This window comes from Adiantum capillus-veneris, chromosome 20, assembly GCF_014529385.1.
Source record: "Adiantum capillus-veneris isolate H3 chromosome 20, ASM1452938v2, whole genome shotgun sequence".
Lineage (NCBI taxonomy): Eukaryota > Viridiplantae > Streptophyta > Polypodiopsida > Polypodiales > Pteridaceae > Adiantum > Adiantum capillus-veneris.
The window spans coordinates 146,101,418-146,245,596 of record NC_140950.1 but is presented as its reverse complement, the minus strand read 5'-3'; the positions used below and the strand labels follow the sequence as shown (position 1 = coordinate 146,245,596).

The 144,179-nt window shown below is 43.8% G+C and overlaps 1 protein-coding gene and 1 pseudogene across 1 annotated transcript; one reads left to right on the top strand and one right to left on the bottom strand.

Moving 5' to 3' along the window:
• Positions 1–37,767: 37,767 nt before the first annotated feature.
• Positions 37,768–127,907, top strand: CAND3 (tobamovirus multiplication protein). The gene is made up of 13 exons (XM_086492955.1): positions 37,768–38,392; positions 74,867–74,917; positions 75,313–75,346; positions 75,439–75,525; positions 75,903–75,954; positions 81,351–81,531; positions 81,807–81,905; positions 82,143–82,203; positions 82,324–82,388; positions 126,272–126,346; positions 126,452–126,509; positions 126,608–126,810; positions 127,008–127,907. The coding sequence occupies exons 1-13, from the start codon at positions 38,267–38,269 to the stop codon at positions 127,041–127,043; spliced, it is 1,128 nt and encodes a 375-aa protein (XP_086349081.1). The 5' UTR covers positions 37,768–38,266; the 3' UTR covers positions 127,044–127,907.
• Positions 127,908–143,280: 15,373 nt separating this feature from the next.
• LOC147433370 (uncharacterized) lies at positions 143,281–144,049 on the bottom strand (annotated as a pseudogene).
• Between the last annotated feature and the right edge of the window lie 130 nt (positions 144,050–144,179).

Sequence of the window (144,179 nt, the reverse complement as noted above, 5' to 3'; positions counted from 1 at the left end):
AGGCTTGTGTACCACAAAGTTTTGACTACGATGAGTGATCACATCAAAATGAAAATATATACATCAAGTGTTAGTTCATAATTTATCATAGGCAAAATAAAAGGGTTGATTGAGGCATTAATTTCATTAAGGCGAGTGGGTCCAAAAATTCTCCTAATGGTTGCTTGAAATCTAAATTTTGTAGCAATTATGATGTGCACAGATTGACGAGCTATGGGTGTAAAAGGAGAAGGAGCTCCAGGTTGGTTCATGTGACAATATGTTCTCCTTTTTCTTTCTCTTGAAGAAAGTTTCCTTTGAGTGGATCGCTATCTAAGCGCCTCTTGTCCCTGCCTCAAAACAAAATAAAAACATGGACATCAAATGAATCATCATAATTAATGAATGGAAGAATGATGGGATTTGGAGATGCCAAGATTTCACCAAGTCTTTCTGCTCCAAACATAAAAACAATGCGTTGTTGGTAAAAAAATTTGCGATCTACACAAATGTTAATTCTGATGCGTTGTGAAAAATGAAAAGCATATGGTGCAACTCTATTGTTCATGAGGAGAATAAAAGGCAATTAGGAAAGTTCCTCAGTGGGGGCACCACTTTTATGAGAGCGGATTTTTTGAGAGGGGGCTCAACTAAAGGCTACCACCAGACAACCACTCCGTGAGACCCTACACACGCATATTTCTTAGGGGCACCACCCTCTTTTATGGAGAAAGAAGGAAACAAAAACAAACCATATACAACACACACACACACACACACACACACTCACACCTTCCTTATGTGCTTCAACACAAAATGCCCTTCAACCATTCAACACACACTCCTTAAGCAATCCCTTTGAACATTGCACAAACTCCATCACATGCAAAGATTGACCTTCACCATATTAGTGCTCATATACTTCTAAGAAAAGCAAGCACAAAACCTCAAAACTCAAAACACTATAATGCACAAATACTTGACAACTCCTTTCCTTTCCCAAAAGAAGAGACTACTTACACACATAAGGCGACATGCATAGAGAGCTCTTCTCCATCTATGCAGCCCCAAGACTTACTTACACACAACATAAGGAGAGAAGCCAAGCAAATAGACACCATGGTGCACAAAAACTTTCTCAACAAACAAGCAACCCAATGAGCACAAAATATGAGAAGCTGCCAAGATATGCTTACCAATTTTACATGCGTTTAGAGCAAAAGTGTAACGACGACACCCCAATTGCAACAATTTGTTGATCAAACCATGAGATAGATCATTGAACTTGATATCCTTGCTCTCATATAGAATCTACAATCCTTATTTAGGGATGAGTATGTTAAGAGAAATGTTTGCAAGAGAATGGTAGCAATAGCATATTGATGCTCTCTTTATGGTGCCGCTTATGATAGCGAGCTTAGGAAATGGATAGGGAGACAAGAGGAGAGAGAGATTAGGGCTTCCCTAACCTTAGAGGAGCTTATTTGCAGCAATGGAGTAGGTGTGTGTATTTTTGTGCTTGCCAAAGGGCCTTTTTATAGCTGTACAAGACCTTGGGTTAGGTTAAACTTGACTAGGGTAGGTAATTAACCATAGTTAGGTTCCCTTTTGACCATTCCTTCAATTATGCAAATAAGGGACTTATTTTTTCATTAAAAATAGCCTTTTAGGTCGTGGAGGCTCCATAAGGGTTGATAATGTATGTGGGCCCCACCATGATGTCCCTCCAGTGGCTCCTGCAGAGTGTCCCCATCCTGTTTGTTGTGTCTCTGGAAGCATCTTGAGCCGACCCCTCCACATGCAAGTGGTTTTTAACTCACCATTGGTATTTTAGAATGTTGGAGAAGTCAAGAAAACTTTTCACCTTTGTGGTTTACCTGATTGTAACTTTGACCTGCAATAACAGTGTCCGCAGCACCTTGTTTTCACCATAACTTTCAGCCTGTAACTCAGAATTGGGTGCTGTAAAAGGCAAATTTGACCTTCTCAAAGTGTTTAAGCTGATTTTGGAGTGTTCCTCAAGTATAACCACGAGCTAAGGCATTCAAGATGCATCCAAAACACCTTTTGAACCAAGTCTCCTTGTAGGGGGCCCTTTAGCATGCATCCAAGGTGTAGCATGCTTTTTTCAAAAGGGAATCCACCTTAAACAAATGAGGTAGGCTCCAATAAAGTTTGATTTATTGGGGATATACATTATATTTAAGATTTTTTGACCAACACAAGTAAATGATCCAAGACTTGGGTCACATAGTGGTGGGGAAGGGAAGGCCTACAAGGTTAACCCTACCCTTGAGAGAAGATGGGTAAAATAAGTGTCCATAAATTATTTATTTACAAATTATGGGATGTAGATAGGTATTTAAATTAGTAAAGGTAATTAGTTAAAAGAATATGCAGTAAAAAAACTAGGAGAGTAGAATTAAGTTTACTATTTACATTCAGCATGAAGAGAGAAATATGATGTAAATGCATAAAGATCTAATAAGGGTAAGGTGTTTGTATGGAAAAAGGCTATTACGGAAAGAGAGAATGAACACTAGGTTAAAACTTTGATAAAAAATATATACATTTGAGTAGAAATATAGTGCAAATGCAAGGTTACCATTTAACGCTACTCACCAGTGGAAGGAAAAAACATGTTGTAATACCATATATACTCATAGTCCAACAAGGACCATCAACAGGTTCAGAGCAGAACCATATGTAGAAAAAATATCAAGAACTAGCATCATTTACAGAAAATCCCCCCTTCCTCTTTCCTATTTTATAAAACCTGCAACGAAATATGTCTAGACAGAGTGACTAACTTGAGTTACTGTTGTAGCGAGCTCTATATTTTAGTGAAAAATAGAAACACGATCTTAGAAGAACACTAAACAATGCTAAGTGAGGGGCAGAGGTGCGCCCTCACCTCTTTATATATAGGAGGGTGGTGGGTCATCACTCCTTTGTGATGAGTAGGATCTATATGAGTGGAACGATTCTTCCTCGGAGACAGTGAGGCCGCCCATGTCACAGGGGAGGTAACCCTAGCGCCTTCATGGCCACCCATGTAGCAGGGGAGGTAGCCTTAGAGCTTTCACGGTCAGTATTGCCATCGGATGAAAAACCACTCAAAAAACACGTATTTCCAGTGTACTGGACGGGCCAAGTCCCATGCTGAGGTTTTTTCTAATAAAGTGTGGCCTTTTGAATTTCATAATAAACTAGGGGCTTTTTTTAGTAATACTGTGTGTGTGTGTGTGTGTGTGTGTGTGTGTGTGTGTGTGTGTGTGTGTGTGTGTGTGTGTGTGTGTGTGTGTGTGTGTGTGTGTGTGTGTGTGTGTGTGTGTGTGTGTGTGTGTGTGTGTGTTTTAGTTATCTACATATATTACCCACAAACGAACATACATATGTTCAAAGACCAAGGTACCCAAATAAGTACAAGGTTTATTATACAAACAAACTTTAGACAGCATGATTTTGTATAAACAAATCTCATCAGTTTGGTGCAGGTCACCATCCGAATGTAGAAATTCTTTTACAAACTGCAAACCTGCAGTAGCCATTCCTCCCAACAATAAAGCAACCAACAAGCTGAAGCAATGAGAGTAGCCATCACCTACACCCATAGAACAACATAACATTCTGTTAGCATTGGCTCTGTATGCAGGTAATGTATGGGCATCCTAGTTGTTATCCATGTCATAAAGTTTCAACTTTTTTTTGCAAATACACTTAATTACAAAATGAACTTTAACAAGACTTTGGTAGTCAGTTACAACTTCATACCGAACTTCATCAGCTTACAAACTTCCAATGATTTTCTTTTAAGTATCTTTATAATTTATCTCCTTATTCTTGCAGGTTCGATTAAGATATGTTCTCTGCCTCGACATGCCCTGTTCTTTGCCGCAAAAGATGTTATATATTCATCCCTAGCTACCTTAAGCTTTTTTGAGATCTATGCTCTCTTGATCATATCAACAGTAGAACTCATCCGAGCAGTCATCTTATATCTTGGTAAACCCTGATAACAGTAGACAAATAAATTTTACACACTCTTGCAAATTTCTTTTATATATAAAACCCCGACTATTTTTTACATAATTTTGAGCGACCTCTTCCGCTCTCAAGTGGCTGGACTATATAAACACCAAAGTACATCTATAATGATTAAACCTCAAGTGATTTGTACATTCTATAGTAAAATGTCGAGTCGGAGATTTTAGCGGAAACCTATGAAATTCTATTTGCCACTAGCCGGTCTAGCTCCTATCCATGTCCCATTCTTTAACATATGCCTCAAGGTCGAGCCCTTCCAGGCCAGAATCAACTAGGGTTATCTTTCGACCAATTTTAGGCCGGAAATCAAGAACTTGAGTTTACTCAGTCATCCACTATTTGTAGCAGGTTATGCATGTTTAACGGCATTACTCTACATTCCATAAAGAGTTTCCCTTGAAATCAAAGAAAAAGCCGAACCATCAACTCCAAGAAGTACCATCCCAAGCCAGAGGAGTCCAGCCAGAGCCAGAGTGGAACTATACCCTTCTTGGTCCGAATCTTATTTTATGCCAAATCTAAAGTAGTAAAGCATAAAGAATAAAGAACCAGAATATGGTAGCACGGGCCAGATCTAAGCCAGGCCTCCAAGAAACTAGTAAAAGGTCAGATTTTATTGTAAGTCAGAGCAAACAGGAAAGTATCTAAATTATAGTATTAATGGTAGCATCATCACTTGATGTAGTGGAATAAGTATGTACAAAACCAGATCTATGCAAGATATCCAAGCAATAGATGAAGGTTAGATGTTTTGTAATCATCATTACTCAGATACCATACAGGATCCCCTTTCAGAGACGTAACTACCAGGGTCAGATAAGTTATAAGCCAGAGCTAGAGCCCGAACCAGAGTCAAAGCTAGCCATAAAGTGGGCTGCTTCAAGCTTTTACTAGATATAGCCCTCGTATGTGTATGAATATGTTTATCAAAAACTATATCAAAGTAAAACATCCAAGTAGTAAGGTCAGATTCTTTGTAAGTTAAGAGCAACCACCCTATAACATAATACCATACCTCTTTTAGTTAGTAAAAGTATCCAAAAACCATCAGCTCCGAAAAGTATTGGCCCAAGCCAGAGGAGTACCAGCCAGAGCCAGAGTAACCCTATACCCGTCTCAGTCATACTCTTAGTTTATCCTAAATCTTAAATAGTAAAGCATAAAGAACGAGATTATGCATGTATATAACAGGATTTTGTGGCAGTATGGGCTAGATCTAAGCCAGGCATCCAAGCAACAAGTAGAGACCTAGATCCATGTCAATCAGAATTTCCATGTAAAGAACACCCATCCTAGACCATAATATCATATCCCATTTATTTAGTAAAGGTATCAAAAACCCTCCGCTCCGAGAAGTATCAGCTCAAGCCAGGGAAGTATTAGCCAGAGCCAGAGTAACACTATACCCATCCTTGTCAGAAATTAGTTTATACCAAATCTCAAGTTGTGAAGCATAAAGAACCTTAATATGTATGTATATAGCAGGTTTTTATGGTAGTACGGGCCAGATCTAAGCCAAGCATCCAAGCAACAAGTAGAAACCGGATCCTTGTCAGTCAGAATTTCCATTGGGATCAAAGTACCAGCTGAACTATCATCCCAGAACCAAAAACTGATAAGTAACATCCCTAGTCAAAATACTATTCATTCCTTATCCTATTGATTAGCACCCTCACAATCATCAGGTGATTTGGCACTCAGTCATGTTTATACCACCAGTATTTTGCCAATTTTGAAAAGGTTGAACCTGTAAAGAGTCAAAGGAATATTCCATGGAAACCTTATTAGATACATCACATCATTCTCAAGGTTATTTTAGAAGCATTATCAAAAGTTAGATCCATTTCTATGAGCCAGTTATTAAAAAATGGTACAGCGTTTAGACAAAGGTAGTGAACATGCTTCTTCTTAAAAATTTAAACCCCTAGTACTGCAACAGTTTATCAGTGCCGACAAAAACCAATATCAATATAGCAAAATCTCGTTTATTCCAGCCTCCAAAAGGGTCACAAAAAACCTTTGTAAAGAAACCCGAATGCTTATATATATTCTATGGCGGCATAACCAGCAACACCACCAAGATTTTAGTCTTACACTCACCATCAGTAAACAAAAGCAAGATAATATCCATGTTTATGCAAGATTTGATGCCATTTTTTTATACAGTAGAAAAAATCTAAGTGTGAATGCAGTCAGTATCAGGCATGAAGTAACAACCAGATTCTTTTGCTAACTAAAAATCCAAATGAACGGTTCTTTCAATGTCAAGAAATGGGTTCCACAGTACCAAGCATAATTTCTATTATATATTACGCAAAGGAACTCGACCTGAGAAGAAGCACAAGCCAATGGTTGGACTTCCAAGACTTGCTTTCCTTTCGCCATAGTTTAATACACTCCAAGGTCAACCACTTAAGCACTAACCCTCAGTTACACACAGAGAGTACAAAGAATACAAAAGCACATACTCGCCAGCTAAGTGAGGGAGACCCTCACGTTTTATATTGTTGCTGCTCGAAACAGGCCGAACTTCCACATCCCATACTTAGAGTCTTGCATATCATCTCCAGCTATGCACTCGGTGGAGGTAGATAGCCTTGAATGGCCCATGTGCTTCGCCAACATCACTCGCTATAGATGATTCCCAATTTTTCCGACAGAATCTGCACACTGTAGAGCTTCAGCTAATGCTCTCTACTCGCTCTGAGTATGCCCCAAATTTAGTAATGCTCACTTAAGTGAAAAATTACCTTTAAAGGGATTTCTTTTTAACCTAGTTTCCCACGAAGCAGGTAATGTTTTTTTGCCAAGGGAGCTTAAATTTCCCCAATTTTAAGTTAATACTCCTTGACATTTGTGTGTGTGTGTGTGTGTGTGTGTGTGTGTGTGTGTGTGTGTGTGTGTGTGTGTGTACGTGCGCGCGCGCCCACCCATACCGTGGCACATACCTAATAAGGTCGTAGACCCATTAGGTATGGGCCTACTTCCTTAATAGATTGCAAAGAAACCCAGCATCTATTCTGGCACCAGGCAAATTATTCAAGCAAATTGCTTTAGTAATACTAGCAACCAATTCGTTCTGTAAAACCCATTATTACAGAATTTTCCAATCAGCTTGTTTATTTCTTCAAATGCAAAAAAGTTATCTAACAAAGCGTATATTATAAGTGACAAAATACCTAAGCAGGTGTTACTCGCATTCTTAATTGGTCTGTTACTTTTCTTTTTAATGAATTCAACAGGACTAAGTGACATATTATCTCGCTTCCAAAAGAAGCGTGTAGTGTAAAGGCCAATGTAAGGGGAGTGAAGCAGTATCTCCATGTTTAAAAAACAGGTTCTCTTAACTATAGTCTTACCATCTATCACAAATTCTTCCAATGAGGTAGGCTCTATCATGAGGCAAGGTGGGTAAATTTTTGCTAGTTGGTTTTTGAAAGTTTGATTGTTTATACTCAATAAATCATCCATGAATCTAAACGTGTTATCGAAGGCTAACAGTTGTCTTGCCTCTTCATAATGTTTCATTTTAGAGCATACCCATTTGTATACAATAAGTACAGATTACACATTACCGGTGAGCAAGAGAACCCCATAGGTATTCCAATTTTTTGTCTATAACAGTTTGGCCCTAATTGGATAAAGCAATTTTGCAATATCCATTTAATTACCATAATAAGAGAATTTTTTTCAAAGCACAGTGGTGGTTTTCAGTCTGATTTTTTAACCCAACAAGGTGTTCTTACCAATGAGATCTTTCCAAACCCTTGTGACTTTTTGTTGGAAAAAGCTAGGTTAATTATTTCTTCAAGCACTTCAAGAAGGCCATAATTTCTTGACAGAGGAATGTTTTCATAACATTGTGTCATATCATCCGTGAGAATACAATAGATATCTGTAGGTAAGTTGATAAACACCTCCACTGAATTCTTAGCAAGCCAAAAGGTACAGCATTCTATACCACTGAATCTTTTAATATTTTCTCTTCTTTTAGCACAAAGATCACACATCTCAATCATGATAAGGTTTAGACAAGAAGTAACATCTTTTTACACATAAATGATACAGTGTTTGCACCTTTCTCAAGCCTGACAATAAACCACTCACGAGTCAGCTCATGACATTCTTGCATAATTTTTGGCGTGACCCAAGTAGTATTCAAACTGAGCCATTTTTTTGGCAGAAGATTAATCTTTTGATAAAAGACTCTTTCTAGTTTCTCAGCAAGATCATGTTGGATATGTTGCTCCAGTTGGAGCTTTAAGGCTATGTTAGCCAAACATTCTATAAGTGCAAAAAATGCCATTCTAGGGTTTAGCAGTTCTACAGGTATGTGAGTCAAACCCATTCCAAGTAGATTTTGAAGAGAAGAATCTTTAATGATAGTAAGGTTTGTCGTACAGACATGTGAACCAAGTAATTCAAAATCCTTACAGAAGATAGTAAGATTATTATAGTTACATCTTAAAATAGGTTCATATCTCAAAAATTCATTTGAATATACAAAGCATTTAATAGTTTCAAAGTATTTCCAGCCAAACACCATATATCCATTAAAGAATGATCACCATATACCAAATCAAAACTTTCTATAAAAATTGACTTAGGTGAAAAGAACTCAAAAATTTTATTCGTGAAATGACAATGAATGAAACAAGTATTGCAATCCTCGGCTTTGCTTGGTAGATAACGCCTCCGGATCTCATTGACCGCTACCTGCACAATCACATTTCCAACAGATGTTTAACTGGTAGTCCTCGACCACTTCCTCTTGTAAAGCTTCTCGATTTTCCTCCTCCAAAAATGGAGTCTGCAGAATAAGAGGTGGTAAGAAAGGAGTAAACGTGGAATTTGGAGTTAGCAATGTGTTGGGTCTTTTTTGAGAGGGGGATTCATCATCTTCAAAGTTAGGTTCAGCAAACCCAGAATAGGCGGAAACCTATGAAATTCTATTTGCCACTAGCCGGTCTAGCTCCTACTATCCATGTCCCATTTTTTATCATATGCCTCAAGGTCCGAGCCCTTCAAGGCTAGAATCAACTAGGGTTATCTTTCGACCAATTTTACGCCGGAAATCAACAATTTGAGTTTACTCAATCATCCACTATTTGTAGCAAGTTATGCATGTTTAACAACATTACTCTACATTCCATAAAGAGTTTCCCTTGAAACTAGAGAAAAATCCGAACCATCAGCTCCAAGAAGTACCATCCCAAGCCAGAGGAGTATCAGTCAGAGCTAGAGTAAAACTATACCCTTCTTGGTCCGAATCTTATTTTATGCCAAATCTAAAGTAGTAAAGCATAAAGAATAAACAACAAGAATATGGCAGCACGGGCTAGATCTAATTAAGCCAGGCCTCCAAGCAACTAGTCGAAGGTCAGATTTTATTGTAAGTCAGAGCAAACAGTAAAGTATCAAAACCATAGTATATTTAATGGTAGCATCATCACTTGATGTAGTCGAATAAGTATATACAAAACCAGATCTATGCAAGATATCCAAGCAACAAATGAAGGTTAAATGTTTGTAATCATCATTACTCAGATACCATGCAGGATCCCCTTTCAGAGACGTAACTGCCAGGGTCAGATAAGTTATAAGCCAGAGCTAGAGCCCGAACCATAGTCAAAGCTATCCATAAAGCAGCTGCTTCAAGATTTTACTAGATACAGCCCTTGTATGTGTATGAATATGTTTATCAAAAACTATATCAAAGTAAAACATCCAAGTAGTAAGGTCAGATTCTTTGTAAGTTAAGAGCAACCACCCTATAACATAATACCATACCTCTTTTAGTTAGTAAAAGTATCCAAAAACCATCAGCTCCGAGAAGTATTAGCCCAAGCGAGAGGAGTACCAGCCAGAGCCAGAGTAATCCTATACCCGTCTCAGTCATACTCTTAGTTTATCCTAAATCTTAAATAGTAAAGCATAAAGAACGAGATTATGCATGTATATAACATGTTTTTCTGGCAGTACCTGCCAGATCTAAGCCAAGCATCCAAGAAACAAGTAGAGACCTAGATCCATGTCAGTCAAAATTTCCATGTAAAGAACACCCATCCTATACCAAAATATCATATCCCATTTAGTTAGTAAAGGTATCAAAAACCCTCCGCTCCAAGAAGTATCAGCTCAAGCCAGGGAAGTATTAGCCAGAGCCAGAGTAACACTATACCCATCTTGGTCAGAAATTAGTTTATACCAAATCTCAAGTTGTGAAGCATAAAGAACCTTAATATGTATGTATATAGCAAGTTTTATGGTAGTACGGGCCAGGTCTAAGCCAAGCATCCAAGCAACAAGTAGAAACCAGATCCTTGTTAGTCAGAATTTCCATTGGGATCGAAGTACTAGCTGAACTATCAGCCCATAACCAAAAACTGATAAGTAACATCCCTAGTCAAAATACTATTCATTCCTTACCCTACTGATTAGCACCCTCACAATCATCAGGTGATTTGGCACTCAGTCATGTTTATACCACCAGTATTTTGCCAATTTTGAAAAGGTTGAACCTGTAAAGAGTCAAAGGAATATGCCATGGAAACCTTATTAGATACATCACATTATTCTCAAGGTTATTTTAGAAGCATTATCAAAAGTTAGATCCATTTCTATGAGCCAGTTATTAAAAAATGGTACAACGTTTAGACAAAGGTAGTGAACATGCTTTCTTCTCAAAAATTTACACCCCTAGTACTGCAACAGTTTATCATTGCCGACAAAAACCAATGTCAGTATAGCAAAATCTCGTTTATTCCAGCCTCCAAAAGGGTCACAAAAAACATTTGTAAAGAAACCCGAATGCTTATATATATTCTATGGCGGCATAACCAGCAACACCACCAAGATTTCAGCCTTATACTCACCATCAGTAAACAAAACCAGAATAATATCCATGTCTATACCAGATTTGATGCCATTTTTTATATAGTAGAAAAAAGCTAAATGTGAATGCAGTCTGTATCAGGCATGAAGTAAAAACCAAATTCTTTTGCTAACTACAAATCCAAATGAACAGTCCTTTCAATGTCAAGAAATGGGTTCCACAGTACCAAGCATCATTTCTATTATATATTATGTAAAGGAACTCGACATGAGAAGAAGTAGAAGCCAATGGTTGGACTTCCAAGACTTGCTTTCCTTTCGCCATAGTTTAATACACTCCAAGATCAACCACTTAAGCACTAACCCTCAATTACACACAAAGAGTACAAAGAAATACAAAAGCACATACTTGCCAGGTAAGTGAGGGAGACCCTCACTTTTATATTGTTGCTGCTCGAAACAGGCCAAACTTCCACATCCCATACTTAGAGTTTTGTAGATTATCTCCAGCTATGCACTCGGTGGAGGTAGATAGCCTTGAATGGCCCATGTGCTTCGCCAACATCACTCGCTACAGACAATTCCCAATTTCGCCGGCAAAATCCGGGTGTTGTAGAGTTTCACCTAATGCTCTCTACTCGCTCTGAGTATGCCCCAAATTTAGTAATGCTCACTTAAGTGAATTTTTTTATAAAAAAAACCTAGTTTCCCAGGAAGCAGGTAATGTTTTTTTGCCAAGGAGCTTAAATTTCGCCAATTTTAAGTTAATACTCCTTGACATTTGTGTGTGTGTGTGTGTGTGTGTGTGTGTGTGTGTGTGTGTGTGTGTGTGTGTGTGTGTGTGTGTGTACCCGCCCTATCCCAGGCACTGGGTGGATAGTAGGCCCATTATGAATGGGCCTACTACCTTATAAGAGAAATGAGTTTTTAATGGTCAAAGTGTAACCTAGGCCAATTATGTTGGATAAGAGAATGTAGAATTTGACGGACTATTTCTTTATGACTAAAGCCATTAAGACAATACTTTTTAATGAGTATGTTTATCTCCTCCCAGGCAAGGAAGCAGCTAGAGGACGAGTAGATGATTAAATAAAACAGGCTGATGCAGGTGTTCAGAGTGGCTTTGTGAGGTCTATTGCTATTCCTCCTAATGAACTCGAAGGGTGGTAGTTTAAAAAGATCTCTTTTCCAGACAAACTTTTGGTCATAGCCTCCTACACAAGGATTGTGCCGGGATATAGAAAAGTTAAGGAATTGTACCGAAGTACAGAAAGCCCCATATGATGTTGGGAATTTGTGTAGAGAGGTTGGTTCAATTTTCAGGCAATCAGGATATATGTGGTGCATATCCTCTTGGAATACCCTATTATTGATGCTCAGCATGTCATCCATATATATGTACGTGTGTTCAAATAGTGAAAGGTATATACCCCCATTTTTCATGGTATTGAGAAACCATTTGTATTCGAAGAAGGCTAAGTAAATATTACACATTAGTGGAGAGCAGAAGAAGCCCATAGGGATGCCTAGGCATTGTTTAAAACAGTGTCCTCCAGAGAGAATAATGCTTATCAAGTATCTAGGAAATGTAGAGACCAAGCTTCTCTTCATTGAAGTGGAAGGGATGTACGGAGTGGGTTTTTCTAATCCATCTAGGTTTATTGGAAAGTAATATGTAAAAAAGACTCTTTTTTCTCGCATTAGAAAAAGCCATTTTAATAACCCTTGTTAGAACATTTTTAAGGCCTAGATCACCTTCAAGAGGAATATTTTCATAGCACTGAGTGATATCTGCTGAGAACATATGGAAGATTAGTTTAGGGAGGTTAAGAGAGACCTCCATAGAGTTTTTTGCTCCAGAAGGGGTTGTATTGTATTTGTAAAAAGTTGTGGCAGACTTTCTGCTTAGAGGCACAAATTAGCTCAAACTCAGCTAATATTAGATCAAGGCATTGACTGATGTCTTTGGTGATTTTAGTAAAGATGCCATTCTAAGCGTCATATATCCATCTGAATTTGTGTTTATGTATCTTATAGATGGGAAAAAGTACTGGTAGTTTAGTATTTTGAAGAGTATAGCCTAAATTTTCTAAATGTCTTGAGATATTATTGGTGATTGTTTGTACGGAAGTGTTGATTTGCATGAATCCCTTACCAGAAACTCGAAATTGATCAGCTCTCCAAGCTAAGTTTTTGCATATGATAGTGGGACAATTAGAGCTTTTATCCAACCCAACGATGAACAATTATTAGCTACTTTATGAAATTCAAGAGCAAGTGGTGGTGTCAACCAGGAGTTATCAGAGGATGACCACTTTTAGGAATTTGTAGGATTTTTTGAAAAAAAAAATTCTTCACACATTTTGTTAAGCCCGGTAGGACTGTCTTCTCCAGTCGGAGAGAACTGACAAGGTCAGTTAAACAGCTAAGAAAAGCTGATAGAGCAAGATAAGGGTTTTTGGGAAATTTAAGTATGTGATTGAGTCCTTTGGCCAAGATTATTTGTATTGTACCATTACCAATGATGCTAAGATCACTCGTACAAACATGCATACCATATGTATCAAAGTTTATGCAAAATGTAGAAAACTGCTTACATGTACATTCGAGAACTGACTCCTGTCGAAGAAAATCATTATTATAGACCAGGTTTTTTATGGGTTGTTGGTAAATCCAACCAATGAGTACATTATCGAGCAACTTGTGATTGCCAAAAAGTAGGTCAAAGCACTCACAAAAAAGAGCTTTAGGTTGTATCCAATCGAGAAGTCCATTGTGGAAAAGACAATGTACGTAGATAAAGCCTTTGTTTGGAGCTACTTTGTGGAGGACCCTTCGCCCTCCGCAGGCGCTTGTAGCAACCTGCAAATTGAAGCAAGGATTACATTTCAAGAAAATTCCTAATGGGAGAGTTTCTACCTCTTCCCCTAGTGTAGCTACGAGATTTGCCCCGGTTAGAGGAAGAGTTAGGAGTTAAGAAAGAAGTGAATGAGTGAGGAGTAGAATTGGGTCTCTTAAGAGCAGGGGAATCATCTTCATCAATACAAGGCTTGAGTAAGCTAGTGATGATCTTTACACCTTTGTAATTGGCATAAGTAGCTAGATAGATTCCAGGTTCATCAGATTTCAGTTCCTTTAAGATATCCAGCATTAGCCCACGAAAGATGTTAAAGGCAATCTGAGCAATAGCGATCTGTTTAGCTTGACCGCCTAACCAGGAGAAAATAAGAGAGAGGTGAAAATCCATGGGCTTTTCAGGGAAGAGTAGGTCAAGATGGCTGAGAGTAAGCCAAATGGCATGATCGAACCACATGATGCTGGATTCATAAGAAGCTTTGGGGTCAAGAAATCTGCAGGCACATTTAATATAAGGTCAGAAAACATTCCAAATGGATTCAGTGTAGAAGTTTGGGCTGCTTTTAGAAAACTCCATGTTCCCTTTTGTACGAATGTAGAGGCCAGTATTGGAAGGGCATTTAGAATGGTCAATGAGATTGAGGTTAAAGGGGGCTTTGATGAGTTCTCCTTTGTCAAGGAATTATCCACCTTTTAAGAATTTGAGTCTGCAATCCTTGACAGTGGAGGCTAGGAGGTTGGCAAGGTAAACCCAGGTTTCACTTAAGATAGGTGCTAAGAAAGCTTTGTTGGGTAGGACCCAAAGCTGATGGTCCACCCCGAAAGGTTCAGTTTTGATCCGCCTAATTGGTAAGAAAGGAAAAACTTTAGAGATTTTTGGCACCATTTCCAAAAGGTTGGAGTCATTGAGGGAACAAAGTACTCTGAAATTCTTTAACGACTTCAAGCGTTGCACTATCCCTACAAAATATACCACCATTTTGTGGGATAACAGGGGTGGCCGGGGCACTGATAAAAGAAGGATTGAGGCCACATAATTTCTTCAGAAAGTTAGAAAGATCCGCCCCAGAAGAAGAAAATAGAGCAAGCTCCTGTTGGTATTGTATAGAGAGTATGGGAAGTTGGGCTATGTACTGAGAAATCAAATTTACCCCTTCCTTGGAGTCTTTGTCTAAGGTAGCCAGAACCTTGACCCAATCATTAAATGACAACATGTGTAAGATAGACATTCTCCTGACGCAAGAGCTGAGTCATATATTAGTTGAGATGCATCCAAACTGCTAATACATATGAATACAAGGGATGTGGCCACAGAGACGGGCTCAGATGTTAATTCCAATCCTTGTGAAAGAGCAAGGGTTTGCAATACATCCAAAAAAAGTTAAGTACGGTTATGACTACTTTTTGTAGTAGGATATACAATCTTTGGCGTTTCTAGCAAGGAAAGGTCGGGTTCTAACTGCCAAGGCATCTCTTGGTCTATGGTCTTTAAGGTATAACTTAATCTGTTCAAGAATCTTTGTATGATGTTCGGGGTCATGTTTAACACTCATGTGGGCTATCATTCTAAAAGGTTTCTTGTCCCGAAAGGAAATGTATAAACAATTTGATTAGTTACAGTAGATTGGGCCTGCAAACCTTAAACCGGCAAAGTCAAAGACTATAATAGCCGTGAGCAGGAGACCAGAAACATAGTCTAGTGAAGGACCACCTAACGCCAGTCAACCAATCAAGGGATCATAGACTATGGGTCCAACATAGCACTAAGTTTCAGAATTACTTTCCAAAGCCAGCATCCCGGTTTCTTCAAAGAGTGAAAACATCTTATGTTTAGGATGTGTGTATAGTTATTGTATCATAAGTAATAAGACATAATTGAACTTATTACATTCAAAAGACAGCTGGCTTTAGAAGGAACTAATAAGTACAAAAACAACTCAGCCTTAGAATTATCTCTGTACAATGTTTGTGAGAATGAAGCCTCATTCCAGTATACAAATAACATAAGAACTTTCCTTGCAGTAGGTGTGTGTGTAATCTGTGAAACGGACAATTTGCCAAAGCCAAAAAAAATCTTTTCCAAGATAAGATAGAGTCCTTACCTGCATCGATCCAAACAAGACAACAATTCAGTTAGCCTTGGATGTGTTTTACAGGTATCAATGGACTATACCAGTTGTTATCCATGTCCATCTTACAAACTATTTTTTTAGAACTTTACAAGCTTTTTGTCCAAAGTATTTATTTTGTAACAAATAACTTCTCTTAAAAGAGTATCATTTTGATTAGAAGGTCATCACTCCTTCTAATCCAAGTGTCAGAATCCCCCCCTTTTTTTATTTGTTTTCATTAGTTTATGAAAGCTAAAAAAAGTTTTATTTATAGTTAAATATATATATATATATATCTCCAATTCGTTTGAACTTGCTACTAGGTTAGATACCTATCATAATGAATGATCCCCAAATCAACCTTCACTTTGTACATCATTTACCATATAATGCACTTAAGCCATCCAAGTATCAAGGGGCATCTGCTAAAAACCAAGCATTATTCCGAATCTATTGAAGTTTTCCATGGAAAAAGGACATTTTTAAAGTACAAGCATCGTAGCAATAATCAAAGCTGTGAGACTGGAGTAACAACTGGTTTAGTGAATGAAAAAACAATACTCTTCATCCTAGCCATACCAAAGTACACGCCAAGAATTGCCATAATGTGCACCCAAGTACCATGCTGCAATACCATATATACTCACCGTCCAGCATGGACCATTCGATTTCACAGCAAAAACTATATGCAAACCCTCAATAATAAAAAACTAGCATTATTTATAGAAATGCCCCCTATCCTCTTCTCTAAAAAACTGTAACAAAATGTGCCTAGGCCAAGAATTGCCATAGTAAGCACCCAGCTACCATACCTTAATGGTGTGTGCAAAAAAAATCAGAGTATATTAGATCATAAGAACATCATCATCCGCCCAATCCAACCAATGTGCAATACCCACCTTTTAAATCATATCCATATCCCTCCAATAATCAAGCTCCTCAGAGAGAAGCGACAATGAAAAAACCGAGCAGTATTCAAACATTTTTCAAGTTGCCAGGGTAAGTCCGGAATTTAGTCAACAGAGTAACATCATCGGCAATAGAATAGTTTCCAAAAGCTAATGTAAATGTAGAGTGGCTAATATACACCCTTTATTTTACCAATAACTGCAGATTTTAAACAGTAACTCAAAAAAGCCAGTGGAAGGAAAAAACATGTTGTAATACCATATATACTCATAGTCCAACAGGGACCATCAGAGGTTTAGAGAGAAAACCATATGCAAACAAAATATCAAGAACTAGCATTATTTACAGAAAATGCCCCCTTTTCTCTTTCCTATTTTATAAAACCTGCAACAAAATATGTCTAGACAGAGTGGCTAACCTAAGTTACTATTGTAGCGAGCTCCATACTTTAGTGAAAAATAGAAACACGATCTTAGCAGAACACTAAAAAATGCTAAGTGAGGGGTAGAGGTGCGCCCTCACCTCTTTATATAGAGGAGGGCGGTGGGTCGTCAGTCCTTTGTGATGAGCAAGATCGGTATGAGTGGAGCGATTCTTCCTCGAAGATAGCTAGGCCGCCCATGTCACAGGGGAGGTAACCCTAGTGCCTTCATGGCCGCCCATGTAGCAGGGGAGGTAGACTTAGAGCTTTCACGTTCAGTATTTCCATAGGATGAAAAACCACTCAAAAAACACGTAGTTCTAGTGTAGTGGACGGGCCAAGTCCCATGCTGAGGTTTTTTTTAATAAAGTGTGGCCTTTTGAATGTCATAATAAGCTAAAGGATTTTTTTAGTAATACAATGTGTGAGTGATTGAGTATGTGTGTGTGTGTGTGTGTGTGTGTGTGTGTGTGTGTGTGTGTGTGTGTGTGTGTGTGTGTGTGTGTGTGTGTGTGTGTGTGTGTGTGTGTGTGTGTGTGTGTGTGTGTGTGTGTGTGTGTGTGTGTGTGTGTAAAATTGTTAGCCCACAATATGGCTAGCTATGACAAACCACAATAACATAAAGTTATCCCTATCCATTGGCTACTTTGCACTCAAAGCTCATTTTATGGTCTTCAAGACAATGAAGGAACGGAAGCAACATGCACAAAGAAGCGTGGAATGTAGCCTGTAGAGGGTCGCAAGAAGAAGGAGGAAAGAGCGCTCCAGGTTGTAGTATCGACAGTCCATGTCACGTCGACCACAACCTTCAATAGCTATCGAGGCTCTCACCTATACCCGCGGTAGATGTACTCCAGGAAATCATGCGTAGTAGACAATCAGTAGCATTAACAGCACATTGAGCGGCTCTACTCTCAAATAATCTAGCCTATTTGTTCACGGAATGCAATGTTGTTTTCAACCATCGAGCACCCCTTTTCTCTCCCAATGAATAGCACTTGTCGAGTTATAAGACCAAACTCCACATGACTCTACATGCTAGCATGAAGACTCAAGGATGGTTATGACAGATAAAATCCTAGTTCCCACAATGATCAACAAAAAACACTCTCTCTATCTTTATGAAATCTTGATGGATCGTTTCATAGAGCTGCACTGACAAAATCTTCATCACTTTTGGGAGCGGCATCCCTCTGATGATTATACCCATTAGTACTGATGTAATGTAATTGGGATGGCACTTTGATACCTTTGCAAGCTTCTTGAATGTAGCATAATGGTACTAAAGTCGTTATTGTTGCTTCATTTCTTTGCTTGTGTATGACATCCATGCTACTATTTTTAAGACTCCTTGATAGATGGCTAAGGTTAATCATTAAATATAAGGTTATGTACTAGGAATTGAATTTTTTAAAATTTTGACAGTTGTTTAAATAAAAGCATCGTGATTAGTTTTTCATTTGGAGTTACTATTGACCTTAGTACTGCTTTGACACAACACTAATCTCTACTAACTACCCCTTACTTTGCAAACCACTTTCCATATTTATATATCTATGTCAATATACCTTAGTGTGACCTCAAATTTGACCACTTTCATTATTATTTTGTAGCAAATAACCCCAACTTTTCACCAATTTTTTCATTATAAACTTCTAAAGTGTTAATACATTTAGTGTATAGTTAAATCCATGGTTGAATCTAACAAGAAATCATCTTTATTGCTAATTTTTCTTTGAGAAACACTTTTGCGGATAAAACTAAACACACGAGTGAAAGTAAATCAGAATTATCACCAAAACTTGCGCCTGTGCGGGTTACGGCTTGTGATACTTACAAATTTGTGGAAATTTTCTTGCTTTAGAGTCTAAAATTTACACAAAGCGGTAGGTAGGTTCTCTCCTTGTTTTAGTTTCTTTTATTTTTGCAAACTCATTTACAAAACTTTGATCATAATACACTAACAACAAGATATCAAATTTTAAGATAGTATCTTTGCTTTTTACAAAGTAACTATCCAAAATAACTTGTAATTTATAATATTGAGTTCATTCAACATACTAACTCTCTCATACAAGACTGTGCCACACTCCTAAACATATCTATTAATCGCATTCAAAGGGAAACACAAGTACACAAACTCAACTTACATGGCTTTCTTTCAGTTATTTCTTCATAGAATCTCCATATATACCTAAAAGGCTACATGCAACAACTTTGCAACAAAGAAGAATATTGTTGGACACTTTTAGAAGGCAGGGTTCTTCACTTACCTACATTATCTTGTGAGCTATCAATCAACAATTTTCTAACATCGTGGCTTGTACTTGCATTGGTTTAGGTAGCACAAGTGCAGATTCACTAATTTAGGCTAAACATCCCATTGGTGTCAATTCGCCGATTCAGGCAACATCGATCACAAAATCATACTGGCTAGCTGGCCACCATAGTCCCTACTATGATTTTGTTTCTCGAGTATATAATAAAAGAGATTTGGATTTGGATTATTTCCTTTTGCGACAATGTTGATGGAATTGGACTTCAAACTCATGACAATTGATTATTGAAGGATAATTGTGACCAATGGTATCCTAATATATCAGGATAGGACATATACTGCTTATTCTCATGGTATGGAACACTAGAATATGCAATATGTGGATGATGAAAAGCATAAGCAAATTTTGTTTTGTTTAAATTTATGACTTTTTATTTTGATACATGATATGTTTGACACATAATTTTAACCATTTTTTTTTACAAGTATGATTTGCACAATCTTAACTTAGCGAGACTCATGATAGTTGTTTTCCTAACAGAGAGGTATGTAATGGAGTTGAACTAATGGTTATATATTATAGTGGACACATGGAAAAGGTGTGCTTATTTATGGTATGTGCAAAAAGCATAGCAGGTTTATTGATATTTTAATATTAAAGAGTTGTTTAAAGGTGTGCTTATTTATGGTCTGTGCAAAAAGCATAGCAGGTTTATTGATATTTTAATATTAAAGAGTTGTTTATCAGCTATGTTCACTTTATGTCAGGGCGGACAATTGTAATTACTTTCTCTCTTCTCATCTCCCCTCTCTCTCTGTTCCTTTGTATCACTTCACTCTAGGAGGTGCACTTACACATGTTTCTTTGTTGTCTCTCTCGTTCTCCATCTCTCGGATTGTGTGTATCTTAATTATGCATTCACCAGCTATGCAAATCGGTTGGTTTTATTGCTTGTAGCATGTTGTTCTATGTATTTTTGCAAGCCCTCTACCTTCTCGCTTGCAGCATAGTGGGTTAGCTCGATAACATGTGGCACACCTTGTGGATTCAAAAAGCTTTTTGAAGAATCAAACCCCGTAGCTATTAGATAAACTAGCACAAAAATTTGGCCAAATAGTTAAAATATTTCTTGAAGTTACTTTAAATCTGCAACACTTCAAAAACTTCTACCCATGAAAACTTCAGTTTTGCAACATCTTTTATCTTGAATTAAAATATTTTTTGCTACACTTGGTCTTCAAAAAAATTCTCTACAAATATCCAACCATAACCTCTTGTCCATCCATTGTCTATATATGTGTTTTTTGGGAAACTTTCTACAAGACTATGCAAGAAAGGCATGTGTAGGTGTGCACTTTGTCGCACGTGTCAAAGAAAGGGACTTGCCGTACACTATGTGCGAGCCACAAATGGTTGTAAGCACACAACCAGATTAATCTAGAAAGCTCAAGAGAGCAAGGGTGTGTCACTCACCGCCCTACACTCGCCTTTGTGGAGGATTCCTCACCACGAAGAAGAGGGAGCAACCATTGTGCCACGCTCAACTGCCTTGCAGCCGCCGTGCCGTTGCAATGCTCGATCACATACTCTCTCTCTCTCTCTCTCTCTCTCTCTCTCTCTCACACACACACACACACACACACACACACACACACACACACACACACACAAGGAGATGAAGAAGAAGATGGAGATGGAGCAAGGGCACTCTTCAATTCCACAAATGAGAGAATGAGTGATTTTTAGGTTTAGGTGACTTTTATATGAGCTCGCCCTCTCACACTTGGGTGCCCATGCTTAGCCAACTAACCCTTGCATGTTCCAGTTAGAGTGCGCCTCTCATCGTCAATCACTCTTACCCTTTTCCTATTGGACCAACAAGCCCGGCCCATGACTACTAGGAGTGGATGCCGATGGTTAACATGCCCCCCTTCCTGATGTAGATTTCGTCATCGGAATCTATTGAGTTGAAGCTCGTTCCTCGAGGTGGAAGAGCATTTGAGATGAATGTCCTTAGCCTTCTTCAGTCACTGCAAAATTAAAAAAAATTGGCACAATAATTGCATTCTTATATACAATTAAAAAGCATATGCAGTTGTAGGCAGAAAAATTGATTAGTAACAGAATATTAAAAAATTTGTCAGCAATAAATATTAAATTGTAAGATAATTAAACGCATAAACAATTGTAAAGTTCAAAAACTAAACAAGTTTAGGGTCGCTAATTTAACGATCGAAAGGCACTAGAGATCAACTATTAATACCATGGACAAGCTTCTCAATTTTCTCTGGTCAATTAAGTTGTTTAATCGCAAGAGCCAAGTATTCATGTCTGAGGGGTAACTAGAGGCTATACCTAGTTAAGCTATGATAAAAGGAATTGCTCATGAAATCATCGCTTGACTTATTTCCTTTTCTTTGACCCCCCAAAGTCTTTTCACATTGATTCATTTTTTATGTGTGTGCTTATTTTGTATACCTTGGGTTTTTTGCTTTTCAAGGAAAAGCACCCACACTGGGAACCTCCAGGGCTCTAGTACCATAGGCGATACATGTGAGTGAAGTATCAAATCAAGCTGAGATTTCTCTTCCCGCTTAAGATTTTACATTGTGGCACTTTGATTTTTTATTTATTTTTTTGTTCGTTTTCAGCATTTTAATTTTGTAACTTTGGGGGGTCATATAACACTATTACCCCCCCCCCCCCCCCCCCCCCAAGCTTATCATATTAGTAAACTCCCTTTATAATACTTAAGCTAAAGGTCAATAGGGACTAAGCCCTCTAGAAAGCCATAGTACATTGCACACAATATTGCCTAAATCGGATTAAGAACCTAAGTAACCATTGATTATTAAGAAGGCATTCCCCATGGTATTAGGAGAAGATCTCTAATGCTTAGCTTGGTCAAACTATCTTAGTTAGACTGCTTGATTTTTAAACCTAAACAAGTGATTATGACAAAAAATTACATTGAATTTAATGTTTGATACTAAGAAAATGCGTTGAATATTATGCTACTAATCACAATTAAAGCAGACAAACATGGATGCAAAAATGATAAGGGGCAATGCTAATAGACAAGAAACACCTGTTTGTATTGATGATCGCGCTTGATTTGAAGAGTGAATGAGAGAAAGATTCCATGAAGGTCCAAATCGTAACCACAGCAACACGTTCCTGTACACACTAGGAAACACAAAGAATACCTCTAGGAGGCACATCAGTGGGAAGAGGTACCAACCCTTATTGAACACAATTGAACAACATAAGGAACCCTAACCTAATTATTTGCACTCCCCCTAGAAAGTCAAAGGAATAGGATATTATAGAGATTGGGGGGAACCCCTAAGGCTAAACCCCTGTCCTCATCGTCGAGAAAAACAAAGTCATCATCCGTGAGACCATATGTGCCATCAATGTAATCATGTAAATCGTCTTCATCATTAGAGTCATCAATGTTTACTAAGAAGGTTACTAAACGCCTATAGTCATCTTGGTCAAGAGGGTAGTCTTGTGCAATCGGGGTGATGTCCTCTACTAAGTATGGATCAGTTGTGTTCAAGAGAAGTATCAACCATTCTAATTCCTTGAAATTCCTTTCACATGCTAGCATACCTACCAAATCCCATTCACATACAAGCACCGGGTAGACTATGTGAAACACTTGTGCAAAGTAAAGAGGGTACCTATCACCCAAGGCAGGAGTGGATGACTCTAGCATACTAGCCATATCTGTACACACACTAGTGCAATTATTGCAAGGGTCATGTCAAAAGGTCGTGTCCTTGTGCATATTGTGTTTATATGATTTAGGTTATGTATAGAACTCGTAGGGTTCCAGATTTTAATTTGGTGGCTCTTGCTCTTTTACTTTCTTATTTTTGTTTTTTGTGAGTATAAGGCTTTATATATACATTCCCGAAGATTGGGAGATTGAGAGGTCAGGGAGGAAAGTTGAGAGGGAAGCAAGTGAATGATGGATGTCAGCAAACACTTCCCTCTTCCTTGGGTAGATCATACTTTTTGGAATGATGTCATCACCTTCTGAAACCAATTGTTCCAAGTTGTTATGGGTGAAGGCTTTAACCAATAGTTTTTGACCGCCCTATGCATTTCATCTAGTTGCAAGGGAGGTAAGGTACTCTCCCATGATTTTATTTGCAACGTTGTTGTAGGTGGTGAACTTACAACGGGAGGTGCAAACTCTTCCTTGTTTGTATGGATATGTACAATGGTAGTTGGAGGTTGTGTGGAAGCTTCTATTTTTGTGTAGGAACTACATGAAGAGCAAGAAGCTTCATTTTCCTTCCCTCTTCCTGAGCTAGGTGGAACAAATCGTTCTTTCGTCGGTACCCAAACTAGCTCTAGAGCGGGTGTGTAGCATTCCGTGAATTTTTCCTTTCCACGATCTTCAATTCATTTTGGAGCTACAGGATTGGGCTCACCTGGGTCAGGTGTTAGGTAAGAGCACAATTTACGTTTTGGCACCCAGATTTGATCATTTCCTTCATAGTAGCTTTGGACTTCCAATAGTCTTTTAGGAATCCAACGCAACGTTTCTTTACATTTCTTGGGGCGAGTGGGTGTCTCTTACCAAGCTCCTGTCTTTTAGCAATAGCCATGGTTGCTAAAGAAGCTTTAGGGACCCACTTGTATGTTTCCCTTGTTATATTAAGATGGGTATTGTGTGTCTCTAGCTTTAGTTCAACTACAGAAGTTGAAGCTCTAGAGAGTTGGGCTATGGGGAATACGGTTCAACCTCTTGGACATGCAATTTTTGGGTTTTATTTCCTTAAGAGTGGTAGGGCTAAGAGTTGGTTTCTGCGTTGTGACACCCCCAATCCCCCAATCAATAGTGTATTTGGTGGCTATCATCCACGTGCGTCCTAGGTTTATATTACCCTCCATAGTTCCAGCAGGCATGACCAAAAAGTCTTGAGCTACAATCCCATTGTCACAACTAACAGAAGTGTGCCAGATTCCAAAAACCGTAGTTTTTTTCTTGTTGACACCCTTGACTTGGATAATACTCTCAGATAGAGGTGGCTTCCCTAACTAACACCACACCCCATATGATAGCAGATTATACTTAGCACCCGTGTTCAATAAGGCGTTATATAGCACTTTTCCATAGGCACTATTTAGCTCAATAGGGTATCGTAGAGTTGTGTCAGATTCCAACCAAACATCCTCTGTTTCAACGTGGAATACATGTGTAACTCCAAGGTTTGCCTCTCGTTGGCGTCTTATGCGTTGTTGTTACTCTTTAGCCTCAGCTTGAGCTTGTATCTTCTTCAATTCTGTTTGTGCCTTGGCTGCTTTTTTTATGGATGGCACGTAGCTCCTCTTGACTTAAAGGATCATAATATCTTTTAAATTTGCTACCATTGAGGAATCCGATGGTTTCAACTCCATCAAGAGTCTCCACATGAATGGTTCCTTGAGGGGTGATTTCACATACTCTATATGGTCCTTTTCTCGCATATTTCAACTTTTTCTTTTGTTGCGCACTCCATACATAAGGACTTTATCACCAACATCGATATCTTTGTTCTTCAAATGACTATCAAACCATTTCTTCCTTCTATCTTTCTCCACAAGTGCATTTTGCACATCCAATTGTCTTTCTTCATCTAATCTCTCAAGGATATATAAGCGCTCAACTAAAGGATTACCATCCCAACCTTCTTGTGAAGCTACACGCAGACTAGGAATTACAAACTCCCAAGGCATAACTGCTTCTTGGCCATATACCATTTTGAATGGTGTACAATTAATAGCCACTTTGTAAGAAGTACGATAAGCCCATAGGGCTGAAGTCAGCTTCAAAGCCCAATTTGTGCGATGAGCTTCCACCGTTTTGGTCAAGATAGAAATTAAGGTCTTGTTGGTACTCTCAGCTTGTCCATTTGCTTGTGGTTAATAAGGGGTGGACTTATAGTGAGCTATCATGAAGTTGGTAGTGAGTTCTTTTATCACTCCATTTATTAAATGAGTGCCACTGTCACTCACAATCTCAAAGGGACAACCAAATCTTGTAGTAATGTTCTCAAAGAGAAACTTGGCAGTTGACCTTGCATTAACCTTACGTGTCACCCTGGCTTTCGCCCACTTTGTCACATAGTCAGTGGCAACGATAATATATCAAGATTGAGTGCTACGAGTTGCTGGACTGATTGGGCCTACAAAGTCCAAACCCCATTTTTCAAATGGTTGAGTCACTTTAACAGGATGTAAGGGCATCTTATCCTTTCGTTGCGTGATCTTGTAACGTTGGCATTCAACACATCCTTTTGCAAAAAGTGATACATCCTTGAATAAGGTAGGCCACCAATAGCCTGATTGCAACACCTTTCTAGCTGTTAGTTCCTCTGAGAAATGCCCTTCGGCTATACCCATGTGGGCTTCTTGCAGTATGTATAAATACTCATCCTCACACGGGCACAACGTCTAAGAATATCATCCTTCCCTAGCATGTAGAGAGTTCCTGCAATGAGAGAATAAGGTTCACATTCTTTTAACAGTTTTCGAGCTATATCCTTACGAAGCTCTTTGGGTGGAAAACCATTAACTAGAAAGTTCACAATCTTCTCACTCCATTCAGGCATGGTCTTGACTAGAAATAAGGAAGTATCGGGCAATTCATCATCGACTCCAATATGGGGTTCAGTAGGTATGCGAGACAAATGATCCGCCATTACATGTCTTTTACTAGGTCTCACCACAACGGTAAAATCAAACTCAAGGAGAATTAACAACCATTATGTAATTCTTCCCGTGAAACAAGGTTTATTTACTAGATACAACAAGGCTTGATGATCCACATAGAAAACAAAGTTGTTGGAAAGAAGATAGTAGCGGAATTTCTTTACTGCATAAATCATAGCTAAACCTTCTCGCTCTGAAGTGGTATAGTTTCTCTCGACATCATTCAATTGACAACTTGCAAAGCTAATGGAGTAGTCCAGTTTATGTTCTCCTGGTTGAGCTAGAACACACCCAATAGCAAAGTTCGATGCATCAATATGCACATGGAAAATTACATTCCACTTGGGCACTTGTAGAATAGGAGTGCTAATCAAGGTCTTTTTCAATGACTCATAAGCATGGTCACACTCCGCGGTCCAGTGAAACTCAATAAGAAGTTTGTACAATGGACGAGCTATCTCAGCAAAAATTAAAATAAACCGTCGTAATAACCAACATGGCCCATGAACCTTTGAACTCCTTTATAGTTTGTAGGTGATGGCAATTTAGCAATGGCTTTAATTTTACTCTCATCTGTGGAAATCCCATTTTTTGACACTAAATGCCCTAAAATGACTCCTTGTTTAATCCAAAATTGGCATTTGAAAGGGTTTAAGAAGATGTGATACAATCTGCACTTCTCAAACACTTTCCGTAAGCATGATAGATGTTCTTTCTAAGAGGAATAAACACAAAGGTCATCTAAGAAAGCTTCACAAAACTCCCTTAAATATTCTCTAAAATCAGTGTTTATTAATCTTTGAAAGGTAGCTGGGGCATTGGTTAAGCCAAAAGCCATAACACGAAATGCGAACACTCCAAATTCGGTTATAAAATCCGTTTTACCTTGGTCCTCTAGTGCAATCATGATTTGATTGTATCCAGAGTACCCATCTAAAAAGCTATAAGCTTCCTTTCCTACAACTCTTTCAAGCACATGTTCTGAATATGGCAAGGGGTAATGGTCCCTCCTAGTGGCGGCATTGACCTTCTTGAGATCCACGCACACTCTGAGTTTCCCATTATTTTTTGGCACAATCACTCTTGGAGACACCCATTCTGAGTGCTCAATAGGGTATATGAATCCGCATTTCACAAGCTTTTCAATCTCTTCTTGAACAATCTTAGCATATTTAGGATTCATTGGGTAGGGTCGTTGATGAACTGGTTTAGCCATGCTATTCATGGGGATTGTGTGCTGCACCACTGAAGGTGGAACACCTTTCATATCATGATATGTCCAAGCAAATATATCCCTAGGTTCTTTGAGAAGTTCTTTAAGTACACACTCCTCAATCTCTGTCAGATCTTGGGCAATGAAAACAGTTTAGGACTCTTCTCCTGGGTCTGCTAACTCTATCTCCTTAACTATCGTTGGACCGTCATAAACTCCATTGCTTCCATTGATAGGTTTTCTTTGAGCCTTTGTATACGCAACCTTACGTTCCTTTGTGGTGTAGGATTAGAAATGTTCAGGTGCATGGTGTAAATCTGTGGGGTCATGTTCTTCTGTGGACTATGATTTCACTTCCGATTCCTTTTGTTGTTGAGTTAACTCTCGATTTTGTCGTCTCCTTATGGTACGGGTCAACTTTGGCTTCTCTGTAGCCTCTAGTTGTGCGATGTCAATGGGTTGTGGACTACACCACATAACGCTTAGAAGCTATTCACCCCGGTTATCTACCAACTTCCGATGAGCATCACATGCCCCTATATAATTAAGCCATTCTGCGGTAAATTTCTTTTCATTTATTCTAGCAGGCACATTTTCTCGGTATCGTCGCCTCTTATATCTCTTACTCTTCTTATCTAATTTTCAATTACGTTCGGTCTCTAGTGAAGAGTCACTAGATGAATTGCTACTTGTGTCTTCTGCTCCCTTGGATAGATTGTCATCTAGCGTACCACTGGGCCTTGAATGGTTTGTCCCCACATTTTTCACTAAGATTTAACTTAGATTCTTCGTCCTCAGAGTCAATTTCAATTGATGATTCTGACCCCAAATCGTGTGGGCTATAGTCTTGTGAGACACTACTAGTTCCAAGGCCAGTCAAACCTTCATCTTGTAGGTCATCAGAAGCTATATGCATTTCTTCTAGCATATTTAAGGGTACGAGTGGTGCATTTCATCCCCCTCAGGTGTTACCCAGGTTGTCCCCTTGTTTCCCCAAGTGTCTATGGTTGCTGCTAAGTGGACCTAATCCACATTTTTCGACTCCGTCATCCCACGTAGTACATACATATAAGGAGAATCTTCCCCAACATCAGTGTCCATTTTACATGTGTAATGATACTGCAATGGGGCCGAGTGAACTGTGTGTCTCCCCAAGTGTCTATGGTTGCTGCTAAGTGGACCTAATCCACATTTTCCGACTCCGTCATCCCACGTAGTACATACATATAAGGAGAATCTTCCCCAACATCAGTGTCCATTTTACATGTGTAATGATACTGCAATGGGGCTGAGTGAACTGTGTGTCAAATCTATGATCAATTATAAAATTGTTTCCTAGAGGATGTGCTCAACCAGTTACAAGATCCACTCGAATGACAGAATCTTGGAATTGCAAGTAGACAGGGTTTTTAGACCAGTCATGCACCATTTTGCTTCCCTCATGAAAGGACGTCCTAAGATCATCCCAGATGCCATAGTGTGCTTAGAGAAATCTATAACAATGAAAGTATTTCTTATTTTATGTCCAAAGACCTTGATCTTGAGATCTTCTAGCATCCCAATAGGTTTAACAAGAGACCCATTGGCCATCTTTACTACTATGGTTGTGGTCCCAAGGTGAGGTCTTCCCACACTTTCCCATCAATTTTTAGTCACAATGCTAACCCAGCACCACCATCAAGGATTACCTTCATAGTTAATCCCTTGGTAGTGATTGGTATGGTTGCATTGGATTCATCACCCTCAAAGTAGTGTCCCAACTTGTTAACAAGTATTTCTACATCAGGGTTCTCATCTAGGTTGGTTTGTGGATCTAAGTGTTCCTCCTCTATTGGCATCTCCCTAGCTCCATCCATCTGTGAAAATTGTGGTAGCCCAACTTTCAATTCTCCATTGAGGAAGGCTCGAAGAGCTAAGAATAGGTCAAGGTCTCCATATACTTTGGACATGATAGTGGTTCTAACTTCTGAAGCCATGAAATCCATCAATTTGGCAATATTTAACGGCACCTTTTGGGCTTCAACCCCTTGACGTGGAGAAGATGGGATCTCCATTTCTTTGATAGGGTCAAGTAGTCCCTCTGTAAACATTCCTTCCAACAAGAAGTGAGTATGCTCATTTTTCCATGACTTTCACTTTCTTCTTGGATGACACTAGGTATGGCTAGAGGTCTATGGACTTTGTGAGGTTGTTGTTGCGTAGGGAACACTGTGTCTATAATCTGCATCTGCCTAGGTGTTGGCTCTAGATCCCTTTGGGTATCTTCTAGCAAACTCGTTAATTGCTTGACTCTCTCGATCTCCTCTGTAGGGTTTGGATAAGTTCCTATCTTCTTCTTGGATCTTGGCCATTGTGGCTCATGACGATCTTCCTTGTTGGTTTCGTTCTTAGTGGTCGTTTTGGTCTCCATGGTTTCACCTGAATCAGAATCCTTTTCAGCATCGTTCATATATACGGGGTCATCACCAGTCCCTATGTCAGTTTTTGAACTAGTGTCGACTACATTGTTTTTTGCAATCTCTTCCTTCGTGTTTTCTTCTTCTTCTTCTAAGATTGGGCAATTGATTTCGTGTCTCTTTCTTCAAGAATATAATTTTGTTTTTGGAGCATCGATCGTGTGAGTACATTTATTGGTACCACAGGTGTACTTTGTGATGGCTCCTCGGTAACCTCAATCAAGTTTAATGGCGTGATCTTCGGTGCATTTGGATTATTTGGACATTGGGAAATCAAATGATCTATGCCACATCGATTACACATGAGTATCGGCATTATAGACGTTCTCGCTTGATTGGTTTGAATTAGTGTGGCGTTCTTTTGTAGCCTAATAGGACAGTCGGCCACACGATGTGGACCTCCACACTCATAGCATTGAAGAGGTGGTCTCTTGGCAGTGTAATTGATATTTTGGCCTCTTGCTGCAAGAGCAGCTACTTGATAGACAGGTTTGACTTATCCCCAATAGTCCTCCATGTAGTATTGTAGAGTTTCTTCAAGCGCATCAATCCCATAGGCAATATTAGGGTCTATATCTTCCTCATAGCCTTCCAAACAAGCAATAAATGACTCACAACCCACTTGATTCACAGACGTGATTCTTGGATGTGGTGGTTGCGGTCCCAACACTGGAGGTGGTAAGGGTGGTGTTTGAACAACATTTTGGGCCCTAGGGACCATGTGTTGTGATTTTTGTTGAAGAGGTGGGGCCGGCATCAATGCAGGCACTTGAGGTGTGTCTGTCCATGCTAAGGTTGGTCTATTGGCCATAGCGCGCTTAAATACTATGCAATCCTTAGCTTGATGACCATACCTTCCACAGGCATTGCAATTCCCATTGAATTTTACTCTAAATATAGGGCATTCACTGGTACTATGCGGACCATAGCATATTGAGCACCATTGTTGCACCCTTCTTGGATACATATGATTGTTTTGCGGAGCACAATTGTGTCTAAGACTCTCTTGAATGGCTTGGTAAGGTTTGCTAAAGTCATCTCAGATATCTTTGGCTCCTTAGCAGTAGGCTTTAGGGTCATTAACTGATGCCCCGATGCTTGCGAGCTAGTAGATTTAGGTTCAACATACACTCTTTCTCCTTGAATCATTAAATTATCCTCCAATTGGATCGCATTGGTGGTGACTGCTTCCCAAGTGGTGATACCTCTAAATGACTAGGCCATTGTAGATATCCTCATGTTGTATCCCCTAATGAATATATCAAGCAATTCATTATTATTCAAGCACTCATTTAGATTACAACAAAAATTCAAATGCTTCAAGCGACTAATAAAGTCTCTCACTGACTCTCCTTCCTCTCGTTGGGCTTTCTGGAGTTGAGATGCTACACCCCAAAGCACTCCCTCTCGTATGTATTCTTTTAAGAACATTCTCCTAAGAGTAGGGTAAATCATTTTTTCTTCCACCCTTAGGGTTCTATACCAATCCCCAACCTTCCCACTTAAGATTAGGCTTAAAGCATTACTCTTATGCAGGTCATTGTGTTCTCCTACAAAATCGCATATTTGTTCAAACACTTCGATATGCTTTCTCACATCCCCATCTCCACTAAATTTTTGTGTGAGCTTGGCTATTTGTACTGCCTTACTTCTAGGCTCTCTATCAGGCGTGTTACACATATTTTTAGCAATAGATTGACCGATGGTTTGAGCAAATGCTGCCAAATGTCCTAAATAAGCAGGTATAGTGGTTGCAGGTGCAGGTGCTCCTGAGACTACATGTGGAGTAGGTATTGGCATTGGGCTTGGCACATAGGAAGCCCTTGGGTTCCAAGTTTGGTACGGTGTTGTGCCATGTGGTGGCCCAAAGTTCATATGTGTGGTGCTAGGCATAACAGACGTTGGATGTGACATGCTAATGCTAGCTGGTATGGTCCCATTGAAATAAGAGCTTGGGTGTTGTGGTTGTGGAGCGTAGGTTGTTGAAACAATGGGAGGGGTAGGGGCTACATGAGTACGAGGAACCATAGGTGTATACAATTGGTACACACTTATAGGTATTGTTGCAGGCATTGAGCTACCATGTAGTGGTGCTTTACTAACAAATGAGAACCATGGCGTGTTTCTTGGCATGCCCATCATTGGGGTAGGCATGGTAGCCGTGGTGTCATCAAGGGAAAGATGAGCTAGATTTAGAAAAGTAAAACTACTACTTGTGGGTTCAGACTGTTCTGAAACTCCAGACGACACAATATATGAAGGGTCCATTGGACTCACTGAAGGAGTTTCCGTCTGTGATAGTGTCAGTTGTCTGGCCTTGACCATTTTTAAGAATCTCATAAGGCCCGTTGAAGAAATGTTAGTCCCTCGTTTTTGCCTCTCCAATTGGATGATGCTATGGGTGACATTGCTGACCATCTGGTTTGTAGGTCATATTCTCAAATTTCGTTGAGAAATAACCCTTCTAGGCCCAACGTACTAGAGGTTTCCCTTGAGGTGGAAGCATTGTTGTTCCCCACAATTTGACCCACATTGCCTACTAACTCAAGAGCATCCAATTGCTCGGTTGCTATACCTATTGTCCTAGGGGTATTTCCCTTCATGGCTTGGTGTTGTTCTAGGAAATTCTCCATTTCTCTCTCCCTAGCCGCTTGCATATAGCGCTCAACTTCTTGCACCTCCGCAAGACTTCTATCATTGGGTAGTAGAACTTCGGGGAGTGATTGCTTTGCAGGGTTTTCCATGAAAGCAGGGGGCAGGATATCGACGTGGACACTCTTGGGGAATATAGGCTCACCCTGAGATACCCAAGGCGAATCTACCTCTCCCTCACCTTCGTTAACTTCACTAGTCGCAGATTCAGAGCGAGTAGCTCTACTAAAGGTTTCTATAAAGCGACTAAACACACTAGATCCAAGCTATGGGGCCCAGACAAGTACATTTTTGTTTACTTGCTTGGGGTTTGGTGTAGGATGTCCTTCCATAATATCGTAGTCAGATGAAGAGTCACTAGCCGCTATGTTTGGGTCTTGGGTTGTACTACCTTGGGTCCCCGCCGAGAGCCCGGAACCTAAGATATGTGGGTATTGAGAACCCGCGTAAGTCGAAGTGCTCGCTAGTTTCTTAGTCTCTAGTACACGACTAGAGCACAGATGCATGTGCCTTTGGCACCCTATAAGCGTCGACGAATACCCTCGAAGGTTAACCGGTTGATTTTTTGGGCGTTTTGCACCTTGTTTTCAATCGTTTTTTGATGTTTTTTAATGTCTTTTTACGATCGGTTTTTGGATTAGAGCGTGTGATAGCTTGAAACGAGCGTATCGCTCAGGGGGTTGTGGTGTGCTTTACAACACAGCGTTTGATTACCCAAAGCTCCGATGGTCCTCAAAAGGGTCGATTTTAACTTAGGCGTGAGGCTAAAATAAGTAAGTCCAAAGGGTGACTGAGGCCTGAGCCTGGGCTTGGGCTTGGGCTTGAGGAATGTTTCCGATCCCGGTCTTTCCTTTTAAATATATAAAAGAATATTATTTTTTATATTATTATTATTATTATTATTTGGGATAAGGTCGTCGCGCGCGCACACACACACATCTAACCTACCTACTTACAACTAACAGAGCTACTGTTACACATTGTCTAACATAGTACTACATCAACTAATCAACTAATAGATCTACTTACTGCACCTTACACATCTAACATTATAGATCTAATACCTTAATTCTAACACCTTATCAACAGAAAACAATACATTGCAACACCTTATTAACAGAAAATAGTACACTGCATCAAAAACAAAGTTCACAAATCCTTCTCAACAGCCACAAACCTTCTTTCTCTATCTTTCCTACACCTCAGATTTCCCAACAAAGCAGCATAGATTGCTATTCGAGCTTAATGCAGGGCATCTCCCCGGCAACGGTGCCAAAAATGTGTGCATCTATCACACGTGTCAAAGCAAGGGACTTGCCGTACACTGTGTGCGAGCCACAAATGGTTGCAAGCACACAACTAGATTAATCTAGCAAGCTCAAGAGAGCAAGTGTGTGTCACTCACTGCCCTATGCTCACCTTCGTGGAGGATTCCTTGCTGTGAAGAAGAGTGAGCTACCGCCATGCAATGCTCAACCGCCTCGCCGGCCGGCTGTGCCGTCGCAATGCTTGATCACATACTCTCTCTCTCTCTCTCTCTCTCTCTCTCTCTCTCTCGCATACACACACACACAAAGAGATGAAGAGGAAGATGGAGATGGAGCAAGAGCACTCTTCAATTGCACAGAGAGAATGAGTGATTTTTAGGTTTAGGTGACTTTTATATGAGCTCGCCCATTCACACTTGGGCACCCATGCTTAGCCAACTAACCCTTGAATGTCCCAGTTAGAGTGCACCTCTCATCGGTGATCACTCTTACCCCTATTGGACTGACAAGCTTGGCCTATGACTATTAGAAGTGGACGCCGATGGTTAACAATATGTCGGCATTAACCGCTACAAGTGTTACAAATTTTGATTCATTTAAGGGGATTGCCAACCTCTTCTCCTAGGTCAGAGCCGGGTGTAGCTGGTGGTAATGGTGGAAGTTTGTGGATGTAGCTGCTCCGATACTAGTAGTGGTTGCAAGATCACTTGCACTGGTTGGGTTTGGTGTGGCTTGAACTAGAGATGCAGAGGATTTGTGTTGTTCTCCAAGAACAATTGGATTTGGTTCTAGTGTCACAACTCGAACATCGGCATTGTATACAAAAATGTCTTGCCATACCTTCAAATATTGCACCGTCGATGTGAAGAGTGTGCGATACCACTGCATGTCTAGACTTAGAGAGTCGTTATCAACCATGTATGCTTGAGAAACTATTGTTGGGAATTGTGGGCTTCGTCCTATGATGGTGTGTATCTCATCTATCCTACTAGGATACATAGGTAGAAACATGTGGTCACATGTGGAAAAAGGCACCCAAGGCATGATGTCAAATAAGAATCTTACACTAGCTCTATATAATGATCTCTTTTATACACACTTGATATAGTATCAATCAATCTACTTTTGTGTTTACATTCTACCTTATTTCCCTTGTGTAATTGACATTGTCATTAGTATGACAACACTGTGAATGCTTCCCTTTTATACGCTCCCTAATATCAACAATTGGTATCAAAGCTTAGGTTAAGGTGCAATTGAGTGTAATCGTACCTCTTTTTCAATCTTCTAATTAGTGTACGTACAAGCCTCCACACTTTTGCATTTGCATCTTCTAATAAGCTCTTTCTTGGAGCATGCAAATTAGTCATTTATTTTGTATGTAGAGTGTGATTATTTTCCCTTGTTGGTTTTCCACTTTTCTTGCACCAACATATGCAATCTCGCCTATTGTAATTGCTTATCGCAAGTCTTCTTGGGGAAGGTGGATTCTTGCTATACATAGTATGAGGGGCTTGATGATATGCTCTGTTTGTGAAAATGGGTCAAATGGAAATGACCACGGTCATTGCCCAACTGGAAAATTTTGGAATTTTGGTACAAAGGTCATTACATTCGGTCAATCTGCAGCACATCAAATACAAGCTCTCAATCCAATGGCGGGCTCGCCAAGGTGACACAAGCCAACGCTCCTGGTGCAAGCGAAGAGGGGACATCTTGTGCCGGGAACAAACACTAGCAAACAACCATAGTTGTGCATCATTCATAGGCAGCATCTACTATTCTCAAGCTGGTAGGCACTCACATTGATGACCAACTCACTAGCATATGGCCTTCACTAGCTAGTAGTTGCAATGTCTTCAAAAGCTTTTGGCCATACACACAACACACATTTAAGAGCGAGGTGGCAGCTCATCAACGCATGAGATTTTTTTTAACGAAAAAATAAAAATAATATTGAGTCTTACTAAGAGGCACATCACACACAGAGTACGGTGTCGTGTGAACATCTCGCTCTCACAACTCAAGGAGTTGTTCTCGTTGCGGCCAATAGCAAAGACCTTCGAATTCTTCAAAGGTGATCAAGATTCAAAAGGAGTGCTCAAAACCTTAAAGCAAAGGAAAAAAACACACACACACATCAAAATTGAAAAGACTTCAGGATCCAGAGGTGAAAAGCTTTGCATCTCAAACTTCAAAGCCCAAAAAGCATCAAGCTTCAAGAATTCAAGCAAAGGCAAAGGCAACATTGTCATCTTTTCCACCTAGTGGAGTGTGACTTTACTTATGAGTGAAGAGGTACTCCACATAGGAAATCAAAAGGGAAAAAAAAATTCTCTCTCGGTCTCTCTTTTCTCACATAACACTAAGGAATCCAACAAACATGTACCCAATTGTGCACCAAATTGAGATGTATGTCATAGCTGACTTTGTGCTCTTGTATGGAGTTTTGACACTGGCCTTGGAGAGTCTTCAAGTGCAAAGACCACTCCAAAGCATAGTGAATGGTGAGAAGACAAACCAAAGGGGATATTAACCTTCAAGAGGAGGAGGATTAGCATTAGTTTTTTAATCTTGCATTAGTGTTATTTAGCATTTCATTTCCATTTAGTAAAGCTCATGAGAATGCTACCACAGCAACCATGGCATCAACACCACCAAGATGGTGCGGGTAGAAGAGTCAGAAGACAAAGGAGTAGGAGTAGAGGAGGACAAACAATGAAGTTGTGGCAATGAAAGTTCTTTTGCAGACTCTTGGATTGGAACAGTGTGGTGGACTCTTGGATTGGAGTTGTGCTCCTAGATTGGAGTGGTTATCATCAATCCTCTCTTGGATTGGAGATGGTCTCCTGGATTGGGGATGATGGCCATCTTAGATTGTCATAGTTATTTTCTATTGTCATAGTCCAAACCTCAAGAGGAGGGTTGTTGGGAATTGTGGGCTTTGTCCTATGATGGTGTGTATCTCCTCTATCCTACTGAAATACATAGGTGGCATAAAAACATGTGATGCATAGGTGGCAAAGAAACATGTGGTCACATGTGGAAAAAGGCACCCAAGGCATGATGTCATCAATGATGTCAGATAAGAAGCTTACACTAGCTCTATATAATGAGCTCTTTTGTACACGCTTTATATAGTATCAATCAATCTAATATTGCGTTTACATTCTACTTTATTTCCCTTGTGTAATTAACATTGTCATTAGTATGCCAACACTTCCCTTTTTTGGCCTCCCTAATATCAACAACTATAATCAGGCAAGCATTAGTGTTTTCTTTGTCCTTCTTTGAAATTTTTAATGAAATTTCAAGAGCTTGGGCTCTTGTGCACTCAACATCCTTCAACTTCATTTTCATCTTTTGTGCTCTTTTGTTACATGGATCTAAATTATTATAACTCTCTACTTGCCTTCCCAACTCTACTCATTGATGCAAAAAATGCATGAGCTCTTCTTTCAGCTTCTCAATTTCTTCTTGTTGTTTGATAAATGCTTTGGCTTATTCACATTAATTTTTGTCAAGCTCAAAATGTTAGTTAACAGTTCCTTAAGGCTTTGTGCATGCCAATAACCGTCATTATGTGTTGCTCTTCCTACTTCTACATACAAGATCTTTAAAATAAAATACATCAATTGGAAGATCCCCGGCCCCCCCCCCCCCCCCCCCCCCCCCCCCCTTTCTTTTTGTTCGACCAAAGCACTACACCTTTCTCCAATAGCCCCTGGATAGCAATCCCCTAGTGAATTCTCTCACAGATTTAGTGTCTTAGGTAAGGTTAGAGGCCTTCAAGTGAAATTATAGACAATTGCATATGGAGAAAGGCCTTCCCTTTGCAAGAGCTTCTTCCATGCAGATTCAACCCCTACGAAGAGAGAGAGAGAGAGAGAGAGAGAGAGAGAGAGAGAGAGAGAGAGAGAGTCTCAGAGTCACATGCGTGTGTGGATATGAGCCCGTGTGAATATGAGCGAACATGAGAGGGAGGGAGAATCTACATAGATTCCCCTCTCCTCCTATTTTGATAAAATCGTGCAATCATTATGTTTGTACTACCATTTTTGACTGTTTTCGAAGGAAAGAGAAGGTCAACAAGTTGCATCCGTTGTGGATGGCATGTTGGCACCGTGCCACGCGTTCGGAAGCCGAATGTGTGCATTTGCCAGTGCTTGGCCATGGCCATGTGCTGGTTTTGAGTTAATTGGTGGGAACCAGAGATTCGGCCCAATCTCGGAATTGCGCAGAGATGGAGAATCCAGATAGCTAGCTCCTGCACTGTTACACACACACACACACACACACACACACACACACAGAGAGAGAGAGAGAGAGAGAGAGAGAGAGAGAGAGAGAGAGAGAGAGAGAGAGAGAGAGAGCTCCTTGCTCCCTTCTCATGCTGTTGCAATGTGGGTCGTTTGAAGAGGGATTAAGAGTTCTCTGTTTTTGTGTGTGTGTGTGTGTCAGAGAGAGAGAGAGAGAGAGAGAGAGAGAGAGAGAGAGAGAGAGAGAGTGAATCAGCTTATATGTTAATCTTGGATGGATCAAAGACATTATTTGTCAGCTCTTTCTGGTCAAGCAAATTGCCCGAGAGTTTCATTGATCTCCATCTATGCAACTCTGACAGTCATAGATAGCATCATTGTGGCTATCACACTCTTTCAGGTACATCAATTTCTTAATGTATTCTCAATTTAATAGTTGTGGCGCAATACACGTGCAAAACACGCGTTTGTGCACACATATATACATACAGACACATATGCATTTGTACGTATGTGTGCATTCTGGACTTAGTTTTAGACGAATGTTTCCTTCACACAAACGTATGTTGACACAGTCTTGTGGTGTGCACATACATGCACATACAGCTTGGCTTGAATGAGATGCGATTGTAATGATCTCCATAATGTGTGTTATTGGCTGGGAAGCTTTTGTTGCAAATCAATAGCCTATTGAAGGTTGTGAGGAGCAGAATGAGAATTCTGTCAATGAAGATGCTGAATCATCTTATTTGCATGGTCTTTTTTCACGTACTGCTCTAGCAAATGCAGATTTTTGGATCTGAGGCAAGCATACTAGTTGTTTTGTTCCAATCAGCTGCCATAAATCGTCATGCAAAGTATTGCAGTCAATTTGTTTAGGACCAGACGATAATGACCTGAAGGTACCAAACATTTGTCAAAATGGTTTCTCAGCTTGGGGCCATACGAAATGGTAGACATTAATAGTTGGCCAATAACTTTACTGGGTTGCCTGCTCTTATGTGGACGCTACACATAGTGGTTGTGACATGTGGAGTAAGTGCGTGGGTGCTACAATGGTTTGCTGAAGAGTGAAATTGTCATTGAAAATGACAAACAAATGTTTTTTTCTATAAAAACTCAGGAATGTCACACAATTAAATATTGGTTTATAGAATTTGAATAGAAAAAAACTTTATTTCATAGTTGAGAGGAGAAAGATAGAGTATTGGCTAGTATATGTGCTGGTGCCCCCTTGTCACGTGCGCATGGCTCTGTGTGCCTCATGGACGTGCTTCATTGACTTCCAAAGCGAGTTTTCCCCTTCTTCCTAGATAGGAGTACTAGAATCCTAGGAGGGTTAGTATCGACAATTTTGTGAGCCTGTTCGCAGGACCTGCATGTTTGGATGAGTCCATTAGGTAAGGTTTTCTAGTTTTGGAAACCTCTTGCATAAATGGATTGTACAAGCGTTTTGATAGGTGTTGTTACATTACGGTGGGCATCTGGCATGAGGTGCATCTAGTTTTAGGTTAGAGGAATCCAATGAGCCATTCCCGGGTGGGCAGATGTGCGATAGTTTCACTTGGAACTTAGCCCCGGTCAAAACTTACGAATAAAATCATTTAATGATTTAATTTGTTTGGTTGGTGGACAGTTTCTCCTACCTAGCCCTTAGTGGGTTTATAACCAGTCGATTAGCCCGTAAAGGGCATACTCAGCCTAGCGATTCCTAGCAGATTGAGAGGCGCTACCTGTTGTAGAGCAAGCCTAGCATTTTCGTGCAGTTGGCATCCAGCCCGTTTTCTGTCCAAAGTGCCAGACCAGCCAGTGATCTCATCATTCAACCCTAGTACTGGGGCAAGGGCAGCCAATCTTCTAGCGTTTTCAGCTTTCAGCCTTGGCACTGCCACCATTGCAGTTCAGCCCCTAGCGTTTTCAGATTTTAGCCCTCTCCCTCGCTGGAAAGTGGCTCGGTTTTGTTCTCGCAAGCTTCCCGTTGTGGTCAGTTACTTCGGCAGCCCATCAAGCCTCTCCTTGGCAATTCCCTCGCCGGCATCGAGTGCTCTATTTGTCGTCATTGAGATCTGCGTTTTCAGCCCTTCATTCCTTTCACATCGAGAGCGCAATTCAGCCCCAGATTTGTCCACATCGAGAAGGATCCAAAGGTGCATCAAATCAGCCCCGGAGGTCGCTCATCTTGAGGAGTTACCGTGGCAACATTCACCATTCGAGTCAGTAGAGTCTGCACTTGAGGTATTGCATGTGTGTACATTCCATTTTCGCAATCAAAAGCAAATAACACATCGACATCTATGTGGGGAGCCCTTGAGAGGGTTGGTTAAGACCCCATTGGGTGTCATTCTCCTCTTCTCTCCCTCTGCACATCTCTACATTTCTCTCATTCTCTCTCTCTCTCCAGGGAAAGTAAAAGGAATCATCAATCAAGCTAAAGCATTCATTAATGCAAGGAAAAGAAGTAAAAGTGTAAGGTGCAACGGAAGTAAATGTTGATATTGCTCAAGATGAGTGCTTTGAACTGTGCTCAAGGGTTCCTTTTACTTACGGGCAGGGAGAGCCTTCCGTTCTTTTAGAGAGAGAGTGCAATGATCACAAACAAAGTGAATGCTATTGTGAATGAAAGTGCTGAGACTGAGAGAAGAGAGAGAGAAGAATACGACATCAGGTGGTTCTCAAACCCTCCTCCAAGGGCTCCCCTCGCCATATAGGGCTCCCCTCTCTATGGCGAGAGAGGTCTATGCTATAGATTGCACAAATCTGGTACAATAGTCTAGATGCAATGGACTTGCTGACGATGTCGACGACAATGATGACGATGACGAGGACGGGCTGAAAATTGAAAACGCTAGGGCTGAAAATCTGAAATCTGCAAACTGCTGATTTTCTGCTGAATATTGACACTGTGTCGATGAGGATGGCGATGACGATGACTCGACGACGATGCGCTGAAAACGCAGATGCTGAAAACAGCAGGCTGAAACTGTAAGCGTTGGCTGACTCGACGGTACGACGAGGATTTGCTGTGGGTAGGTGAGATCTGCGAGGCTAGGGGCTAAATTTGCAATGGCTAAGTGCTGAAAACTGAAAACGCTGATGTGCTTGGCTGATCTGGCGTCGTGGAATTGCAAAACGCTAGGCTTGATCTGCCACAGGAAACACCAGAAAACGCCGGGGCTGATCTGCTACAGAAAACGCCAGGTGGATCTTGTTGGTTGAAAACGCTAGGGCTCTCTGCCGGTCTTGCTGAGAAGGTGCATTGCAAGCTGCTAGAACTTCTTCTGCTAAAACTGGGCACCCCATGTCTGCTTATATAGCTGTGAAAAGCTAGGTCGAGCAGTTTTCCTACAGCCCGCGGCCTCTGGAAATTGGTAATTTAATTAATAAAAATGCCAAAATGATTGGAAAATGTACTGTCTCCAAACTGGCTAGGAATTTTCTGCTTAGACAATGCATATGCTGGGTGGTACTAGGTGTGCAATGAGAGGATATGCAACTACTCTAAGTGCCTCGACATGCACGGCCTGCTCACAGGCTCACAAAGGTGCGAGAACACTTTCTAAGCTGACTTTAACCCTAGACCTGAGATAGCTTGTCCACATGCACATAGGGTTAGATGTGCACGTGGCATCCCCTCCTTTTCAAAGTGAGGTACTGGTACTGGTACCGAGCTGCATGGCTTCCTTGTAGTTTGCCAATAATTTTGGGTAATCTCTGAAAAATTCTTCATCAACCCACACTGCCTCGTCAGTTCCTCTATTCTTGAACTTCAAAAAGTATTGTCTGACTTGCTTCTTTGAGCCATGGCGAAACCTATGCAACAACACTTGCTCCGACTCCATGACTTCAGCTTCATCGATGATCTCGGGCTCTGTGTCTTCAAAAAGTCCTTCGGAGGTGTACCCTGAAACACTTTCAACCAAGAAACATGGAAAACGTTGTGTATTGACCATGAGTTAAGCAGTTGTAATTTCATAGAAACCTCATTGATCTTTTTAATGACAGGAAATGGACTATACATTTTGAAAGACAATTTAGGACACTTCTTTCCGACTTGCTTAAGATGTTGCTTCATGATTCTTAAATAAACCCAATCCCAGGCAATTGATTGTAAATTTCTGTTTGACCATCTGATTGTGGAAGAAAAGCCGATGAAAAATTCAACTTAGTGGCAAAATTTTCAAAGATGCGCGCCAAAAATTAGACGTGAACCTAACATCCCTATCTGAAAAGATTGACTTTGGCAAACCACAGAGGGGGTACCAATGCTTTATGAATAACCGCGCTATCTTGTGCGGTGACTGTGGCCTTACAAGGATTAACATGCAAAATTTGTTGAAACGGTCGACAATTGTCAAACATTGAGTGTTCCATGAATGCAAACTAGGTGGAAGGTTAGTCACAAAATCCATAGAAATATCCTGAAAAGGCTCGTCGGGAATAGGCAGCGGTAGCAAGAGGCCTTGCTGCTTACCCCGAGGAGCTTTTACCTTTTGACAAATGGTGCACTGTGTGACCTAACGAAACACATCTTTTCGCGTTTTAGGCCAATAAAAGAATCTTCTTTTTTTTTCCAAAGTGGTGTTCATTCCCCTGTGCCCACCCGTGAGAGAGTCATGGGCATTGTGTAATATGGCTTAAGTACTGAGGTGGCATAAACTGCGCCTTGAGCTTGTCTTGGAAATCGGCCAATTGAAAGAAAGGGACACGCCTTCTTCGGCTTCCTCTAGGTGCGCGACCAACTGTGCCTCTTGCCATGATTGATACCAATTGTCATGTGCACATCTAACACTATGTGTACGTGGACAAGCTACTTCATGACTAGGGTTTAGTTCAGTTCCGTCAGCCCAACTTAGGAAGTGTTCTGGCACTTTTGTGAGTCTGTTCGCAGACCGTGCATATCCAGGCACTTAGAGTAGATGCATATCCTCTGGTTGCACACAACCTGACCATCAGATTTCAGTTAGAACCCATCAGTAGCATTTTTACAGTGCATAGACCTATTTTAGCCATTTTTCACTTTTGTTGGAAAACTGGGTAGGGCAATTTTGACAAGCATGTATATAAGAAATCCTAGCGCTAGCACTTCCTGGCAGAAGAGGCAGTAGAGTTCCAACAACTGGCAGTGCACCTTCTCAGCAAGAACCGGTAGGAGACTCAGCGCTTTAAGCCACAAGAACCAGCCAACGTTTTTCATCAAGTGCAGATCAGCCCCAGTGTTTTGCCACTTGCAGATCAGCCTGGCGACAAACAGATCTCCTAGCGGTTTTGCAGCAGATCAAAGATCAGCCCTAGCGTTAGCAGAACAACAGAATCAGCCCTAGCGTTTTTGGATCAATAGAACAACATAGCGTTTTGCAAATTCTCCGCGACAGAACCAGCATAGGGATCAGCGTTTTCAGTTTTCAGCATAGAGACACCGCAGAACAAGTCCCTAACCTTGCAGATCTCACCTTTCCGCAGCAGATCCTCGCCGCACAGTCAGATCAGCAAGTGTTTGCAGATTCAGCCCGGAAAACACAGATTTCAGCATCTGCATTTTCAGTGCGTCGTCGTTGCATCGTCGTCATCGCCGGCGTCACTGACATAGAGTCAGATTTCAGTAGATACAACATTTGCAGATTTCAGCCATTAGCGTTTTTAGATTTCAACCCATCTCGTGGTCGTTCTCATCGTCGTCGACATCGTCGACAAGTCCAAAGCATTGTAGAGATTTGTGCAATCAATAGTAGACCGCTCTCGCCATAGAGAGTGGGGCCTTTGGAGGAGGGTTTGACAACATTCTGGTGTCGTATTCTTCTCTCTCTATCTCTCAGTCTCAACACCTTCATTCGCAGTTTCTTCCACTTTGTTTGTGATCATTTGCACTCTTCACTAAAGGAACGGAAGGCTCTCCCTTTCGTAAGTAAAAGGAACCCTTGAGCACAATTCGGAGCATTCATCTTGAGCAAAGTTCAACATTCACTTCCGCTGCACCTTACACCAATTAATGGTATCACCAACAAGGTACATGGCTACTGTCAAAACTTTGCTATTTCCTGTTTTCTTAGTTGTTGCAAAGTGTCACAAATGGGAGCGCATAACAATATAATATATACTCGGATAAATAGAATTTATCACTTAATACTGAAGCCAAAGTATATAGAGAGAAATAAATAGAGAGAGAGAGAGTGAGAAGATCGACACAGTACTAGGGACCAGAAGATGGGCTGGCGCCCCCCCCCCCCCTTAAAGATAATTCTTTATTAGGGAGAATCTTTTTACAAGCACAAGAACCGGGGAAAACCCCTCCGTTCTAATTCTCTGACTCGATGGTCTTTCCTTCCCGTAAGGGAAATCCGAGAGACGAGCTCTCAATCCTTTTTCCGTTTGTACTCGGAGTCGAGATTCCACAGACAATTTCCGAATTCCATTCCCGGAATTCCCATGCGTAGGTCGAAGCCTTCTCGCTTCTCCTTCGCGATGAAGTACCTGCAAACACACACGCACACACACGACAACAATTCGTATGGCGAATCCACAATAGATACCTGTCGCTCTTGCGCGGGAAAAGCGACTTCCGTGCTTCGTAGTCTCGCGACCTCTCGTGTCTTCTGGCGGCAGAGTCTTCTCTTGCTGAAGTTGGTAACTCTTTTCAATGAGGGCATGTGGTGCTTTGATAGCTCCTTCACCATGGCACGAATAGCTGCTCGCGTAGAGATTGCGGCCATTTTTTTTTCAATTTTTCAAATTTTTTTTTTCTGTTCTACCCGAAATAGGGAGAGAGACTTCGCTGGCTGGTTTTGTTGCTTTATTTTCTAAGTGACTGCCCACTTATTAAGTGGGCGGCCGGCATATTTTAAAATTGGTCTGAACCAGCCCAAAAACTCAATAAAACCTTATAAGTTAAAAACAATGCCTTTCACAACACTTCCCAGGCGTCCTTGGATGCAGCCACATGCACAAATGCAATGCATACATAGATTCCTCGCAGAAAAGCGTCTGCTCTTCCCGAAAAACTCGTTAAAATATTTGGCTTTTTAAGAAAAGCTTCTCAAAACCCATCTTTATTCTTTTGCTTGCGTCTTTACGCGTATTCCTCTTTTCCAGCTTGGATTTCCTCTCGACCATGGATATCCCCTTTTCGATGCACCCGTCACCCACCTTGTGACGCATTAGGAATACCCATCACCTAGTCCTTTCCTACCGAACTTACGGTACAATCCCCTTCACGATGCTCTCTGTCACCCATCCTATGACGCATCAGAGATGTCCGTTCCCGGGTGGTCGGATACTTCTTTCCGATGCTCCCTATCATCCATCCGATGTAACGCGTCAGAAGTACCTGCTCCTGGTGGCCTTACAGATTCCCGTTCTCAGTGTTCCCGTCATTATTTTGAATGACGCACTAGGAATACTCTGTACTCTGATGTCTCCAGTGAGAAAAACCCTCTCACTTAAAATTCCAATAATTCATTTAGAATTATTTTCTTGGTGTTCCAAGCGAGAAAACCCTCTCACTTATAAATCCAATCCAATAATTCATTTAGAATTATTTTTATGTCAGATAAAGCCAATTTAGCAACATTCCTCACCTATAAACAGTTGTCCTCAACTGTAGAGATCCAACTGAACTGCCGGGGAGAAACCGGAAAGATTCCAAATCTTGCTCAATGGTGGTTGAGCTAGTCCTTTCTCAAAAGAGAACTTAAAAATTAAATTAAAGAAAAATTCAATAATTCAATACTTACCTTACCGGTTCATGTCCTTCCTCTAGTACCTCGAGGATATCCTTCACCAATCATAAACTTACGAGCTACGTAAGAACTCATCATTCGCGTTTTTCCAACAGATCGTAAGTTTCTTCATCCGAGAATCTATTAACTCAAGTCTACCTTCTCAATCCGAGAAGAATAATCCTCCTAGAAATCAATCTAGGTATCTGTCCTTGCGCATAATGCTGCGCTGTTAGTCCTGAGGGTATTAAATCTCTTGTGTCCTCCCACATAGGGAATGCCCAAATCATAGAGTATTAATCTTGATGTCTTCCTTCACAAACAAAGTCTGCGATCACCTTAAAGAAGGTTCTTGTTCCAGGTTGTCGCTCAACGTAGGCGGACGGTTCCAATCCGAAGATTCCTTGTGCACGGCGGCACTTCCTTCCAATCTTTTCCTCCTGCGAGTTATTTCCACTAGCAGTGTTTTCCAGACGCCCATTAGAGTCTCTTCCTTACAGAATCATAAAAATGATTCACCTTGCGAGCATCAATGACGCCTTGCAAAATCTCAGGCAGATAGGATTCTAGCCATAGCATTTTCTGAACGTACGTTCAAACCCAGTTCATAATTCCTTGCAAGAGAGTATAACAAGCTCTCATCCAATTCCTTGCAATAGGTCTGGATCTTCGTGTGTTATCCATGTACCCAAAGGTGTACATAATTCTTAAGCTGAAAGTTTTGGTGAACCTGGGAAATTACCTTCCCTTCGTAAGATCCTTAGAGCGAAGACGCTCAATCTGACGATCCCTTGGCTCGAACTTAGAGAAAAATCCGCTCATCAAATAATCTAGGATTTCAATCCTTGGATTCCTCGAGCACAGGCAATAGTCGTCACTTGTTCCTTCCCTCATAAAGAGAGTGTTCATTCACTTGTGCGAAAAGCACTACCATGTCTTCCCTGACCGGGTAAGGGGTTTTGGTTCATAAGCTTAGTGAAAGCGTTTCTTGGTTGAAAGCTCGGAATGGTTCCTTCCTTTCTGCCGTCCTACCGGCAATAGCAGGTAATTTGTTGGTGAACTACCGGATACGAGATGAATAGTTGACCTTCCGGATGGTTGAGCAAACCAATTCATCTCAGAAAACAATGTTTCAAATTGATCCTACTCTCATAAATACTCGAGAGTGATTTCCCTTGTTAGACACATGCATATCTCGTGCATAAAAGCAATACACATTTTATGAGTTCCTCAAAGATTTAACTTGGATCAAAGACCTGCCCTCTCACTCAAAGTTTAAGGGTCAAAAACTCAGGAGTTATTTTGAATTCCCTTACTCCAAACTTTCTCCGGATAGCAATGTATCCTTCGAAGAGAGGTAACAAAAATTCGTTGTTTCTGTGTTCAATGGTTCTCGCCCCACTGCGGGGATTGTATTCTATGTACATCAAGGTGTACACTTTCAACTTTTATTGCGGACTCCACCATCTGCTGCAAAGTATCTTGCAGATGGGTTTACAAAATTCGGGCAAAAGTCCTTCGTTAAATTTGTTTATCTTTCCTTCCTCAGAGAGGATCAAGAATGGAGCTACCTTGGCAAGAGTGAACCACTACTTGCTTTGACTTGCTCGTGTTCCTATTGGGCAAACCGATCCCAATCTTCTTGGATGCCTTCCTCAAAGCGTAGAGGAAAAAATTTATCAAAAAATTCAGCCTTGAATTGAATCCAAGTCTTGTTGTAAATTCCTTGCAGAGCTTTGGTATACCACCAAGTACTTGCAATTCCCTTTGAGGTGTTTGGTCACATGCCTCACCTTCAGGCTTCGACGCTTCTCAGAAATTGCCGTTTGCCAAGGCAACTTCATACTGTTGAATGAAAGCGGTAGCTTTCGGGACATCTTCCCTTACGTTAAAAGTATCAAACTTGACCGGAGGGTTCTGAGGTCTAAAGACCTTCTTCATATCCTTCCCGGAATGACGGGATTTCTTGGCTATGGTTATGGATTGATATTCATGGATATTTTTTGGATTCTGAAGGATCTCGAGCATTCCACTTCTTGGATTCTCTAGGTTCTTGAGCATCATGCTCTTGTTGCCTTCTCAGAGAATCCCAAGTTTTGTGTCGACTTCTTGCAGAGAGAAAAACAAAATTCCAACTCTGCGAGCTTTTTCATGCAGGACTTAGGTTTCTGCCTACTTACTTATCTCTTGGCTTGTCATGGCTTCTTCCCGTATCTTCCCAGAGTCGTCCTCCTTTATGGAAAAAGAGACCATGCTCTGATACCACTGTCACAAACGGGAGCGCATAACAATATAAAATATACTCGGATAAATAGAATTTATCACTTAATACTGAAGCCAAAGTATATAGAGAGAAATAAATAGAGAGAGAGAGTGAGAAGATCGACGCAGTACTGGGACCAGAAGATGGGCTTGCCCCCCCCCCCCTTAAAAAGAACTCTTTATTAGGGAGAATCTTTTTACAAGCACAAGAACCGGAGAAAACTCCTCCGTTCTAATTCTCTGACTCGATGGTCGTTCCTTCCCATAAGGGAAATCCGAGAGACGAGCTCTCAATCCTTTTTCCGTCTATACTCGGAGTCGAGACTCCACAGACAATTTCCGAATTCCATTCCCGGAATTCCCAAGCGTAGGTCGAAGCCTTCTCGCTTCTCCTTCGCGATGAAGTACCTACAAACACACGACAACAATTCGTATGGCGAATCCACAATAGATACCTGTCACTCTTGCGCGGGAAAAGCGACTTCCGTGCTTCGTAGTCTCGCGATCTCTCGCGTCTTCTGGCAGCAGAGTCTTCTCTTGCTGAAGTTGGTAACTCTTTTCAGTGAGGGCATGTGGTGCTTTTATAGCTCCTTCAACACGGCACGAATAGCTGCTCGCGTAGAGATTGCGGCTGTCGTCTTTTTTTTTTTTTCTGTTCTACCCGAAATAGGGAGAGAGAATTCGCTGGTTGGTTCTGTTGCTTTATTTTCTAAGTGACTGCCCACTTATTAAGTGGGCGGCCGGCATAGTTTAAAATTGGTATGAACTTGCCTAAAAACTCACTAAACCTTATAAGTTAAAAACAATGCCTTTCACAACACTTCCAAGGCGTCCCTGGATGCAACCACATGCACAAAGGCAATGCATACATAGATTCCTCACAGGAAAGCGTCTGCTCTTCCCGAAAAACTCGTTAAAATATTCCGCTTTTTAAGAAAAGCTTCTCAGAACCCATCTTTATTCTTGTGCTTGCGTCTTTACGCGTATTCCTCTTTTCCAGTTCAGATTTCCTCTCGACCATGGATATCCCTTTTCCGATGCACCCATCACCCACCTTGTGACGCATCAGGAATACCCATCACCTAGTCCTTTCCTACCGAACTTACGGTACAATCCCCTTCACGATGCTCTATGTCACCCATCCTATGACAGCATCAGAGATGTCCGTTTCCGGATGGTCGGATACTTCTTTCCGATGCTCCCTGTCACCCATCCGATGTGACGCATCAGAAGTACCCGTTCTTGGTGGCCTTACAGATTCCCGTTCTCAGTGCTCCCGTCATTACTTTGAATGACGTGCTAGGAATACTCTGTACTCGGATGTCTCCAGTGAGAAAAACCCTCACACTTAAAATTCCAATAATTCATTTAGAATTATTTTCTTGGTGTTCCAAGCGAGAAAACCCTCTCACTTATAAATCCAATCCAATAATTCATTTAGAATTATTTTTATGTCAAATAAAGCCAATTTAGCAACACAAAGTAAGCATTGAATTGATGCAACCAAGAGTGAATAACATTACTATCCATCTTACCGTCATACTTACTGAACGTCAACTTCTCAGTGACTGGATTGTTGGAGTCCGCATCTCTACTTGTGATACCCGATGAATTGTCCACATCTTTGATTGGCTTGGATTTCGAGGTGAGTATTTGTAGGACCAACTCTTGCATGCGTTGATCTCTTTGCGCCTCACGCTCTAATTTCAAGGCCACTCTCCTCTTTTTCGGCCGATATGCGTTGGGCTTCGCGTGCTTGCTCACGCTCAAGCTCCATAGCTGCCTTTCTTTCTTCGGCCGCCAAGCGTGCTTGATCACGCTGGCGATCCAGGCGGCGCGTTGCGCCTCTTGTTGTAGCATCATGTCCATCATCATGATCACAGTTCTCTAGCTTGCAATTGGTGTTTGAGAAGGCTTTTCTCTTACCCAAGATCGACTCTTCCTTGCGGACCCCTTGGCGGAAAAGTTTCTTTTTCCCACCTCACGTCGATTGGCCGGCCGCTAAGTGCACAATCCGCTCTCAATGAGTGAAAAGAGGAACAAGGAGAGGCTGGACAAGCCCTTCTTTCTTGGGTTACCTGTCACTCTTCAAAAACACGATTAGGAATCGACACGCCCAAGTGGACTTGGGTTACGTGCGACCGCACCAAGCAAAAACTTTCTTGTGGTTCTTTCCTTGAGTGATAAAGAACACTGCCAAAGCTCTGATACCAATGTAAGGTGCAGCGGAAGTGAATGTTGATATTGCTAAAGATGAATGCTCCGAACTGTGCTCAAGGGTTCCTTTTACTTACGGAAGGAAGAGCCTTCCGTTCCTTTAGAGAGAGTGCAATGATCACAAACAAAGTGAATGCTACTATGAATGAAAGTACTGAGCCTGAGAGAAGAGAGAGAGAAGAATACGACACCAGGTGGTTCTCAAAAACTCCTCCAAGGGCCCCCCTCTCTATGGCGAGAGAGGTCTATGCTATATATTGCACAAATTTGGTACAATGGTCTAGATGCAATGGACTTCCCGACGATGTCGACGACAATGATGACGGCGACGAGGACGGGCTGAAAACTGAAAACGCTAGGGCTGAAAAGCTGAAATCTGCAAACTGCTAACTTTCTGCTGAATACTAAACTGTGTCGACGAGGATGGCGATGACGACGACTCAACGACGATGCGCTGAAAACGCAAATGCTGAAAACAGCGGGTTGAAACTGTAAGCACTGGCTGACTCGACGGTACGACGAGGATCTGTTGCGGGTAGGTGAGATCTACGAGGCTAGGGGCTAAATTTGCAATGGCTAAGTTCTGAAAACTGAAAACGCTGATGTGCTTGGCTGATTTGGCGTCGTGGAATTACAAAACGCTAGGCTTGATCTGCTACAAGAAACGCCAGAAAACGTTGGGACTGACCTGCTATAGAAGACGCCAGGTGGATCTTGTTGGCTGACAACGCTAGGGCTCTCTGCCGGTCTTGTTGAGAAGGTGCACTGCAAGTCGCTAGAACTTCTTCTGCTTCTTCTGCTAAAACTGGGCGTTCCATGTCTGCTTATATAGCTGTGAAAAGTTGGGTCGAGTAGTTCTATAGCCCACGACCTTTGGAAATTGGTAATCTAATTAATAAAAATGCCAGAATACCTGGAAAATGTACTGTTCCCAAACTGACCAAGAATTGGACCTTCTGCTTGGATAATGCATATGCTGGGTGGTACGGGGTTTGCAAGGAGAGGATATGCAACTACTCTAAGTGCATGGACATGCACGGCTTGCTCACAGGCTCACAAAGGAGCCATAACACTTCCTAAGCTGACCTGAACCCTAGACCTTTACTTTCTGGGAGGCGTCTGCCCTCGCGCGCCTTCGTGTTGAGGATGTGGTGATACTTCTTCTCGATTTTGAGAAGGCCTACGATAGAGTTGACTTGGACTTTTTGGAGGGCACTCTACGCAAGATGGGCTTCTCAGATGCCTGGATCAGAGGTGTGTCAGTTCTCTACAGACGGGCACACAGTTAGGTCATTTTGTCAGGTGGTAGAGGTGATTGTTTCATGCTCTCACGATCGGTCAGACAGGGCTGTCCTCTTGCCCCCTTCCTCTTTCTGTTTCATGCTGAGGCGATGAGCAGGTTTTTGGTTTCACAGCAGGTTGGTCTTCGTGGCCTAGCGCTCCCTATTCGGGGAGATGAGCTACTGGATGCTGAGTTTGCTGACGACTCAGCCTTGTACTTGGTGGGCCAGGAGGCCAACCTTCACAGGTGTCAGCAGGCTCTTGAGACCTTTTGTTGTGCATCAGGCGCATTGATCAACTGGAGAAAGACAGTGGATTTCTGGGTTGAGCTCCTACGTCTGATTGGCTGTCAGGTGAGGGTTTTAGATGAATTCCCCCAGGGACTGCAGTTCGGTACTTGGGCTGTCAGGTTGGTTTGGACTTGTCTCCAGAGCAGCATATTGCTTCCCTCCTCCTTTCCATCAAGAGGAAGTTGTTACATTGGATTGGAGCTCCCCACGACTTTCTTTGGCAAGCAGAGTTGTAGTGGCCAATTAGATGTTGTTGGTGAAACCGGCCCAAGGGGCGGTAGGCTTTCGCTTTCACCCGAAATTCTCTACTTTAGACACACGCAAAGAGAACGTGCAAAGGAAACCTGTGACGGGAATTAACACTTAAGTACACACACGGCTCGGAAGCTAGAATGCCCCGAGCAGACGCCGACAACTTGTAGGCCCCAAAATTGGCGCCCCTTTCGGTATTTCTTTTTACTTTGAGAGGGTAAATTGCAAAGTAGAGTCCTGGGAATCCTTTACCTGTATCCCGCTAGATACTATCCGATTTGGCCAAATTTCGGCAGCATAACAGTCCCAAAACTTGCGCGAAACCAATTCCCTTGCTATAGCTCACATCCACTGACGTATACCCTCTGATTCTTGCCCAAAAACAGTAAATTCAGCACGCTGTATTTACTGGTTTTTGCTCTGTTTTCAGCCCCAAATAGTCCCCTAGCTGTCCTCTGCCAATGGGGCACGATTCCCAAGGGTTCTGGCGTCCGTATGGCTGAAAAACAGTCAATTTTCTGCGCATACACAGCGCTGAATTTGCACCTGTCGGGTGCTTGCTTTGGAATAGCAGCTAGCTACCCCTGTTCCTGCTCAAGGAGGCTCTTGCCTCAGCACAAAAGCATGAAACCACACAGTTGTACATCAATCAAATGAAGAGCCCTCTTGTGGGGCATCACATAACTGCACGTAGGGGAGAGAGAGAGCAGTGTGTAGCATGCAGGGCATCACTCTTAGCACCACACTGTACATGAGAGGGAAAGAAAGCAATCCATAGCTCTTAACCTGTGACAGTTTCTCAATGAAGCATCCCCCCCGCATAAATCGAGCGCCCCCTCTTCTGCGCTTCACCTGTAATGCATCTGTGAACAAATAGATGCAAAAGGAGAAGATTTCCATGGCTGCCAAAACCTGCGTATCGCTGAAAAACACAGCAAAACAGCCCTGTAAATACGCATCAGATGCCTTCCAATGCTGAAAATGAGCTCCTTGGTCCAAGATAAAGTCATGGGAAGCTCAAAAATGGAGAGAAATGGCTGAAAATCATAGTTAACAGTCTCCAAAACTGCTCCAAAAAGTCAGTTACGAGTTTTGTTCTCCCAGACTTGGTAAATTGACCAAAGAGTGCCACTTGGCACTCATACATGCAATTTCCCCGCATTGGGCTTCCTGCTTAAAAATCTCTCAACTGGTGCATCAATTGACTTTGCAGCAGAGTAATAAAATGTTCCCCTTGTCATTCTAAAGCTAGTGACGTGAATAGGATTCATAGCCTAAAATAGCAGCTCCCTAAATTTTAGGAGATGCTTCCGTTGGGTTTTCAATGGTCTTCTGACCATCTATCCCCATTGGGACCGCATCCAAAAATGCAATGTGGCCCAACTGTCGGGTACTTTGCTTTGGTGACCCCACCTTGACATTGTACCTTTATTGAGTTCACTTCCTAGTATCCACCAACTTGCTAAGTGCGACGGGGGTACCTACATGATCTTGAAGTGAGCCTAGACATCCTTTTACTTTACGAGTTCCAGTGCCGACCAACTTCTCGTCTGCGGGTGAAACTACCGTTCACATTGGCCATACAATGTCTGACCATTTGCAACTTCAAAAAGAGGGTCTAAAAAATTAAACAAAAATCATTGGAAAGAAACCAACAACTAAGGTTAGCAGTTGCCACGTCCTCGTGACATACCTCCCTTTTGAAATCGCAAACGTCCTCGATTGCATACCATAAATACATGCCACTGATGATCTTGTGTTATTAGCACTCTTTTATCATCGCATGTATCCGCAAGAAAGGTCGTAACACATAGATACAAATAACTTAATGAGACTTTCATACTTTTGTCATTTCCATCTATTTCACTGAATTCATATGTACATTGATGTGCTAGCTCTATCATTATCCCTCCTTTGCACACGTTGGGTTGGGGCATAAGTAGGCTGTAAGCCAAAGACCTAAAGGGTAAGCTGCAATACATTTGGTGACTCTGACAGTTCATGCTTTTCCAATCCACTTTCCATCCATAGGTGGATAGTTCTTGAACTTCACCACATAGCATCTTACAACCTATCCCTTAACTTTTTACCTGTGCAAGAGGCTCTTGCCTTTGCAAACGAGCATAATTCCACAACACTGTAGTGTTCTACCCACGACCAAGTAAGCTCAAATTTCAAGATGATTTATCAATGCGTCAAAGAATCCAAGCAATCGCCTCAGAGAATCGGCGAGCAGCGTGCCACTTGGTAGACCCACGTCACTCCTGTAGGAGATATAGTGGCCAATCTACCACCGTGAGACCTCTCCCTATCTCATCTTGGTTCATACTAGCAAACACTAAAAACGCAGTAGAAAATCATAGTGTGAAGAGGAACCCTCTTCCATAATGCCCTTCCCTTTGTCGTTCATAGTGTAATCCCGCGTTCCTGTACTCTGTGTCTTTACCCAAAACAACCGAGGCTCACTCTTTGAGGGAAAAGTGATTGATGTCTCGGCAATGAAACCTTGAAACCGGCGTGTGGGGCGGTAGGCTCTGGCTTTCACCCGAAATTCTTTACTTTAGACACACACAGAGAGAATGTGCAAAGGAAACCTACGACGGGAATTAACACTTAAGTACACTCACGGCTTGGAAGCTAGAATGGCCCGAGCAGACGCCGACAACCTGTAAGCCCCAAAATTGGCGCCCCTTTCGGTATTTCTTTATACTTTGAGAGGGTAAATTGCAAAGTAGAGTCCTAGGAATCCTTTACCTTTATCTCGCTAGATACTACCCGATTTGGCCAAATTTCGGCTGTTATGCGCGAAACCAATTTCCCTGCTAGAACTCACTTCCACTGACGTATACCCTCTGATTCTTTGCCCAAAAACAGTAAATTCAGCACGCTGTATTTACTGGTTTTTGCTCTATTTTCAGCCCCAAACAGTCCCCTAGCTGTCTTCTGCTAGTGGGGCACGATTCCCAAGGGTTTTGGTGTCTGTATGGCTGAAAAATAGTCAATTTTTTGTGCATATACAGCGCTGAATTTGCACCTATACGGTGAGGTTATGACCCTCACCGGTGCCTGCTTTGGAATAGCAGCTAGCTACCCCTGTTCCTGCTCAAGGAGGCTCTTGCCAGCACAAAAGCATGAAACTACACAGCTGTACATCAGTCAAATGAAGAGCCCTCTTGTGGGGCATCACATAACTGCACGTAGAGGGGAGAGAGAGCAGTGTATAGCGTGCAGGGCATCACTCTTAGCACCACACTGTACATGAGAGGGAAAGAAAGCACTCCATAGCTCTTAACCTGAGGTTCTCAATGAAGCATCCCCCTAGCATAAATCGAGCGCCCCCTCTTTTGCGCTTGACCTGTAATGCATCTGTGAACAAATAGATGCAAAAGGGGAAGATTTCCATGGCTGCCAAACCTGCGTATCGCTGAAAAACACAGCAAAACAGCCCTGTAAACACGAATCAGATGCCTTCCAATGTTGAAAATGAGCTCCTTGGTCCAAGGTAAAGTCATGGGAAGCTCAAAAATGGAGAGAAATGGCTGAAAATCATAGTTAACAGCCTCCAAAATTGCTCTGAAAAGTCAGCTACGAGTTTTGTTCTCCCAGACTTGGTAAATTGACCAAAAAGTGCCACTTGGCACTCATACATGCAATTTTCCCGCATTGGGCTTCCTGCTTAAAAATCTCTCAACTGGTGCATCAATTGACTTTGCAGCAGAGTAATAAAATGTTCCCCTTGTCATTCTAAAGCTAGTGACGCGAATAGGATTCATAGCCTAAAATAGCAGCTCCCTAAATTTTAGGAGATGCTTCCGTTGGGCTTTCGCTGGTCTTCTGACCATCTATCCCCATTGGGACCGCATCCAAAAATGCAATGTGGCCCAACTGTCGGGTACCTTCCTTTGGTGACCCCACCTTGACATTGTACCTTTATTGAGTTCACTTCCTAGTATTGTAAGGTGCAGCGGAAATGAAAAATGAATGTTGAACTTTGCTCAAGAGGAGTGCTCTGAACTGTGCTCAAGGGTTCCTTTTACTTATGGAAGGGAGAGCCTTCCGTTCCTTTAGTGAGAGAGTGCAATGGACACAAACAAAACGGATGAACACTGTGAATGAAGGTGCTGAGATTGAGAGATAGAGAGAGAAGAATACGACACCAGAAAGTTGTCAAACCCTCCTACGACCCCACTCTCTATGGGGAGAGGGGTCTACTTATGATCGCACAAATCTCTACAATGCTTGGACTTGCCGACAATGTCGACGACGACGAGACGGGCTGAAATCTGAAAATGCTAATGGCTGATATCTGCAAATCTTCTATCTGCTGAATTCTGACTCTATGTCGATGACGACGGTACGATGACGACGTGCTGAAAACGCAGGTGCTGAAATCTGCGTTTTCCGGGGTGAAACTGTAAACTTCGCGGGATCTGACCGTGCGGCGAGGATCTGTTGCGGGAAGGTGAGATCTGTGAGGTTTGGGACTCGTTCTGCGATGTCTAATTGCTGAAAACTGAAAACGCTGGTGCTTGGGCTGGTTCCGTCGCGATAGATCTGCAAAACTCTGAAATGCCTAGCAGATGCAAAAATGCTAGGGCTGAAAATCAGACTTACGGTGGAAATCTGCTAACACTAGGAGTCTTCTGCTTCTTGTTGTCGCCAAGCTGTTGCCAATGCAAAAACGCTGGCTGATCTGGTCCAAAAACGCCAGTCTTCTGCGGTGATGCAAAACCGCTAGGCCTCTTGGGGGTTCTGCTGAGAAGTTGCCTGTTGAGTGTGTGCTCCTGCTGCCTCTTCTGCCAAAAAGTGCTAGCACTAGGTTTGCTTATATACAAACTTAGCAAAATTGCCTTACCTACTTTCCAACAAAAGTCACTTAAAAATAATAAGTGAAAAATGTCAAAAATAGGGAAAATAGGTTTATGCACTGTAAAAATGCTACTGATGGGTTCTGATTGGAATCTGATGGTCATGCTGTGTGCAACCAGAGGGTATGCATCTACTAAGTGTCTGGACATGCGCGATGTGCGAACAGATTGACAAAAGTGTTAGATCACCTCCTATTCTAGACTGACGTGACTAAACTTAACCATGGTCATACTGTAGCTTATCCACGGACACATAGGGTTGGATGTGTCACGTGACATCCCCTCCTTTTCAAAGTGAGGTACCGGTACCGAACTGTATGGCGTCGAGGAAGATTGCCAATAGGGTTTGGAATCCTGGAAAGGACTCTTCGTCGGCCCACTCTGATGTGTGGGTCGTGCGATACTTGAACTTCATAAAGGCCTGCAAAGCTTGCTTCTTTGGGTCGCGCCGAAAGCGACACAAAGGCTTCTGTGGCTCCTTCGATGCTTCAACTTCGTCTAGAGTCATGCTTCTTCCTTCTTCAAGAATCTTCATGGCTGAAAATTCTTGAAACAACTTCCAACACAAAAACATGAACAAAGCTATTCCATGTAAAGTGACTGGAAAAAATCTTGTCTTCCTCAAAGACTATGCATGCAATGTAGATGAACAAAGAGACGGAGTGCCAAACCGTTCACCACACACGCAAACATGAGATTGAATCTTGTCTTGCTGATCTAAATCAATCAACTGTGGCAATTCACAATGGAAATGCCCATGCTTGGTGCTCATACTTTCTTGTGCTCTTTCTACAACTGTGTCGTGCCAAGGAAGAGACATGGAATGTGACTTCCTTGAATGCATACTTTTCAGCTTTTTATGAACAATCCGCATACATCCGTGCTCATTCATGAGTGAAACGTGCGCAACGTACAATGTCATGCCTAGGAAAAGGGATCACATAAAGACACTGACTAAAATACAGGAAACGATCACGAATGAAACACTCGAACAATACGTGCTGACGAGTCATTCGAACACATAGTACTTCCTGTAAGGGTTCTTTGGACCTAGGCTCGAGAGCCAAGATTGGTTCGTCGTGTTTGATCGAATCTGCATGGGGGGGGGGGGGGGGAGGGGTTGCTGTGGACCTCGACTCAAAAGCCAAGATCGATTCTTCGTGATCGATCGAATCTGCAACGAGGTTAGCTTCGTTAGACAAAGCATCAACTAAACCATCATCGTGGTGAACAATCACGTCTTGATCATACAAATCATCATGCTTGTGAGAAATCACATCGTGGTCATCATGCAAATCATCATGCTCGTCATAAATCATCATGCTCATCATTATCATTCAAATGATCATGCTTATCATCATGCAAATCCTGTGTGTCACTGTGTCATGCTTTGGAGAAGAAGGGACGGAGAGAGTCTCCTTCTCCTGATTCTGTTCAAACTGCGCCTGCACAATAGAAAAGAGTCGCAAGAACTCTTTCATGTGTTGGTCGCTCTTTTCTTTTCTTGCTTTGTTCTCGCGATCAAATCTCCTTGTCTTGCTTTGTTCTCGCGATCTATGGCTGCCATTCTTTCTGTGTATTTACGCTCTATGGCTGCCATTCTTTCTTCGTGTTTACGCTCTATTTCTGCTTTTCGTTCTACATTTCTTGCTTTGCGTTCTAAGCTCTTGTCCATCATCCTCTTGTCGAAAGCCTCCATAGGAGTTTGTGCAATCCTTGTCGTAGATGGGGAAGGGGGAGGGTCATAAAAACCTCCTGGTGGAGACAATTCTTCTTCGCCTCTCTCATGCTCATCACCTCCAAGCGAAGTATCCATTCCGCTTCGAGTGATGACCATCCACTGAAGTCGTGGATTCTTGTGGGTTCTTGTGGTCTTAGGTTCTTAAGTTCACGAGGAACTTGGGTTCTTGGGGGTCTTGGTTCTTGGGGTTCTTGAGTTCTTGAGGTTCTTGCGGGTCTTGAGATTCTTGGGTTTTTGAGGTTCTTCTTTCGCTTGCAATCTGTGTTAGAGAAGTATCTTCTCTTCACCCGAGTTTTACTCTTTTCCGCGGGCGCACCCCTTAGCGGCCTTATGCTCACACCAACGTTGCTTTTTCCCACCTTACGTCGATTGGCCGGCCGTTAAGTGTACGGTCCGCTCTCAATGAGTGAAAAGAGGCACAAGGGGAGGCTGGACAAGCCCTTCTTTCTTGGGTTTCCTGTCACTCTTCAAAAACACGACTGGGAATCGACACGCTCAAGAGAACTTGGGTTACGTGCGACCGCAACAAGCAAAAAAAATTTATGTGGTTCTTTCCTTGAGTGATACAAAACATTGCCAAAGCTCTGATACCAATGTAAGGTGCAACGGAAATGAATGTTGAACTTTGCTCAAGATGAGTGCTCCGAACTGTGCTCAAGGGTTCCTTTTACTTATGGAAGGGAGAGCCTTCCGTTCCTTTAGTGAGAGAGTGCAATGGACACAAACAAAACGGATGAACACTGTGAATGAAGATGCTGAGACTGAGAGATAGAGAGAGAAGAATATGACACCAAAAAGTTGTCAAATCCTCCTCCGAAGGCCCCACTCTCTATGGCGAGAGCGGTCTACTTATGATTGCACAAATCTCTACAATGCTTGGACTTGCCGACGATGTCGACGACGATGAGGACAACGACGAGAGGGGCTGAAATCTGAAAATGCTAATGGCTGAAATCTGCAAATCTTCTATTTGCTGAATTCTGACTCTATGTCGATGACGATGTCAACGACGACGGTACAACAACGATGTGCCGAAAACGCAGGTACTGAAATTTGCGTCTTCCGGGATGAAACTGCAAACTTCGCGGTATCTGACCGTGCGGCGAGGATCTGCTGCAGGAAGGTGAGATCTGCGAGGTTCGGGACTTGTTCTGCGATGTCTAAGTGCTGAAAACTGAAAACGCTGCTGCTTGTGTTGGTTCCGTCGCGGTAGATCTACAAAACTCTGAAATGCCTGGCAGATCCAAAAACGCTAGGGCTGAAAATCTGACTTGCGGTGCAAATCTGCTAACGCTAGGGCTGATCTGCTGTTGCTGTGCAAATCTGCTAATGCTAGGAGTCTTCTGCTTCTTGCTGTCGCCAAGCTGTTTCCAATGCAAAAACATTGGCTGATCTGGTCCAAAAATGCCAGCCTTCTGCTGTGATGCAAAAGCGCTAGGCCTCTTGGGGGTTTTGCTGAGAAGTTGCGTGTTGAGCGTGTGCTCCTGCTGCCTCTTCTGCCAGAAAGTGCTAGCGCTAGGTTTGCTTATATACAAACTTAGCAAAATTGCCCTACCTACTTTTCAACAAAAGTCACTTAAAAATAATAAGTGAAAAATGTCAAAAATAGGGAAAATAGGTTTATGCATTGTAAAAATGCTACTTATGGGTTCTGACTGGAATCTGATGGTCATGCTATGTGCAACCAGAGGGTATGCATCTATTCTAAGTGTCTGGACATGCACGGTCTGCGAACAAACTCACAAAAGTGCTAGATCACTTCCTATTCTAGACTGACTTGACTGAACTTAACCCTGGTCATGCTGTAGCTTGTCCACGGATACATAGGGTTGGATGTGTCACGTCACAAGTATCCACCAACTTGCTAAGTGCAAGTGGGGTACCTACATGATCTTGAACTGAGCGTAGACATCCTTTTACTTTACGAGTTCCAGTGCCAACCAGCTTCTCGTCTGCGGGTGAAACTACCGTTCACATTGGCCATACAATGTCTTGACTATTTGCAACTTAAAAAAGAGGGTCTCAAAAATCAAACAAAAATCATTGGAAAGAAACCAACAACTAAGGTTAGCAGTTGCCACGTCCTCGTGACTGCTGGCTACTATGTGGTACATCACTTCTTGTTGGATCTTTTCGAGTTCCTGCATGAGCCAGGTAGAGAGGTTGATTAGGAACTTCCTTTGGTCAGGACGTGACACCCAGATAGCCCGGGCCAAAGTGGCCTGGCAGGTCATCACTCTTCCTGGTTCTCAGGGGGGGTTGGGGATCATAGACCCTGCACATCAGAGTAGAGCCCTTCTTGGGAAATTTGTGGTCAGAGGATTACTTCCAGGGGAGGAACCTTGGAAGGAGTTTCTGCTTCAGCGGCTTAGTGCTAGAGTGCCTCAGGCTTGAGGCCCCTTGCGACCTTCGACTAGATGGATTTTCACAGAGATGCGTAGAGTTGGCATGAGCAGGAGATTGGAGGACCGTTTTGCCGTGAATCTGCTTCGTTCCTAAGGGCAGCTGCGGAGAGGCTTGGGGCAGCATCAGTCTACTTGCACGGAGGAGCGCCTGAGACAGCCGTTGGTTTGGATTCCCATGGTTAGCACTCAGAGAGGCCACTTGGTTGGTAGTAGGCCTCATGTTTCTTGGGGTCCCATGGCAGAGGGTCCAACACGCACTTTGGGTGACTGGCTACAATTTTCAGGCTTGTCAGAGGAGCTCCAGAGCATCCAACTTCAGGGCATGAGATGGGTGCAGATCATGTGTCAGGACATCACATAGGCAGTACTAGCTGAGTGGCTCACTCAGATGGATGGGAGCCTCACACGATTGGAGGTTCTCATCGCAGTTCAGGCTTGCTCGGAGACTGTCCCCTCCCTGTTTTTTGAGCTACAGGGTGTGGGTCATTTACACTGTGTTTCAGTAGAGGCCCCACAGGTGGCAGAGTGCTGTTTTCAGAGGATTCGTGTTGTAGGCATCTGTGGGAGGACTTGTGTCATAGACCCTGACCCCAGCAGCTCTTGCGACTTGCCACTGGAGGCTGTGGGCTTGGGAGTGTTATGTCCACAGGCATGAGTGTAGTGGGATCCTGGGGAGTGGTTTTGGAGGGACCCTTTCTCCTCAGCTGACCACCCAGGTGTCCCTTTCTTTGAGTACACTGTTCGTCTGGGACGTCACTTACCGACATCACGGAGAGAGGCTCGTCCTGTTGCAGCACCTCATTGGCAGGAGGAGGGTCTCACAGTTGAGTTCTTGTCAGCTTTTTGGGCGAGGTTGTGGAACTCCAGACAACAGCGGCGAGTCACTTTGCTCCAGTGGCTGGTTGCACATCGGGCTACAGCAGCTGGGAGCTGGCTTGTACATAGTGGTCTCTTGGTAGCATGCGCAACTTGTGACCATCCTGTGGAGAGTCAACGCCATTGTCTTTGGGACTGTCCTTTGGCACAGTAGGTTTGGCTTCGTGTCCTTCGGCTGATGCTAGCTCTTTCCACGGCACGACAGTACACTTGGGGGGCAGTTGCTTGGTCCACTCTCATGGGCCCGGCGCTTCAGTTTGAGTTGTCCTCCACCATCAGGATGATAGTGATACAGGGGGGTCGACCTACACCCCAGCCTGCTACAGAGCTTATTTCACAGGAGTGGTGCAGCGAGAGAGGGGAGTGTTGGGAGCTCATCTGTGGCCTGACACTCTGGTTCATTTGGCGGGCCCGTTGCTTTCGCATCTTTGAGGCTCGCCCTGTACCACCAATAGAGACTGTTCGAGATCTTTGGCTAGAGCTAGTCCATACTCTCAGTGGACAATTCGAGAGACTCCAAGGCAGCTCCGTCCACATGCGGGAGCGTAGAGAGGCTTTCCTGCGACTCTGGCGCCCTGGGCCTTTCTTCACCATGGTCGAGGGGGTGATGAGATGGCATTACCGTCCACTTGTGTGGCTTTTTCCTCCTCCCATCTCTTGATTTAGCCTCATTGTACATATGTTGTTTTTTCATTGGGAGAGTCTCCCCCTTATGATTGTTGTCGCCCTCTCTAGAAGAGGTGGTTGTAGTCCTATGGGCAGTTTCATTAATTAATAGGTGGATCTTTTTCTCGGAAAAAAAAGAAGAACCACTGGAAATCATTGTTCCAGTCAAAGTCATCAAGCCAAAATGTCTTTGAATGCTTCACTTCCAATTTGATAATAAGAAGGAAGTAAAGCAACATTTCCTCAAATTCAAGGATCGAGGGACACATGAAGCTGCTTGGGTGGATGACGAATTTTTCATCGACTATCCAAATTTGCTAGCCTCATACAAGGAGGTTATGCAGCTTGGTACCCGTACCTAACCTTATGCAGGAGGGGATGTCACGTGCACATGGCTCTTGTGTGCCACTTGGACATGCTTCATCAACTTCTAGAGCCAGTTTTCCCTTTCTTCCTAGATAGGAGCGTCTAGAATCTTAGGAAGATTAGTACCGACAATTTTGTGAGCCTGTTCATAGGACCTGCATGTCCGGACGAGTCCATTAGATTAAGTTTTTAAGTTTTGGAACCCTTTTGCATAAATGGATTGTACAAGCGTTTTGACAGGTGTTGTTACACTACGGTGGGCATCTGGCATGATGTGCATGTAGTTTTAGGTTAGAGGAATTGAACGAGCCATTCCCTACGTCGATCGGATTCTCTGGTGGGCAGATGTGCGATAGTTTCACCTGAAACTTAGCCCTGGTCAAAATTTACAAATTAAACCATTTAATGATTTTAATTTGTTGGGTTGGTTGAGAATTTGCTGAGTCAATTGGCCCCCTAAAAGGCTTACTCAGCCTAGCGATTCCTAGCAGATTGAAAGGCGCTACCTTTTGTAGAGCAAGCCTAGCGTTTTCTTGCAGCCAGCATTCAGCCTTGGCATTCGCTGTCCAAAGCGCCCATATCAGCCAGCGATCTCTTCATTCAGCCCTAGCGTTGGGTCCAGGACAGCCAAATTCTCTAGCGTTTTTAGCTTTCAGCCTTGGCGTTGCCACCATTGCAGATCAGCCCCTAGCCTTTTCAGATTTCAGCCCTCTCCCTCACTGGAAAGTGGCTCGGTTCTGCTCTCGCAAGCTTCCCATTGCGGTCTGGTACTTTGGCAGCATATCGAGCCTCCCCTTGGCAATTCCCTCGCCGACATCGAGTGCTTTATTGCTGTCCATCATCGCCGTCATCGAGGTCTGCGTTTTCAGCCCTTCATTCCTTTCACATTGGGAGCACAATTCAGCCCCAAATCTACCCCTTGGTGTGTTAGGTGTAGCGGAATGATTGTTTGCGCTTTGCTCAAGATGAGTGCTCCGAACTGTGCTCAAGGTTCCTTTTGTTCTTATGGAAGGTAGAGCCTTCCGGTCTTAATGGAAAGTGCTATGATCACAAACAAAGTGAATGGACACTGTGCGTGCAAGTGTATGAGACTGAGAGATAGAGTGAGAAGAGAGATACGACACCAGAGACGTTGTAAAACCCTCCTCCGAAGGCCCCACTCTCATCGGCGAGAGTGGTCTACTTATTGATTGCACAAAGTGGTACAATGACTATGCAATGGACTGATGCAACCTGGGACTATGCTGGTGACGACGACGACTTTAGGGCTGAAATCTGTGGTCTTCTTTCTGCTGAATTTCGGGGCCGTTTCGGTGGCTGAAAATGACTGTTTTGGCTGCGTTTCGAGGCTGAAAATGAGGGTGTATCTGCAACCAATTAGGCTGAATTGTCTTGAAAATGAGGGTGTATCTGCAACCAATTAGGCTGAATTGTCTGCTGTCCAATAGGGCTGAAAACGCTGCTGTTTTGATGCATTAATGCTGAAAATAAAAAACGCTGGCAGATCTGGGGGCTTTGGCAAAAACGCTGTGCCAATCTGCAACTTGCTGCTGGCGTTAGTGAATACGCTGGCTGTTCTGGTATGCTGGCGATGGTGCAACTGCAAACACCAGAAAGTGCTAACTTGGGTTTGCTTATATATTAACTTAGCAAAATTGCCCTACCTACTTTTGTTGGGAAGTCACTTAAAAATAATAAGTGAAAAATGTCAAAAATAGGGAAATAGGCTAAAATCACTGGAAAATTCCCCTAACTGATTCTAATGGATTCTGATGGGAATTCTGATGATCATGCCGTGTGTAACCAGAGGATATGAATCTATGCTAAGTGACTGGGCATGCACGGTCTACGAATAGACTCACAAAAGTGCCAGATCACTTCTAAATCTAGGCTGACTGGACTGACTGAACCTTGATCATGCTGTAGCTTGTCCACGGACACATAGGATTGAATGTGTCACGTGACATCCCCTCCTTTTCAAAGTGAGGTACTGGTACCGAACTATATGGCGTCGAGGGAGATCGCCAATAGCATCCGAAATCCTGGAAGGGAGTCTTCGCTGGCCCACTCTGATGTGTGGGTTGTGCGGTACTTGAACTTCATAAAGGTCTGCAACGCTTGCTTCTTTGGGCCGCGCCGAAAGCGACACAAAGTCTTCTTCAATGCTTCAACTTCGTCTAGAGTCGTGCTTCTTTCTTCGTCAAGAATCTCTATGGCTGAAAATCTCTGAAACCATTTCCAACACAAAACCATGAACATACCTATTCCATGTAAAGTGAGTGGAAAAAATCTTGTCTTCCTCAAAGACTGTGTATGCAATGCAGATGAACATAGAGACGGAATGACAACCCGTTCATCAAACACACGTAAACAATGAGATCGAATCTTTCTCTTATGATCTAGAGCAATCAACTGTGGCAAAACACAACGGAAATGCCTATGCTGGGTGCTCATACTTTCATGTGCTCGTTTGGAAACTGTGTCATGCCAAGGAAGAGACATGGAATGTGACTTCCTTACATACATACCTTTCAGCTTTTTATGAAAAATCCGCATACATTCGTACTCATCCATGAGAGAAACGTGCTCAACATACAATATGTCATGCCTAGGAAAAGGGATCACATAAAGAGGCTGACTAAAATACAGGAAACGATCACGAATGAAACATTCGAACAATGTGTGCGTATCAATTATGCGAACATATAATACTTCCTGTGATGGTTCTTTGGACCTAGGCTCGAGAGCCAAGATCGGTTCTTCCTGAATGATCGAATTGTCTTGTGGGGGTTCTCTGATACCAATGTTAGGTGCAGTGGAATGATTGTTTGCGCTTTGCTCAAGATGAGTGCTCCGAACTGTGCTCAAGGTTCTTTTTAGTTCTTATGGAAGGGAGAGCCTTCCGTTCTTAATGGAAAGTGCTATGATCACGAACAAAGTGAATGGACAATGTGCGTGCAAGTGTATGAGACTGAGAGATAGAGAGAGAAGAGAGATACAACACCAGAGACGTTGTAAAACCCTCCTCCGAAGGCCCCACTCTCGTCGGTGAGAGTGGTCTACTTTTGATTGCACAAAGTGGTACAATGCGTATGCAATGGACTATGCGGATGACGACGACTTTAGGGCTGAAATCTGTGGTCTTCTAACTGTTGAAAATCTGCAAATCTTTGGGCTGTTTTGGGTGGCTGAAAATGACTGTTTTGGCTGCATTTTCGAGGGCTGAAAATGGGGGTCTTCTGCAATGCTTCTAGGGCTGAATCTACTACCGATCTGAAGGCTGAAAACGCTGCTGCATTTGCTTCAAAACAGGCTGAAAATGGAAACGGTGAACTGCTCTGCTACAGATTGGCTACAAACCAAAAATGCTGGTTGTCTACTACTGCCAAGCGCTGAATACCAAAAACGCTGCTGTTCTTCTCTAGCGTTAGTAGAAAATGCTGGCTATTTGGGGGAGATGGCGACCATGGGGAAAACGCCAGGGATCTGGTGCTGACGATGGTGTGCAAAAACGCTGCACAAGATGGTGGTGACGGCGATGATGCAACTGAGAAAATGTTGGGGCTGATGTGTCTATGGCGAGGATGGAGGAACCAAACGCCAAGGGGTTACTGTTGGGGGTTCTGCTGAGAAGGTGCCTGTTGAGCATGTGCTCCTGCTGCCTCTTCTGCCAGAAAGTGCTAACTTGGGTTTGCTTATATATTAACTTAGCAAAATTGCCCTACCTACTTTTGTTGGAAAGTCACTTAAAAATAATAAGTGAAAATTACCAAAAATAGGGAAAATAGGCTGAAGGCACTGGAAAATTCTCCTGACTGAATTTGATGGATTCTAAAGGGAATACTGATGATCATGCTGTGTGCAACCAGAGGATATGCATCTACACTAAGTGATTGGGCATGCACGGTCTATGAATAGACTCACAAAAGTGCCAGATCACTGCTTATCTAGACTTGACTGGACTGATTGAACCCTGATCATGCTGGAGCTTGTCCACGGACACATAGGGCTGGATGTGTCACGTGACATCCCCTCCTTTTCAAAGTGAGGTACTGGTACTGAACTGTATGGCGTCGAGGGAGATCGCCAATAGCATCCGGAATCTTGAAAGGGACTCTTCGCCGGCCCACTCTGATATGTGGGTCGTCCGGTACTTGAACTTGATAAAGGTCTGCAACGCTTGCTTCTTTGGGCCGCGCCGAAAGCGACACCAAGTCTTCCGTGGCCCCTTCAATGCTTCAACTTCGTCGAGAGTCGTGCTTCCTTCTTCTTCAAGAATCTCCATGGCTGAAAATTCCTGAAACCATTTCCAACACAAAACCATGAACATACCCATTCCATGTAAAGTGAAGGGAAAAAATCTTGTCTTCTCTAAAGACTGTGTATGCAATGTAGATGAACATAGAGACGGAGTGACAACCCGTTCATCAAACACATGCAAACAATGAGATCGAATCTTTCTCTTATGATCTAGAGAAATCAACTGTGGCAATTCACAATGGAAATGCCGACGCTTGGTGCTCACACTTTCATGTGCTCGTTCGGAAACTGCGTCATGCCAAGGAAGAGACATGGAATGTGACTTCCTTACATACATACTTTGCAGTTTTTCATGAAAAATCCGCATACATTTGTGCTCATCCATGAGAGAAACGTGCTCAACATACGATATGTCATGCCTAGGAAAAGGGATCACATAACGATGCTGACTAAAATACAGGAAACGATCATGAATGAAACATTCGAACAATGCGTGCGTATCAATCATGCGAACACATAATACTTCCTGTGAGGGTTCTTTGGACATAGGCTCGAGAGCCAAGATCAATCCTTCGTGATTGATTGAATCTGCAACGAGGTTAGCTTCGCTAGAAAAAGCATCAACTAACACTCCATCCTTGTGAACAATCACATCTTCTTCATGCAACTCATCATGCTTGTGAGAAATCACATCTTGATCATGCAAATCATCATGCTTGTCTTTATCATCCAAACCATCATGCAAATCATTATTATTCAAATCATCATGCTTCTCATAATCATGCAAATCCTGTGTATCATGCTGTGGAGAAAAAGAGACTCAGAGAGTCTCCTTTTCCTGAATCCTTGCAATCTTGTCCTGCATATTAGCAATGAGAGATGGAGAATGAGCAATGTCCTCTCCATGAATGACAATAGGAGAACCACTTGTGGCATTGAGAGTTATAGTGTTAGTCATAAAATCCATGAGAGCGTCATTATCACGAAACCATCAAATGCCCAAAATCATATCATATCCTGAGAGAGGAGAAACAACAAATCTTCTAGTGAAGGCAGTCTGTTGAATTGCAAACAACACATCAAGGCACTCCTCTGTGATGAGAGCGTCCATACCGGGACGAAAGCCAGAGACCTCGATAGGAGATCTCGGACTAACTTCGAGGCGGGCTCTCAACAAGAGAGGAACTGATCACATCATGCATACTACCTAGGTCAAACAATATGACAAAACGGTGCCCCGACGTACGACCATAACATTTAATGAGAGAATCATCAAATGGAGGGTCCTGAGAAACTTGGGACACACTCGTGTTATCATTAATTGCATCGACAGAGGAAGTGGGTTATGTGGATTCTTTAGGTTCATTCGATTCAAGCTTAGGACATGTTCTTTTTATATGACCCTTAATGTGACAATGAAAACAACGACCTTCCTTAGAATAAGTGCTCGCTCTTCCGACGTGATGTATCCTCCTACAATTCCTTGTGCTACCTTTTCATATGGAGTAAGCTTAGGTTTAGCAATTGTGTTAGCCTTACCCTTAGATTCATTGGAAGAATTCTTTTCTGAGAGACTGTTGGAAGATTGGTTAGAAGAGTTACCAGTCTTACCGTTCTTACCGTTCTGAGGGTTCTTAGAAGTTTGCGAGGTACTTGTGGAAATCTTGTTCTCCTTACGCTTTCTCTTGTTGTGCTTCATCTCCTATGCGAGAGCAATCGCTACTGCCTTGTTGAGATCGATTGGATCGAGTACCTCGACATCGTACTTGATATACTTGTCCAATCCAAAGAGAAAAGCCTCTTTGCGCTCATCATCCGATTTCGTAATTGAATGCCTAGCTGCAAAACACGATTAGAAAAAGACATGACTGGCATACCATTTTGCTTGAGAGAGCTCCAATCGTCCTTCAATTGTGCGAGGTACTGAGGTGGCATAAACCGCGCCTTGAGCTTGTCTTGGAAATCAACCCAATTGTCTCGCGCGGCTAGCTGTGCCTCTTGCCATGTGTGGTACCAATTGATGGCATCACCGGCAAGGTACATAGCTGCCGTCAAAACTTTGCTATTTCCTGTCTTCTTAGTTGTTGCAAAATAAGCATTAAATTGATGCAACCAAGAATGAATAACCCTAGCATCCATCTTACCGTCATACTTACTGAAAGTCAACTTCTCTGTGAATGGATGGTTGGAATCCGCGTCATGGCTTGCGCCACTTGATGAACTCCCATGATCTTTGGGTGGTTCGGTCTTCGAGGCAAGTACCTGTCGAACCAATTCTTGAGTTCGTAGTTCTCGTTGAGCTTCACGCTTGGTCTCCAAGGCCGCGCTTCGTGCTGCCGCTTCCTCCTTTCTTAGTTCTTTTCTTTCTTTTGTGTTCGCGTTCTAAAGCAAGGTGATTGTCTTCTTGTTGTGCGGTAAATCTTATGTTTCTTTCGTCGCGCTCGCGGTCCTTAGCTGCTTGCTCATGGTCCTTAGCTTCTTGTTGTTTTGCTTTGCTTGCGAGTTGTGCCAACGCAACTCGATTCGTTTCTTGTTGTTGTGCCATTATGTCCAACGTCGACTTGACCATCATCTCCATAGGAGTTAGTGCAACTTGTGGCGTAGATGGCGAAGGGGGAGGGTCGAAAAAATCTCGTGGTGGGGAAAAATATTCGCCGCCTCTCTCATGCTCATCACCTGTATGCGAAGTATCCATTCTGCTTCGGGTGACGACCATGCACTATGATCTTTGGTTCTTAAGTTCACGAGGAACTTGGGTTCTTGAGGGTCTTGGTTCTTGGGTTCTTGAGGATCTTGAGGTTCTTGAGGTTTTCTTTCGCTTGCAAATCGCGTTTGAGAAGGATCTTCTCTTCACTCGAGTTCTACTCTTTTCCGCGGGTGCACCCCTTGGCGGCCTTGTGCTCACACCAAGGTTGCGTTTTCCCACCTCACGTCGATTGGCCGGCCGCTAAGTGCATGGTCCGCTCTCAATGAGTGAAAAGAGACACAAGGGGAGGCTGGACAAGCCCTTCTTTCTTGGGATTCCCGTCACTCTTCAACAAAACACGATTAGGAATCGACACGCCCAAGTGAACTTGGGTTCGTGCGACCTCAACAAGCAAAAAAAAATTCTTGTGGTTCTTGTGGTTCTTTTCTTGAGTGATACAGAACACTGCCAAAGCTCTGATACCAATGTTAGGTGCAGCGGAATGATTGTTTGCGCTTTGCTCAAGATGAGTGCTCCGAACTATGCTCAAGGTTCCTTTTGTTCTTATGGAAGGTAGAGCCTTCCGTTCTTAATGGAAAGTGCTATGATCACAAACAAAGTGAATGGACACTGTGCATGCAAGTGTATGAGACTGAGAGATAGAGTGAGAAGAGAGATACGACACCAGAGACGTCGTAAAACCGTCCTCCGAAGGCCCCACTCTCGTCGGCGAGAGTGGTCTACTTATTGATTGCACAAAGTGGTACAATGACGATGCAATGGACTGATGCAGCCTGGGACTATGCCGATGACGACGACGGTGATGACGACGACGACTATAGGGCTGAAATCTGTGGTCTTCTTTCTGCTGAATTTCTGGGCTGTTTCGGTGGCTGAAAATGACTGTTTTGGCTGCGTTTTCGAGGCTGAAAATGGGGGTGTATCTGCAACCAATTAGGCTGAATTGTCTGCTGTCCAATAGGGCTGAAAACGCTGCTGTTCTGATGCATTAATGCTGAAAATAAAAAACGTTGGCAGATCTGGGGGCTTTGGCAAAAACGCTGTGCCAATCTGCAACTTGCTGCTGGCGTTAGTGAAAACACTGGCTGTTCTGGTATGCTGGCGATGGTGCAACTGCAAACGCCAGGCTTGGGGGATTGTTGGCGAGGATCCGGGCTGAAATCGCCAAGGGCTAGATGGGGATGCTGAGGGAATCCAAAAACGCTAGGGGTTCTTCTATGGCGAGGATGGAGGGAACAAAAGTGCCCGATCACTTCTAAATCTAGGCTGACTAGACTGACTGAACCCTGATCATGCTGTAGCTTGTCCACGGACACATAGGGTTGAATGTGTCACGTGACATGGTGGCCATCTACAATCCCATATCGAGAAGGATTCCAAAGGTGCATCAAATCAGCCCCGAAGGTGCCTTGTTTTGCGGAGTTATCACGGTGACATTCACCATTCGATTCTACACTTGAGGTAGTGCATGTGTGTACATTCCATTTACGGAATCAAAATCAAATACCACATTGACAACGATGTGGGGGGCCCTTGAGAGGGTTGGTTGGGACCCTATCGGGTGTCATTCTCCTCTTTTCTCCCTTTGCACATCTCTACATCTCTCTCTCGTTCTCTCTGTGCAAAAAGGAACCATCAAGCAAGCTAAAGCATTCACTAACACAAGGAAAAGAAGTAAAAGATTTGTGGAAGTGTAAAACCTAGATCTTCACCATATTCAATTCCGCTGCACCTGACACCCCATAAACAATTTGAGTGAGAGAGAGAGAGAGAGAGAGAGAGAGAGAGAGAGAGAGAGAGAGCTAGCTAGCTATGGAGAAGCTTTGCACTCCTAAACGCCTGGGTGGCCTTAACATCTTGGATTTGCGCAGGCATGTTCTTGCTCGGAAAGCTATGTTGTTGCCTACACTTGCGCAACAAATTCAGCCTTGGACTCTTATGTTTGCACACCTTGGTCAGCATGTTGTTACTTCTTCTTTTGGCCATTGGCAACCATCTATCTGGGAAGTGGTTTTTGGCAAGATGGAAGGGTACATTCCTGGATGTCCTCTTGCTTCCACTTTGGTGTCTGCCTGGAAAGAGGTTACGTGTTAGGTGCAGCGGAATGAATGTTGTATTTTCTCAAGATTAGTGATCTTTATTGCTCAAGGTTCCTTTTAGTTCTTAGGGAAAGAGAGAGCTTTCCGTCTTATGGAGAGTGCTATGATCACGAACAAAGTGAGTGAATATTGTGCGTGCAAGTGAATGAGACTGAGAGAAGGAGAGAGAAGAGATACGACACCCGAGAGGTTGTAAAACCCTCCTCCGAAGGTCCCACTCTCGTCGGCGAGAGTGGTCTAACTTTGATTGCGCAAAGGTGTACAATGCGTATGCAATGGACTGATGCAATGGGACTATGCCGATGACGATGACGACTTGATGGCTGAAATCTGGGATCTTCTAATCGCTGAATTCCGGGACTGTTTCGGTGGCTGAAAATGACTGTTTTGGCTGCGTTTTCTTGGTTGAAAATGGGGGGAACATCTGCAACCGTCTAGGGGCTGATCTGCTACTGCGTCATAGACTGAAAACTGCGAGAATCCAACTGCTGAATTCTGCGTTTTTGCTACTGCTGAGCTGGCGTTTTTGACAGGGCTGAAAAAACGCTGAATCTGCAATGATGCTGGCGTTTTTGTCAAGGGCTGAAAAAGTTGGCTGGGATGTATCTGCTGATGTTGGAAACGCCAGGCAAGAGGACTTGTAGGCGATGGCTGGCTGGGAGGAAAACGCCAAAGGGAAGTAGTGGATGGTGAGGGTCTACTGCTGAGGGGGGTACTGCTGAGAAGTTGCCTGTTGAGCGGGAAGCTCCTGCTGCCTCTTCTACCAGAAAGTGTTAACTTGGGTTTGCTTATATATTAACTTAGCAAATTGCCCTACCTACTTTTGTTGGAAAGTCACTTAAAAATAATAAGTGAAAATAACCAAAAAATAGGAAAATAGGCTAAATGCATTGGAAAGATCCCCTAACTGATGCTAATGGATTCTGATGGGAATTCCGATGATCATGCTGTGTGCAACCGGAGGATATGCATCTATGCTCAGTGACCGGGCATGCACGGTCTACGAATAGACTCACAAAAGTGCCAGATCACTGCTAATCTAGACTTGACTTGACTGACGGGAACCTTGCTATGGTGTAGCTTGTCCACGGACACATAGGGTTGGGATGTGTCACCTGACATTACGATTCATCTTTCATGGAATCCTCGGTAGGAAGGTGATTCGGTTCGTTTGGAGAGTCTCGATTGGAGCCGAGCATTTTCTCTTGCTTTGGTCGACCGCTCCCCTCGCCAGGCTTACTTTCTCTCTGGCCGTGGTATTCGTGTGGTTGAGGATGTAGTCGATGAGGCTGGTTATACTTTTGAGTTTTCTTTCGCCGCTCGCCGTTTTGGATTGGGCATGCATTACCGTCAGTTTTGGAGAGAACTTCAAAGTATGTTGCTTGACTTTTTGCCAGTTTCACCTTTACCTGATGGTGATGGCATGTCTAATTGGGATCTTCAGGAGACGCCTTTTCGAGATATTTTTGCGGGTTGAATTTATGCTCTTCTTCTACCACAATCATGGCTTGCTGATCATTGCAATGCCCTTTGGCACATGCACAAATTTGATCTCTGGTGGAGCAAGCTGCTCTCTGCCTTGTGGAAAAGCCATTTGCCATTGAAGGAGCTACTGTTTCTTTGGTGCTGTTTGCTTGGAGTGCTTCCTGTTGGCACCTTCCTTAGGGCCTGTCATATTCGCCCCTCCTCTTGCATCCGTTGCTCCACTGCAAAAGAGAATATTTGCCACTTGCTGTGGGATTGCTGCATTACTTAGAGACTGATTTCGCCATGTATCGGCCTATATGCGGCTCTGCTTTCCTAGGGTTGTTTTTCACAAAAGGTTTTGGGTATTTTGCATTTTCCCGCCGACATTACAGCGTTTTGCGGTCTTCTTTATGTGGGTTAGATACTGGGCTTATTGGGGGCGGTGTGGGGGAGCATATATTAATACCTAGTTCTACACCCACTATCGGGCACTGACGACGTTAGTGGGGATGTCATAGTGTTTAGTCAATGCTATGCATGATGGAGCCGATGGTTATATGGTCTTGTGGGTGACTACCACGAGTCGATACCTTGCACTTTCCTTTAAAGGTGAATCTGGGCTTAAGCGTTACTCTGGATTCATCTACGTACATAATATATATCAATGCATGCTTCATGACAAAGGGAGCCAGATGGCTCCACCCTCTACCTACTACAAGTACAGCGTGAATCTTGAGCCAAGGGGAGACCACATAAATGCATACATCTCTATTGTGAGACTTAGTGCCATTAACCGGCCTTAAAAAAAAAAAGAAGCTTCAGGGAAGTGTATCACAACGCTGAGTATGAACGTAAGACAGCTTGTGATTTTTACACAAGCAATATATCAGCCTGACCTGCAACATGCCTGTGCAAGTCATGCCATGTGAGAAGCTTGTGAGGATCAAGAGCCCAAGACCACGTTGTTGGTTGACAGAATCAAAATTGCAAAAGCATTTAACTCAGTGAGAATCTGTTTAGAAATGGAAGGTTGTGAATATCAATTTTACCTTTTTGAGGGGTCTCAAAGCTTTCATTTGATTCCCTTGCAGAGTTGTTTATTTTAAGTTTAAGCCATACACTTTTTGTGTAGAAAGTAGTTCAAGTAAGATCTACAGGGAATCCGACAAGGACATATTTGGCGTTCAGCTCCTTTTTTTTTCTTCTTTTTGGTGAATCTAGTTGTTATTTCTATTTATCTTGTTTTTATTAGTTATGGTATGTATATCGTGATGCTCCTCTGATCTTCTTTTGAATGCTTCAAATGCTGAATATTTCTACCTTGCTTCCACTAAAGTTATAATTGTTGTATCCATTTACCTCTGAGAGAGATTTACTTACATGCTTCATTTTTTGACCTTTGCAGCTATTGAGGCTGTTTATCAGGAGTCGCAGCTGGGTTTGTAATCGTCAGAAGGTAGTTCAAGGCTATCATGTTGTTAATCCTATGGGTATTTATATGAACTATGTGAAAGTTTGTTCTGTGTTAGATATTTGCATGAACTATGTGAAACTCTAGGCCACTTTATGGGTTAACCAGTCTTATTGGTGTATGTTACTCACTTTGTTGGTTTCCTCCTTCACATTCAGAAAGCCATTCCATGGATGTTCTCAAATAGGAATCATTTGGATGAGTGAGGTCCACGCCTAACTAGTATATTGAAGTTTGCATAAGTCTGACTGGGGATGTGAGGTTTCAGACCTTGAATATTATCCTCAAGGGCATATGACACTTATAACTGTTTATATTTGTATTTTGTGAAGAATTTTCTTTTCTTATCCTCCTCAGTGCATTCTGCTGTTTGCTCACAGGTGTTTCTTTGTCTGATGGGTGCCTCTAATCTTGGTATGAACTTTCATTGAGGGTAGTGCATTTGTAAATTGTCAGGACGTGGGTCCAGCCTTATTGAGTCTTATACATTTTTTGTTGTATTCCAGGCTATGCTTTATATTTTATCCTGACTCCCGTTGCGAAGTGTGGTGGATGGCAGTGTTGGTCTCATGCGTGTGGGTTTTTAGTCATGGGTAAGAAAGCTCAGTTTGACTAGGCTATTTATATGGTTCTCAGTACTCTTTGTCAATAGGATTGCACACTTCTTACATGACAGCTTCACTATTTCTATATATTTCATGTCTGTGCCTTATTATGGGAAATAATTAGGCTCAATTCTCAAGTGTTTCTTTTCATCTGGAATAGAGCTTATGAAAACAAAGAGGGTTTCTTCAAACCATCAAAGACTGTACTTCTATTTTTGATGCTTTTTGCTATGCTAAGAACTGTCTGGCTGATAAGAATTTGTTGGGTTGCGATTTCCCTGGCTTTCATAGGAAAAATCACATTACATTTTTTAATGGTGGCGATGGAATGTGCATTGATTTAGTTCTTTTATATTGATGTGCAGCTATACCACAGATTTTGTTCCTAGCAACTTTCCTTCTCCTCCTTTCATTCTGGTATGTCTTCACATCATTTTGTGACTCTTCAATCTTCACGCGAGGTCATGTGCAAATAAAAAAGCTGCATCTTGGTGTTTTGGTAAATTGGCCGCTAGGGGTGAACTTAATTGTCCTTGACTGCAGAATGTGTCAACTTCAAACATCTGAGGATTATGAATAGAGCATACAATTTTAGGTCGGTCTACTGTGGTTTGTCATTGAGAACCATCAAAGCATTTTTTGTATTTGTGATTCTTGTACCAACCTCTCCCATAGCAGAAGGCAATGCATTATATTAGAAAGATCCGAGGCGTGCATAGCTTATCCATAGATAGAAACCGCAATCCTTTCTTGTGGGCCAGAAATGTTCCAACATACATGACATAAGAAACACAAGGCACCGCTGGGGCCAGCATAAAAGAGGCAAATAAACTGCACGTAGGCCATCATTATGCATTTGACAATCCTGAGACGCACATGTAACGGCCAGATTGACAATTTCCAATAGCTAAGCTTTAAGTGGATTCTTTGCAGCACCCATTCAAGTTTTTGTGTTGCGGACACATTCCAACCGATCAGATATCCCAAATGGCGTACTATGGTCTGAGGGGAAACAATCTCCCCTGGCCATAGAAGCCTATGCCAATGGAATTCCTTCAGAGGCATCAACTTGGATTTACGAAAATTAACATGCAATCTAGTTGCTAAGACAAATAAATGCAGAGCATGCATAATCTGTTGCACATCCTCCTTAACGTTTTTGGGCATGAAAAGAGAGTCATCAGCATATGCCTGGACGATAAAGTGCTTTTCAGAGGGCAGAGCAAGACCATGCAGATGACTCGATGAAGTGAGGGTCTCAAGATGTAACAAGGGGTACGAAGCAATTGCATACAGCAAAGCACTAAGAGGACACCCTTGTCTGACCGAACGCCCTAGATTCCAAGCATCCGTGATAGAACCACCCAACAGACCTATAGAAGTGCTCTGAGCATACAGGAGGAAGACAATCTGCAAAATTTTCTGCCCAAATCCCAGCCTTTGCATTGTTTTTGTGATGTAATCCCATAAAACAGTATCAAAAGCTTTTTCAATATCAACTTGCATAACCAACACATCCTACTGAGTGTATTTCACATATTCTATGCCTATGATGACATTCGCCAAATTGTTAGTGATGTGCCGGCGAGGTATGAAACCATACTGGGTTGATGAAGTCCTTCATGCAGGTAATCTTTAACACGGTTGACTATCATTTTGGCCATCAATTTATAGACTACCGGCATAAGGGTGATAGACCGCCAATGGGAAAATTGATCACAAAAGACATGCTTTGGCAATAACTTGAGCAACCCCTCCTTCCAAGAAAGGGGTACATCCTGCTTCTCCCAAGCCATATTCATCATTACCAATAAAGGTTCCTTAAGGTGTTTCCAACAGGAGAGAAAGAACTCAATAGTAAGCCCGTACCAACCAGGAGATTTCCATCTTCCTAAGTCTCGTAGACTTACATGCAACTTTGCCTCAGTGAACGCAACCTCAAATCTTGTACTTGTACAAAGATAACTGGAGTAACATGTGAAAGAAATAGATGGCGTGCCTGTCTAGCTTCATGGGTAAGAGGGGGCGGTGCTTCAAAAATCTTTCCATAGTGGGCAACCAAAGCCTCTGCCAACTGTGGGGAGGAAGATGTCCACTCGCCAGAGGAAAGCTCAACTCTTTTGATGTCCTGATAGCGACGAGAATGATGTAAGTGCTTGAAAAAGTGTTTGGAAGCACATCCTTTGTCAACAAAAGCATGTTGCCTTGCACATGTTTGCCATTTAGCCAATTTCCGCTCATCGTTATGTCGTATAGTAGTACGGGCTGAAATCAATGCATTAACTTCAGTTTCCGAAAGCATGGAGGAATTAGCCATATGCATCAATCTTTGATAGGTGTCCCTTGGTTGCTGTAAATCACCGCGCAATTGAGACATAATACTTTCCATAATAGCTAACAACACTCTGGATCCGCATAACAAAGCGGAACCATGCAGCATCCATATCTGTGTACATATGGGAGAGCAAAGGCAAGATTATGTCCACAATCATGGCACGGAAAACTTCATGCTTCAGATATGCAGTATCGACATGTAAAAGTCGTTTCCTAGGCAAAGAAGCAACCTCCGTATACGGGCCAAAGTGTTAAAGCCAAACATATAGGAGCATGATCTGAAAGGCATCAAGTGTATTCGACCCTCATATCACGTACAAAAGTATCACACTACTGTGTGTGAAAAAGATGCCAGTGGTCAAGACGAGCTCGATAAGAGGATCGAACATTAAGCTGGAAGGTAAATCTTGAATCCCCATCATGCAAAAGTGGCCATAGATCAAATGCATCACATCAACACACCATATGATCCCATGCCTGGCATTCATATGCAACATGTGTGACTGGCCAGTAGTATTATCGGCAGGAATTGACGCATTATTAAAATCTCCACAAAGAAATGCATCCGAACGCCAAGTGTACATGGAGGTATCTCTCCATAATCTTGCAGGATCATTAGAAGCTGTAAAAGCATAAACCCCTCCTAACTCAAAGACTTCCCCATTAACAATACATTGAACCACCATCCATCTTCCATTTGGGTCATTATAAGCAATAGTTGACTGTAATTCATGCCGAACAAGCATAAGCACTCCCGAGTAATTTTTATTGCCTCCATAGGCAATCTAGTATCCCGCAAAATAAGAAGTCTGACCGGCAAAATGATGCTAACTATGCTCGTGAAGCACTACCACATCCGCTTTACATGTATATTCCAAGGTCGCGTAGCGACACACACACACACACACACACACACACACACACACACACACACACACACACACACGTACACACACATGCGCGCTTCCATACATGCGCACTCTCTCATGGTATCAGAGCATAGGCTCTATGATCTTTCATCAACATTCCATCGACGAGAGATTCTCTCCCGATTAAAGGATTTGTCTACATTTTTAGCATAAGTGGGAAGGCATGACCACTTAGAGCCATTTTGTCAGGACGGACTTATACAACCTCTTCCATTTTGCTACAGAACCTCAACCCCGTCCTCCACTAGCGCTTGCATGTCGCGTTATTTTTATCGTCTAGAAAGTCCCTTCTCCATGCGTGGTTTTGGACCAGCCTAGCATTTTTCTTTGGCTTTGTCTACGATTTGGGAGAGGGGGTCATCGCAAGCACCTAGGGAGTTCTACACTCTGTAGGCATCCAATTCCTAGCTCGTGAGGGTCCCCTCTACTTCTCCAGTTTGGCATCCAATGCCGTGATCTCAAGATCTAATTTTTGGCTTTATTTCACATGTGGTGGTTGTGAACACAGAGATATACCATGCTCGGACCCTTTGCACCTCTCTAGACTTTACTGAGAGCATACGAGCACGTTGAAATTCTCATCACAGCTGTGTTTTCAGCCCCTCACAGTTGCATTTTTGGTTAGACAGCAGCCTAATGGCTTGCGTTTTATGCACAGGAGGATGCTATCTCCTAACAAGACATTATCTGGTGATTCATGCAGTCTATCACTGGCTGCTTCAGCATACACTAGATTCGACTTCCACGATCATCTATGGGCATACGATCTTGCTTGGCGGTTGCATACTCCAAAGGGGGTTGTGACTTGTGGATTGCTGGAACACACGTGCACTTATCAAAGCAGGACACAAGAGTTATGGTTGCAACACCTGCATATGGGATCACGATATTCCTAGAGAAGACACCACCACTTTGGGTGGACAAAGTCTTACCACTTGACCTCGGTAAGACAAATCCCTTGCGTGCAGAGGAGCTTTTACATGGACTTAAGGAGAGGATCTCTGATCTCTTCTCGGACGATTTCATTGCCTCAAGCTAAAGACTGGAGTGTGACTTGGGTGCTTTGGACTGCTTTGGGGAGTTTACGTGCGCGATGCAAGAGATCAAACTTTCTATGACGGCATCCGGAGTTCCCCAAAGATTGGCTTGGATGGTAGTGCAGCTGGTCTTCTACCCTCCTGATTGGTTGGACTTGGACTCATAGTTGATTCCACTAACCCTTTGTAACCCAACAGGCTTTTTTATCGACTTGCAGATTTAGAGCCACACCGAGTTTACGGTTGGGTTGCATTGTTGGCGCAGATCGTGCTTTTGTTGACACGGGAGGATTGGAGGCAGGAGATATAGGCATGGCGGCTTAGACAGATTGGTCTCGCACCCCTCTTCTCAGAGGATCTTGATAGTGCAGACTGCTTAGTCTGACTTTCCCTCTTCGTAGAGGATGAACTCAACACGGGCTGTTTAGTTTGGCTTTCCCTCATCTTGGAGGCTCTACTTACTGACACGACATCTGATGGAACGTGCAGTCTATCAGTGATGGTTGCGGCATACAGTAGTTTCTACACGTAGACTGCTGACTTTGGATTTCCTTGGTATAGATTTGCAGTGTTGTCTGCTCAGTCCGACCTTCCCGGAGGAGTTGTGGATCAGCCGCTTGGCCTTGCTGGATTGCGGCTTTGTTCTCTTGTCTTCAAATGATGACTACCGACACCAGGGATCCTTTTTTGGCTTCTTTCTGGATGGGATTTTTTTGCAGGCCCATTGATACTAGATAGTCCTTTTATGACCGGTGGATCTATCTTAGGAGTAGTTTCCACACTCGTTTCGAGACCTAGAGTAGTTCTCTTCTCTGCAGAGCGGACGACAACAGTTTTCTATAGTGCTTGTGATGGAATGGGGGCCTAGGTGAGGGGCGGCTTCAGTCGGATTGGCCTCTATTCTCTCTTTTGATCAGGCACAATCATGCCACGTGTGATGTCACCCAGTTGTGACAGCTTGGATCTTTGCTTGGTCCATTCTCACTTGATTCTGAGAGACTGTATGGCCCGTATAACGGATTCCTCAAAAGAAAGAATTCACTCTTTTTGGACAGTGTGATCATACAAAATGTGTACTCTTCGTCCATTGATGCTTCCCCAAGCTTTTAGTAGCTGGTGCTTTCTTGCCCTTCACTTGATGTGTGTCACCTGTACGTCAAGATAATGTTACATTCTGACGGAGAAATGGAGGATCAGTATTGCCAAATCAAGGCGAGAAGCAAAGGAGAGAGTGCTGATTCGATGCTTTTATGTTTTAATCTTCGGACATATGAGGAATGAGAACCGGAAATGTTCTGCGTAGCTTTTGTGGCTACTTTTGCTAACCACACCGCTCGCTGCAGTTGGTGCCTTCGCTTAAACATAAAAGAGCTATGTTTATGCGCAAAACAGCACCAGAACAATGCAACTTTCAGTGGGTTCAGAATTTTAGGATTGTGATGCCTCTGATTGTTTATGTGATGTCATGCCACTTGCACGTCACATATGCTTACTTGACCTAGTTTGTGCTCAGGCTGGATCTCTGCCACCAAGCCACTGACAGAGAAGACGAGGAGGAAGAAGAGAATGACTATGTTGTTCTTCCTGCACTTACTTCAAGAGACTTGAGTAAAAGGCGTACAGACAGCAGCTGGAGGTGGTGCCCCCATTGGAGATTTCCCCGCATACGAAGCAGACAAAAATTTGTGATTGGGGTACATTGTTGTATCTTTCCTTGTGGTTGAGTGTTACGCATTGCAAAGACTTCTTGACAGAAAAATTGTGCTGCCTATGAAGTTGTTTTGTGAGCATTTGGGATATTGTAATGCTGATAAAACCTGAAGCTTAAGCAGATATATAAGACATACATTTTGTGTGAGCTGTAGTGTTTCCTTTTCTGTGAATGTTTTTTCTATTTAGGAGATTTGGTGTATGCCACATCCTTTGTGCATGACTGTGGCAAGTTATGGCTTTTTATGTTGGTTCTCAGGTGGTTCTGCTAATATTCCTTTTGACAGCAGCCTTTGCTATCCTCATCTGGATTGGCATGGGGGATGATAATTCGATCAATTCTGCAACCCTTTCTCAGGTATAGTTTCTCTGTCCACTTTTTTTGGGAAGCATATGAAATAAATTTCTTTACCTGAAACCTTTTTTTAGAAGGCCATCCCCATTTAGTTAATGCTGTAGCTGTGGAGCTTTTGTTTCTGAGGCTTTTAGGCGTAAAGACTGTAAAACTCATTCTATTAGGAACAGTGAGCATATGTATTAAGTTTCTTTTCTCGTTCTTACCATGAATTCGTTTCTGCTGATGCTGGTGTGGCAGATCTACTCAGATATTTTTGCCGTAGTATTATTGATTTCTGGGGGAGGCCTTGCTGGATATGGTTAGTTTCATTTGACTCGTTCAAAATGTTCACTCATTATGACACCAGCTCTTTATTTTTTTGACACTAGTTTACGTTGTTGAGGACTCTGATGCCCTCATAGTGCATGATGATGTCCAGGGCTTGTCTTGTATCAGAAAATCAAGAGAGTTCGGTCAGAGAGTGCCTCTCAAGATTTGAGAAAGGTATTTTTGACTTTTTCATGCTGCCCTGGTGGTAGTTTATAGGATTTCCAATGCCATCTGGAAGATTTTTGACTTTAATTTGATTTAGATAGAATCGCTTGTACATTTATCACTCGTGCCTTTCCTTGTTGCTGAGACCCATGTTGCCATGCTATTGGAGCTTGCAAGGATAAGAAGGGTTTTAAGGTCAAGAACAATCATTAGGACATATATCACATAATTTTTCCAAATATAATAATCATCTTTTTTTATATTTTCAGCAAAGTCTTTGTTGTGTAACAAGGTAAATCACGTTAGTTGGATACTTGTTCTTACATCCTCGTATAAAGTTTCATATGTGTTCTATGTTGATTACATAAGCTAGGTCACATGTACAAACATAGGATACCCTTGAGCACCCTATATATAGTGGCTTTTGTATTTTATTTGTTTCCTGTTTTAACCTAGTGTAGAGTCTTTCAAGAGTTTGGTTAGTTATTACATTAATTGACCAGATAGTTTAAATGTCATCGGTCTCTTTTGAGGCTCCAACCTTTCTCTACCCGATGGCTCTAAGCAACTCCTGCAAGACAACGACCCTCTCGGGCTGATTCAGGATATATTCTTGGTACGAGATCTTGCTTCTAATGGGCTGGAAACTTTCTCCTTGGAAGAATTCTGAGATGTAATGGACTGATCTGAACTTGAGATCTTCTTGCTACCATTCTGGCAAGTAACAAATGGCTAAATGGTGGCTGAGTGGTTGCAGATCTAAGATCTGCCTCTCAGCTGCAAATGCAGTTTTTCTTCCTTCTTCCTGGCTTGGTTGGTGACCCCAAACCACCATTGGAAAAGGCTATTGATCTGTAGGTTCTGGAAACCATTTGGTGAGGCCATCTGATGCAAAACGCTTGGCTCCTGGGATGATTGCACCAGCTGCCAAGTCCTGCTCAAAATGAAGTGGAAGGGCTGCCTCTAGTAAAGCCCTTTAGCGACCCCAACAGGCTGGATTCCCCACTGATTGAGAGCAGATTGGGAGGAAGCTGGTAGACCTGAGCTGCTCCTGTATGCTGAAAATGCAAGTTTGATTGTCACGTGCACGTCTAACCAGAGTTAACCGGAACGCGGAACGGGAACGGCGACGGGCCTCCCTGTGGAACGGGGGAACGGGAATGGGCCCGGGACGGGAGGCTAAAAAAACACCCAAATATTGTTTTTTTTAGTGTTATGTGTTTGAATACAAGTAGTACTAGAGTCCTTTGACTGTAATACCCACAAAAAACACGATTCGAAGACCATTCAACCTTATTATGACTTGATTGGGATGTGCGGCGCCGAGAGTACATAGCACATACACAACATTGAGCAAACACAATGCCCATACACAATTGTCAATAACATATGTAATTACAGATTAGAGCTCTCAAATAATTGCAAGAGTAGTAGTTAGAGTCTAGAGATAACACTTTTCGCTTAATTATGGCTAACAAGGCCCGCCAAGGCGCTACAAAAAAACCAAAGGTGACATACCATATTGAGAGTCGAGACTACAAGGGGGGCAAACCAGTGACCACAATACCAAAAGACTGAAGGTGACAAATACCATAAAGATGCTAGTAGCTACAAATGTCAAGGCTCAAAAAGGTAAGGATAAATTATAATGGAAGTCCTAAAGTCGCGACTCGCAACTCTCAAGCCTCAAGACTCAAGAGCCACTAGCCTGAGAGGCCTCCCAATCCGTAGTAGCTAGCTGTAAATCATGTACATCCTCCCATTCCTCATCATCGAGCTCTAGGCCCGGCTCACAATCTCAGCCACGGATGAAGTACCTGGTGTTGGTGGATGTGCATCTCCACCTGCTTGAGGAGCCTCTTGCTCCATCTCCCACTGTGTAAAAGGATCTGTCTGTTTGTCTGTACTCTTGCAAAGCATTTTCAAATTTGCGTTGACAAAGACAAGATCATTAGCCTTCTCCACTCCAAGCCGATTCCTCTTCTTGGAAGCAATGTGGCTAAAGGTACTCCACAATTGCTCCAAGCATGAGGTACTAACTGACTGGCTGAGAATACGGATCGCCAATCTCTGAAGCTCAGGGCCATCATAGCCATAGTCCTCCCACCATAGCACTGAACCTATCTTCCTGTGATCAATCTGAGCATCTGGACTGCCAAATGACCCCCGCATCTCTCTGTACTGTCTCAACTGATCTCTGACAATGCGTCGCCCATCTCTGTCTAGAACCATCTTGTTTAAGATCTCTGTAAATTGGTTCATGACTTCTCTATGTGTCTCTGGCCTTGCACCTTGGAACTCTGGATCCACCATGTACGTTGCCCCGTGTAAAGGAGAAGCATATGAATTCCACCTTGAGGTGCAAAGCACATGGATCTCCTCATATCGCTCTACTTTCGGCTCAAGCTGTGCAAGCTGCTCGATCATGCGGTCCATTGCCTCGTAAATCTTGCCAATGCAAGGATCCATGCCATCTAGAACTCGAAGCAAATGAACCACCGGTTTTACCTGTGCGTCTAGACTCTTGAGCTCCTTCCAGAACTCAAGATCCTCTGCCTTATCCTTGCACAAAATCCGTGCAACTGTCTTTGCATAGGGGGAGGTGGTGAACTCATCACTAATGAAGACCCGTCGGACCGCATTTTGGCATTCAGACAGCCTGCACACAAGAAGAAAGTTGAATGCAAAGTGGGTGTCTGAATACTTTAGAAGCACTTTGCTGCCCGACCTCTTGAGGTACTCACTCCGAACTAAGTTGTGATTGTTGATGAAAGTAACAATCTTCACTGCATCAGCTATGAGTGGAGCGATCCAGTCTAGCTTGCCGATGTCTTTTAGAAGGTTGTTCAAGCAGTGTGCCATGCAAAAGCACACTGTCACATGCGGATAGTGACCCTCTATAGTATCTGCTGCTGCCCTATTTGATGCCTCCCCATCTGTGACAAAGGCCACCACATGTTGCTCACCACTCGATTCTATGGCCGTTGTCTACTCTGCAGAGAGGACATCGGCGAACTTGCCACTCTCGGTGGCATCATGAGAGTGCACAAAGTGCATCTCTCCACTCGAGTATGCGACAAGACCATGGATAGATCTCTTCCTTGTATCGCTCCACCCGTCGGCAATGAGGGAAACGCCTTGTTTTGCCCAAAGACCCTGAATGTTGAGTGTTGCTTTCTCCACGATAGCCTTCTCTTGATCGAGCAAAGTGGTTCAGAGAGCCTCTCAAGATGGCGGCACATAGCCGGTGCCATACTCTCCTATCCGTTGCACCATGACTTTCCAATACTCTGACCTATTTCGATCAAACGTAGAAGAGGTTAGTATCAAAAAGGCGGAAATGACGATAACGGAAGAAATGAGAGAGAAGATTGATAAATCATAAAACATACCTCGGCGCGACAAATGGGATATGGTCGTGATAGAAGAATCGGGCCATGGCCGCATCCACCTCTTCCTTCTTCTTTGGGTCCCAAGAGGTGGCAAGGGTCCTTTGGCGATGAATCGGACCCGATGAAGATTCACCGGCACCTAAATCGGGTAGAGAGGAAGAAGGGAAAATGAGAGTCTTTGGGTCGATACCTTTGCGTGCGGGCTTGGCTTTATGGTTGAATTGCCGATCCTTTTCCTCGAGCTCCTTCCTCTTCTCGATGGTTACGTTGGTGCAAAATCTCACCTCATGTCCCGGCACTCGAAGAAAGTGTGCCTGCACTTTGTCATGCCCCCCTTTCCGCATGTAAGAGCATAGCTTGCATGCCCATGCTCGAGAACCTCCCGCCGCTGACAAGGTACCCTCCAAGGTCATTTCATCCCACCACGACCATTCCTTCGCCTTTTGAGTGTTGCCCGCATGAACTGAGGGGGTTGTACGAGAAGAAGAGGCCATGGGGTGATGGATGATGAAGACAAAAGAGAGTCGCGATAGAGAGCGTGAGCCTTGAAGCCTTGAAAGTTGAGAGCAAGAGAGAGCTTGAGCCTTGAGAGCCTTGAACTTTGAAGGCTTGAAGGCTTGAGGCTTGAGCGCTTGAGAGCAAGAGAGAGCTTGAGAGCCTTGAAGGCTTGAAGGCTTGAAGGCTTGAGACTCGAGAGATCGTAGCGCCGAGGGGAGGTTGAAGGCTTGAAGCTTGAGAGCAAGAGAGAGAGAGAGAGCCTTGAGAAGTTGAGAACTTGAGACTCGAGAGCAAGAGACTTGAGTGAGCTTGAGAGGAAAGGGTGAGGGGGTATATAGGAGTGCTCACTGGTTAAGCCTCATGGGGCGTTTATAAAAAACTAGCCATTTCTGACTTTCTGTCCGTTGCAGGCCGTTCCGGTCCGTTCCGATTGAACGTTCCGCTTTCAGGCAGGCAGTTAGAACGGCTGTTGTTCCGGGGAGTTCTAGTTTTCTCCAGCCGGCCGGAACGCTGTTCCGGCGTTCCAGGCATGTTATATTCCGTTCCCGGTAACTCTGCATCCAACCCTATGTGCATGTGGACAAGCTGTTCCTACTTCTAGGGTTTAGGACGCCTAGGAAGTGTTCCTTGTGAGCCTGTACACAGGCCGTGCATGTCCACGCACTTAAGCTAACTGCATACCCTCTGATTGCATACCTAGCATGAGCATTTTTATCACCACGTGACGTGGGGCTGTTGGGGAGACTGCTTGGCCCACCTTTTGGTAGCTATAAAGGGAGGCCCTTGGGCGCTAGGAAGAGGCAGAAGACAGATAGAGCACAACTTCAAGCGTTTTCAGCCGCAATCACCAGCGTTTCAGCAGCCAGAACCAGCATTTTCAGCCTTGGCGTTTTGGCCAGCAGATCAGCCCTTAGCCTTGCCGTACCGCACTATTTGGTAGCAAAATCTCGCCGCAGACATTCCTGTCGTAGCAGATCAATAGCGTTTTCAGTTTTCAGCCCAGATCAGCCGATGTTTTCTGTTTTCAGCCCTAAGCAGTCAGCGTTTTGGAGTCCTCAGCCTTGCAAGCCTTGGCGATAACAGATCAGCCCTTGCCTTGCAGCAATAGCAGATCCACAACAATAGATCTTAGCGTTTTCAGGTTTCAGCCATTGACGTCGTCGTCATCGTCGACATCATCGTCGTCGTCGACATCGTCATCATCATCGTCGACATCATTGTCGTCGTCGTCAAGTACCACAACATCTAGAAGCATTGTACCAGACCTTTGACAATCTAAAGCAAATACCTGTCTACTAGCAATACAGAGGGGGACCCTTGGAGGGGAGTTTGGGACCCCATCTAGTGTCGTCTCTTCTCTCTCTCTCTCTCTCTCTCTCTCTCTCTCTCTCTCTCTCTCGCACTCTCTTGCACTCTCACTCAGTTTGCATTCCACTCTCTTGTTTTGGTCATTGCACATTCTCTCTCTAAGCAAGGAAGGCTCTCCCTTCCTCAAAAGTAAAAGGAACCTTGACTACCCACTGAGCACTCATCTTGAGCTTACACCATCATTCACTTCTGTTGCACATGACATTGGTATCAGATCTCTTTGGCAGTGTTTGGTATCATCACTCAAGGAAAAAACCACAAGAATTTTTTTTGCTTGTTGTGGTCGCACGTAACTCAAGACCACTTGGGCGTGTCGATCCCTAATCTGTGTTTTTGAAAAGTGGCAGGTAACCCAAGAAAGAAGGGATTGTCTAGCCTCCCCTCGTTCCTCTTTTCCACTCATTGAGAGGGGACCTTGCACTTAGCGGCAAGCCAATCAACGTGAGGTGGGAAAAAGAAACCTTGGTGTGAGCTCAAGGTAGCCAAGGATGCACCCGTAGGAAGGAGTTGAGCTTGGGTAAGAGAAAAGCCTTCTTAAACGCAAATTGTAAGCCAAGAACCTCACTACCCTCAAGAACCCAAGAACCCCAAATACCCAAGAACTCAGTGCATGGTCATCACTCGAAGCAGAATGGATACTTTGCATGAAGGTGATGAGAGTGGACTTGGGAAGACCAAGTTTCTACAACAAGAGGATTGTTCCACGATCCTCCCTCATCCCCATCTACGCCACGGATTCCACCAAACCCTATGGAGGCTTTGGTCCAGTCGATGATGGACATGATGCTACAACAAGAGGCACAACGCACCGCCATGGACCACAAATCGTGTAGAAAGGACAGCTATGGAACTTGAGCGTGAGCTAGCACGCAAAGCTCAACACATAGCGACCGAAGCGGCTATGGAGTTAGAACAAGAGGTGCAGAGGGATCAACGCATGCAAGAGTTGGTCCTATAGGTACTCTCTACGAAAGGCGAGTCACTCAAGGAGTCTGGCGAGCCATCATGTAGCACAGGTAGAGACGAAGATTCCAACCATCTAGTCATTGAGAAGTTGACGTTTAGTAAGTTTGATGGTAAGATGGACCCATCTGTGATTCATTCTTGGTTGCATCAATTTAATGTTTACTTTGCAACTAACAAGAAAACAACTAACAATAAAGTTTTGACGGTTGCCATGTATCCAGCAGGAGATGCCATTAATTGGTATCAAGCTTGGCAGGAGTCACAGCTGGCTGAGCACCTTGAGCATGGCGAGGAAGGCGTACCCCTCTCTGAAACCGGTCCGCGGGGCGGTAGGCGTTGGCTTTCACCCAAAATTCTTTACTTTAGACACACACAGAGAGAACGTGCAAAGGAAACCTGTGACGGGAATTAACACTTGAATACACACACGGCTCGGAAGCTAGAGTGCCCCGAGCAGACGCCGACAACCTGTAGGCCCCAAAATTGGCGCCCCTTTCAGTATTTCTTTATTCTTTGAGAGGGTAAATTACAAAGTAGAGTCCTGGGAATCCTTTACCTGTATCCAGCTAGATACCACCTGTTTGGCCAAATTTTGGCAGCATAACAACCCCGAAACTTCCGCGAAACCAATTCCCCTGCTGGAACTCACTTCCACTGGCATAAACCCTCTGATTCCTGCCCAAAAACAGTAAATTCAGCACTCTGTATTTACTGCTTTTTGCCCTGTTTTCAGCTCCAAACAGTCCCCTAACTGTCCTCTACTAGTGGGGCACTATTCCCAATGGTTCTGGCGTCCGTATGGCTGAAAAACAATCAATTTACAGCGCATACAGAGCGCTGAAAATGCATCTGTAGGGTCTCACCGGTGCCTGCTTTGGAGCAGCAATTAGCTACCCGTGTTCTTGCTCAAGGAGGCTCTTGCCTCAGCACAAAAGCATGAAACCACTCAGCTTACATCAGTCAAATGAAGAGCCCTCTTGTGGGGCATCACATAACTGCACGTAGGGGGGAGAGAGAGCAGTGTGTAGTGTGCAGGTCATCACTCCTAGCACCACACTGTACATGAGAGGGAAAGAAAGCACTCCATATCTCTTAACCTGTGAGACAGGTTCTCAATGAAGCATTCTCCCAGCATAAATCGAGCGCCCCCTCTGCTGCCCTTGACCTGTAATGCATCTGTGAACAAATAGATGCAAAAAGGGGAAGATTTCCATGGCTGCCAAAACTTGCGTATCGCTGAAAACGCAGCAAAATAGCTCTGTAAACACGCATCTGATGCCTTTCAATGCTGAAAATGAGCTCCTATGTCCTAGGTAAAGTCATGGGAAGCTCAAAAATGGTTGAAAATCAAAGTTAACAGCCTCCAAAATTGCTCCAAAAAGTCAGTTACGAGTTCTGTTCTCCCAAACTTGGTAAATTGGCCAAAAAGTGCCACTTGGCACTCATACATGCAATTTCCCCGCATTGGGCTTCTTGCTTAAAAATCTCTCAACTGGTGCATGAGTTGACTTTGCAGTAGAGTAATAAAATGTTCCCCTGGTCATACCGAAGGTAATGAGGCGAACACATTTCACGGCCCAAAATAGTAGTTCCCTAATTTTTAGGAGATGCTTCTGTTGGGCTCCTACTCGTCATTTGACCATCTATCCTCATTGGGACCGCATCCAAAAGTGCAATGTGGCCCAACTGTTGGATACTTTCTGTTGGTGATCCCACCTTGACTTTATGCCTTTATTGAGTTCACTTCCTAGAATCCACCAACTTGCTAAGTGCGATGGGGGGACCTACATGATCTTGAACTGAGCCTAGACATCCTTTTACTTTACAAGTTCCAGTGCCGACCAACTTCCCATCTGCGGGTGAAACTACCGTTCACATTGGCCTTACAATGTCCCGACCATTTGCAACTTCAAAAAGAGAGTCTCAAAAATTAAACAAAAATCATTGGAAAGAAACCAACAACTAAGGTTAGCAGTTGTCATGTCCTCGTGACACTCATTGAGTTGGGGCGACTTCCAAGACAAAACTCAAGGCCCCCTTCATGCCACCACAGTACCTTGATCGGTTAAAAGAAGATTGGCATGGTCTAAAGCAAAATGGCACTCCTGTTATGTCCTTTTCCAACCGCATTTTGCAGATTGACGTCCAATTGCGCAAATCAGATGCCGAAGAAAAGGAGGCTTTCCTTTTTGGGTTAGACGAGTACATCAAGTTCGATGTGCAAGTCTGTAGCCCTATAGACTAGAACACCACAGTGGTGATAGCTCTCGCCCAAGAGACGAAGTAGAACGAAGGCAAGCCTAAGGAGGCCAAGTCGTCTCAAAGTACCTCTCAGAATCCTCAGAACCCACTGTCACAAGACGGGCACCACTTGCCAATAGAAAAGAACAGACTGAACAAACTTTAAGCACTTCAATATGAAAGAGAGAGAGCACACGCGACACAGTGGTGGAATTCCACCCCAGAGAGTATTGGCCCTAAACCTTGGTGCCCCTTTCGGTGTTTCTTTATATTTCAACAACTGAGTACAAGCTGATACTCTATCCTCTGTACCTTCGTCTAGAAGCATGCCAGAAAATGAGCCCTAGCCTCATATTTAAAGGCCCTAGGCCCAAAAGCAGTTTACATGAAAAGTATTCAAACTCAAAAGCAACTGGCCCAAAAGCTGGCACTAAAAATCAGCTAGCGTAAATAACGGAAATCCGTACAGCGTCAGTGCAGTGAACGTGAAACGCAAAAATCCGTACAGTTCTGCCACCTCAACAGTCAACGGAAAATTCGGAATTCCGTACAGTAGCCACGTCATCAGTCAACGTAAAATCCGGAATTCCGTACAGTTGCCACGTCATCAGTCTCTCTAGGTGTGTGTGTGGCCTTGCTCTATTTTAATGCCTTTATGTCACTTGGGCCCCATCGGATGGGGTCCCACAAGTTGGTGGGAACTTCACCTCCTTCTGCTTCTTAGGGTTTAGGCCCCTCAGCCGGGATTTAGGAACTTCACCTCCTTCTGCTTCTTAGGGTTTAGGCCCCTCAGCCGGGATTTGCAAAGTGGCTCCGTTCTTCAGTGGCTTGACACGTCAGCAATTTGTGACACCCACTGAATGGTAAGACCAATGGTAAGCATAACGGTAACTCTTCTTCTCAATCTTCTTCCATACCTAGAGCACGGAACTCTCACAATGAATCTAAGGGAAAGAACAAATTTCAAGATAAACCGAAGTTAACACCTGCTCAAGGAATTGTAGGAGGTTGGTTAACTCTAGAAGAAAGAGCCGCTTATGGCAAAGAAGGAAGATGCTATCAATGTCACACTAAGGGTCATATTAAGAAAGATTGTCCTAAGAAAGCACCACCAAAATCAACCACAGAATCCACATCTTCTGTCAGCACCTTGATTACCCCAGAAAGTACACCACACATTTCTGATGAGCACCTTGATGAGTCTCTTTAATTGTTATCTCATCACTCTTTAAATGTTATGGTCAATGTGTTGTGGTCTTGTTTGATTCTGGCAGTATGCATGATGTGGTAAGTGATTCTCCTGTAAAGAGATCTCGCTTAGAGGCTATTCCAATGACTCCTATCGAGGTGTCTGGATTTGCTCTCGGCATGTACTCTTTACTCACGCATGGATGTCCTAGTGTGTTAGTCTCTATTCAACAAGCATCTTTCCGTTGAAAATTTGTTGTTTCTCCTCTCTCAGCATGTGATATGATTTTAATAGTTTCGTGAGCATGCTCCACTCTTTGATTGAAAAGCAAACATGCTCACTTTCTCAGCGGAAGGTTCCTCTCCCGTGGTCATCCGCGGTGAGCACGGCATTCATCTATGCCACTTAAGTAACTCAAGACCTCAAGACCCCATAATGATACTCAGGTTTATTTCAGAAGTATGAGCATCTTTTCTTATAGGACGATCTTCCACCCTGTCTCCCTCCCGAGCGTCCAGAGGATCATCGCATTGAACTCATGGAGGACTCGTTAGTAAGGCTCCCTACTGTTTGAACAAGTCTCAAGAAGGAGAGTTAGAGCAGCAACTCATCGAGTTAGTGGCCAGGGGTTTCATACGTCCTAGTGTAAGTCCTTTTGCTGCTCCTATTTTGTTTGTTCGCAAGAAAGATGGGTCGTTTCGTTTCTGTGGGCACTCAACAAGATGACCGTGAAGAATAAGTTTTCGATGCCTCGTATCGAGTATATCCTCGATAGGCTCAATGGCATGAAGGTTTTCAACAAAGTGGATCTCAAAAGTGGGTACCATCTGGTAAGGGTATTCAAGGGCGACATTTACAAGACGGCTTTCCGCACAGAGCGGGGGCAATGGGAGTATGTTGTTATGCCTTTTGGATTGACAGGTGCCGTGGGTACTTTGAACTGTCTCATGGTAGGTTGTTTTGGAGACATGATTGGCGTGTGTTTTTTATTTTCCTAGATGACATTCTCATATATTCTGCCTCATGGGAACAGCATGAACGAGATGTAGAACGTGTTTTAGCCCGTTTAGATGAGTAACAGCTGTACATTGTCGCTAAGAAGTCAGAATTTTTTCTCAGTGAAGTTACTGACCCCCGTAAAGATAGAACAGGTTTGTAATTGGGATTTGCCCAAAACTGCATATGTTGTGCGTTCTTTTTTAGGTCTGTGTCAGGCATATAGTTCGCATATAAAGAAATTGCACGCATTTACTCATCCATGACTGATGTTTTGAAAGGGGTAAAAACTCATCGACAGCCCGTTGTTTTGCCCGAGGCAACGATTGAGGCTTTTGAAGCTCTCAAGGTTGCGATGATTGAGGCTTCGTGTCTCATCCTTGCCTCTTGGGATGACCCCTTTGAGGTATGAACAGATGCAAGCGACATCACCATAGGAGTTGTGCTACAACAGTATGGCCGTCTAGTTGCATTTCTCAGTAAAAAGTTGAACATTGTGGAAAAGAATTATTCTGTGTATGATAAGGAACTCTCTGTCATTCATTCTCTCAAGCATTGGAAGAATTTTTTGTATGATAGAGAGTTTACTGTGCGTACTGATCATCAAGCCTTCAAATGGCTTCAGTCTATGGCTAGTGCACATTGGAGTGACCGCCAAGCACGGTGGTCTCAATTTTTTGAGCAATTTGGAGGTTTGATTGAGTATGTTCCAGGTAAAGCTAACCCTCTTGCAAATGTGCTAAGTCGCAAAGGATATATTTTGGCTCTAGAGACAAGTTCAACCGTCTTTATTCAAGGAGTCTCTTTTGACAGCATGAAGAACAAATACGCAGATTCCGAGTTCGGTAAGCAATGGTTGCAGGCTCTTGCTTCCCAAGGGTGTTAGGTGCAGCGGAATGAATGTTTGAACTTTGCTCAAGATGAGTGCTCCGAACTGTGCTCGAGGTTCCTTTTGTTCTTATGGAAGGGAGAGCCTTCCGTTCTTAATGAGAGAGTGCTATGATCACAACAAAGTGAATGGACACTGTGCGTGCAAGTGTATGAGACTGAGAGATAGAGAGAGAAGAGAAATACGACACCAAGGGCGATGTAAAACCCTCCTCCGAAGCCCCACTCTCGTCGGCGAGAGTGGTCTACTATTGATTGCACAAATTGGTACAAACTGAATGCATGTGATTGATGCAAGTCTAGGCTAGATCGATGACGACGACGGGGATGGCGAGACCGATCTAAGGGCTGAAACTCTTTATCTGCTGTCCAAAAACGTTAATGGGCTGAAATCTGCTGTGGCTGAAAACGCAGGAGAAAACGCTGCCCTTGCTGGTCTTTATGGCTGAAAACTATCGGTGCTTATCTGCTGAAATTTGATGGTTCTTAGGGCTGAAAACTGATAATCTTTACCTGCTGAAAATTGCATTGGTTGAGGGCGATTTTTACATGCTGAAAACGCTAAGGCTGCAGATCTGGAAAACGCTAGAGCTCTCCAAAAACTCTAGGCCTGCAAATCTGGAAAATGCTAGAGGCTGGGATCTGCTAGCGATGAAGCTAGGATGGAAAACGCTAGCATGGGGGATCCTTTGCTTGGAGGGAAAACCACCAAGGTTTCTTGCATGAGAAGTTGCCTGTTGAGCTTGGGCTCCTGCTGCCTCTTCTGCCAATTGTGCTAGTTTAGGTTTGCTTATATACAAACTTACTCAATTTGCTCTACCTACTTTCCAACAAAAGTCACTTAAAAATAATAAGTGAAAAATGTCAAAAATAGGTAAAATAGGCTAAATGCACTGGAAAATTCTCCTGAAGGATTCTGATGGGAATGCTTATGATCATGGTGTGTGCAACCAGAGGATATGCATCTACACTAAGTGACTGGGCATGCACGGTCTGCGAACAGACTCACAAAAGTGCCAGAACACTTCTAATCTAGACTGACTGGACTGATTGAACCCTTGTCGTGCTGTAGCTTGTCCACGGACACATAGGGTTGGATGTGTCACGTGACATCCCCTCCTTTTCAAAGTGAGGTACTTATATCGAACTGTATGGCGTCGAGGGAGAGCATCCAGAATCTTGGAAGGGACTCTTCGCCGGCCCACTCTGATGTGTGGGTCGTGCGGTACTTGAACTTCATAAAGGTCTGCAACGCTTGCTTCTTTGGGCCGCGCCGAAAGCGACCCAAAGTCTTCTGAGGCTTCTTCGATGCTTCAACTTCGTCGAGAGTCATGCTTCTTTCCTCTTCAAGAATCTCCATGGCTGAAAATTCCTGAAACCATTTTCAACACAAAACCATGAACATACCTATTCCATGTAAAGTGACTGGAAAAAATCTTGTCTTTCTCAAAGACTGTGCATGCAATGTAGATGAACAAAGAGACGGAGTGTCAACCCGTTCACCACACACACGCAAACAATGAGATCGAATCTTTCTCTTATGATCTAGAGCAATCAACTGTGGCAATTCACAACGGAAATGCCCATGCTTGGTGCTCATACTTTCATGTGCTCTTGCTACAACTGTGTTGTGCCAAGGAAGAGACATGGAATGTGGCTTCCTTGAATGCATACTTTTCAGCTTTTCATGAACAATCCGCATACATTCGTGCTCATTCATGAGTGAAACGTGCTCAACGTACAATATGTCATGCCTAGGAAAAGGGATCACATAAAGATGCTGACGAAAATACAGGAAACGATCACGAATGAAACACTCGTACATTGCGTGCGTACTAATCATGCGAACACATAATACTTCCTGTGAGGGTTCCTTGGACCTAGGCTCGAGAGCCAAGATCGATCCTTCCTGAGGGGGTTCTTTGAACCTAGGCTCGAGAGCCAATATCGGGTCTTTGTGATTGATCGTCTCTGCAATGAGGTTAGCTTCACTAGAGAAAGTATCAACTAACACATCATCCTTGTGAACAATCACATCATCTTCATGCAACTCATCATGCTTGTGAGAAATCACATTTTGATTATGCAAATCATCATGCTCATCATTGTCATCCAAATCATCATGCTTATCATTGTTATTCAATTCATCATGCTTCTCATAATTACGCAAATCCTGTGTGTCATGCTTTGGAGAAGAAGAGACTGAGAGAGTCTCCTTCTCCTGAATCCGTTCTATCTTTGCCTGCACATTAGCAATGAGAGAGGGAGAATGAACAACTTCCTCTCCACGAATGACAATGGGAGAGTCACTTTTGGCATTGAAAGTGAACGTATTTTGCACCCAATCAATGAGAGGGTTACACTCATGAAACCATCGAATGCCCAAAATTATATCACATCCTGAGAGAGGAGAGACAAAAAATCTTCTACGGAAAGCAGTTTGTTGAATTGTAAACAACACACCAAGACACATTTTCGTGATGAGAGAGTCCATACCAGGAGCAAAGCCAGAGACCTCGAGAGGAGATTTCTGACTAACCTCTAGGTGGGCTTTCTCAACAAGAGAGGGACTGATCACATCATGCATACTACCTGGGTCAAACAATATGACAAAACGGTGCCCCGTCATATGACCATAACATTTAATGAGAGAATCATCAATGGGAGGGTCGTGAGAAACTTGGGGCACACTCGTGTTATCATTAATTGCATTGACAGAGGAAGTGGGTTCTATGGATTCTTTAGATTCATTCGATTCAAGCTTAGGACATGTTCTTTTTATGTGACCCTTAATGTGACAATGAAACGACCTTCCTTAGAATAAGTGCTTTGCTCTTCCGACATCATGTATCCTCCTAAAATTCCTTGTGCTACCTTTTCATATGGAGTGAGCTTAGGTTTAGCAATTGTGTTAGCCTTACCCTTAGGTTCATTGGAAGAATTCTTTTCTGAGAGACTGTTGGAAGATTGGTTAGAAGAGTTACCGTTCTTACCATTCTTACCGTTCTTACCATTCTGAGGGTTTTGAGAAGTCTGCGAGGTACTTGTGGAAGTCTTGTTCTCCTTAGGCTTTCCCTTGTTGTGCTTCATTTCCTGTGCGAGAGCAATCGCTACCGCCTTGTTGAGATCAATTGGGTCGAAGAATTCTACATCAAACTTGATATAGTCGTCTAACCTAAAAAAGATTGCCTCTTTGCGTTCATCGTCCGACTTGCGTAATTGGGTACCTAGCTGCAAAACATGATTAGAGAGAGACATAACCGGCATACCATTTTGCTTGAGAGAGCGCCAATCGTCCTTCAATCGTGCGAGGTGCTGAGGTGGCATAAAACGCGCCTTGAGCTTGTCTTGGAAATCAGCCCAATTGAAAGAAAGGGGCGTGAATTCGTCGGCTTCCTCTAGGTGCGCGGCTAACTGTGCCTCTTGCCATGTGTGGTACCAATTGATGGCATCACTGGCAAGGTACATGGCTGCCGTCAAAACTTTGCTATTTCCTGTCTTGTTAGTTGTCGCAAAATAAGCATTAAATTGATGCAACCAAGAATGATTAACCGTAGCATCCATCTTACCATCATACTTATTGAAAGTCAACTTTTCTGTGACTGGGTTGTTGGAATCCGCATCGTGGCTTGCGCCACTTGAGGAACTCCCACGATCTTTGGCTGGTTCGGACTTCGAAGCGAGTACTTGTCGAACCAATTCTTGTGTGCGGAGTTCTCTTTCAGCCTCACGCTCGACTTCCAAGGCCGCTCGTCTTCCTTCAGATTCTTCCTGTCTTTGTGCTTTTCCTTGTTCTCGTTCATTGCGCTCGCGTTCCAAGGCAATGCGAGTCGCTTCTTGTTGTATGGCAACTCTTTCGTTTCTTTCTTCGTGCTCGCGGTCCTTGGCTTCTTGTCGTTCTGCTTTTCTTTCTAGGTGTGCCATCATCTCCATCATCGACTTGATCATCACCTCCATAGAATTTGGTACAACTCGTGGCATAGATGGGGGAGAGTCGGGAAAGACTCCTGGTGGGGAAAACTCTTCTTCGCCACTCCCATGCTCATCACCTGTGTGCGAAGTATCCATTCTGCTTTGGGTGATGACCATGCACTATGATCTTTGGTTCTTAAGTTCACGAGGAACTTGGGTTCTTGAGGGTCTTGGGTTCTTGGATTCTTGAAGGTCTTGAGGTTCTTGAGGGTTTCTTTCGCTTGCAATTTGTGTTTGAGAAGGATCTTCTGTTCACCCTAGTTCCGCTCTTTTCCGCGGGCGCACCCCTTGGCATCCTTGCGCTCACACCAAGGTTGCTTTTTCCCACCTCACGTCGATTGGCCGGACGCTAAGTGTACGGTCCGCTCTCAATGAGTGAAAAGAGGCACAAGGGGAGGCTGGACAAGCCCTTCTTTCCTGGGATTCCTGTCACTCTTCAAAAACACGATTAGGAATTGACACGCCAAAGTGAACTTGGGTTCGTGCGATCGCAACAAGCAAAAAAAATTCTTGTGATTCTTGTGGTTCTTTCCTTGAGTGATACAGAACACTGCCAAAGCTTTGATACCAATGTTAGGTGCAGCGGAATGAATGTTTGAACTTTGCTCAAGATGAGTGCTCCGAACTGTGCTCAAGGTTCCTTTTGTTCTTATGGAAGGGAGAGCCTTCCGTTCTTAATGAGAGAGTGCTATGATCACAACAAAGTGAATGGACACTGTGCGTGCAAGTGTATGAGACTAAGAGATAGAGAGAGAAGAGAAATACGACACCAAGGACGATGTAAAACCCTCCTCCGAAGGCCTCACTCTCGTTGGCAACAGTGATCTACTATTGATTGCACAAACTGGTACAAACTGAATGCATGTGACTGATGCAAGTCTAGGCTAGATTGATGACGACGACGGGGATGGCGAGACCGATCTAAGGGCTGAAATCTGCTACTCTTTATTTGCTGTCCAAAAACGCTAATGGGCTGAAATCTGCTGCAGCTGGAAACGCAGGAAAAAACGCTGCCCTTGCTGGTCTTTATGGCTGAAAACTGTCGGTGCTTATCTACTGAAATCTGATTGTTCTTAGGGCTGAAAACTAATGATCTTTACCTGCTAAAAATCGCCATGGTTGAGGGCGATTCTGACATGCTGAAAACACTAAGGCTGCAGATCTGGAAAACGCTAGAGCTCTCCAAAAACGCTAGGCCTGCAAATCTGAAAAACGCTAGAGGTTGGGATCTGCTGGCGATGAAGCTAGGATGGAAAACGCCAGCATGGGGGATCCTTTGCTTGGAGGGAAAACCACCAAGGTTTCTTGCACGAGAAGTTGTCTGTTGAGCTTGGGCTCCTGTTGCCTCTTCTGCCAATTAGTGCTAGTCTAGGTTTGCTTATATACAAACTTACTCAATTTTCCCTACCTACTTTCCAACAAAAGTCACTTAAAAATAATAAGTGAAAAATGTCAAAAATAGGTAAAATAGGCTAAATGCACTGGAAAATTCCCCTGAAGGATTCTGATGGGAATGCTTATGATCATGCTGTGTGCAACGAGAGGATATGCATCTACACTAAGTTACTGGGTATGCACGGTCTGCGAACAGACTCACAAAAGTGCCAGAACACTTCTAATCTAGACTGAGTGAACCGACTGAACCCTTGTTGTGCTGTAGCTTGTCCACGGACACATAGGGTTGGATGTGTCACGTGACAAAGGGCCTAACAACTATCTCACTCGTGAGGGTCTTTTGTATTTTCACCACCGTCTATGTGTGTTGCCTCCTCTTAGGCAAGCCATATTGTACACCAAGGCAAACCCTGTCTATCCATGAATAGGTGGCGAGGACGCCAATTCCTCAGGCTATATCAGTTCGGCCAGTCACCTTTGAGCATTTAAATGTTGGTCTAAATGGGCAGGGAACTACCTTAGAGGCTATGCATCAGGTATTTCCACCACCTACGGTACATCTTGGGTGTTTTGGAGGTGGATCTGTGTTTCAAAGCATGGGTGGATATGCGCATGGAAATGATAAGTATATGATAGGAACAGTGTCTGGGGGTATGTCCTCCTTCTTTCGGAGGTGGGAAAGATTATTGACATACAGCTCCTTGGGCGTGGTTACTACGAGATTGAGTTTGAGACTCTTGAGATGGCTCCCAAGGTCATTTTGATGAGCACATTGGCCATTAGTGTTGTCAGGGTCCACTTTCTACAGTGGTGCTATGGTTTTGATCCTGCTTCCGATGTTCTTGTCGAGGAAGCAGACTTGCCCATTTCGGTCTGCTTCCCCGGCTTGAGGAGAGAGTACCTCCTGCTACTATCAATGATTGGTTTTGAGTTTGGGACTTTCTTGGAGACCCCGCGCACGACGGCTTCAGTTGTTGCCAAGGCAACAAGTATACCGACTGTACGCGTTTTGGTTCGGAGCACCCACTCTCCCAAAAGTAGTTCTTCTACCTAGGGTGAGTGGCGGTTGGCTTTGCCAGAGCGTGGAGTATTGGGTGCCCCAACCAATGTTTCATATGCAAACATATGGGCTATCTTGGGAAGGCCTCTCCTCGCAGGAGACCTTGACCTGCAACACATGCTCAGCCTCCCAAGGCTAGACCGGCACAACTGACAGAGACCTAGGGTGGATAGGCTAGTACTTCTACAGAGATGGGTGGCTAGTTAGCTAATAGCTGGCAGCAGGTACATGGCCACCGCCGCCAAGGACGGTGCGGGCCCCATCGCTCCCCACGGTAGGTCAGCAACTTTGAGTTCCTATAGGGAAACATTTCGATCCTTTACATAAGTATGCCCCTGAGGAGCCTCCTTTCACCTCAGCCTCGCCACCAACAACCTCTCCCTTGCCTGCTGACTCCTCAGCCTCGCCCCCTCCTCCCCCACCCTCTCCCCCACACTCTCCTCCGCCCCTCCCATTGCCCCATTTGCCCTCGTAGCCTCCTTTCCTGGCCCTTCCTACACTCCTCCACCGACCCAGGTGACAGGACACTCCGCAGCAGCTTGGAGATCTCTTGGCAGTGCTTTCAGTATGATCCGAATGGCTCGGGAGGGACTGCCCTACTTTACTACCTTAGGACATCGCTTTTGGTGCAGACTTCTCTTCTTGCGACAATCCCGCGAGGGCGGACCAGCTTCGACATCCGTCGACGATGGGACTTCTTCTACTACGATTTTACGCGGTTTCTTGGAAACCCATCCCTTGACCTCGAGGTAGCTTGTTTCAGAGTACATGTTCTTGTTTTGGCAGCCCGAGGTACCGAGGTCTTGGATAGAGCAGTTGTAGCAAGGATCAAGTAGAGTGGACTAGGCATACAGTACTTGACCGGCTCCTGGTCCAGCTCTTGAGTTCTCGCATGACACGGGGGATCTGGGAGTGACAGACTTGCTATAGACACTTTGGCCGTTAGCAAGTTCAGTGTGACGCCGCCTGATGCAGTTGATTGTAGACACATTGTGATCCACTTTTTTGTAGATATTGTGAGTGCTCCTTGCTATGTATTGTACATGAGGATTCCTAGACAGAGGATGTAGGACTGCACACTCTTCTTGGGCATGGGCTGGACAGTCACTTTAGACACGGCTTTCTCGTGGTCGCTCGGATGCGGACTTCTCCCCATCCAAGCCGGCCTCGAAGATTGCGAGATTGACTATCGTGGTAGCATCGGTTTTCTCTCATTGAAGGACGCCTTTTGGGCTTCTTGAACATTTATGCGCCCAATCATGCCAGTGCATGGGCTGTGTTTTGGTCACATATTGTGGAGTCCTTGCCTCATGCAAAGCAGTGGTCCATTGGGGGGGGGGGGGGGGGGGGGGGGGGGGGGGGGATTGGAGGCAATCATGCTACTACTCACGACGCTAAGCTGGCTGCTTGGGATCGCCTATGTTTGACTTTGAGGATTACGAATGTATGGCAGCTTGCAAGCTTATACGGCCCTCAGACAGCCTCTCGTTCGCTCGGTCGGCGGACCGCCGAGTAGGGGGCGTGAATCTATCTAGGATAGATGGTGTTTACGCTAGTGACCACATTTGTGACATGGCCGGCTACCTTTTCTGATTCTTACTGTGTCAGATTGACAGAGGAGTGACAGTGTCATGTTGTGCATCCCAAAGAGGGTTTTTCTGGATACAGAGCTACCAGAGCAGGTTGTGGAGATCTCGACAACGAGTGTGGACACACAGGGGGGTTCTACTAGAGTGGCCTTTGGCCTTGTGGAGCTTAGTCGTTTCTTCCTTCAGGAGTCTTCTGATCGTTTGGCTACGAACAGGGAGGAGAAAAACAGCTAATATGGGGCATTGCTTTCTTATAGAGGATGTAGGAGCAATAGGCTCGGCAAGAGCTGATCACCATTGAGGAGCGGTGCCATGAGTTTGCCTACCATTGTGAGGCATCTCAGTGGACTCAGTTGGGTGATAGAGTTATTGGTGAGTTTTTTGAGATTGTGGGTCCTCGCCATGCGCAACCAGATTTTGCCAGTTAAGGAGGCCGGATGGGTCTGTTGCTACAGAACCCAAGGATATGCGTGCAGTTGCTACTGACTTTTACTGTGAGTTAATCTCATTCGAGCCGCAGTCATAGCGTCGAGATGCATGCAGAGAGTAGGTGTGGGCACAAATGCCTTGTTTAGTCACTTGGGAGATGCGCGAGAGGCTGGAGAGCCCTCTAGGAGCTTCAAGAGACCCTCAGGGCACTTCCATGGGGAAGCTGCCCAGGGGAAGATGATTTGACTCCCATCTTCTTTTAAGAGTAAAGGGAGGTGCTTGGTCGAGATCTTTGTAGTGCTTAACAGCGCATTCTGCACACTGGGGAGATGCCTGACAACATGAGTCAGAGATTGATCTATCTTATCCCAAAGGAGGAAGGCTCTTTGGACGAGATTTGGCAGTGGTGGCGACCCATTATTATTCGCAACTCAATCTACAAAATCTTAGTGAAGGCTCTGAGTTTGAAAATTCAGCCACTAGAGAGCATTATACATGAGACACAGACGGGCTTTGTTAAGGAGCACAACATCCTTGACAACATCTTCACCTTTTGGGAGGCAACTGCCCTCTCATGTCTCCGAGGAGAGGATCTTGTGGTACTCCTCGATTTTGAGAAGGTGTATGATAGAGTTGATTGGGGCTTCCTTGAGGGTACTATGGGGTTTTCAGATGCATGGGTTCGGGGAGTGTCAGCTTTCTGCAAATGTGCACACAGCCAGGCGTTTTTGGCAGGGAGAAGAGGGGAACGCTTCATGCTCACACATTCGGTTCGACAGGGCTGCCCTCTTTCTCCCTTCCCGTTCCTCTTCTATGCTGAGGTGATGAGCAGATTTTTGACCTCACAGGAGGCTGGTTGTCACAAAATGCTGATGTGTCAAGCCACTGAAGACCTAGAGGGTCGGGCACCCTAGCCCTAAACCTAGCCAACATGCACATCCTGGCGGAAGGGCCTAAACCCCAGCAGAAGCAGAAGAAGATGAAGTCCTCACCAACTTAGTGATCCTCGTTGAGCGGCCCATGAGTTAGGAAACCCCCAACAACTTTTGGGATGTCGGAAGGGGCCTAAAATAAAAGGCACACACACCCACTCACTCAAGACCAAGCGTTGAGAATGATGACGTGGCTGCTGTATGGAAGGCCGTGATTTATGTTGACATGCTGATGTGGCCTGCAACACGAATTTCCGCAATTGTATGGAGTTCGGACACTTCCACGTTTTATACTGTGGCATACTGTACGGACAGCCCATGGGGGCGCATGCTTTTGGGACTGCTGTAATGGGAAGGCACCACGTGCCAACGGAAAAGAATATACTGAACAGACAATTGAACTGAAAGAGATAAAGATCTCGACTCTCGATAGTGCTAAGGCCCGCTGCTGTTGCACGCTCCCCCCCCCCCCCCCCCCCCCCCCCCCCCTTGCGCCATCGCTCCCTCTCCCCCCCCTTTTTCTCCTCCTAACCCTCGCGCTGCCCTCAGCCACCCCCGCGCTGCCCCCCCCCCCGCCCTTGCGCCACCCTGCCCAGCCTGCCACCTGCCCATCCCGCCTCCTCCTGCCCCCTTCGCCCTCGCGCCACCCTGCCCAGCCCCCCACCCTGCCCAGCCCGCCACCTCCTGCCCCCAGCTGCCCGCCGCCCTCCCCCCCTAGCCCTCCCGCTGTACCCGTGCTCGCCCGGCTCTGCAACACCTTTTCTTCAGAACAAGTGTTCGGCGTTCTTGGCTGCAGATTGTTGTTCTCCGTCCGCTTCTTCGACTCAGCAGTAGACATAGATGGAGGCTCCAGCTCCGCCTCAGAGGGACTCACCTGAAGCCCCCTCGCCCGACCCCGCTGAGCCCACCATTCGACTTGCTCTTTTGCCGACAGAGCAAGCGAGCCTTGCCGCAGAGGTAGAGCGCTTGCAGGCGACTTCTGTCATCTGCAAGGTTCTCGGCACCCGTCCTAGCAGAGGAGAGCTGCGAGACCTTCTCCAGGCCCGCCTTCTCGCAGAGGTGGGCAAGATTTTGGATGTCCAGATCCTCGGACGGGGGTACTACCAGATCGAGTTCGAAACTTCCGAGATGGCCTCCAAGGTCATAGCTATGAGTCCACTGGCTATCCGAGCATCACGTGCCCACTTTCGACAGTGGCGACACGGTTTTGACTCGACTTCGGATGTACTCGTAGAGGAGGCAGACATCCCCATCTCAGTCTGCTTTCCGGGTTTATGGAGGGAGTACCTTCCACTGCTCTCCAGGATTGGCTCCGCCATCGGGACCGTTCTGGAGACACCTCGTACGGCAGCATCAGTAGCTGCCAAGGCGGCCGGCATCCCTGCAGTTCGAGTTTTGGTTAGAGATACCCACACGCTCCCGAAGGTCATCCTTTTGCCTCGGGTGAGTGGGGGTTGGTTTGGGCAGAGTGTGGAGTACTCGGGTCTCCCGAACCAGTGCTTCATTTGCAGACAGATGGGCCACCTAGCAAAGGCCTGTCCACGGAGGAGACCCCGACCTGCACCTCAGCCTCAGCCCCAGCCTGCCAAGGCTGGGCCGCAGCCTCAGCCAGTGACAGCGCACAGATTCTGAGCCACCCTCCGAGCCTGGGGCTCCAGCGGAGGAGGGGTGGCAGCAGGCCCGTGGCCGTCGACGCCAGGGGCCACAGCGACAGCCTGGCACTCAGAGTGGCCCTCAGGTGCCTACTCAGCAGCAGTGGGTTCCCACGGGGAACCGCTTTGGTCCTCTTGAGCAGGAGGAGCCTCCTACGCCAGCCTTCTCTTCCGTTTCACCCTCGCCAGCCCCTCCACCTTCAGATTTCCCCTCTTCCTCCTCATCCCCTCCCCCGCCCTTTGCTCCCGCCCACTCCCCACCTCGCCCCCTGTCTCTGTCGTCCCGCCCCGCTTCTCTTCTCCTCCGCCCCCTCGCCCCCCCCCAGCTCCTTCTCCCCCTCCTCCTGCTTTAGTACCACAGTCGACTTAGGAGACTGGCCCCTCGCCGACGGCTAGGAGATCTCTTGGCAGCGCTTTTGCCACGAGTCGCCTAGCGAGAGAGGGTCAGCCCTTCTTGCGGCCCCCTTTGCAGATTCAGACATCTTCCCTTACAGCTATCCCTCGTGGTCTGACGAGCATTGACCTCCGACGCCGCTGGGACTTCTTCGATTACGGATTCACTCGCTTTCTCGGCGATTCCGCAGCAGACCTCGTGGCAGCCTGCTTCAGGGTCCACGCTCTGTTCCTCGCCGCTAGGGGGACAGAGGCCTTGGACTCAGTAGTTGGTTTCTCCTTTCCTCTCTGCGGTAGGACCGAGACAAAGTGGTCCCTCGACTCAGTGGTGGGATGGTTGCATACACAGGTTCTCGAGTTCTCTCACCACATGGGAGAACTTGGAGTTACAGATTTGCTGCAGACTTTGTGGCCACTTGCCAAGTTTGCGGTGACACCCCCAGACTCAGCAGGATGTAGGCACATTGTGGTGTACTTTTTTGCTGATACACAGTGTTTGCCTTGCTATGTATACATACATGAGGACTCCTGGACAGAGGAGGTTGCTTTATGCTCGGCTCGCTCTGCTTGGGCTTGGGCTAGGCACTCACTACAGGCTCGCCTATCTAGAGGACGCTCGGATGCGGATTACTCCCCATCCAAGCCTGCCTCGAAGATAGCTCGTCTTGCTGCTGCGGCAGCATCTATTCTCTCTCGCTCCCCATGAGGATCGTCTCATGGAACGTGCAGGGATTAGGTGGGCCCCAGTTTCAGCGACAGCGGGGCCGATTGCGGGAGGAGCTTCAGCGTTGCCTTGTGGGAGGAGAGATTGATCTCCTTATGCTTCAGGAGCACCATTTGTCTGAGAGCCGCATCCGGCGCTATGGTCAGATTTTGCGTGGACGTTATGATACCTTTTGGTCAGCTGCTTTTGGACCTGGAGGCATCCAGGGTGGGGTATGTATGACTATTGCGGACTCATTGCAGCAGGCCATTGTGGGCAGAGGGATTATTGTGCCAGGCAGGGCTCAGTGGATTACTTTGCAGGTTCAGGGTGGCCTCGTGGGCTTCCTGAACATCTATGCGCCCAAGTGGAAAGTGCTCGTGCAGAGTTTTGGTCACAGATTGTTGAGTCTTTGCCACAGGTTGACCATTGGTGTGTAGGAGGGGACTTCAACATGTTGGAGGACCCTTCTGACAGGATCGGAGGCAGCCATGCTACTGTGCATGGAGTCGAGTTAGCAGCTTGGGAGAGGTTGTGTATGACCTTGAGGGTCTCGGATACATGGCATCATTCTGGCTTTGTGAGGCCTCCAGAGAGTCTTGCCTTCTCTAGATCAGACCGCAGAGTGGGAGGAGTGAATCTATCGCGGATAGATCGCTTCTACACTAGTGACCACTTCAGTGACTTGGGGGGATCAATGGGCACCCTGGCAGGGACATCCTTCTCGGACCATGCACCAGTGATCCTCACAGTGGCAGACAGGCAGAGGAGTGGGAGCACGATGCTTCGCATCCCAGAGCGGGTCTTGTTGGACACAGCACTCAGAGAGAGGGTAGAGGCTCTTTGGACAGAGGGCATGGATAGCCAGGCTCTACCGGCAGACAGAGTGGCCTTAGGCCTAGCTCAGCTTAGCCACTTTTTTCTCCAGGAGTCTTTGGCTCGACAGGCCGCAGCGAGAGAGGAGGAGCAGCGTCTCAGACGAGGCATTGCTTCACTACAGAGGATGCAGGAGCAGCATCCAGACAGTCCATGGCTGGAGGAGCAGTTACAGCAGGCTCGACAGGAGCTTGCTTGCACAGAGGAGAGGCGCCATGAGTTTGCCTTTCACCGACAGGCATCTCAGTGGACTCAGGTAGGTGACAGAGTGACAGGTGCCTTTTTTGAGACAGTAGGACCTCGGCACTCGCATGCCAAGGTCACTCAGCTGAGGAGACCCGATGGGTCAGTTGCTTGTGAGCCTGAGGATATGCGTGCAGTTGCTACTGACTTTTACCGTGAGCTACTGACGGCTGAGCCCCAGTCAGAGAGACAGGATGCATACAGGGAGCAGGTTTGGGCGCAGATGCCTTGTCTTGTGACTGAGGAGATGCGCCAGAGGCTGGAGATACCTCTTCAGCTTGAGGAGCTGCATACGGCTCTTAGGGCCCTTCCTCGTGGTAGCTGTCCAGGTGAGGATGGGCTGACTCCCAGCTTCTTCTTGGAGTACTGGGACTTGCTTGGCCCAGATCTTTGTAGTGCCTTTCAGTACATTCTGCACACAGGAGTGATGCCGGATAGCATGAGTGAGGGCCTGATTTACCTCATTCCAAAGGAGGGTGGCTCCTTGGATGAGATTCGACAGTGGCGCCCCATCACCATCCTCAACTCAGCCTACAAAATTCTTGCCAAGGCTTTGAGTTTGAGGATTCAGCCACTTTTGGAGAGCCTTATACATGGGACTCAGACAGGTTTTGTCAAGGCACGTCTCCGTGGGGAGGACCTTGTGATTCTTCTTCTCGATTTTGAGAAGGCATACGACAGAGTCGACTGGGACTTTCTAGAGGGCACGCTTCGTAGGATGGGCTTTTCAGATGCTTGGATCAGAGGGGTGTCAGCTTTGTACAGACAGGCTCACAGTCAGGTGCTTTTGGCAGGAGGTAGAGGTGAGCGCTTCATGCTCACACGATCGGTCAGACAGGGTTGTCCTCTTGCCCCCTTCTCTTTCTGTTCTATGCGGAGGCGATGAGCAGATTTTTGGTGTCACAGCAGGTTGGTTTGAGGGGCTTAGCACTCCCGATACGGGGAGATGAGCTTCTGGACGTTGAGTTTGCCGACGACTCAGCCTTGTACTTAGAGGGCCAGGAGGCCAATTTACACAGGTGTGGGCAGGCTCTTGAGACCTTCTGTCGTGCATCGGGCGCATTGATCAACTGGAGAAAGACAGTGGCTTTCTCGGTTGGCAGTGCTCTTGTGCCAGAGTGGATGCCAGGAGAGGGTTTCAGGTGGATTCCCCCAGGGACTGCAGTTCAATACTTGGGTTGTCAGGTTGGTTTGGATTTGTCCCCCGAGCAGCAGACTGCTCCTCTTCTCCTGTCCATCAGGAGAAAGCTGTTACACTGGAGTTCAGCACGACTTTCGCTGGCTGGTAGAGTAGTAGTTGCCAACCAGGTGTTGTTGGCAACTATGTGGTACATCACTTCTTGCTGGATCTTCTCGAGTTCTTGTATCAGCCAGGTAGAGAGGCTGATCAGGAACTTCCTTTGGTCAGGTCGCGACACTCAGGTTGCCCGAGCCAAGGTGGCTTGGTCGGTCATCACACTTCCTTGTTCTCAGGGAGGGCTTGGGATCATTGATCCAGCACAGCAGAGCAGAGCCCTTCTTGGGAAGTTCGTCGTCAGAGGACTTCTTCAAGGCGAGGAGCCCTCGAAAGAGTTCTTGCTGCAGAGGCTTCGTGCCAGGGTGCCTCAGTCAGGAGGCCCTTGGCAACCTTCGACCAGATGGATCTTTACAGAGCTACGCCGAGTTGGTTTGAGCAGGAGACTGGAGGACCGATTCCCTGTGAGTTTGCTTCGCTCTTACGGCGTGGCCTAGAGCAGAGACAACCGACATGCACGGAGGAGCGCCTATGACAGCCCCTCGTCTGGAACCCCATGGTTAGCACTTAGAGTGGCCACTTGGTTGGGAGTAGGCCTCATGTTTCATGGGGTCCCATGGCAGCAGGTCCAGCGCGCTCTCTAGGTGACTGGCTAGAGTTCACAGGTTTGTCAGAGGAGGTGCAGGGTGTCCAGCTACAGGGCATGAGAGGGGTTCAGAGCATGTGTCAGGACATCTCAGAGTCAGTTCCAGCTGAGTGGCTCACGCCTCTCGAGCCATTAGCACCCCGATGGATGGGAGCCTTCACACGATTGGAGGTTCTCATCTCAGTCAGGGCTTGTTCAGAGACTGTCCCAGCCCTGTTCTTTGAGCTTCAGGGTGGGGGACGTTTACAGCGAGTTACAGTAGAGGCCCCGCAGGTAGCAGAGTGCTGTTTCCAGAGGATCCGAGTTGTGGGCATCTGTGGGAGGACTTGCGTCATAGACCCTGACCCAGCAGCTCTCGAGACAGGACACTGGAGGCTATGGGCTTGGGAGTGTTGTCCACTGGCACGATTACAGTGGGATCCTGGTGAGTGGCTATGGAGGGACCCCTTCTCTTCTGCAGACCGCCCAGGAGTCCCTTTCTTCCAGTACACTGTTCGGCTTGGACGTCATATACTTGCAGCGCAGAGAGAGGCCCGCCCCGCTGCAGCACGTCATTGGCAGGAGGAGGGTCTCACAGCTGAGTTCTTGGCAGCTTTTTGGCAGAGGCTCTGGGACTCCAGACAGCCGAGGCGCGTCACTTTGTTCCAGTGGTTGGTTGCACACAGAGCCACAGCATTAGGGAGCTGGCTTGTGCATAGTGGTCTCTCGGCCGCATGTACAGCCTGTGACCAGTTGGTGGAGAGTCAGCGACACTGTCTTTGGGACTGTCCTTCGGCCCAGCAGGTGTGGCTACGAGTTCTTCGGCTGATGCCTGCCCTCTCCGCGGCTCGACAGTACACTTGGGGGGCAGCGGCTTGGTCCACCCTCACGGGCCCGGCACTACAGTTTGAGCTATCTTCCACCAGCAGGATGATAGTGATACAGGGGGGGCGACCTGCACTCCAGCCTGCTACAGACCTTACTCCACAGGAGTGGTGCAGTGAGAGAGAGGAGTGCTGGGAGCTCATCAGCGGCCTAGCTCTTTGGTTCATCTGGCGGGCCCGTTGTTTCCGCATCTCTGAGGCTCGCCCTGTGCCACCAGCAGAGAGTGTTCGTGACTTTTGGCTAGAGCTGATCCATACTCTCAGAGGACAGCTTGAGGGACTACAGGGCAGCTCCGACCGCATGCGGGAGCGCCGCGAGGCTTTCCTTCGACTCTGGCGCCCTGGGCCTTTCTACACCTTGGTCCAGGGGGTGCTCAGATGGCACTACTGTCCACCTGTGTGGCTCTTCCCTCCTCCCATTTCTTGATTTAGCCCCATTGTATATATGCTGTTTTTTCATTGGGAGAGTCTCCCCATCATGCGTGTTGTAGCCCTCTCTTGCAGAGGTGGATGTAGCCCTATGGGCAGTTTTCATTAACTAATAGAAGGATCGTTTTCTTGGAAAAAAAAAAACTGAAAGAGATGCACGACACATGAGACGCAGAGTGGTGTTCCACCTCAAGAGAGCACTGGCCCCAAACCTTGGCACCCCTTTCGGTATTTCTTTATATTGCTTCAACTGAGTACAACGGCGGTATCATTGCTCTGTATCTCCATGCGGAAGCATGCCTGAGAGTGAGCCCTTGCCACATATTTAAAGGCCCTTGGCCTGAAAAGCAGTTTACATGAAAAGCTGGAAGTCTAAAAGTGCCTGGTTCAAAAGCTGCCAGCACAAAATCCATTCAGCTACCACGTCAGCAGTGTGCAACACAAAACGCGGGCGTCCATACATCTGCCACATCATCAGCGTGTCAATGCAATATACGGAACGTCCGTACAACCCTGCCACGTTATCAATGATTACGCAAGGTCTTCTTGTGTGTGTGTGTGTATGGATCTTGCTTTATTTATTTTGGGCCCCATCGGACAAGGTCCCATAAGTTGGAAGAACTTTTAAATCTCTTGGCCCACTCGGCATGTATTTGTAAGTTTGTGATAACTTTGTCTTCTTCTGCTTCTGCTTCTGCTAGGGTTTAGGCCCCTCGGCCGCCGAGATGTGTAGGTTGGCTTGGGTCTTCAGTGGCTTGACACGTTGTGAGCGGGATGAAAACACACACAGCGTCTCTATAACGACCCGTCACACACTCTTGAGAAGATACACACACACACTATGGGGCACCACTCGGCTTAGACAACACACCTGGCCGAGACAGGGAACACACCTCTCGAGTGAGAGAAGAGAGACTATCCACTTGCCCACTCCACACAGACACAGATACACACACACACACACACACACCCAAAAAACTCAGCTCAAAAGAGGAGAATTTCTGATGTTTAGATACAATTGAGCTTGGGCCAACACCAATGGGGCAAATAGCTCACACAATATGGGTAAAATAAGCCAGATACAATCGCTAACTAGAGCAGAAACTTCGCTCATAGGAGAAACTTACACAGAAAAACAGCAGGAAAAGAGTGAGGAATTTGGCAAAATGGACAGCGCCATCGCGTCCGGAACGGCCCAAAACCCCAGTCTACAATGTCAAAGTGCTCAAATCCGACCTCGGATGAGCAGTTTACGGCCAAAATAGGCTCCAAAAACCCAAAAAACACACCTGCGGCTGTTCCTCCTCTCTTCTCCACGTTTTTTCTGGTCTTCTCTCTGTTTTTTCAGTTCCCACACTTAGATTTATTAGTTGGGCACCCTTGGCCTTTTAGATGACCTCAAACGGACCCCGAGCAGGCCAAAAACTGACCTCGCAGTGCATAGTTGTCACCTTTTTGCATCATTTGCACACCTGGCACTCAGCTTTTTTCCAATAATGCATCTCGCCACCACGTGAAGTGGCCCCAAAAAGTGGTCCCAATGATGATCTTTCTGCATAACTCTCACAAGAAAACACCCACGTTGTGTCCGTCCTCATCCGCGTGCAAATATTGACCTCGTTCGCCCTCCTGACGCCACTAGATGCCATCTGACGCACCTGCTGACCTCACGTCGTCGGCCCGCGGATAGCTTCCTCGATAAGTTTTACGCGCTATAAACTCCTCATTATTGCAGAAAAAACATACTGGTACTGGTGATAGTGAAAATCGATGCACTATGTACACATTGTCCTACCTGTACACATGTGGGCCCCACATAACCACCTGGCTAAGGAAAATGGGCAATCCTTTATTCGATGCACCATGCATGGATATGTACATATGCGCAATTCCTTGCTCCAAAAAACTCCTGACATAATTTGCCCACCCCCTAGCCTGCTAGAGCATTCATGCTCAGCAGCAGCACTAGTAGATGCTCATTCCACCTGGATCAAAAGGCCAAAGACATATCGCCTGATTCACAAGAAGCATCATAACACCACACATATATTTGTCACCAATCAACCAAAATGCACCTAAGGCATATCCAACTAACACATCCGCCCTGTCTGGAGTGCCAAAAGCATAAATATTGCATGCCACATTCAACCCAACCGATAGAGACAACTCAAGTGACTCATCACCTGGCATCTTGGCTTCACCAGCCATAGCAACAACCTGCAAATCATGCACCCAAGTAGCTAAAAGCATTGTGTGAAGGTAAAGTTGTTGATATCCAAAGCACAAAAGTATCCCCGCAACACACATATCCCTAGCATAGGCATCCACATAGCTGAGATTGGGCTCATATATGCCAAACCCCTTCTCATCATCATAAGCATACTCATCATCACACATAACTTTGTCCACATCATAATCATGGCTAGCACCACTATCCATAGCTTCTAGCATGGGTTCATCAGTATCCAAGAATACAGATCCCTGCTCTAAACCACAATCATGCTCACAAATCGGTTCAATCACTGCACATACATCAAAATATGGCTTCAAAACAGGCTCCACATCCAACAAATCCACAAAATGGCTCTCAACCTTGCCCTCTTCCCTAATTTCCAAGGAACTAGTATCCAAAGGTACGTGCTCATTATCAATAACCTCAACCTCACACTCACACCCAGAATCACAAGGTACACAAGTAGCCAATGCATCCTCTTCAAGACTTTTCAATCCTGTATCCAAAGCATTACTCACCTCTTTAGGCTCTTCCAGAAACCTGTCAACCTGCAAGACCTCTTTACGCTTCACAATAGACCTTGGGAAGAAACGAGAAACATCATAGGATAGGCTACTTTTCACCTGCTTAGGCTTAACTTCATCTTCCATGTCAAATCCATCTTGCACATGCATACCTGTACTAATACCATGTTCCTCAAGACGCTTAAACTTCCATTCCTTGTGCTTTGCAATGCATACTGCATCTTCAAAAGACTCGGGCGTCTTCAACTCAACCTCGAACCGCAACCAAGGTGACAAACCATCAACACAAAAACTTTTCTTCAATGAACAAGGGGGGGTCTCATCCTTAAGAGCAACACACCAACGAGTCCATAAATCTGTAAAACCGTGTACATAGGCATCAACACCTTGACAAGAACCTTGCTTAAGAGCATTGAGCTCATTCCATACTGCATTTGCATCTTCAAAAACTTGGAAACTCTCTAAAAAAGCTTCTATAAACTTGTCCAGACTTAAACCATAAGAAGAAGCCACTGCTTCTTGAGCTTCCAAATCCATGAACCAAACACGGGCCTCATCTTTCAAAAGCAATCCAAATAGCCTCAAAATCTTCTCCTCATCACACATATTGTTGCTTATGCATGCCACCTCCACTTGCTCCAGAAAGTCTTCCGCATCTTCACCACTTCTTCCATGAAATTCCGGATAAGAGAAAGCCATGGCTACCCAAGTTTAATGCTTTGAGAACCCCTTTGAACACACTTGCAAGAACCCAAGACTTTTCACTACTCAATCCCCAGAAAATTCAATGGAGCTCAACTTTAGATAAGGACAAACACATGCACATCAAATGAGTTTTCATAGTTAATCATCGGAATGACAATAGGCAAAGGACATTCCAGGATCTCTCTCAATCTTCTTGGCCCAAACATAAAGACTATGCGCTGCTGGAAAAAGATCTTCCTGGACACATGAACATTAATTTGAATTCTTTGAGTTAAATGAAAAGGAGTGAACTGAGGGCCATTTTGATCATCCATTAAAGCCAACCATGAAGCTCCCAAGAAGGCACACCTGACTCAACCTCTGATTTTGCCAAAATTTCAGCAGCATAACAGCATAAATGGCTCAAAAGACCAAAAAACCAGCCATCACAACTCGGAAAAATTTTGGCAGAGTTTCCCCAGAAGTAGAGCAGTGAGAACCCAAAATATAGACCGTATATGTATGCATAAACTGCCAACAATAAAACCCGAGCATCAAGTAGGACTCACTAGTACATAGCCTATGGCGAGGTCACAAAAAGGGTGCTCCAGCTACCTGTATCACCGAAAGGATCTCCACATTTGAGAATCCCCTAGCTCAATAAAAACCTCACGCTATCGACCCTCACACGAAGGCTAATGCAAATCGCATATAGTCAAGTCTCAGAAATGACTATCTTCCAGACCAAGTCTCAGAAATGGCTGGGACTGCCAAATACAACCAAGTATGGCTCCACAAATGCGTACAATGGCAGTTTCCACAAGTAACGTACAATCCAGCAGACAATGCGCTCAAATAGGCGCCAAGTGATGCATTCCCACAACAACTGCAAGTGACATCACTGCTAGTATATCACTGTACTCTAACTACCTGTACCTGTGTGAATCACCTGTACCTGTACCTGTCCTTGTAACCTGTACCTGTCCCTGTAACCTCTAACCTGTAACCTATAACCTGTAATCTGCAATCTGCAATCTGCAACCTGCAACCTGCAACCTGTAATCTCGAAGCTCGAAGCTCGAAGCAGAAGGTACTCGAAGAAGATTCTCCGTGGGGGGCACCAAAAGAATGTGAGCGGGATGAAAACACACACAGCGTCTCTATAACGACCCGTCACACACTCTTGAGAAGATACACACACACTATGGGGCACCACTCGGCTTAGACAACACACCTGGCCGAGACAGGGAACACACCTCTGGAGTGAGAGGAGAGAGACTATCCACTTGCCCACTCCACATAGACACAGATACACACACACACACACACACCCAAAAAACTCAGCTCAAAAGAGGAGAATTTCTGATGTTTAGATACAATTGAGCTTGGGCCAACACCAATGGGGCAAATAACTCACACAATATGGGTAAAATAAGCCAGATACAATCGCAAACTAGAGCAGAAACTTCGCTCATAGGAGAAACTTACACAGAAAAACAGCAGGAAAAGAGTGAGGAATTTGGCAAAATGGACAGCGCCATCGCGTCCGGAACGGCCCAAAACCCCAGTCTACAATGTCAAAGTGCTCAAATCCGACCTCGGATGAGCAGTTTACGGCCAAAATAGGCTCCAAAAACCCAAAAAACACACCTGCGGCTGTTCCTCCTCTCTTCTCCACGTTTTTTCTGGTCTTCTCTCTGTTTTTTCAGTTCCCACACTTAGATTTATTAGTTGGGCACCCTTGGCCTTTTAGATGACCTCAAACGGACCCCGACCAGGCCAAAAACTGACCTCGCAGTGCATAGTTGTCACCTTTTTGCATCATTTGCACACCTGGCACTCAGCTTTTTTCCAATAATGCATCTCGCCACCACGTGAAGTGGCCCCAAAAAGTGGTCCCAATGATGACCTTTCTGCATAACTCTCACAAGAAAACACCCACGTTGTGTCCGTCCTCATCCGCGTGCAAATATTGACCTCGTTCGCCCTCCTGACGCCACTAGATGCCATCTGACGCACCTGCTGACCTCACGTCGTCGGCCCGCGGATAGCTTCCTCGATAAGTTTTACGCGCTATAAACTCCTCATTATTGCAGAAAAAACATACTGGTACTGGTGATAGTGAAAATCGATGCACTATGTACACATTGTCCTACCTGTACACATGTGGGCCCCACATAACCACCTGGCTAAGGAAAATGGGCAATCCTTTATTCGATGCACCATGCATGGATATGTACATATGCGCAATTCCTTGCTCCAGAAAACTCCTGACAACGTCAACAGTTTGTGACATCCCCCCTTCTTGAAAGAAGAGTAATTGTCCATGATTACAATATATTTGCACAACAACTGAAGTTAGCAAATAACATAAAAAGGTCCGGGCCTTGAGCTCAGAGGACTGATACAACCAAACGCTCCCCAAACCGCAGCGTGCATCGCTTGGAGGTTTCAAGCATACAACTAAATGCTCCCAAGACATTCTGTCTGCGTCCTTTAGAGGTTTTCTAGCGTACAACGAAACGCTCCCCAGACACATCATCTGCGTCGTTCAGAGGTTTTCAAGCATACAACGAAATGCTCCCTAGACACCCGGTTTGCGTCGTTCCGAGGTTTCAAACATGATCAAACATCACTCCACCCGGGAGTACATCACAAATTATTAAAACCAATATTAAAACCAAAGTCAAACAACTCTGAAATAGGCACCAAGACAGGTTTAAAGTAGATAGCATCCATTTCAAACAAATTCCAAACAGTTTGTCAAACAGATTCTCAAACAAAGTTCTAAAAGTGTCTAAATGAGACTCAAAAGCATTCTAATGGCTTCCCATCCTGAAATCTGCACCAAAATTAGGGTTAGTATCCTTCCATAAGATTGTATTCGACCGCACCATGGTCCATAAACTCTTGAATGGTTGAAACTCTCTTGAAAAGACAGTGTTCTGGTAGTGGTGATGGCAGTCCGATGATATAGGCCTCCAAGGTTATCAGCTCGAGGAGAGACCTTTTTTTTTTCCAAGAAAAAGATCCTTCCATTAGTTACAAAATTGCCCAATGGGCTACAATCCGCCCCTGCTAGAGAGGGTTACATCAACATGTGGGCAGACTCTCCCAATGGAAAAACAAGGTATGTACAATGATGGCTAGATCATGAAATGGGAGGAGGAAAAATCGACACAGGTGGACGGTATTGTCATCTAGGCGCGCCATGAACCATGGTGAAGAAAGGTCCTGGACGCCACAATCGCAAGAAGGCCTCGTAGCGCTCCTGCATGCGGTTGGAGCTGTCTTGAAGTCTCCCAAACTGGCCCTTAAGTGTATGGACCAGCTCGAGCCGGATGTCGCGAACAGTCTTTGTCAGTGGAACAGGTCGATATTCAAAGATGGGAAAACAGCGGGTTCGCCACGTGAACCACAGTGTCAGGCCGCAGATGAGCTCTCAACACCACTCTCTATCACTACTCCACTCCTTAGGGACGAGCTCTGTGGCGGGCTAGAGTGTAGGCCTGCCCCTTGGATCACTATCATCTTGCTGACTGAAGCCATCTCAAAGCGAAGCGTTTGGCCCGTGAGCGTAGACCAGGCTGCAACACCCCAAAGTGTACTGAGTGGCTATAGAAAGCGTATGCATTAGCCGAAGGATCTGCAACCAAACTTGTCGTGCCATGAGGCAATCCCATAGACAGTGACGCTGAGTCTCAAGTGGGTGGTCACAAGTCGCACATGCTGTCAAGAAGCCACTGTGTACCACCCAACTGCTAACTGTAGTAGCTCGATGCGCAACTAGCCACTAAAACATGGTGACTCTTCTCGGCTGTCTGTTGTTCCACAAGCGCTCCCAAAAATGTGCCAAGAAGTCGGACATGAGACCCTCCTCCTACCAGTTTGTCGCTGCAGTAGGTTGAGCCTCTCTCCCCGCTGTCAGTATGTGACGACCCAGCCGATCTCCCCGCTGTCAGTATGTGACGACCCAGCCGAGCTGTGACCAGAACTACTCCACGGGTCCCACTGCACTCGTACCAAAGGACGGCTCTCCCAAGCTTAGAGCCATCAATGTCTTGTCTCAAGATCAACTGGGTCGAGGTCTATGTGGAGGCGAGATCTTGTAATTTTACAAGCACTGACTGAAATTGAGAACCTCGAGTCGTGTAAAGGCCTCCGTCTTTTGTGAAAATTTGGGCACTAAGATGGAGCTTACTGTGCCATACAACCCCTCTTCTAATGGTGTGGCTAAAAGATTCAATAGGACACTTTGTGAGAGGGTGAGATGCATGCTGTCCACAGCTAATCTCTCTCATGGATTTTGGGGAGAAGCTTTGAAAACTGCAGTGCATATATGCAATCGATCCCTCACATGTCTTTGAAAGGTGACATCCCTGAAGAGGTTTGGTCTGGCAAGCCTGCTTCATATGATCACTTACGCATTTTTGGTTGCGAGGCTTTTGTGCATGTTAGACCCGAGTTGAGGAGTAAACTGGATGCCAAGTCCATTAAAGGCCTTTTATGGGATATGGTGAAGAAGGCGAAATGGGTTACAAGATTTGGTTACCTCAGCTCAAAAGGGTTGTACGCAGCCGGGATGTTGTTTTTAATGAGGCAAGGCTGCTTCAAAACAATTGTGCCTCAAAGCATGACCATAAAAGGGTCAAATTTTAGCATGACCAGCCACCTGTTAGGCCTATTTTTGACCCTCAGGATGCACCACATATGGCTGAAAATGTAGATGATCCAGTGGTGTTTGAGCTAGATGATGTTGGGCAGCAAATTGAGGCTCCTGAAGGGCATTTACAGCCACGAAACAATGCTGAAAATGATGTACAGCAGCCCATTGTTGATGATGTTATCATGCCACCTGATGTAAACCCATTGCCGGATAATGTGGATCATTGGGTGAGGCGGTCTACTCGTCAAAGACGGCCTATGAGCAGATATGATCCCTCTTTGCATTACATTATGTTGACAGATGAGAGAGAGCCTCTTACGTATAAAGAGGCAAAGACATGTGAGCACAGCGATAAGTGGGAGCTTACTATGCAAGAAGAGATTAAAGCTTTGCATGCTAATCATACTTGGGATTTGGTAGGATTGCCCAAAGGAAGGAAGGCTATTCCTAACAAATGGGTGTATAAAATCAAGACAGTTGATGCAAAACCCAAGTATAAGGCAAGGCTAGTTGCAAAGGGATATGTTCAAACCAAGGGCATAGACTTTTAGGAAGTGTTCTCTCCTGTTGTGAAGATGACCACTTTGCGTGTATTGTTTGCCATAGTGGCTGCTCTTGATTTGGAAATGGACCAAATGGATGTATATACCGCTTTCTTGCATGGTGATGTGGAAGAAGAGCTTTACATGAAGAAACCCGAGGGTTTTGTTATTCCTGGCAAGGAACATATGGTATGTATGCTCAATAGAAGCTTGTATGGGCTGAAACAATCATGTAGACAGAGTGGTATAAGAAGTTTGATCGCTTCATGCTTAAACATGGTTACAAAAGAAGCCATGCAGACCATTGTTTGTATACCAAACGTGATGAGGATGGCAGCCCTATCATTCTTGTGCTCTATGTTGATGATATGTTGATAACTGCAAAGAAAAGAAGCACTGTTGATGCTCTTAAAGGGCAACTGAAATCTGCATTTTCAATGAAAGACCTTGGGGCAGCTGAACATATACTTGGAGTGCGTGTTACAAGGCAAAGAGACAAGCGCCTATTGTATTTGTCGCAAGAAAAGTACATTGAAAAAGTGCTGGACAGATTTAACATGGCTGAAGCAAAGCCTCTTGGTGTGCCATTACAGCCATATGTCAAAATCTCCAAGGATGATTGTCCTAAGTCAAAGGAAGAAGCCAATGGCATGCAAAGTGTGCCTTACGCTTCAGCTTGTGCTTCACTTATGTATGCTATGGTTGCTACTAGGCCTGACATAGCTCATGCAGTGGGAGTTGTGAGCCGCTAATCTAGGCAGGGTGCATTGGGATGCAGTGAAGTCCATTATGAGGTACTTGAAAGGGACTAAAAATAAATGCCTCTTCTATGGTAAAGGACCATTGGAGTTAAAGGGATTTTGTGACTCTGACATGGCTGGTGATGTAGATACACAGAAATCCACAAGTGGCTATGTATTTACTCTTGCGGGAGGTGCTGTTTCATGGTGTTCTAGATTGCAAAAGATCGTTGCATTGTCTACTACAGAGGCTTAATATATTTCAGCCACTGAGGCTTCTAAAGAAGCTATTTGGTTAGCACGCCTATGCAGTGAGTTTGGTTTGCCTGCCAAGGCACCTATGCTTGGTTGTGATAGCCAGAGTGCCATTTGTCTGGCAAAGAATGCCATGTTTCATGTACGCACAAAGCATATTGATGTGCGGTATCACTTCATACGAGAAGTGCTTGAGGATGGCCTTATTACATTGGTTAAGGTCCATACATCACAAAATCCAGCAGATGCTCTCACTAAGTGCTTCCCAAAGCACAACATCATCTATGCATAGAGATGGTGGGAGTCACGTAGCTTAAAGGCGCCATTTATGCCTTTAAGTGGGAGGTTGTTGTGTTAAAGGCCTAAATGGCCCCCTTTGTGTATAGTTATAATGGTTATTAACCTTTGGCCAAGTTCACATTGAACTTGGCCACTAACTTTAAATTGGTCCTATACATATTAATATAGGGAATGTAAGTTTTTAACTCACTCACTTATTCCCCCAGCAATTGAGTAGCGCCCTCTCTCTCTCTCCCTCTTCGTTCTGCTAGCGTCCTCTCTCCTGCAGGCTATCGCCACCTCTCTCTGCACACACCTTGCACCTCGTGTGCTCTATCACTTGCACACACCGCTTCTTGCTCATCATACCTCACTTTGAAAAGGAGGGGATGTCACGTGACACATCTAACCCTATGTGTCCGTGGACAAGCTACAGCATGATCAGGGTTCAATTCAATCAAGTCAGTCTAGAATAGGAAGTGATTTGGCACTTTTGTGAGTCTGTTCGCAGACCGTGCATGTCCAGACACTTAGATTAGATGCATATCCTCTGGTTGCACACAGCATGATCATAGATTTTCATCAAAACCCATCAGGAGCATTTTTCCATCAGATTTCCTTGAGGAAGACAAGATTTTTTCCACTCACTTTATATGGAATGGGTATGTTCATGTTTTTGTGTTGGAAATGGTTTCAGGAATTTTCAGCCATGGGGATTCTTGAAGAAGAAAGAAGCATGACTCTAGAAAAAGTTGAAGCATCGAAGGAGCCACATGAGACTATGTTGCTTTCGGCGCGGCCCAAAGAAGCAAGCGTTGCAGACCTTTATGAAGTTCAAGTACCGCACGACCCACACATTAGAGTGGGCCGGCGAAGAGTCCCTTCCAAGATTCCGGATAGTATTGGCAATCTCCCTCGACGCCATACAGTTCGGTACCAGTACCTCACTTTGAAAAGGAGGGGATGTCACGTGGCACATCCAACCCTATGTGTCCGCGTGGACAAGCTACAGCATGATCAAGGTTCAGTTCAATCAAATCAGTCTAGAATAGGAAGTGATATGGCACTTTTGTGAGTCTTTTCGCAGACCGTGCATGTCCAGACACTTAGATTAGATGCATATCCTCTGGTTGCACACAGCATGATCATCAGATTTCCATCAAAACCCATTAGGAGCATTTTTACAGTGCATAGACCTATTTTCCCTATTTTTGACATTTTTCACTTATTATTTTTAAGCTTTTGTTGGAAAGTAGGTAGGGCAAATTGAGTAAGTTTGTATATAAGCAAACGTAGACTAGCACTAATTGGGAGAAGAGGCAGCAGGAGCACCAGTGCTCAACAGGCAACTTCTCAGCAGAACACCAAGCCCTAGCGTTTTTGCTCCACAACAACCACCTAGCGTTTTTGGACTGGATCAGTCAGCGTTTTAGCTTTTGCAAATCCTTGGCGACAAAAGACTCAACAAGAGACCTAGTGTAATGGAATTGGCCTATTTGACTTGAGAGTAGCGGAAATTAATGAGAGTACTTTTGAGAAATAACTTTGTGAGCATAACGGGTGAACATAATTGAAGATAGCAACATAATCATAGCAATTAGTTAACTTGGCATGAACAATACTTTTGCAAGAGAGAGAATTTAGAGAACATGACAACAGTTGAGGACCGGATTTATGTGGAGCCGGTCCTCCCTCCAATAGGCATTTGTATTATGATTTCTCTCATTAAGAGAGACTTGTTACAATACAGTCTTTGTGTTCCTTGTGACCTAGGTGATGCAATGAAGATGGAAAGCTTCATGCATCACAAACATAACATAAACTTGAAGAAAGCTTTAGCTATCCCAAGCCTCAGTCCCAAGACCTCAAACACCTTCGAAGGTGGAGAGAGCTAGCAAGGAATGAGGGTAGGGAAGAGGAAGAAGAAACATTTCGTAGGAGAAAGAATTAGTTCCTCACTTATCATAACTCTTGTTGTTAGCATACATAATAGCATAGTAATGAAGAAGAAGGAGATGGCAAGCTTAAGCATTGAAGCATGGCTCTTGGTTGGATTTGCACTCCATAGCCAAGAGTGTTGGTGTAGGCTCTCAACCTCTACTTGCTTGGAGAGGGAGCTCTTGCACTTTGCATAGCACACAATGAGAGTGTTTGTGAGTGTGTGTGGGTGAGTATACCCCCTAAGCAACCCCCTAGCTTTCTTGGGTCGACCCCCCCTTGTAGCTCATGCTTGAAGCTCATTGGACCCTCCAGGCCTAGCCAATCATAAGCAGGAGGCATTACAAGCAGTAGGGGTAGCCTTGAGACAAGTGTCCCCCTTTCCCCTTTGAGAGAGAGGGCTAGATAAATGCTAAATCAATTAATTAAATCTCCTAAATTACTATTGGACCCCTTGGGTGGCCAACCAATAGGCTTCAGGCATCTCATGAAGGTAACATAGGTAGGGGCCTGACATGCGTCCCTGCTGCCTCTTCAAGCTTGGGCCTTCCTTGTGTGTGTGTGTGTGTTCTCTCTCTATCCCCTAGGAAAAGGGCTCGCCCCCCCTCTTGTAGGGATACTTTTGACTTTTGGTGCTCAAGCACCTTAGTCATCAAGCATGACAATGCACTTGAACTAGGGGTGTTCCCACAAGCATCTCAGGCAAGCATGTCAAAGCACCTCGAGCAGCTTAATGAAGTAGCAAGTCAAGCACCTCAAGCATGTAGCAAGTCAAGCACCTTAATCAAGCACCTCAAGCACGAAAAGCACCTCGAGCTCAGCCCTAGCTTACCTAAGGTCAAAGGACTTTTACACACATTATTGGAGGTCTTCAATGAAGCTAACCCTAAGGTCTTATGCTCCATTAGTTAGCCTTGCTCTTTGATAGACCATCTCTCATTTGGGCCCCTTTACCATTGGCCCCGTGTTGAGATAGATCTATAAGCACATATCTATATCTTAACACTTGTTCCCGTTTATTCTCCCACATTAAGTGATCAATTTAATATGAGAAAATCATTTGGGTTGGTTAGATATTAGATTTATGACACCTAGCGTTTTGCAGTTGCAGGCCATCCGGCGACAGCAGAGCCATTTTCAGTCCTAGCGTTTTTTATTTGCAGATCAGCCCCAGCGTTTTGCAGATTTACCTGGACGGATCATCAAGAAACCTCAGCGTTTTCAGTTTTCAGTCTTTAGACACCGCAGATCAAGTCTCGAACCTCGCGGATCTCACCTTCCTGTAGCAGTTCCTCGCTGCACGGTCAGTTTTCGCAAGGTTTACAGTTTATGCCCGGAAAACGTAAATTTCAGCATCTGCGTCTTCAGCGCGTCGTCGTCGCATCGTCACCATCGACATCGTCTCCGACATAGAGTCAGAATTCAGCAGATAAAGATTTGCGGATTTCAGCCACCATTAGAGTTTTCAGTTTTCAACCCTTAGATCGGTCTTGCCATCTCCGTCGTCGTCATCGATCTAGCCTAGACTTGCATCATTCACATGCATTCAGTTTGTACCAGTTTGTGCAATCAATAGTAGACTACTCTCGCTGACGAGAGTGGGGCCTTCGGAGGAGGGTTTTTACATCGCCCCTGGTGTCGTATTCTCTTCTCTCTCTATCTTTCAGTCTCATACACTTGCACGCACAGTGTCCATTCACTTTGTTTGTGATCATTGCACTCTCTCATTAAAAACGGAAGGCTCTCCCTTCCATAAGAACAAAAAGGAACCTTGAGCACAGTTCGGAGCACTCATCTTGAGCAAAGTTCAAACATTCATTCCGCTGCACCTAACAAAAATAGTGGGTAGGGGTGGGGTGAAAGCTGATACAAAGGGAATACAAAGGGTGAGTTGATACAATGGAGCTCTCTGACAGTCGAGGCATCATATACATATACATCAATATCCAAAAGGCTATAGAGATTCAATGTCCTCCAAGGTAGGCACTTTGCCGGGACGGCTCCTATGTCGCGCCAGTATGGTATGGATCCTCTGTCGCAATCTGTGTCAATGTCGAGAGGGCCCCCCCATCCGTGGGCGACGGGACCGCCCCAATTCTATCGCCTGATCAAGCAGTATGCCTCAGGTGCCTTTGGTGTTGTTATGCTGCTGGGTCTGCTCGGACTCCTCTGTCTATGATTGAAAGAAATCTTTAATTTTCCGCTGTTGCTAGATCTCTCTCGTTGTGCCCCTCTTCAAGAGGTCCTCTCTGTGTTTGCGAATCTCTAGTAAGTATAATCCGAGGCATCTCTGATCCTGGTATCTCATGACTCTAGAAAGTGGCCCAAAACCCTCTCTGAATAGAGAGTGAAAGCGACCTCGTATTTCATAGTATGCTGGGCAGTGACATATGTAACACTAGACTTTGACCCTGGGAAACCCTAGGAATAGGGGCCTTGCCTCATGCCAGCCTATTGGGTGGGCACAATAATGGAAAGTACCACCAAGAAGGTACGGCTACGTCAATTACGGCTGGGCACAGCCACAAAACAGCCCCCACTCCATAATTTGCTCCTGGGAGATACTGGAACCACCACCGGACAGGAAACTGAAACTTTAACAAAGGGGCTAATGCTTCCGGTAGTGTAACTCCGCCACTCCATGTCTCTTGTCTATTGTGCAAAGTTCTCTCTTTCAAGTTCAAGTTCGGTATTGTAGTAGTGATTCACTGCCTCGCCAATGGCTTGCTGGTCACAACATCCCTTTTCCATCTTCTTCTGCTCTCTTTAAAGTCACTTTTTGTTCACTGGTTTATTTCTAGCCATGTAGTATCGATCATGGAAGGGGTTTAAATTGTGGTGACATGAAGTGCTGGTTTATTGATTCACTAGTTCCAGGTGATTCCATTGGTGTTAGAACTGGCTGCATCCTTGCCCCTATCCTTCTTCTGTGCTGCCATGGATTCTTAGCATATGGATTCTCTTTGAGTAACATGGCGGTACAATCTATGGATGAGATTCTTGAGAAATTGGTCGAACAATGACTTTCAAAGGAGACTCATGCCCGATACGTAGTGTGACAACTCTACAAGTTATGGAATAGCAAAATCACAACCCGTAATTTGGAGGTTCCACATCAGTACCCGAGTGAGTACATGGTATCCCTGATGAAATTCTTCTGTAGCCCCTTCTAATGGTGTTCATGCCCCTCATGCTCCCAGTAGCCGGGCAGAGTTCTGCAGGAACTTCGAATTTCTGAGAGGCTTATTTCTACATGTGGTGTGGGCAAAGTGTCCACCACATCAAATGAAGGGCAACCACTGGACCACCTCCACCAACACTTCCACCTCCTACGATACTACCTTCTCCACTCCTCTGAGATATCCATGGTATCCTGATGGATGCCTTCCGTTTATGCACCCTCTCAACAGAAAATCTTATTACCGCTGCTAGTAAAATCTTAAGGACAGTGGATCTAGAGTGAAATATATATTTCCCAAGGAGTTCAGGACTCCAAATTGGCCTTAAAATGGTTGCAGCACTTTAGTTTGAAAAGGAAACATCACACCAGATCAAAGCTGATCAAAGTCACTTGCTGCCGGGATGTGCTGCGACGTGGCAAGAGTTGCTGCTTTCTATCAGAATTCCCTGGATGACACTTTCGAGCTGGACTTGGTAGCTGCATTTTTGTGTGTGTGTGTGTCGTAGGGGGGGGGGGGGGACGCACACTGTGTCAGGCCTGTGAGTGCTCATGAAGATAACCGAGACCTATTTTGGTGTATGATGAAGCTGGAGCTGAGGCAACTCTTCTTGGTGGTATTGGTATATCAAAATGGCAAAATACACAGACTGTAGGTGACTCCTTGATTGATTGATGCTTAATAAATTAGAGAACGCCTTACAAAGGCATGGATCCCTTATCAAGCTACTTGAGTGATCTATTTGTCCAGTTATGTCTTCAAAATCAGGTCTTTTACTTAAGGGGTTGTAGCTTAGTGGTAAAGTGTGTGTGATGATGTGTAAAGACATAGGCTTGATTCCCAACCATTCAAGTTCTTCCCTCCATGAAATTTCTCTCATCAATTTTGGCCTCTGCAGGTTGCTGGTCTGGCTGTGGTTTCAGTGGTCTGCTTTTCCTTGCAATCATTTCTAGTCTTGTTCACGGACATACCTGTAATGCCTATGCTTACTGTCACATATCACTTACAGGATGTAGAATATTAAGCAAAAGCTTCTTGTTGGTCAGTTCAATGATTCGAGGCATTGGAATTGTTGCAGGCTTGGCGCTTTCGTCGTGATGGGTCTCCTGTCCTCCTCTTTCTTTACTACTTCATTGGTGTGCAGCTGCTACCATCGTGAAGCTCAGTTGTTTAGGCATCATCTTGGAAGCTGTGATTATGATGAAGTTTTATTGAGCCAATGGTTTGTTGGCAGGGGAATCGATACCATCTGTTTTTGTGCTATGGGTTATGCGAGATCTTCATTCTCGCTCGTCACCTGCAGAATACCCTCGGCTTACTGTAACTGATATTGGCATTGTGCCTGATGAGACCTTGATCCAGCAGTGGATGGATGCTCATCAAGAGACATCTGCTGGAATTATTACGAGCAAGAGGTTTTCTACACCCACTGCACAGGTATGCGTTGGCTATCAAGTGGCTGAGGTTTTTTTTTTCTGAGGTACAGTTGAAATTTGAAAGATGCTGCTGGGTATTGAACCTGGGTCTTTACATACCCACACATCCACCGGTTATGATCCTGTAGGCGATTACTTTAGTTTTTTATGAGGAGATTCAATTCTGAACATGTAATCAGAGTAGAGCTGTAATTGCAGGTTGACTCGACAAATCACAGAAATCTACTCTTCTAGAGTCACAGTTTCAAATCAGCCAAAGAGTCAATTTGAGAGGGTGGCCCTGCTGTGACTGCTGTTTGAATATCCTTGTGGTATAAAAAGTTCATGAGGTAGTATATCATGCTTCTCTCAAGAGCACCATGGGACTTGTAATCAAGTTTTCTTTATAGAGAGCTAGAGGTGGGCTCTTAATAGTGGTAGTTAACGGCCTGCAAAATAGCAGTAACTGCTGTGAGTGCACTCCAGTGAAGTTTTTGTACATCTTGTGTGGCTTGCTGATTTTCCTGCCAGCAGGTTGTATAGAGTTCTAATTGATCAGAGCAACTGCAGAAGGGAAATTCTGTTTGCTAATAATGTTACGTCCACAAGCTGATCTGAAAGGGCCATGGGAGATGAAAAGTAGGGATAACGGTTAAAAGATCCTCAGTGGCAAGGGTCTTTCAAATGAATCGCAGCCAGTGCTATCAGATTACGAACTTCGTTTAATCAACTGCGAAGCTACTCCCTGATAGGCTTTTGACCTCAGCCCATGGTTCATGGAACAAGGCAACACTCCGAATGCAGTACCCTGTTTCGATCCTAGTTCCTTTTCGCTTCAGAAATGTGGTACAGTGTTACTATCCAAGCTCTACGGGACTAGGTGCTCCACATACACATCCTTAATCAATGTCCATCAGCAAGCTTTGCTCTGGATTTTTTCCCATTGGTTGAGGTTTTTTGTTGCTGATTGTGAATTGCTTTTCATGGCATCTGTTGTATTGAGCAAGAAGTGCTTAGCTTACTATACTAACAAAAATCTCAATATTCTTGCATTGTAACAGCTTTCATACAGGGAGTCTCTCTTTGTGGGAGTATGCAATGCCCAGTTGGTTTACTTTTTTAAGGGAGGTGCCAATGTGGCTTAGTAGATATGTGTAAACTCAATCTTCCATGGCCTCATGATGGTGTTTTGTAATGTTTTCCATACTGAAACTGAAAGTAAACGTAGTTTCAAAGTGAACTCCCGAGTAAAGTAATCATGAAAATCCAATTCAAATTAACAAGCATTCATATACACCATCCACAAGACTTTGGGAGACTTTGAGAGAGAGAGAGAGAGAGGGAGAGAGAAATGAATGTTATATTAAACGTCTTCAAAAGGCCAAAATGACCTATGAGACCAAATTGATACAATCCTGGTGGATCTAATACAATGTCTGGGTACAAAATACAATGAAGTAAAATAAAAGTTAAAAGCTAAAATGAACATCAGTGTCCATGGATGTTTGGCATCGGGCGTTGTCCGTCCCTGAAGAGTATCGTCAATGTCTGCATTGGTATATAATCGTATTGAAAGTTGCCCATGCCATGCTTGAATAGTCTTGATCTTGTAATGGAGCCTTTGTCGATGTCGTGGTGGCCCTTGTAGATGTGGCGTCTAGGTCTCCCAGGCTCAATGGGTATATTGGTCAATATACCTTTGGTATAGGTGGACTTTGAAGTCTATTGTGAAGCTTGCTCATCTGATTGTCGAGTCTTTGCTAGAGAGAGAGAGAGAGAGAGAGAGAGAGAGAGAGAGAGAGAGAGAGAGAGAGAGAGATTTCATTATCATTTTGAAAGGTCAAATATCACCTATAGGACCAAAAGAAACATATCATGTGGGCATATAGAGCTGATTTGTGACTCGAAGCTTGCCTCCCACCATTCCAATTTGAGAGGGATGCAACACACATTCATCTCACATGGTGAGAGTGTGCATGTTATAAACTGTCCCACAAAGGGTTGGCTTGACTAAATATGTGTTGTAAGGTACCTACCCCCAAGAACCACAAGGGTGGCACTACAAGCCAACCTCAAAGGTCCACACCAAAGCACTTGTGCATCTGCGGTTACATTGTGTCCTTGGATATCTACCCCCAACGTTTGAACGAAAGCTCTAAAACCATGTACAATGTTTCTATACCTACTCCCCTTGCCTGAGGTCCAAAACAAATCTAGCTCTTATGACAAGAAAGGAGGGAATCTAACTAATCTGTCCTTGAATCATGAAGAAAATGTGAACAAAAGATGGAAGGTAATTTCAACAATTAATTTAACAAAAAGTATTAGGAAGCAATGCTTGAAAGCACATGTAAGCCCAAACCATTATCGAAAAATGCGCTCACGTGTTCACAAGAATACGTTGTTGCTAGTGATAAGTTGTTTAAGCTCCATCTCTCTCTCTCTCACCCCCCCCCGCCCAAAAGAAAAAAAAGATTGTTGCTAGTCATAGGTGGTGGTTAGTGCTAGGGAGATCGAGGCACCCACGATTGAGGAGAGGAGCTTTACAACATTAGAGATTACAACAGAGGATTCGAGCCATACTATCTTGACATCTAGAGTATAGAGGAGGATGGATCCATCACCCATTATATCATTCTCTTGTATTGGGCAACCATTGTATCATTGGTCACAATTTAAACTAGTATTACTTCAAGATTCATTTTAGTATCCTTTTTTTTGTACCTAGACATGGTATCAGATTCACCAGCTCGTAATAGATTGGTTTCATAGGTCTTTTTGTCCTTTTGAAGACGGTAATATATCATTTCATCTCTCTCTCTCTCTCTCTCTCTCTCTCTCTCTCTCTCTCACACACACACACACACACACACACACACACACATGTTTTTATATTTACCTCATTTACAATGGAAGAAAATTTATGTATTTGTTAAAACTCTATTGGAGGAAAATTGAAAAAGGTAGTGTGGATGGGTGTGGTGGGCATTTTACTATTGGGTATGCATGTAGTAATTGCACTAGGGCCGAAATGGCTGTATGAGTGGGAGTTGTAACACTAGAAGGCTTCATGCATATTGTATGCTAAAAAAAATATGGTCAAGGGTAATAAAGGGTTTCCTCACTCTATGACCAATTTGCGTTTATAGTTAGCGCACATTGGTGGATACATATAGACACATTCTGTCGTGTACTGCTACTTTTGTGATTGACCCTAAGTTTCAACTACATGGCTAGGTTGCAAACACTAAATTAATGACAGGCTTTTAGAAGGCATGCATGCAATTGTATTTAGGAGGTGATTGTAGTGAGGCCTTCCATCAAAGAGTTTACTATGTCGATAAGAATAGGAAACATTATACAATGGTTGCTTGTATTTCTATTTGAAGGGAGGTGCCAATGTATATAGATAGGTGCAAAAAGAAATCGTCCATGACCTTGAGGTGGTGGTTTGTAATGTTAACCAAGGAGAGTTGACCACCAAAAGCAAAGATGGGTAACTAGATAAATGAAAGTAAAACTTAGTCTCAGAGTAAACTCTCTGTTAAAGAAATCCAAAAAATACATATCAAATTATCAAGCATACACCTACACAATTCATAATGAGAGAGAGAGAGAGAGAGAGAGAGAGAGAGAAGAAGAAGAAGAAGAAGAAGAAGAAGAGAATTTTAACGTTGTAGGAAACTATCCCAAGAGACCTTAAAGATCTATCTGACGAGGAGAGTTGAACTCGAGACCTGTTATTCAAGAAGGAAATGGCATAACCAATCTACCACACTTGGGTGATAGAAAGATTATACCATTTTCCTCTTTTTATTAGCACACACCCACACATACACCCGAGAAGAAGAGAATTTTACGTCATAGGAAACTAGAGAGAGAGAGAGAGAGAGAGAGAGAGAGAGAGAGAGAGAGAGAGAGACAACATGTAGGACGAATCAAATTGGATAGACCGGAGGTCCCCATTGTTGGGGTATAAAGCCCAATGTGGTCGCCCAGGTAAGTGGGCGGGCCGCCAGGTATGTACACATAGTCTTTTGTAAAAACCTAATAAGAACTTACTATGCTCTGTACATTACAACAGAGCGAGTTCACCATATCGTCATGCTCTTCTCGCACACTCTCTCGCGTCGCACTTCCGCTCGTACTCCTTCAACTGGTATCAGAGCTCAGATCGAGGCTCGGGGCAGCACTCCAGGAAGCTTGAGTCACGTGCTCAGATTGGAGTGAGATTCGGCAGGCGAAGACACGGCCCCAAATCCTGTGGGTGAACCCGAAGGGCCTGGTGTTCTCAGAATTTCATTCTGAGGTCATCTCGACCACCGTTCGGCTTCAACAAAGTTCTGCGCAGGCCATTTTCGACTACGTAGTCTTGACGGGTGCAGATCCGACTCTGCAAATTTGGGGTTTCGGCCTACGACTGCAGGTGTTGAGGATATTGGCACTCCCAGAGTGCTGATTTGTGGCTGTCTACACATCGAAGGACGGCAAGGATGTGTGTGTAAGGGTGTGTTCACACACACACACACACACACACACACACACACACACACACACACACACACACACATGATTTTCTGTCCATTGACTAGCGAGAAGAAAATGGGATGTGTGTACACGTGCGCGCGCACACACACGATTAATTTTCTTGGCCTCGGAAGAGGGAGAGAGGAGAAGAAGGGGGGCAAACAAGAATGTGTGGAGGTGCACACATACATATGTTCTTCTTAGACATCGGCTCCGACCATTACTTCTTCTCGGATTGTGCGATACCCAGCACTCGAGGCTCTCCTCTGACATCCACGACATCCACATTGACGAATTTGGCAGAGAGTGAGGGAGGGAGAGAGAGCGCATGGGCTCTCCTCCGGCACGCATACGACATTCTACTTGCCATTTTCTCCCTGTGGCGGCCTCTTGACTTCGATAGGTAAAGAGAAAGAGAGCAGGATCTGCTCTCGACTCGATCTCAATATCGTGAGCACGCTCTCTACGGCATCAACTGTCGATTTTTGGTTTTTTGCATTCTTCTTGGCTTTGACATCGACTTGGCAATTTGGCATTGGCTAGTGGCTTCCGTTTGACGATGGAAGATGACATCGGCATGTATTCTTGGGTTTGACTTAGCAAGGGTGAGAGAGAGGGATTTGGCTCTCCTCCAATGTAGCCTCACCTTCGGCTCTCCTCCCACACCCATTCCAAAGAGGTTTTGCTCCAATGATTTTTGCTCGGCATCCCTGCCTCGACTTTGCAAGAGACAAATGAGAGTGACATCAACTCTCCTCTAGCCCACATCTAGATTGGCTCAACCCCGACGTACTTTCCTCCGCAATTTTGGCTTCAATGGTTCTCACTTTCCTCCCTTCGACGACACACATTGACACATAACGGCTCCAACAGACCATTCCAGAGTAGATTTCCCTTGAGCGAACTCAACTCCTGGACGGTGTTTACAACCACAAGTGGGTGGTTGTGATGGGTTAGTCGATGCGGAAGAGTACTCCCTAATTACCAATGATTAGTGTTAGGCTATGGAGGGTGAAACCTTAGCTTAAACATGGTGTTAGGGTTAGGGTTAGAGAGATGGTGATTAGGGTTAGATTATGCCTTTTATGGGATGCATTTTGAGCACTGTTTTCTGACTACTTGCAAATATGGTCATGTACTTTATTCTCGATTGAGGTGTCTGTCCGAGATTGGGCGCTCCTCAATGGCAGAGATTGATCTCAGTGAGACAATTAGCAAACTGTGGATATCAAATATTACTTAGAGAGCAATCATTCCAGATGCATTTTTGATCACCAATGATTTCTAAGGAATCCTGCAATGGCTTGGTGTATCCTATGTATATATCTGAGGTACGAGACTGCACAATCTCGATTTTGTTGTTGGCATGCATTGAGTGAGAGACAAGACATGTCTCCTTTGCAGGTGAGCTCCACCATGCTCATGAGATAGAGATTTTAGTTGTGCAAGACATGCCAGTAGACTCTTTAGAGACAAAGGTAGAGCAACATTGCTCTAGTGAGACATGACAAGTGTTGTTAGAGTCTGTGCATGTAGAGGTAGAGATGGTTAGTTCCCTAGATACATAGGAAGAGATGACATGCATGGAGTTCTTTGATATGCTCATGCTAGAGGTTGATGAATTGATGCTAGGACATATAGTTCCACCTATGCATGAGAGGGACATCCTAGTGTCGGTGATGACACATCTATATGTGATGAGTAGTCTTGATGATTTTGTGCATGCAGATAGCACTGAGAAGGCTAGGACAACTAGGTTTGTATAGATTTTGTCAGCATTTAGGTATCTCATGTACAACCTACTAGTGTTGAGGACAGACCTAGTAGCTCTAGTGGAAGCATTTGCAACATGGATTGTCAGTCGTACGATGACTGACACTAGCATGATGCATTGTGCAGATATGGGGACCATACAAAGTTTTATGTGGGATTTTCATGCATGCTCTAGCGTGGATACGTGCACTCTCCTATCACTAGAGCCGATATGATTGCATGCAGATCGACTGAGCGAGCTAGTGGGCATAGGTTGAGTCTCTCATCTATTTTCTTGTACATAGTAGTTTAATTAGTAGGACCCACTTATTGGCACATTCCCCTTTAAGTGAGATGTTGTTGGGGTTAAAGGAAAAATGCCTTCACATGGGGCTTGATGTTCGATGTCTAGACGCCCACTGCCTGCACCATCCTTATTCTTGTACATATACAAAGAATATTGAGCTCCTCACTGAGAGACTTGCTCCACCCACACAACATAGTGCACTCTTCTCCTCTTCCCTCTACTACAACGTACACACACACACTCTTTTAATCCTCATTGGACTTTACTGCAATTAGCATATCATCTACATATAAGATGAGAATAAAAAATGGACCATCACCAAGTTTTTGTGTATACAAGCAATGATCCTTTTGACTCCTTCTAAACCCCTCAGACCTCATAAAAGCATCAAACTTTTGATACCACTACCTTGAATCCTGCCTTAAGCCATAAAGCGCTTTCTTGAGTTTTCATACAAGATCCTCTCTCCTAGGATGCTTAAAACCTTTAGTTTTCTTCATGTAAACATTCTCCTCAAGCTCCACGTGAAGAATGGCTATCTTCACACTCATTTGGACAAGCTTTATGCCCTCAATGGATACTAGTCCAAGCATTGTATGCAGTGTAGTCATATTGACCATGGGAAAAAAATTTCATCAAAATCAACTTCCTTTCTATTGCTTAAACCCATTAGGAACTTCCTTTCTATTGCTTAAACCCATTAGGAACTAATGTGGCCAATTCAAAACAAAACATTCACTCCAAATCAACTATCAACTATAGATTGTGGAATAAGAAGCTTGTGAATCAAGGATGCAACAACATGGAGACACTCTTTCTCTATTGGAATAGGGTACACCCTCCTCAATAAATCTAGAGCTTCATAAAAGATTGTGAAGTACCAAGCTCTCTACATTTTATCCTCAACATTAAGTTTCCACTTGGACATGTGAAAAGGTTCTTTTTATAGGCAAGGACATGGTTAAATCCACCTTCAGATTTTTCCCTGACTGATTCTCAACAAACACAAGGAAGTTCTTAAAGGTCGCAAATACTTTGTCTTTTCTCTTTAAGAGATAGAACCACACCCTTCTAGTAGAGTCATCTATAAATCCTAGGAAATACAATGCCCCCCTTGCAATTTATGCGGCATAGGCCTGCATATATTGTTATGCACTAGATCTAGAGCTTTCCCTAACTTTTTGTCAAATGGCAAAGAGGTAAGCCTAGGCTGTTTACCATCTATGCAATGCTCACACAAACTAAAATCAAAATAATTTAACACAAGTAAGTAGACCAAATTTTGAGGTTTCCTCATTCATGTTTCTAGCCGGCTCTGCCACAACTCAATAGAAGGCAGCTCGACAACATAAATGGAATTTTCTTTCATACAAGAGACACACAATGAATTACAATCTTGGTCTTTTAGAACAACCAATTTATCTTTGTGGATATGCTAGGATCCATTGCCAAAAATTGTAGTGTATCCAAGATCATGAATCTGTCCTGCTAACATCAAAATCTTCGTTAACTTTGACACATGTCTGACACCACAAAGCATGAATTTAGTGGCATTTCATATACATAGCTTCGCATCTCCAATACCAAAAACTCAAGCTCATAGGAATCAAAAACCTTGAGAGAACCATGTCTGGCAATATAATTAGAGAACCACTCTCTGTGTGCACTAGCATGGAAACTGGCAGTGAGTCAATTATCCAATTCTATTTGTAAGACTCGTCAAGAGCCAATAAGGCATCTAGAAATAAATTTGCAGTGAAATTAAGTACATTTGATAACTGCTACACATAAAAAAAAATCATTGTAGATGGACACTCAACTACATTGAGCTCCTCAATCTTCTCACTGCTTTTATGTGGGCCACAGTCTTGACCTTGGATTTTCCTTGCTCACGCATAAAAATTTTGTAGTCTTTCTTCAAATGAACCTTTTTATGGAAACGGTAATATTCAGTATTGTACATGTCACATCCACAAATCTTGCTATGAGAAGGTATGTGATCTTTTGAGCAACCATAACTTCTATCATGATGTATTTGCCTGCTAGAAGTGACACTAGCAATATATGCATCGCTATTCCCACTAGAGTCAAGAGTTTGACATCATATCTCTTCTATGAGCATAGAACTAGTAACATCACTAAAACAAAGTGCACCACATGCCATAGAGTTACTAATGGTTGTGCTAAATGTATCCCATGATGATGGCAAATAGCAAGATGATTGAATTCATTTTGTCATCAAAGTTGAGTCCCTTATATGTAACCTATGAAGACAAGCTATTGAACTCATTCAAGTATGAACTGACACTAGTATCCTCTTTCATGTTCAAAAGATTCAATTATTGTCATAAGAAATACTTTTTTGGATGCACTTTTGTCATCCCAAGCTGAGCACAAATTGTCCCTTATATCTCCAACAGTGGTCTTTTCCATAATCGGAAGAAGATGGACTCACCAAGATGCAAGCGTATAGTATCCATAGCATGAGCATCAAGATCTTCTCACTCATCATTTGTATATGCACCTTCTCTATGCTCTTTCAATGGCGCAACAATACCTTTATTGATCAGAACATCACACATACTCTACTTCCATATGGTGAAGTTTGTACCATCAATCTTTGGATAAAGTAATCCTCTTTATTTGAAGAAGCAACCACAACTAAAAAGAGGGAATACAAGCGAGTGTAACGCAAGATTTACGAAAAACTGTTTGCAAAATATTTGATAGAGTCCTGTGTACTGAGAGAAAAATCTCAATCCAAAACAACAAATATACGCATAAAATTAGCTAGAAATCAAAATGGGTCATAAAAATCTCACAATTGTCACTGATCAATGATTGCCAATATGAAATAAAATGCACCTATAACCACCTCAATACATACCTTATGATGAGGCCATACATAGGGGGACTCTAGGTACCTGTAACACTGAAGGTATTTGCGAAGTATCTCAACATTCAAGAATACCCCAGCTCAGTAAAACCTTGCATAGGGCCACAAACTCAAAAAGGGATCTTCTAGACCAAGTCTCAGAAACGACCGAGTAATTGTCAAAAATCAAGCCAAAATCATCTCCACAAGGTCGTGCATAGGCAGTGTCTGCAACATAAGATACATGAGTTGAATAATCATTGCAAGTTGCAAAATTTGTGCCAATATATATGCAAGTAGATAAACCAATCCCAATGAGGATACTGCTCTCAAAAGACCTCACGACACGTAAGACGTGCTAAAATATACATAATTACATAGAATACACATAAAATCCCCCATGTGAGAGAAAATCTACTGTAAAACTTGTATCCAACTAACTTGTAAAACCCTATGCCTATATATGAGCTGTAGGGAGTGAAGTGGAGATCAAAATCTCATAGCATAGACCAAAAGTGTATACATGTATGCATAGAGAGCAAAATACACATGTATTGTGCAAATAGATAGTTTTATGAAAACCAAATATCCACCTATAATGTATTCACTAAAAGCTATGCCTTGGCCGAAAATATGTCCTCAGGAGGTGATCTAACCCTCACCACCCTGTGATGTTGATGAAAAATCTACGCCTTCAAGTAGTGTGCTTAAGAAATTGGTCCCTCAAGAGACGCTTCTGAGGAGAGCCAAAGTCTCATAGCATAGACCAAAAGTGTATACATGTATGCATAGAGAGCGAAATACACATATATGTGAGAATAGATAGTTGTATGAAAACCAAATCTCCATCTATAATGTCATTCACTAAAAGCTATGCCTTGGCTGCAAAGATTTCCTCAGTCGGTGATCTAACGCTCACCACCCTGTGATGTTGCTGTAGAATCTATGCCTTAAAGTAGTGTACTCAAGAAATTAGTCTCTCAAGCAACACTTATGAGGAGATCCGAAGTGTCATGTGTGTGTGTGTGTGTGTGTGAAACTCTTTTTGGAACAAACAAAAAATCTTCTTGGACGTGTCTGGCATAATGTGCATGCCAAAAATATGATTGGCTCATGTTAAAACTTTCATGCACCTTTGACTTCAATGCATCCACCTTGAGGATATTTTTCCTAGCGATGAACATATCATCAAGGTAAAGGATAAGTATTGATGTGTGTAAACCCATTTAGGACCATCGGGGCATTTTTTCCCTCATAAGAAGGCTTTTTCCCCCGTGCATTGTATATACGTCCATCATTTTGGGGCTAAGTTTTCTTTCCATTGTGCACTAAGCAATAAACTCTTTTTTGTGTGCCTTGAGCTTCTTCATATTCTCCAGGATGTGCGTGTTTTCCTAGAATCCTAATTCCAACAATTGGTATCAGAGTTGGTTATGTCCTCTTGAGCATAGTCGTTAACATCGCCAACACATATCTGCTTATTTTCTCTTATTTGAGTGAGCTTTGGTGAGTTTTACTAGGTCAAAAATAATATTTTGGGGAAACCTCAAAGAGCTATGTCTGCTTAGAATTTTGATTCGGGCTCATTTCGGCCGTCGTTTCCACTACAAGCAGTAATGTCCATACAAATTTTCCCCTTCTATAAAATTTTTGTTGGTGTAATTTTTTGCAGAATAGGACCCTAAAAATATTCTTTGGGTTGTGCTATATAGCACGTGCTGGTCCTACTTTTTTTTTCTTCCTTTTGGGAAGTTTTCACATTAGGTGCAGTCACTTGCCATGGCTGAAAATACACAAACGTCTTCAAGATGTTTATTGTTGATGATAAACTGGATGGGGATAACTACCCAATGTGAGATTACATGATGCAACATGTTCTTTTGTCAAAGGGAATTTGGATTGTTGTGTAAGGCATGTTGATCAATGTCTATCTTCTGTGGATACAGGCTCTGTTGAAGACGTTGTAGGTTTTGGTGACTGGAGCTATTTTGCCTACGGTTGAGTAGTCTCATTGGGATGTTAGAGATGAATAGGCTCATGAATTGATTGCATTATCTGTGAAGAAAACTATTACTTCTAACATTCACTCAGCTAAATGAGCAAAATAGGCTTGGGATATTCCGGCTGGTCTTTATGCAAGTCGCAATGAGGCTAAAATTGCATTATTACGTAAAGAACACCATATTAGAGAATTTGGGAATCTCCTAATTCCCACTTTGTAAATGTGGTGAAGTTTTATCCACGATATAGTACTTTGCCATGTGTTTCAGTCATCATTATTTTCTTTCCAACCATAAAAATTGTCGATGAGATACTATTTGTATCTTTGAATCCTGTCATTAACTTATTATGATAAATGTGGATAAATTTGCAGATAAAACGTTTAGAAATACCATAGATCTTTAAATCAAACTATGGTAAATTACTATGGCAACTTGAAAATGCATTACTTTTTGAGTAATCACTTCAACTCCATGATCCATTGTTGAGTAGGTTTGACATTGTGAGAGAAATTTTCACGCCAAAATATTTGATCAAGCCCAAGAAATGTCATGTCTCTCTAGAATTCTTAATACATGCGTATTGTTTACTATAGTCCTTTCATATTGTCCCAAATCATCATCAAACTATATCAGCAAGATTGTGAAATGTCCAAAGCAAAAAGGAAGGCACAATATGCTTTTTTATTTAGTTCACTAATGAGAAAAGATACAAGAACAAATGATGGAAATAACATACAACTAGCAATGTGTGACAATGTGTTTGTGTACATAGTGCTTTAAAATGCTTAACGAGTAAATTCACTCATACACATAGAGGTTTACTCTCCAATAAATTTTACATGGGTGACCACAACATGTATGACAACATGTATGACAACTGTGTTTGGCATGAAGCATGATGACACATTATCTAGGTCATTTATGACCATTACAAGTAAACCCAAAAGGATGCAACCAAGTGTGATAAGTTCTTAAGTAAAGATTTTTCTTGGGCATAACATTATTTTCTCTTTTAGAAGGTGGTGTTAAGAAACACCAAACAATCATACACAAAATAAGCCAATGTACAAGTATATCTACTTGAAATCACAAAAGTACAAAATACAAAGTAATGTAAAAATGTGTTGTCAAAGGTGCATCTTGATGGAAATCTATTGTGTGGAGTTTCAAGTTTTAACAACTTAGCATTGTTCACTCTATCAGAGTGGAATTTACATCATGGGGCTTTGATATCATCCTTGGTGGGAATACATTTTCGTAAGCTATCCATGAAACGTTTAACAGATCCTCCATTTATGTAACTCTTGTTATAGCCCAACTCTTGAGCTATGTACATAGCTTCCATGTCCTTTAAAATTGAGGTCAAAGGAAGTTTATGTAGCGTCGATCTTTGAGAACCATTTGATGGAAAAAGAGCATGCTTTGTTGTGGTCGTGATTGATGAAACCAATCCTTGTGATAGAGAAGGCCCTTTAAAGCAAGAGGTGATAGAGGATTGATCAAATCTTCCATGCTTGCTGCGAAGACGTTTGGATTGAACTGATTGAGAAGATGAGACATCACTATCGCTAGGTTTGGTCCAACCATCAATAATACTCTTAAATTGCTCATACAATGCATGTCCAAATTGACCATAGCAATAAATTTTGACAACCCCACGTGCATCACTTGATTGGCTTGATTGCACCAAGTATGGCAAAACTTCTTCAATCAAAACTGAACCGGAAACATTGACATCAAAGGAGGTGGGAAATATACAATTCCCGACTGGATTTGGACATCCCTTGTAAGGGCTATCATCAAGTAGAATTGTCCTTGTACATTTGAAAACATCTCCAAACTGATTCCAACTATACTCAAGAGGTTTAAACATTGCTTCCACCCCCATCTTATCGGGTCAATATATGATGGTCTTTGAATGCTTGTGGAAATTTTCTTGACTCCATATCATGAAGAAAGGAAAATTCTTCATTGCATGAGTCTCTAAACACCTTATTATTGCCAACACATTGTGGAGCAAAGCGGTTGACCAAATTCCAACATAAAATCCATCAAACAAGGCATTAAGAAACTGCATACACCCTGGCCGAAGAACCACCCAATTTTTGCCAACTTGGAGACTTTGGAACTTTTCGGATTTTGAAAAACAACGTTGTAACAATAGGCTATTAAGATCCAAGATAACACATAGCTTTGATGAAGTTTCAGATAACGATGGAGTTGTCATGATACCATGTGCTATATCAGTCAAAACCCAAAAAGACATTGCTTAGTCAAAATTCCATAATCATATCTTTCTTGGAGGCTTACGCTTGACAAAAAGTACCATCTACAATTTCTCCTTGCAACCAAATAGTTTCACTCAACAATGCACATTTAAACAATTTTTTGAGGGGTCATTAACAATTTGATGCAATAAGGCAGATATGTATTTAGATGTTAAGTTTGCTCAAGTAGATGTCTTTTTCATATCCCAAGGATAATTTGTACATATAGTTAGATCTACTATCATGGCCCACAAGTCATTTTGTACTATGTCAAGAATGTCTAGCCAAGGATTCTTCAACAAGGTAGATTTATACAAATACACCTTGTTGATGTCTATAACATGCTTGATTATTGACAGCTCACACCTCATACACAAAGGAAGGTATAACACGCTATTTAAAAAATAAATCCCTTTCATCTTTGAACATGAAATTTGTGTCAAAAAGTCCTTGGTTAAATACAAAATATGTAGGTTTTGAGAATGTGGAGTAAACTTGCTCATTTGGGTTTTGAACACTTGAAAACACACTCACTTAGGTTTTGAACATGTGGACAAAACTTGCTCACTTAGTTTTTGACCATGTGATCAGAACGAGCACATGTATTGATTGGGGAGAAGTTTCTAGTTTGAGGTTTGAGCATTTAAAAATGCACTTGCTTAGCTTTTCAACAAGTGATTAAAACATTTGTATTTTTTTTTTTTGACACTCTTTTTGAACTATAACTACTCACTCCGCATGGTCAAAACCCATGTGAGTGCATTCTTCACATTTTCAAAACCTATGAGTGAGTGTATCTTCTTTTTGAAGTGCAATAGCTACTCTCTCTACATGGTCAACTACTCTCTTTTTGAAGTACAACTACTCTCTCCACATGGTCAAACTTTAGGTGAGTGTGTTCTTCCACATGTTCAAAACCTATGAGTGAGTTTTTCAATTGGTAAACATTTAAGTTGATGATTGTGAGAAGGAGACGATTTTAAGAAGCAATAGTTGCAATTGAATATAGTAAAAGAATTTGACCATAAGGTCAAAACTAACATGTCACCATGACTGCAAGAGGTAAGCAATGTCTCATATACCTAAGATGACTAATCAAATGGCTTAATATCTACCTGTCGTTGCATTCTTCTTTGAGCATGTGGTTAATTTTTTTTACTACCTTACAAATTTTGATATTTGAAAAATACTATTTGAAAAATATGGTTAGAAATTCATCTGAACGCTTTTGACAAGATCATTCTGTTTCACTTCTTCAACTTGTGGGTTTTTAAGTAAATGGATAAAACACTTGCAAAAATATAACTTAAGCCATTGAATCCTAGCTTAACTCTCTATTTTGAGTGGTGTAAAACAAACAAAACTGAATTCATAGGCAATAGTTACCATTTTAGCTTTTGCTGCCATGTGATTATGATTAACAACAAATTGGAGCCACTACCTTAAGACACTTTTGTTAAGAACAGACCCATTAAGATGTATTGCAAACCAATTTGTAGTATGAAATAGTACATAGACTTAAGGGAGACACTTGAGAGAGAGAGAGAGAGAGAGAGAGAGAGAGAGAGAGAGAGAGAGAGAGAGAGAGAGAGAGAGAGAGAGAGAGAGAGAGAGAGAGAGAGAGATGACCAAGCTCACTCACTTAAGGAGAGTGTCAAGAAGTATCCGCACTAAAGTTTTGACCATGTGGACAAAAGAGAGAGAGAGAGAGAGAGAGAGAGAGAGAGAGAGAGAGAGCACCAAATTTAGTCATTGAGGCTTTGAAAACCTAGTCACTTAGGGAAAACTAGGAGAGACATTCTCACCAAGTTTTCACCATTTGGACATTATTGAGAGAGAGAGCTTACTTAGGGAGAGTGAAGAGCACTAGGAGAGATAACCTCACTAATGTTTTGACCATGTGGACAAAAAATGAGGGATTGAGGGGAGAGAGAGAGAGAGAGAGAGAGAGAGAGAGAGAGAGAGAGAGAGAGATAGCTTACTTAGGGAGAGTGAAGAGCACTAGGAGATATAACCTCTCTAATGTTTTAACCATGTGGACAAAAATGAGGGATTGAGGGGGGGGGGGGGGGGGGGGAGAGAGAGAGAGAGAGAGAAAGAGAGAGAGAGAGAGAGAGAGAGAGAGAAAGAGAGAGAGAGAGATTAACAAAACTGAAGGATGGAGAAGGAAACAAAGAGACATGGAAAACACTTTCATAGTAACAAATAGTACATAGGCTTTATCACTCCCAAAATTACAAAGAAAAAAAGTACTTAAATATGTTGCAATTCCAAAAATTATAGTGCAATCAAGGTACTAAACACATGAAGTGGCCTTCATTTTCTCTTTCATGATAAGGCCCATAACATCTTGGTTAGATTCCTCTACACCTTCCTGTGGTAGATAAGACACTTGTGGTTCATCTTCTTTGGTGTCTTTTGGATGAGACTTTTCTTTAGCCTTTTCATGTGCTCTAGAAAAAATTCCATCAACTTCAAGTTGCTCTTTCGAGTTGCAAACTATTGCTATGTTTTTTCTTCGACTCAAGAGTGCAACCTTTGATGCAAGACCACCTGCAAAAACATAGAGGACAATCTCATGTTGGTCATTGAATGCCTTCACAGTTTTGTTGATAACTTCCTTCTTCCTTCTCACTATTGCTTTGGCCACTTGTTGCTCGTCATCAAGATCTTTGTCAGTCCCCTCCACTTCAATATGTGCATTGCCCCATATTAAGGGCTTGTTTGTATTATTGACATAGCGATCAAGGTTGACAAAATTTTAGCTCATGCTCACTAATGTTAACACCACAAATGTATCTATGGCTCCAGAAGTAAAATTGTTGGCTAAAGGCAAGAAATTAATGCTACCAACAAGCATCTGAAACTTTATGTTCATGTGTAGAAGACCATCCTCCAAAGCAGCCATTTTCCTCCGAGTAAGAAAAGATAGTAGGATGAATTGTTTAGGCTCACTAGTCATCCTTAGCAAATAGAAGACAAGCCTCTCAAACTTGGAGGAATCCCAATTCATTCCTTCTACTCCATGTGCAGCATCCAAGATAGCTACACCAGTAGTAATTGAATATTTGTACACATTATATATTAGATCAAGGGCTTCTAAATCATACCCAACAGCATAGACTGACCAAGGAAAGGTGCTAGAAGATTCATGGGTCTCCTTTCTTCCAACAAAGAAATTCACTATGTCTCTTGCACCATTGGGTAGTGGACCTGGATCAGCCTTATGTGCTAATTTGTTTTGACATCCAATCACTACAAACACCTACAAGATTTGAGTAAACATCCTCTGTGATATTGTAGTCATTAAATAACTCTTCCCATGTTTTCAAGACACTGCTGCTGGTTGATATTGATGCATTGAAAAGTGTGACCAACTCTTCCTTTAGCACCCTGTCATGCTTTAACTGCTTTTCCCTTGTTTCCATATCTATAAGATCTTGCTTATCCCACTTATTTCTAAGAGATAATATTTTCCCTTCATTGATTTTGTTTTGCAACCTATCAATCTCTCCATCCTTTAGCCCCATCAAGCAACGAAAGGTACCCGATGATGCTTGTATTCCCTTCTTTCTAGGTCTTTCTGCTTGAGATAATAAATCACCTTTGGCATATTGTTTCATTATAAAAACCCATCCATCAAATACTTGTTGGGAGCTT

Coding starts and splice junctions, on each gene's coding strand:
- CAND3 (XM_086492955.1), top strand. CDS start 38,267: ATGGATCAAAGACATTATTTGTCAGCTCTTTCTGGTCAAGCAAATTGC. Junction 75,526..75,902: donor GTGTGGGTTTTTAGTCATGG/GTAAGAAAGCTC, acceptor ATTGATGTGCAG/CTATACCACAGATTTTGTTC. Junction 82,389..126,271: donor CCTCTCAAGATTTGAGAAAG/GTATTTTTGACT, acceptor TGGCCTCTGCAG/GTTGCTGGTCTGGCTGTGGT.